This window comes from Oncorhynchus gorbuscha, linkage group LG08, assembly GCF_021184085.1.
Source record: "Oncorhynchus gorbuscha isolate QuinsamMale2020 ecotype Even-year linkage group LG08, OgorEven_v1.0, whole genome shotgun sequence".
NCBI classification, from domain to species: domain Eukaryota; kingdom Metazoa; phylum Chordata; class Actinopteri; order Salmoniformes; family Salmonidae; genus Oncorhynchus; species Oncorhynchus gorbuscha.
In genome coordinates this window covers 65,374,100-65,518,278 of record NC_060180.1, presented here as the reverse complement: position 1 = coordinate 65,518,278, position 144,179 = coordinate 65,374,100, and the positions used below count along the sequence as shown (strand labels likewise).

The 144,179-nt window shown below is 42.4% G+C and overlaps 7 protein-coding genes and 1 non-coding gene across 11 annotated transcripts; 2 read left to right on the top strand and 6 right to left on the bottom strand.

Annotated features, from left to right (window-relative positions):
• Window positions 1-20,257: 20,257 nt before the first annotated feature.
• si:rp71-39b20.4 (potassium voltage-gated channel subfamily V member 2) lies at window positions 20,258-27,507 on the bottom strand. The gene is made up of 2 exons (XM_046360287.1): window positions 25,921-27,507; window positions 20,258-22,637 (listed from the first exon to the last, which is right to left on the bottom strand). The coding sequence occupies exons 1-2, from the start codon at window positions 27,250-27,252 to the stop codon at window positions 22,308-22,310; spliced, it is 1,662 nt and encodes a 553-aa protein (XP_046216243.1). The 5' UTR covers window positions 27,253-27,507; the 3' UTR covers window positions 20,258-22,307.
• Window positions 27,508-32,275: 4,768 nt separating this feature from the next.
• rps28 (ribosomal protein S28) lies at window positions 32,276-37,026 on the top strand. Its single transcript, XM_046360289.1, has 4 exons — window positions 32,276-32,381; window positions 32,660-32,707; window positions 35,871-35,993; window positions 36,902-37,026. The coding sequence occupies exons 1-3, from the start codon at window positions 32,343-32,345 to the stop codon at window positions 35,991-35,993; spliced, it is 210 nt and encodes a 69-aa protein (XP_046216245.1). The 5' UTR covers window positions 32,276-32,342; the 3' UTR covers window positions 36,902-37,026.
• Window positions 37,027-61,310: 24,284 nt separating this feature from the next.
• Window positions 61,311-68,808, top strand: LOC124042021 (angiopoietin-related protein 4-like). Its single transcript, XM_046360288.1, has 7 exons — window positions 61,311-61,949; window positions 62,948-63,058; window positions 63,162-63,252; window positions 66,112-66,225; window positions 66,373-66,468; window positions 66,953-67,231; window positions 67,403-68,808. The coding sequence occupies exons 1-7, from the start codon at window positions 61,428-61,430 to the stop codon at window positions 67,585-67,587; spliced, it is 1,398 nt and encodes a 465-aa protein (XP_046216244.1). The 5' UTR covers window positions 61,311-61,427; the 3' UTR covers window positions 67,588-68,808.
• Window positions 68,809-85,422: 16,614 nt separating this feature from the next.
• LOC124042018 (dipeptidyl peptidase 9-like) lies at window positions 85,423-108,163 on the bottom strand. 4 transcript variants are annotated; one of them, XM_046360282.1, is made up of 21 exons: window positions 107,464-108,163; window positions 105,312-105,402; window positions 104,946-105,184; window positions 104,687-104,799; window positions 102,510-102,683; window positions 101,952-102,123; window positions 101,712-101,822; window positions 101,332-101,460; window positions 100,778-100,839; window positions 100,559-100,659; window positions 100,040-100,217; window positions 99,450-99,609; window positions 97,429-97,508; window positions 97,130-97,282; window positions 96,201-96,336; window positions 93,558-93,703; window positions 90,055-90,201; window positions 88,849-89,001; window positions 87,488-87,630; window positions 86,974-87,085; window positions 85,423-86,646 (listed from the first exon to the last, which is right to left on the bottom strand). In XM_046360282.1, the coding sequence occupies exons 2-21, from the start codon at window positions 105,365-105,367 to the stop codon at window positions 86,554-86,556; spliced, it is 2,658 nt and encodes an 885-aa protein (XP_046216238.1). In that variant the 5' UTR covers window positions 105,368-105,402; window positions 107,464-108,163; the 3' UTR covers window positions 85,423-86,553. The 4 variants fall into 4 exon arrangements, with proteins under 4 accessions (XP_046216238.1, XP_046216240.1, XP_046216239.1 ...); XM_046360284.1 differs by having other exon boundaries at window positions 101,952-102,120; XM_046360283.1 differs by lacking the exon at window positions 107,464-108,163 and adding an exon at window positions 107,322-107,451.
• Window positions 108,164-108,311: 148 nt separating this feature from the next.
• Window positions 108,312-113,832, bottom strand: LOC124042019 (40S ribosomal protein S15). Its single transcript, XM_046360286.1, has 4 exons — window positions 113,764-113,832; window positions 111,112-111,197; window positions 110,455-110,689; window positions 108,312-108,467 (listed from the first exon to the last, which is right to left on the bottom strand). Exons 1-4 carry the CDS (start codon window positions 113,764-113,766, stop codon window positions 108,354-108,356), a joined length of 438 nt encoding a protein of 145 aa, XP_046216242.1. The 5' UTR covers window positions 113,767-113,832; the 3' UTR covers window positions 108,312-108,353.
• On the bottom strand, window positions 110,932-111,064 carry LOC124042388. The gene has a single exon (XR_006840142.1). It is a non-coding gene; the product is annotated as a small nucleolar RNA SNORA35 (small nucleolar RNA).
• A 1,205-nt stretch (window positions 113,833-115,037) lies between the features above and the next one.
• Window positions 115,038-121,669, bottom strand: LOC124042017 (calponin-2-like). The gene is made up of 7 exons (XM_046360281.1): window positions 121,455-121,669; window positions 118,479-118,600; window positions 118,116-118,182; window positions 117,622-117,759; window positions 117,202-117,318; window positions 116,604-116,750; window positions 115,038-116,421 (listed from the first exon to the last, which is right to left on the bottom strand). Exons 1-7 carry the CDS (start codon window positions 121,515-121,517, stop codon window positions 116,128-116,130), a joined length of 948 nt encoding a protein of 315 aa, XP_046216237.1. The 5' UTR covers window positions 121,518-121,669; the 3' UTR covers window positions 115,038-116,127.
• A 5,146-nt stretch (window positions 121,670-126,815) lies between these two features.
• LOC124042016 (mediator of RNA polymerase II transcription subunit 26-like) lies at window positions 126,816-133,186 on the bottom strand. Its single transcript, XM_046360279.1, has 4 exons — window positions 132,773-133,186; window positions 130,404-130,478; window positions 129,402-130,301; window positions 126,816-129,342 (listed from the first exon to the last, which is right to left on the bottom strand). The coding sequence occupies exons 1-4, from the start codon at window positions 132,842-132,844 to the stop codon at window positions 128,629-128,631; spliced, it is 1,761 nt and encodes a 586-aa protein (XP_046216235.1). The 5' UTR covers window positions 132,845-133,186; the 3' UTR covers window positions 126,816-128,628.
• Window positions 133,187-144,179: the final 10,993 nt, after the last annotated feature.

The window sequence follows — 144,179 nt, the reverse complement described above, 5'->3', positions numbered from 1 at the left end:
GGATGTTTAAACCAGGTGATGTCATCACATATGTAGGAGGTGGAACAACATGGTTGGTTAAGGCATATTGAGCAGGGCTAGAGGCTCTACAGTGAAATAAGACAGTAATCACTAACCAGGACAGTAATGGACAAGACATATTGATATTAGAGAGAGGCATGCGTAGCCAAGTGAACATATGGGTCCAGTGAGTGGTTGGGCTGGCTGGGGACACAGCGATTCAGACAGTTAGCAGGCCGATGTTAACAAGCTAACAGTTAGTAGGCTGGGGCTAAACAAGCTAGCAGCTAGTAGACCGGGGCAAGCTAGCAGTTAGCAGACCGGGTTAGCAAGCAAGCAGTTAGCATGGGCTAGCAGTTACAGACCGGGCAGGTAAGCTAGCAGTTAGCAGGCCGGGGCCGGAAACTAGCAGTTAGTAGACCGGGGCAAGCTGGCAGTTAGCAGGCCGGGTTAGCAAGCAGTTAGCAGGGGCTAGCAGTTAGCAGACCGGGTTAGCAAGCAAGCAGTTAGCAAGGGCTAGCAGTTAGCAGACCGGGCAGGTAAGCTAGCAGTTAGCCGACCGGGTTAGCAAGCAAGCAGATAGCAGGGGCTAGAAAGTTAACCTTTGGGGGACGTCGCGATGGGGGTAAGTCTGTTTTTGCCTCTTCGTGCGGTGACGTCGATAGACCAGTCGTGGAATTAGTAGGGTTCCATGTAGCTCTAGGTAGCTAGCAGGCCTAGCTGGTTAGCATAATGGGCCTTCAGCGGGCGTCGCGCCTGAGGGGCCTGTTGGGAGTCCTCAGGCAGATTATGTAGGTATTCCAGTCCTAGGGGATCTGTGGGGTTCCGTGCCCCGTACCGGCTGTTGAAGGGGTCCGGATATTGTAACCCAGGAGTATACTTCGGTGGTAGCCCAGGAGTATACTTCGGTGGTAGCACAGGAGCCCTGGCCGGGCTAGCTTCAAGCTAATTGGTGCTTGCTCTGGGATGGAAACGCTAGCAAGGAGTAGTCATCCGGGAGTGTGGTTAGCTAGTTGTGAAGATCCAGATAAAAATGTTCAGTTTGCGGTAGGAATCCGGGGATAAAAATAACAGGTCCGTTATGCTCTGGTTAGAGTCACGTTGTTCGAACTGACGAGAGCTTTCCGAGCTGAAGGTTAGCTGATGACCGCTGGCAATGGTTTGCTGACTGATAGCTGGTAGTTAGCTGGCTAGCTTCAGTTGAGGGATTCCAGATCCGAAGTAAATATAAATACTTTAGGGAAAAAAAGCAGATCCACGCCATATTGGGTGAGGCGGATTGCAGGAGAGTATTTAGATGATGAGGTTCAGCAAAGTATTTTAAAGGATATGTGACGAAAAAGATGTAAAACGATATATACAAGGGACACGACAGGACAAAGACGTCTGACTGCTACGCCATCTTGGATTGAAGAAGAAGCTGTGGATAGATGGCGGCATTCGCACAAATCTGAAAGCATGAACAACAGCATTTAACCATGGAAAGGTGACTGGGAATATGCCCAAAAAACAGTGTAGTTATTCCCTCAGCAAGGCAATCAAACAAGGGAAATTTCAATATAGAGACAAAGTGGAGTCGCAATTCAACGACTCAGACATGAGATGTATGTGGCAGGGTCTACAGACAATTGTGAACTACAAAAGGAAAACCAGCCACGTCACAGACACCAACGTCTTGCTTCCAGATAAACTGAACACCTTCTTTGCCCGCTTTGAGGAAAATACAGTGCCACCGATGCTGCCCGCTACCAAGGACTGTGGACTCCTTCTCCGTGGCCGACGTGAGTAAGACATTTAAAAGTGTTAACTCTTGCTAGGATGCCGGCCCAGACGGCATCCCTAGCCGCACCCTCAGAGCATGCGTAGACCAGCTGGCTGGTGTGTTTACGGACATATTCAATCTCTCCCTATCCCAGTCTGCTGTTCCCACATGCTTCAAGATGGCCAACATTGTTCCAAAAAGGCAAAGGTAACTGAACTAAATGACTATCGCCCCATAGCACTCACTTCTGTCATCATGAAGTGCTTTGAGAGACTAGTCAAGGATCATATCACCCCACTTTACCTGTCACCCTAGACCCACTTCAATTTCCTTACCACCCCAATCGGTCCACAGACGATGCCATCACCATCACACTGCACACTGCCCTATCCCATCTGGACAAGAGAAATACCTATGTAAGAATGCAGCTCAGCATTCACCACCATAGTACCCTCCAAGCTCATCATTAAGCTTGAGGTCCTGGGTCTCAACCCGGCCTGTGCAATTGGGTCCTGGACTTCCTGATGGGCCGCCCCCAGGTGGTGAAGGTAGGAAACAACATCTCCACTTTGCTGATTCTCAACACTGGGGACGCATAAGGGTGCGTGCTCAACCCCCTCCTGTACTCCCTGTTCACCCATGACTGTGTGGCCATGCATGCCTCCAACTCAATCATCAAGTTTGCAGACGACACAACAGTAGTGGGCTTGATTATCAACAACGACGAGCCTACAGAGAGGAGGTGAGGGCACTCGGAGTGTGGTGTCAGGAAAATAACCTCACACTCAACGTCAACAAAACAAAGGAGATGATTGTGGACTTCAGGATACAGCAGAAGGAGCACACCCCTATCCACATCGATGGGACAGTAGTGGAGAGGGTAGTAAGTTTTAAGTTCCTCGGCGTACACATCACGGACAAACTGAATTGGTCCACCCACACAGACAGCATCGTGAAGAAGGCGCAGCAGCGCCTCTTCAACCTCAGGAGGCTGAAGAAATTTGGCTTGTCACCAAAAGCACTCACAAACTTCTACAGATGCACAATCGAGAGCATCTTGTCGGGCTGTATCACCGCCTGGTATGGCAACTGCTCCGCCCACAAACGTAAGGCTCTCCAGAGGGTAGTGAGGTCTGCACAACGCATCACCGGGGGAAAACTACCTGCCCTCCAGGACACCTACACCACCCGATGTCACAGGAAGGCCATAAAGATCATCAAGGATAACAACCACCCGAGCCACTGCCTGTTCACCCCGCTATCATCCAGAAGGCGAGGTCAGTACAGATGCAATAAAGCAGGGACCGAGAGACTGAAAAACAGCTTCTATCTGAAGGCTTTCAGACTGTTAAACAGCCACCACTAACATTGAGTGGCTGCTGCCAACACACTGACTCAACTCCAGCCACTTTAATAATGGGAATTGATGGAAATTGATGGAAAATATATCACTGCCCACTTTAAACAATGCTACTTAATATAATGTTTACATACCCTACATTGTATATACTGTACTCGATACCATCTACTGCATCTTGCCTATGCCGTTCTGTACCATCACTCATTCATATATCTTTATGTACATATTCTTTATCCCTTTACTCTTGTGTGTATAAGGTAGTAGTTTTGGAATTGTTAGGCTAGATTTCTCGTTGGTTATTACTGCATTGTCGGAACTAGAAGCACAAGCATTTCGCTACACTCGCATTAACATCTGCTAACCATGTGTATGTGACAAATAAATTTGATTTGACATCATGGGAAAATCTAAATAAATCAGCCAAGACCTCAGAAACAATTGTAGACCTTCACAAGTCTGGTTCATCCTTGGGAGCAATTTCCAAATGCCTGAAGGCACCTTGTTCATCTGTACAAACAATAGTACGCAAGTATAAACCCCATGGGACCACGCAGCTGTCATACAGCTCAGGAAGGAGACACGTTCTGTCTCCTAGAGATGAACGTACTTTGGTGCGAAAAGTGCACATCAATCCCAGAACAACAGCAAAGGATCTTGTGAAGATGCTGGAGGAAACAGGTACAAAAGTATCTATATCCACAGTAAAACGAGTCCTACATAACCTGAAAGGCCGCTCAGCAAGGAAGAAGCCACTTCTCCAAAACCGCCATAAAAAAAGCCATACTACGGTTTGCAAGTGCACATGGGGACAAAGATCGTACTTTTTGGAGAAATGTCCTCTGGTCTGATGAAACAAAAATAGAACTCTTTGGCCATAATGACCACCATGGTTATGTTTGGAGGAAAAAGGGGGAGGCTTGCAAGCCGAAGAACACCATCCTAACCGTGAAGCACGGGAGTGGCAGAATCATGTTGTGGGGGTGCATTGCTGCAGGAGGGACTGGTGCACTTCACAAAATAGAGGGCATCATGAGGGTGGAAAATTATGGGATATATTGAAGCAACATCTCAAGACATCAGTCAGGAAGTTAAAGCTTGGTCGCAAATGGGTCTTCCAAATGGACAATGACCCCAAGCATACTTCGAAAGTTGTGGCAAAATGGCTTAAGGACAACAAAGTCAAGGTATTGGAGTGGCCTTCACAATGCCTTGACCTCAATCCTATAGAAAATGTGTGGGCAGAACTGAAAAAGCGTGTGCGGGCAAGGAGACCTACAAACCTGACTCAGTTACACCAGCTCTGTCCGGGGGAATGGGCCAAAATTCCCCCAACTTATTGTGGGAAGCTTGTGGAAGGTTACCCGAAATGTTTGACCCAAGTTAAACAATTTAAAGGCAATGCTACCAAATACTAATTGAGTGTATGTAAAAGTCTGACCCACTAGGAATGTGATGAAAGAAATAAAAGCTGAAATAAATTATTCTCTACTATTATTTTGACACTTCACATTCTTAAAATAAAGTGGTGATCCTAACTGACCTAAGACAGGACTTTTTACTAGGATTAAATGTCAGGAATTGTGAAAAAACGTTTAAGTTTAAATGTATGTGGCCAAGGTGTATGTAAACTTCCGAATTCAACTGTACATACAGATTTGAATACATTGGCCACTTTAATAAATGATCACTAGTCACTTTAATAATGCCACTTTAAAAATGTTTACATATCTAGCATCACTCATCTCATACAGTTGAATTCGGAAGTTTACATACACCTAAGCCAATGCCATACCATGTGCATGTGACCAATCAAATTTGATTTGAGTAGTAGTAGTAGTAACTGTGGTAGCGGTAGAAGTAATAATAGTAATAGTGGCAGTAGTAATAGTAGTAGCAGTAGTAGTAGTAATAGTATTAATAGTAGCAGTAATAGTAGTAACGGTAGAAGTAATAATAGTAGTAGTAGCGGTAGTAGTAGTAATAGTAGTAGTATTAGTAGTAGTTGTTGTAGTTGTAGCGGTAATAATAATAGTAGTAGTAGTAGTAGTAGTAGTAGTAGTAATAGCAGTAGTAGTAATAGCAGTGGTAGTAGTAATAGCAGTAATAATAGTAGTAGTTGTAGTAGTAATAGCGGTAGAGGTGGTAGTAGTAATTGTAATGGTAGTAGTAGTGGAAGTGGTAGTAGTAGTGGTAGTGATAATCACTCTCCTCAATAACAACAATAATACAGTAGAACAAGAGATGTGCATAGACTTCAGGAAGTGTACAACACCTACCTCTGGAACATCTATCAGAGGTCAGAATATAGAGATGTGCATAGACTTCAGGAAGTGTACAACACCTACCTCTGTAACATCTATCAGAGGTCAGAATATAGAGATGTGCATAGACTTCAGGAAGTGTACAACACCTACCTCTGTAACATCTATCAGAGGTCAGAATATAGAGATGTGCATAGACTTCAGGAAGTGTACAACACCTACCTCTGTAACATCTATCAGAGGTCAGAATATAGAGATGTGCATAGACTTCAGGAAGTGTACAACACCTACCTCTGTAACATCTATCAGAGGTCAGAATATAGAGATGTACATAGACTTCAGGAAGTGTACAACACCTACCTCTGTAACATCTATCAGAGGTCAGAATATAGAGATTGTCGAGGAATACAAATACCAGGGTGTCCTCTTGGACAATAAACTTCAGTGGAGTAAATATACAGAACTGATCTACAAAAAGAGTCAACAGAGACTGTACTTTCTCAAAAAGCTGTGATATTTTAATGTAGACTGTACTATACTGACTCTGTTTTACAAATCTTTCAGTGAAAGTATTTTAACTTTTTGTATTGTTTGTTGGTTTGGCAATGCCACTGTCAGCCAGAGAAATATGCTGAGAAGGATTATCACCACAGCAAGCAAGGTACTTGGAGTCAAACAGACAGGCCTGGATGAGATCTTTAATGTCAGGGCCCTCCACCGAAGCCACCCCCTGTGCCCGGACTTTGAACTACTCCCCTCTGGTCGCAGGTATAGGGCAACCCTCTGCAGGAAAAATAGAACTAGACAATCATTTGTGCCAGGTGTGATATCCCTCCTAAATAGCTCGGGCTAATGTTCCTATCGACTCAGTATAGCCAGAAAGCTAGTCTTAAAAAAAAAAAGTTTCATTGGTATGTAACTGAAAGTTGTATTGTCAATTTGTTTTGTATTTAAACTCCACTTTAAACGTGAACATGACCCTTCAACAAAATTTCCCCATGGGGACAATAAAGTTAGTAAGTAATGGTAGTCGTAGTAGTAGAGGTAGTAGTAGTGGTAATGGTAGTAGTAGAGGTAGTAGTAGAGGTAGTAGTAGTAGTAGTAGTAATAGTAATAGTGGTAATGGTAGTAGTAGTAATAGAGGTAGTAATAGTAGTAGTAGTAGTAGTGGTAATGGTAGTAGTAGTAGAGGTAGTAGTAGTAGTGGTAATGGTAGTAGTAGTAGTAGTAGAGGTAGTAGTAGTAGTAGTGCTAGTAGTAGAGGTAGTAGTAGTAGTAGTAGTAGTAGTAGTAGTAGTAGTAGTAGTAGTAGTGGTAATGGTAGTAGTAGAGGTAATGGTAGTAGTAGTAGTAGTAGAGGTAGTAGTAGTAGTAGAGGTAGTAGTAGTAGTAGAGGTAGTAGTAGTAGTAGTCGTGGTAATGGTAGTAGTAGTAGTAGTAGTGGTAGTGGTAGTAGTAGAGGTAATGGTAGTAGTAGTAGTAGTAGAGGTAGTAGTAGTAGTAGTAGTAGTAGTGGTAGAGGTAGTAGTAGTGGTAGTAGTGGTAGTAGTAGAGGTAGTAGTAGAGGTAATGGTAGTAGTAGTGGTAGTAGTAGTGGTAGTGGTAGTGGTAGTAGTAGTAGTAGTCGTGGTAATGGTAGTAGTAGTAGTAGTAGTGGTAGTGGTAGTAGTAGAGGTAATGGTAGTAGTAGTAGTAGAGGTAGTAGTAGAGGTAATGGTAGTAGTAGTAGTAGTGGTAGTAGTAGAGGTAGTAGTATAGGTAGTGGTAGTAGTAGAGGTAATGGTAGTAGTAGTAGTAGTAGTGGTAGTAGTAGAGGTAGTAGTATTGGTATTGGTAGTAGTAGAGGTAATGGTAGCAGTAGTAGTATTGGTAGTAGTAGAGGTAATGGTAGCAGTAGTAGTAGTGGTAGTAGAAGAGGTAGTAGTAGAGGTAGTAGTAGTGGTAGTGGGGGACTATAGGCTACACAGTGTAAAGTACTAGAGTCCAGGCTACTTAGGTTTATGGTACGGTCCCCATGCACCACGTCTCTTAATCTTCCCCATTACAGTACCTCACCACTGGGATCTATACAAGTACATCAACAAAAGGAACCAATATAAACTACTTTGATTGACTTCGCCCATTTCCACATTTCTGCTTGATCTGTGTGTGTCTGTCTGTGTTTCATCATTTTGAGAGAAAAAAAATGCATTGAAATGTCTTATGTCTCATAGTGTATCTGGACAATACGGCCTGTATTAAACAAAACAAAGTGCATTCATAAATCCCTGGCCATTTGGATGGTTGAGCAGGCAGATACGTGGGAAGCTCGTCTGAGGGACCCAACAAGGCCACTGTTGTCATCCTGTGATCACGACGTGTCACTAGCAGCCACAGCACACCATCAATCACCAGGGACCATACTGTAAAATACAGATGTAAGATCTTAATTTAAGCCAGTTTGCTACAGCAGGAAAATAATCCTGCAGCAGCAAGAAATGTGAATTATTATGTGAATAATTAATGTAGGGGTTGATACATTTTTCGTAAGGGAAAATCAAGTCAGACATTTCTAAGTGGAAATAAAAAAACTTTTAAACCTCAAATACACTACAAGTTTTTAATTTCCTGCATTGCAGGAAAGTTCTCCTGCAACAGGGAGCTCAAATTAAGATCCTACATCTGTATTGGGAACTGTCATCCACTTGATAATTTTATGGTCAGTTCCTTCCTATTCTAACACACTGGTCTTGCATGACACCAAGTCCTTTTGAGACCAAGACTGTCCTAACATGGACACCGTAGCAATGGTTTCATCTTCTATTGCCCTCAAACTCAACTCTGGACCTCAAAGCCAGTTCCACTGCATGTTTTATTATTCCCCTCTAATCAGGGCAATTCATTATCAGGTAGAACAGAAAACCAACAGGCTGCGGACATCGTAGGGTAAGAGTTGACTACCCCTGTTCTATTGTATGTCATGTGTTTATCTTTTATGTCTCTTACAAGACAAACCCAATGTTAGGCTTAAAAAAAGATCCTGATATAAGCCAACAAAAAGCCATTAGTATGATACGTGTGAGCCAAGGCGTGACGTGGTGAGGTTGGACCCAGGTGCAGAGAAGAGACCAGGCAAGGAATCAGTGGTTAAGGATAAAGATAATACTTTTTTGAAAAACAGCAGGATCACAGTACACTTGAAAAACAACTAACACTAAGTCTTGCAACCTCACTCAGGAAACAAACACGCACGGTAAACAATTAAAGCTTCTGCAAAGTACAACAGAAAACATTTAACAGGGAAATCATAATGAGTGAATAGGACACACCTGAGTGTCGTTAATGTCTAGGACGGTCTCTGCCGCCCTCTGGTGACAGGTGGAACCATGACACAAGGACGTTTTCAACTTGCAGTATAATTCAGGTGTGCATATGATATGGTAGTATCACCTCCAATCAAAACAGGACTGCATGTAAAACGGTCCCACTCTACTGCTCTGTACCTCTTGATTACATGACGTTTCTGCTGCAGCTGTCACTGGTCTTGCCTTCTAGCAGTTACCACAGTGCACAGAGCCCAGCTCCAGCCACGAGTGATGGATTTAGTACACTTTTGTGTACCCGTACATGAATACATGCACACCTCCATGCGTGCACATACCCTACATGTATACACACATCCATCCATACATGCACATTTAAACATGCACACACACACACACCCGCTATCTAACAGTTCTAACCTTGACACTTTTACTGTTGGAAACAGGAGCCCTGTGAGCCATTTAATTTACATGTAAATTGGCACTCACAAGACCAACGTACTCTACTGGCTGTGTGTGTGTGTGTGTGTGTGTGTGTGTGTGTGTGTGTGTGTGTGTGTGTGTGTGTGTGTGTGTGTGTGTGTGTGTGTGTGTGTGTGTGTGTGTGTGTGTGTGTGTGTGTGTGTGTGTGTGTGTGTGTGTGTGTGCCACAGGCTGTGGGCACTAGAAGGTGCAATTCTCTGATGCAGCCTTCGTCCTCTCTAAATCTAGAATTGTGTGATTGACTTTTGATTCGTTAATGTTATCAAGTTTAGCAGCTTTGGTCTCTCTCTCAAAGCAGAAAGAGGTAGTGTTTTAAAGCAGTCTAACAGCTATCGAAAGCAATGTCATCTTGTTTTCATTATAAATAATGAATTACTGGTTATACTGCTTATGATCTTTTTTATAAATTAAAATGGCCAATTTGGGTGCAATCAATCAGCCTAACCTCTCCAAGATAAGACCACACTTAAACAAAACAATGCTTCAGGAATACCAATCCTACTCTCCTCCAACCACAGTTTTATCAGGAAAAGATCAATCATCTACACTGCAGGTAAATTGCAGTTATATGGGTTGTAGAAAAAAATACAGACAAGGACATACTGTAGGTCGAAATTAGAGCTGACAGAATGAGCTCAATTGACAAATTATCAGTAGTTCTCAGTCACTTACTATTTGGTAAATTGGGAAACTGTTATGGTGAAATGCAGACACAGTAGATATGATGCCCTCTGGTGGTGGATAAAACACACTGCAAAAGTCCATGCCTAGCCAAGTTGCCTGTCAAAAAAACAGGACTGGCTGTCGTCAATTCCATTTAAATTCAATAATTTCAGGACATAAAAAGAAATTCTAAATTAATTGGAAAATGTGCTTTTTCTTTCTCCAATAATAACTGTATCCTTCTTGCAGGAAATGCAGTTGGCATATGGATAGGGTTCAAATGTCAGAAGTGCTGGTTACTCCCCAGAGTCACCCCCATAAGTGTTAAACATGTGCACCCCTATAAAATGTTGGTTCAGCCCACAATTAATTTTATAGGGCACCTTCAAAAGTCAATGTGCAATTTGAACCGCAACTGTGTGCAATCACTGTGAACAGTGATCATTTGATGTTAGGCTGATTGGATGAATAAATTCAGAGAATAAATAACCTACTATGGGGAGGTGAAAATCTAATTTGACATTTTAACAACTATCACCTGGTTTTAAACCAGGAAACAACCAACTGTATTTTGCCATATAGCCGTTTCTATTAGGCTGTGTTTAGACATGCAGCCCAATTCTGATAACTTTTTCACTAATTGGTCTTTCGACCAATCAGATCAGCTCTGAACAATATCTGGCATAATTGGTCAAAAGAACAATTAGTAGAAAAATATCAGAATTGGTCTGCCAGTGTGAGCGTAACCTAGGACACCAAAATACATGTTGTTTCCTATTAATCCAATAATACAACTTGAGAGATGTCTTGATTATGACATGTTTTACTCAGTCTTGTTCTTTGTCACACAGTTCAACCTGACCTCAGGGCAATTCGTAGGACTTGGGAGATAAATATGTATCCGTACATTTAGTACTATAAGGCTTGCAGTTACGTCAGAAATCGCCTAGCAACCGCACCAAGCTCAGTGTTGGAAGACCAAACAAAGTCTGACAGTTTTCCCAATTGTCCACATGAATGGTTGCGTTTTACAACCACTGGAAACTTTGGGAAGATTGCCCATTGTTTCATTTTTCTAAGGACCCAGAAAACAGAGGCAGTGGGAGAACCTATTCAAGGAAGTAAATCATGTTGGAATTGATCAAAAACAAATGTACTATTTGAAAGCTTGCTACAGTAACTTCGTGTGCAGGCTAACCCAAATGAGCTAACGTTACTGTACTAACTTTACATATTGTACAGCTAACTAGCTATGTGAATGAAATATCACCAGTTTGCTAACTTCATATTAGCTAGTTAACTATCTTGATGGAGTTAACAACGATAAATACAAATGCATTTGTACCGACCTAACAGCCATGGAAGAGGGTGAAAGGATTAGCTAGTACGTCCAGCTGTCAGAGCCGGAGAGTAGGCTACTCTGGATAGGGCAGGTAACTTTGTGGGAAGACATTAAGAAACTATTCTCCAGTTCCAGTCCCTAGTGAGATACTGAGGACAGAGAGTAGGCTACTCTGGATAGGGCAGGTAACTTTGTGGGAAGACATTAAGAAACTATTCTCCAGTTCCAGTCCCTAGTGAGATACTGAGGACAGAGAGTAGGCTACTCTGGATAGGGCAGGTAACTTTGTGGGAAGATATTAAGAAACTATTCTCCAGTTCCAGTCCCTAGTGAGATACTGAGGACAGAGAGTAGGCTACTCTGGATAGGGCAGGTAACTTTGTGGGAAGACATTAAGAAACTATTCTCCAGTTCCAGTCCCTAGTGAGATACTGAGGACAGAGAGTAGGCTACTCTGGATAGGGCAGGTAACTTTGTGGGAAGACATTAAGAAACTATTCTCCAGTTCCAGTCCCTAGCGAGAGAAACTGAGGACAGAAGGATATAACAACATATTCAGGGCTGTCTAGCTTGAATATAATGCAGTCTGTTTCTTTGATATTTTCTGTCCTAAGATACAGAGAGCCGTCAAACCCTGTCTGCAGATGAAGAGTTCCCAAGATAAGGGTATATCCTTGTATACCATGGATTATATGTTAGCAAATTTTGTGAAATATATATATTTTTTAATTAAGTCACAATGTATAAACCTATTACAACTGGAGCAGGCCAACCCTGCTAGGTGTGTAGGCTTCAATTTCAGCCCAGCACTAACTGATCCAATGTAGTACACCTAATTAGTTAATCAAGTGTGCAATTGCTGGTCTGGTACAGAAGTCTGCTCACCCAGTGGATCAGTGGAGGGTGGTCGGAAACCTCTGGTATTCACTTTTTTTTGTTCACCTGAAATTGTTTTAGTAATAATGGCCTTTGTTACAAAAATGTCTAACCTTTTAGATATGAGTTAGCTTACTTGTAAACAGTTTGAAATTATATGAAAGTGTTGATTCTTTGAAGTTAAGCATTTAAACTTGTTTGAATTGTTAAGTTAACTATTATTCAAGATTAATTTATGTTGATGTTGATTAATCGCAGATCACAATTGTGCAATAAAGAGGGGAAGGTAATCTCTCTAATTGGTCTGTATTTCTGTGTTGTATTCTTAAATGAACATTACATTTTTGTTCAGTCATAAGCTCTCCAATTAGTCTTATTTGATTGTCCAAAATGTTTCAGGATATCAGCCATGTGAACCCATTTTGCAGCTGATAATGGCATACAATGCCAATGTAGCCTTATGCCTACAGCAGTGGTTCCATCTCCAGTCCTCCAGTTCCCCTGACAGCACACATTTTGTAGCCCTGGACAAACCTACTTGATTCAACTCAGAGGGCCTGATGATTAGTTAACAAGTTGAATCAGGTGTGTGTTTCTGCGGCTACAATAAACTGTACTGTTAGGGGGTACTTGAGGACCGGAGTTGGGAACCACTGGCATACAGTATTAGCCTTATGAGCATTTGCAATGCACCCCTTGACATTGTGCATTTTTTATTTCACCTTTATTTAACCAGGTAGGCTAGTTGAGAACACCTTTATTTAACCAGGTAGGCTAGTTGAGAACACCTTTATTTAACCAGGTAGGCTAGTTGAGAACAGGTTCTCATTTGCAACTGCGACCTGGCCAAGATAAAGCATAGCAGTGTGACACTCAGTTGGTAGAGCATGGCGCTTGTAACGCCAGGGTAGTGGGTTCGATCCCCGGGACCACCCATACGTAGAATGTATGCACACATGACTGTAAGTCGCTTTGGATAAAAGCGTCTGCTAAATGGCATATATTATTATTATATTATTACACATGGAGTAAACAATAACACAAACAAGTCAATGACACAGTAGAAAAAATAAAGTCTATATGCAGTGTGTGCAAAAGGCATCAGGTAGGAAATAAAGAGGCCATAGGAGCGAATAATTACAATTTAGCAGATTAACACTGGAGAGATAGATGAGCAGATGATGATGTGCAAGTAGAGATACTGGGGTGCAAAAGAGCAGAGAATATCTTAACTCACACACTGTTTACATATTGTTCAGCTATAACATTCTCAAAAAAAAAAAAATTATGATACCAGTAGACAATGTATATGAGGCAAACCATTATACTACATTTTGTACATGCCTTGTGCAGACTTTGTTTTTTTGGTGCAAATCCAACCGTTGTATTCTAGGTTATGAAATGTGTGAAAGCACAACTACTATCAAGTTCAAGGCCATGTACTTTTCTCCAAGGTCTGAGTGGCACTTGGAGGTGCCACTGTGATAATGAAGATGGTTTGCCTAAGACTACCACAACAATTGTCATTGTGTTTTAAATGGTAAAGAAAGAAAACAGTGGGTCTAAAATGTTTTATTCAATGGGGCAAAGCAGAGATGACAATACTTTTAATTTCACCCATACAACAATCTAATATTAAAGCACAATATGTTTACAATATCATAAGCAATAGTCTTTTAGACATTCCAAATGAAATGTTATATATTCATATGGTTTAAGGGGGCACTTTTGTCATAATGACAAGGAGAATGTGCGCTACTCAAATGGCACAACAGAATCGGTCAGATTGACCAAAGCACCATCTCATAACTGAGGAATGTCTCCTTTCATAACTGGAAAAGGACAAAGTAGATACTGATGCTGCTGCAGTATTGCTCATCTTCACAGTGGGAATCCAGTTGACATGGGTGTCTTGATAGAGGTCAGCTGGTGAACCTACAGCAGTACATAAACAAACTAAAAGCCCACCTGATGTTAAATATCACTTCCTCAGGTCACCTATACCATCAGCGCTCTTAATTATTTGGTTGTGTTTAAATCCTTCAGGTGTTTGTGTCATAAAGATTAAATATATTGTTGGGTTTGAACAACCAATAGTCAACACGGCAGGTTGTCCTATCCCCCCGAGGCCTTTGTCCTATGCTGTAATGCCCATAAATATCCCCTCTTGTAAAGTTCTCAACAGATTATCATTGGGTTATCATATTAATGATAACCACAAGTTGTTTTGGACTGTTATGTCCTCCAGGCTATATGGATGTCATATTGTATCATTTGCTTCTCCCCTTTTCATGGTCATTGCTAAAAGGGATCCATCTTTTGTCAAATTAAATATTTATTTGACATTTTGTTGCAGATTAGGAGATTTAGGTTAAGGTTAGGAAAAAGTTTAGCTAAAATGCACAAAAATACTTTTGACAATTTGACAAAAGCTGGATCACCTTTAGCTAGGACCCCTTTTAAATAGGCCCAGATTGTGACTATCCAATATACTCATCACATTAGGAATAGTAGGTTTACATTAGTCTGCAAATGCGATGATAGAGGCATGCAATCCTTTGTTAACAAAGGTGAATTTTTGTGGTGAAAAATAGCTTCCCGAAAAACTTTAAACTTACACTACACATGCCAGACAACAAGATACTTACTCTAGCTAGCTAATTTGGTCTAATTTATTGTTGTTGTTAATATTTGGTTGTGCATAACAGCTAAACTCGAAATCGATCAGATTTGATTTATCAGTGATTAAATTATCGTAGCAGACCGGTTACTGACAGCTGTCTGGGTTCAGGTCTTGACGGGCAAAAATACTTATTCGCTTTTCTGACAGTTCTTGAGTCTTATCTTGGTGTCACCAATGGTGTTTAATGATTGCGGGGAATCTGTAAATATATTGTAGCGACCCGCACAGACAGCTGTGTGTTATGTGTTAGGCTAGGAGGTGGTTGTGTTGTACTGACCAGTACCCGGTGTTCGCGGGGTCCGACATGTCAATCAACCTGCTATCTGCCAATCACGGGAATGCATGGGATGTTCTGATGCCGGGCATCCTGGTGGTTGGCGGAGTGGCGTGGAGGAGGGTTGGGCAGGGGGGTGGAGCATTGGAAGTTAAGACCAGGTTCAGCCTTTGTTCTCTCTCTCTTACGTCTGGGTTTCACAAGAGAAGGTCACGATTGGATTGTGGGTTATCTGTCATCTATTTGGCGTGTGCTACGGCCCAAACAGTAGCCTGTGTAAAGTTGGTTTAATAAACCGTCAATTCGCAAACTCAAGCCTCTGTCTGGACAATTGTTCATTTATGATCTAGTCAGGTCATTACAATATATATATATTCCTTGTTGTCTTTCCTGCCTTAGAACAGCCAAATACTTTACAGAAGGTGACCGTGGTCATGAATCGACGAGTTTAAGGCAATGTTATCATGCAGTTTGCGGTAGCCACTCGCTGTTTTCAGAATAATTCATGCAGTGGTCTTCCAACCTGGCCGCCAGGAGGCGTCGTACGTCAATTGCAAACCCTCTATATGTTACGTTACGAATGGAATAGCGGCCATACAATATCATATGAATTGGAGGTTTTATAGCATATATGGATTATATGAAGTAATGTGTCGTACAGTACATATTGGAGGACGTATATCAATACACGTCTTGCTCTGAGAACGGGCTGCTTGTTGCTTCGTTTAAGGTTAGGGAAATGTTAGTTCAAATGCTACAGTTGTCCCGGCGCGACTTGTACCTTTTGGATTGCTTGAATGTCGCGGTATACGTCCACCCCGACCAATCGCCTACTTTAGTGTCTGAATTAAGCGATACTTCTTTATGCGTTGGAACAAATGAACGTGATAGGCCGTTTTAAAAAGAAGTTGCTTATGTGTCATCGATATGATTCAGAAACATTTATTCTAGTGTCAAAATGTACCGCAATGTGTAAATACGATCATTTTGGTCAAAAAATCAGTCTCGTCCAAAACAGCGATTTGCGAGATAATTAGGAAAACATGTCATGTCACATAATGAAGGGTATCATAACAGTTTTCCCTGGGTTGGGTTTATTTCAATCCTGCCCACAGCTGGCAGAACCCAAGTAATCATACATTTGGAGCGCAGATGGATGCGACCTGCTCAGATCGTAATGCCCATGGTCAATTTGGTTTGACATTCGATATCACTTATAGGCTAGTTAGGGACCATCAGTAAATTACATAATGTACATGGGACAATATTTAAAATGTCAAGAGCTCCAAATTTCAATTACTTAACCACAAACCAACTATACATTGTAGAAATTCATATACAAATATTGAAAGCATTTAATGAGACAACTAAAAGGTGTGCAACATGAAATTGTCACATTTTAATTGTGTAATTTATTGACGGTCCCTAAGTAGCCCCAAAGTTGAACCAACTTTGCCACCTTTGCACACCTGCTGGTAAAATACAGGTAATCACAATAAAACAAAAAATTGTTTCTATAAACATTTTTTTTTTTTCCCTAAATAATGTTTTCTATACATGTTATACACTATTCTTATATAACACCATCCTATCTGACATAACACTACAGGAACCATACAGTAGCCCCTATTCCACATATAGCATCTTACTGTAGCTAAATGTTCCGCTATTCAGGGGCATCTGTAGTGTGTATCATATTTCACAGGATATTAGCTGGACCCCTCCGTTATGTTATAGTTGGAGCACTTGGCCCATGCCCTAAATCCACTTTATCCCTATCAGAGAGATTCAACTGAATTCAGGAGCTGTAATCTTGCTACTGCCATACAGACTTTTGAAAGGATTTTCTCTGCACACAATGAAGATTGTAATGAGAATGGACATTGTTAAGAGTGGAGTGAGATGACAGGCTGATAATTTGATCTTTAATAGAAAGGGATGCTATCGGGGATGTAGTTCTGTCTGTGATACATGGATCAATTGCCTTTATACTGTATAGCAAATGCTAACTTTTCAGCATGTGTGGTACAAATCCAATGTCAACAGTACCTTTTATAACCAATAGTACCTTTTTAACCAATATATTATTTTGTCATTTGGGTGAAGTACCCCTATAACATAACATGGAGGTATTTTGTTCCAGAAACCTCTCAACACTTTCGGAGAAGTGAGGGGTAACTGTCCCTATTTGAAGCTTGATGTCAAAAAAGCATGTTATACATAAGATCTATTAAGTAACCACCACTCAATGATCTTCAAAAGCAGGAAGATTTCTTGACAAACTCACATTTGTCATTCTTTGTTGTCCTTCATTGTGCAGGTGAGAAGCAAGTATAATATGAATATACTTTATAAATAAAACATCTTTCAACAACTTGTTTTCGTCTTGATTTTGTCCTTACACAAGTCATTCAACTACAATATTCTGGTGATTAAATTAACACACAATTCAAGACAAAAAAATGACCCTAACATTTCAGTAAAAACATTTTTTTACAACTGCATAATGGTGCTCCAACAAATGTAAATAAAACCGATTTGACCCTATTCCATCATTCCAATGGCTAACCAACAATTCTTTGTGAAATGTATCTCTAGCCTAGTATTAACTTTAGGTCAGCAATACTGGAGCAGCTCGCTCATGTTGCAGCCAAACCGGCAGCACACCCCAGCAGGCCCCACGTCTCAGCGGGTACGGGTGGACACGTTGTACCTCAGAGGGACAGTGGAAAGCTACATTTCCCCCTGGACCTGTGGAGGTGTGCTGGGAAACCCTAGATAGTTCTGCTGGTCTTCTGTTACTCTCTCTGTGGATTCCTGGTCGTCTCTCTGCCTCACCACATCTCTGCCAGTCTCTGTCTCTGAAGTCTTTAGGTCGGCAAACTGGTCCATTTTCAGCCAATTCAGAATTGCCCTTGTAGAAGGAGAACTGAATAAGGCATAATTTACAGTTTAGGCAAATGTCAGTTAGCTTGGTTGAGAAAAGGATTCCATTCACCATAACCTCCATTCTCGTGCTTTTCAGTATAAAAATACATGTGTGCCTTTCGGATTCAACTAAATTGAACTCACAAATGTACATTGTGAAAGCACAAACAACAGCATCATAAAACATGTGAAACAAGCTATTAGAGCAGGGCTCCCCAACCCTGTTGCTAGAGAGCTACCATCCGGAGGTTTTCACTCCAACCCTGTTCCTTGAGAGCTACCATTCGGGAGGTTTTCACTCCAACCCTGTTCCTTGAGAGCTACCATTCGGGAGGTTTTCACTCCAACCCCAATCTAGCGCACCTGACTCTAATGATTGATAAGCTGAATCAGGTTACTTACAACAGGGGTTGGAGTGAAAACCTACAGGAGGGTTGCTCTCCAGGAACAGGGTTGGAGTGAAAACCTACAGGAGGGTAGCTCTCCAGGAACAAGGTTGGAGTGAAAACCTACAGGAGGGTAGTGCTCCAGGAACAGGGTTGGAGAGCCCTGTATTAGACCTTTGAGAGTTGTACTCACTGTGGTGTTGTCCAAGGTCTGGAGCTCTCAAACGATGTGACCACCATACGGCTTCACCCTGGCGTCCTGCCCCTGGGTCACATACATCGCAACCATGGGGAACCACCATGAGAGACACTTAGCATCCATGATGTTGATGTTTGCTCCCAAGTCAATGACACAAACAGCCAATAGACGGAGCAGGTACTGTATGATGAGGTGAGGATGTGTGGCTACTTGTGAGAGCTTCCTAGGGTTTTATATAATGCTCTACTGTCTATGCCAGGCGGGGATTCTCAAAAGGATGTCCTGATCTTGAGATCACCACTGTGGTGTCAAAAAGAGTTCCCATCAAGGCTAGAACTCTCGTATGAGATAAATACATGTCAACTAGTGATTTAAATGTTGTTTTTTACATTTTAGTACTTTAGTAGACTTATCCAGAGCGACTTACAGGAGCAATTAGGGTTAAGTGCCTTGCTCAAGAGCACATCAACAGATTTTTCACAGGCTCAGGGATTTAAACCAGCAACCTTTCGATTACTGGCCCAACGCTCTTAAACGCTAGGCTACTTGCCGCCCAGGCATGGGTTTTACGAACTAAGTTAGTGGTGCAAGTATAGGCAAAATGATACTTCTACTATGAAATTATGACACAAAGCTTCAGAAATCTACATTTATGGACTTTCCATTTAAAATTATTTGTATTATGTATTCTCTGTAATTAGTTGGCATATTTTCTTGGAGGTGTTATTTACCAATTGTGGCAATGTGTCAGGACTAGGGCCATGCTTTTTGGGGCATTTTGCTTCCAGCATGATCCACCATATTGTTGCAGGTTGAAAATCCTAGGAAATGTTATTTAATTGATTCAAGCGGTCTCCAATCAATCAATTGTCTGGTTGTGTGTGTTTGGTCGGGGGGATCGCCTAAGCCAGGGTTTCCCAAACTCTTTGGTGGGGCACCCCCTGGGTGCACATTTAGGTTTTTGCCCTAGCACTACACAGCTGATTCAAATAATCAAAGCTTGATGATGAGTTGGCTATTTGAATCAGCTGTGTTGTGCTCATGCAAAAGCCAAAACGTGCACCAGGGGGCCCCCAGGAACGAGTTTGGGAAACCCTGTCCTAAGCCAGGAAAAGCGTAGCTCTGTGAATCTTAATCGCACAAAGCCTATTATTTGTCAGGGAATACTATTTGTATATCAGTGATTCTACATCTCACTTTGCTCTAGCTGATCCTTTTCAACAGACTCAGAAGTTGTTGCTAAAAATGGGTAAATTAGGGGCAGTTAAAGGGGATAGTCAATGAAACCAACCATGGAAGTTTATTGTCAAGCCAACATCTTAAAAGGAAAGCTCCACCCAAAAAGCATATTTTGGTATTTCTTCAATTGTTGATATAGTCCCAAAATGTTTTGCATGTCAGCAATCAAGTTAAAGATATGTAACTTCCAGGCCTCCTGGGTGGCGCAGTGGTTAAGGGCGCAGCGCCAGTTGTGCCATCAGAGACTCCGGGTTCGCGCCAGGCTCTGTGTAACCGGCCGCGACTGGAAGGTCCGTGGGGCGACCCACAATTGGGCCAAGCGTCGTCCGGGTTAGGGATGTCCTTGTCTCATTGCGCACCAGCGACTCCTGTGGCGGGCCGGGCGCAGTGCGCGCTAAACAAGGTTGCCAGGTGCACGGTGTTCCGGGTTGGATGCGCACTGTGTTAAGAAGCAGTGCAGCTTGGTTGGGTATTGGAGGATGCATGACTTTCAACCTTCTTCTCTCCCGAGCCCATACGGGAGTTGTAGCGATGAGACAAGATAGTAGCTACTAAAACAATGGATACCACAAAATTGGGGAGAAAAAGGGGTAATATTCAACAACAAATGAACACAAAAAGATATGTAACTTTCAAAATACAGAAATCTGGCATGCCAACACCTGCAACTTCTGAGTCTGTTGGAGAGGATCAGCTTGCACAAAGTACTACAGATAGTATTCCCTTTGTGTGATTTTAAGATTTGCAGAGCTATGCTTCCACTGGTTTAGGCAAGCCCTACCAAACAGACACGCACAGCCAGACAATGCTTGATTGGAGAGAGCTTTCCTACTGTATGGTTTTCTATCTGCAGCAAACCTAGTGGATCATGCTGGAAATACCAAAACCAAAGTGCCAACAACCAAATAGCATGGCACTAGACTCAGAAAAGTTAACAAAATCAGGATGCAAATTCAAAACGGAGTCAAGGATAATGACTTCACCATGAGCATTCATACCACAGATTCATGCCACAGACATTACGCAGTACTTAGCATTGGGCTTCAGTAACATGTGCGTCATAGCGAGAATAGCATTACCAAGAAGTCCCATTGTGGCGTCAGGGAATACTATTTGTACTGATATACTATCTGTATATCAGTGCGTCACACAATCTCTTTTCAAAGCATGAATGTGTGTGTGGATAGCCTTGGGTCCGTTTCCTCTCTGTCCCCTCTCACTCCTTACTGTTACTGTCGTAATACAGTCCCATGGCCCCAGGTTAACACTAGAGGTCACTGCCAGGCGACTGTCAAAAGCCACTGCTGCTATCCTTTCAGTCCTCTTATCCCTAAATACTATTAGACAGTCAGCCTATCTGTGCCGTATCAAACTACTGCAATGTCTGGCTGCTTGTGGTCTTGATTTCTGTTTCAATACTCGATCTGTAGTTATTTGAGCGCAAGCCACACATTTCAACCTTGAAAATAGATTTTATTACAATCAAATATTTTTTATCAATGGAGAGCGGAACTGTTTTTGTTTGTTGTTATTTATATCAAACACTTATTATTATTTCCCAGAAAGCTTTGCAGTTGACTTTAGTTCAATGTATTTGGCTTCATCCTTCCATTTCACTGACTTAATGGTTGTGGTAACATCTTGTTGTTAATAGGACATGAGACATTCAACAAAACAAGAAATAAAACAGTTCAGATTAAATAACTTTTATTCTTTAACACCCATCGCATGGTCTATTTCAAATGAGTCCTGTATACAGTACTATATAGTACTGTCTAACTGTATACATTTTAAGGATATAGTGTAACTTGAACTGACTATTGCCCATAACAGGGACATTTGGGTAGAAACCGAGTACCATTTCAGAGTTGGGTTCAGTTCTACTAATGAATTAAAGATACTGTTTTAAAACTGTTGTTTTATAATATAATTTTTTCAATTAATTAGTTGAATGTTCATTTTCTGACCAAAACTGAGAAGTAACTGCCTACTGGAAGTATCATCCAATTGCAATAGTGTCTTTTATCATGGTATAATAAACTAATTAGGCCTAATTGCATGTGTTGATTTGAACATTTACATCCTGCACATGTTATAGATCTGAGGCCCTCTCCAAAAGAAATGTATATTAGCACTTCATCCCACGGAGCAGTCATAGGCCTATTGGCTACCATCCCTCAGCTTCTGAAGTGGTTTGTGCAATATAGTCTAATAAACGTTGGTCGTTACTCTGTTATAGGCATGAATGCCTGGTAGAAAGTTAGTTCCACTCAGCTTAACTGCATCAGGTGCTATTCTTAGAAACCGATCCCGATGGGGGGTAATTCCTGTCCATTTGACTGAGGAGTCACCCTTAGCGTGCCACGTCTAAAGCTGTAGCTTACGGTTTATCTCCCCTTGGCTCAGCCTCAATCCCCCACCCCCACCACCCCCTTTGCCCAATGTTTACTTTCCTACACCCCGGCTTAGACTATAGTCAGAGGCAGATGGGGTGTTAGTCTCCAGCATGAAGGCGAGAAAGGCATTTAAGGGGCGTTGGCATTAGGGTCTCACTCGGCGCCCGCATGGCTCTGACTCCTGTTTGGATGGTATGTGGTGTCATAATCGTCATCAGAGTCGTCCGAAGGCTGTGGTTCGAAGCAGCCATCGAACTTGCGCCGCAGACGTTTCTTGAGCTGGAAGGTGCGTACACCCGGGCCTATAGTCTGGGTGTATTCCTGGGCCTTGAGCTTGGCGTAGTAGTCTGAGAACTTGTTGAAGAGGATTGAGATGGGCATGCCGTTGAGGATAATGCCAAAGGAGATGCAGCCAAATGCCACGCAGCGACCCAGATAGGAGATGGGCACCACGTCACCATAGCCCACAGTGGAGATGCTCACCTGTAGGACGAAGAAGGAAATGGTCTTGTTGTGTTCATCTCAAAGAACATTTTAGTCAAAACCACATACTATACAGAACACCAGGGGTACTCAACTACTATTAGAGAAGGTCTGGTCACACAGATGTCTGAGATGGCAAAGGTCCGGATGGATATTGTCATTTATCATCATCGTAACAAACCCCCACATCGTGACCCGAGCTGTTTAAACTGTTTACACCCCTCTTGTTGGCAGAGAGAACATTTGCCGGCAATTCAACACATATTTTCATGTCTTATGTGTGTTCATGTGATAAATAAATTACTCAACTAAATCAATGTGGCCCCCTGGGGGTCGAGGCCCCTGGTCACGTAATCTGGCCATGATAACTAAGATTTTGATAGCTGGATAGCCTAACTATACCCACTTAGCTAACATGGCCGCTAGTTAATCAAAAGGACATTTCTGACAGGTTAAAAATAGCACTCTAAGGCCTGTCAATGAATAACATTACAAGAGGAAAAATTCCCATGCACTAACAAATTAATTCCACCTTGTGCAGCCATTCTACTATTACAACTCTCAACAGCAGTAAGTTGAAAGCCTGATTGAGTTCCTAAAAAAAATATTTATACATATAAGTCAGCACCCTCTGTCCTTATTGACACCGTTCTAGTCAGGTCTGCCAGGTGAGTATGGCTGCGCTACAGCCTGGTTTCTTTTGCTGACACAAAAAGACAGAACATACTGTATATTTTCACTTGAATCAGAATCCAACCAAGTGAAGGAGACAGCTCTTGAGAATAAGCGTGATACTAATCTAGGTAATTATGGTAGTTGATCATGATGTTAGTTACAGCACTAGTCATGTACAGTATGTCAGGTCCAGAAATACTTCTGGGAATAACAAGGACCAATTCAACCTCCAGGGATCCAGGAACCAATCCAACTTTTCTAATCAGTCTGTAAACCATGGCTTGAAACGAAAGGCATTACATGGCATTAGATGAGATTAGACACGTAAAAGTTAACAGCTGCCGGGAGATAAAGTCTATAATGTCCTCCACCAAAGAGGAAGACACACAGACTATGATGCATCAACACAATGTCATGCCCCATGTTTGGAGTAGCAAATAAATCCAATGAAATGTGGCAGATTACATTATTATACTCTGAAATTCTAAAGTCAGCAAAGTATATTTGTCATCACTCGCAGTTGAAAAGCCTTGTTGACCCTGTTTCCTCGTGATGAAAGTGAACCACAAATGTATCCTTTATATATATCGCCACTAGCTACATCAATTGAGAGAGTTAATATGAGGTAAAAGGCTGAAAAAGCCATACGCAAATACAGTGCCTCATACCCTTTAACCTATTCCACATTTTGTTTTGTTACAGCCTAGATTTCTTCTCCTTCATCTACACACAATACCCCGTAATGACAGTGAAAACATGTTTTTAGACATTTTTGCAAATTTTATGAAAATGAAATACAAAAATATCTAATTTACTTTGTAGAATTACCTTTGGCAGCGTTTACAGCTGTGTGTCTTTCTGGGTAAATCTCTAAGATCTTTCCACACCTGGATGGTGCAACATTTGGCCATTTTACTATTTTCAAAAATCTTGGTCAAGTTGGGTGTTGATCAATGCTAGACAACCATTTTCAGGTCTTGCAGATTTAAAGCCAAACTGTAACTCGGCCACTCAGGAACATTCACTCTTCTTGGTAAACAACTCTAGTGTAGTTTGGCCTTATGTTTTACGTTATTGTCCTGCTGAAAGGAGAATTCATCTCTGTGTCTTTTGGGAAGCAGACTGAACCAGGTTTTCTTCTATGAGTTTGACTGTGCTTAGCACCATTCCATAGATAAAAAAATAAATAAAAATCAAGTTTTTTTATCTTAAACTCCCCAGTCCATAAATATTACAAGCATACCCATAACATGATGCAGCTACCACTATTCTTGAAAATATGGAGAGTGGTACTCAGTAATGTGTTGTATTAGATTTTCCCCAAACATAACACTTTGTATTCAGGACAGAAAGTAAACGACAACCGTTGTCACATTTTTTTCAGTATAACTTTAGTCCCTTGTTGCAAAGAGGATGCAAGTTTTTGAATATTTGTATTCTGTACAGGCTTCCTTTTCATTCTGTCAATTCAGTTATTGTGGAGTAACTACAATGTTGTTGATCCATCCTCAGTTTTCTACTATCACAGCCATTAAACTATAACAGTTTTAAAGTCACCATTTGCCTGCAACTGAGTTAGTAAGGGTGCCTGTATCTTTGTAGTGACTGGGTGTATTGATACACAATCAACAGTGTAATTAATACCATGCTCAAAGAGATTCAATGTCTGCTATTTTATTTTTACCCATCTACCAATAGGTGCTCTGCTTTGCGAGGCAACATCCTTGGTCTTTGTGGTTGAATCTGTGTTTTGAAATTCACTGCTTGACTGAGGGACCTTACAGATAATTGTATGTGTGGGGTACAGAGATGAGGTAGTCATTCAGAAATCATGTTATACACTAATATTGCACACAGTGTGAGTCGATGCAACTTACTATGTGATTTGTTAAGCACATTTTTACTACTGCACATATTTAGGCTTGCCATAACAAAGGGTTTGAATACTTATTGACTCAGGTTTTTAAAATAATTGTGAACATTTTGAAAACAGAATTCCACTTTGACATTATGGGGTATTGTGTAGACCGGTGACAAATGCATTTCAATTTAATCCATTTTAAATTCAAAGTTTAAAGTAAATGGGTGTGAATACTTTCTGAAGGCACTCTACATTATCCAACTCAGAAATTAAAAACAAAAGTCAGGGAAGTATTTTTGTTATCCTTCCCCGTTGGTCATGAAAAGCCTTGTTGGGCCTGTTTCCTCATGATTAAAGTGAAACACAAACAGGAAATATATCCTTTATGTATACTGCCATTGGCAACATCAATTGAGAGAGTTCAAATAAGAGTTAAAAGGATGAAAAATCTACACTAGATGTGTCAATGAACAGGAATGACATATTATACCATAGTAAAATAACTGAAATTTAGGGCATATTATACAGAACACAAAACATATAGAGCCCTCAAACTCAACTCTGCACTTTGAAGACAATTCCACTGCTTTTTTTCCCTTGTTCCCCTCTAATCAAGCATTGATTTAATCCTGGGATACCCGGTGGGTGTAATTAATTATCAGGTCGAACAGAAAACCAACAGGATCCGGACCTCGTAGGTTAAGAGTTGAATAACCCTGATATGGAGTTGATAAGTTGTTTACTCACTGCGGCCCACCACCAGGCATCAGGGATGCTGCTGAAAGGGGTGCCTGGCTGGTCCAGCTCCACAGAGTGCATGAGGGCCGAGAAGGTGAAGATGCCCATGATAATGAACAGGAATAAGCAGCACACCTGCTCTCTGCACTGCCGGATGGTGAAGCCAAACGCCCGCATTCCAGTGGAATGCTTTGCCAGCTTGAGGATGCGAAAGATGCGCATGAGTTTGACCACCTTGAGCACCTTGCTGACTTTGCTGACCCTGGCCATGGTCTTCAGGTCCTCCTGGGCACCAGCATCATCAACATCTGTGAAAATCTCAAAGATGATCTGGATGAAGTAGGGCATGACGGCCAACAGGTCCACAAAGTTGAGGCCGCTTTTCACAAAGTGTTTGATGTCGCAGGTGGTGAGTAGCCGCAGGAAGTACTCAAAGGTGAAGAAGACGATGGAGACGATCTCCACACACTCCATGTAGGTCTTGCCGTAGATAGTGTACTTCCTCAGCTCCTTCACCGTGTTGAGGGTCATGGCCACGATGGAGATGAGGACGAAGAGGCTGGAGAACACGGCGAAGCCCTTGGCCGCTAAAGAGGAATATGGGTTCTCCATCAGGTCCCAGAGGGCCTTGCGGAACCCTCCCAGGAACATGGTCTTGAACATGGCCTTCTCATCCCTGTGGGCCGGCTTGATTTCGTCGATCAGCTCCTGGTTGACCTTCAGGCCATCTTTGATCTCATCCACCTTCTCCTCAAACAGCATGCGGCAACACCTCGGAGTGTCCCTCATGCGGAGACCCCAGAAGTTCATCTCCTCCTCGAAATTGAGCGGACACAGACTCTCCATCACCCACATGACGTTGCTGCAGTAAAAGTGGAAGATGTAATGGAAGAAAGTGGGGTCCCGGTCAAAGAAGAACTCATTTTTGCGGACGGAGTAGTCGTCGCAGAGTGTCATCCTCTTCACAGGATCGGTACAGAGGGCCAGAGAGCCAATCCTGGTTTTGGGGTAGCGGAGAACCAGATGGATAGGTATGTGAAAGACTCTCCCACCAACATTGATGGTGACTATGTTGGATTGTCTGGCGACACGTTTTTCTTTCTCCTCCCTTTTCTTCTCGGGCCCGTTCTCCTTCAGGACCACTGTCTGAGTAGCAGGGTTGTCCAGGTTGTCCATGGACGTCCATGCTTTCACAGAGCTCTCCTGTGCAAAGGGGAAGGTAGCGTCTGGTTCTTCAATGCTCTTGGATAAGCTGGTGTTCAGCTTCACGCTGGCAAACAAACTAGAGCGCCGTTTTTTCAGCTTTTTTAGGTGATGAAGGTTTTTTGAAGGTTGTGCCATTGTACGACCCCTCAGGAAATTTTGAGAATGATCAATCCTGCTCACCTAGTGAAAGTTAAATCAGTAAAGACCTTACCAACAAATCCAATATGTCACACGTTTCACATTCCTTGACACAAAGAGCAATAACGGCAAGACTTTTTCTTCCTTTTCCTTTCCTTACAAATTCAGCAGGGAGAGAAAAAGCTACACCGTGTTTGATTCAACGTGCAAGAAGATCAAGAGCATGAGTTGGGGATTCATCCTCCTCACTGATTCTCTAATCCCATTGCTGTTCTTTCTGTCCTAACGGAAGTTAAAAATACTGTCCGGGAGGATTAGTGTTGTGATTTAAGGATTTGGTGCTGGGAGGAGGGAAAGGTAGAGCAGAGACAGCAGTCACCCATTTGTGACAAGGCTATTAAAGGCTTACAGGTACATGCAGTTCAAACTGAAAAGAAATCCCAGTAAACGACAACCTTTGTATAACTTCACATCTATGCCTTCTCCAACCTCCACTTTTTTCATGTGAATCACAGGAGAAACCAAATTTGGTTGCAGTTTTATCATGCAGATCACTTATTCCCCCCTTATAACACTGGCCTAGACAGTATTTATACCTTAAAGCAGCAAGCTGCAGTTGCTATATACATTTTGGGACTTAAAGCCCCATGCAGTCTTTGTAATTGTATTTTTAAATCATCACTGTATGTCTAATAAATCACTGTATTTTATGAAAATAACTCCACATACTGTATGTATTTTTTAAATAATTTATTTCCCTAAGCCTTGTTTGGTCCTTGAAATGCTCAGTCTGATGGCGTTAAAATGTACATACACAGGCCTGATTGGCTGATAGGATGGTCTAGAGCCCACCCCCTTACCCAAATGAACAGTCATTGGTCTATAATAATCAGATCACGTTGTGAAGTCATGATGTGGGCCAAAAGTTCCATCCCGGCTAAACAGGCTGAAATTCCTTCATTATTTTTTTTTAAACAGCTCTTACACAAAAATAACATTATCACAATTTTCACAATTTCAGAGTGTTTTTTTGACCTAATAGTCTGGAAATATATACAAAAAAAATGTAAACTGGAATTTCACAATAAACTGCAGATTGCCCATATAAAAACATAGTGGGGAATATAATTTCTCAGAACTATGGTCATGACTGAATTGCAAGAAGCACACAGTTTAAAAATAGAGTTATAGTCGTGTAGGCCTACATTGTATGTTCATTATAGCCCGGCACAATCTGCAAGCTCCACTCTGACATCTAGCTGACATTTTAAATGTACTCCAGGGCAGAATATTACAATGGTTTAATAATTCTAAATGTCCAAACATTCAAAACTTGATTGGCTACTGTAAGAAAATGACAAGAAAGTTGGTAATGGGAATGAATATTTTATCCACCACAGCAGAGAGAGACAAACAGTCAGGTAGAGGCAGACCCAGAAAGACCAATAGTTTAGGACAAGGAAAATTAACTATATTCCGCTGAGGGACTATTTCATTCATGAGTGGAGGGTCAGGGGGTTGGGCTTGTTGTGGTCAATTTACAAACAGATATAATATTTGACTAAAATATAATCATTTCAAACCTTCTAACATTTGTTTATGATCACATACAGTTGAAGTCGGAAGTTTACATACACCATAGCCAAATAAATTTAAACTCTATTTTTCACAATTCCTGACATCTAATCCTAGTAAAAATTCCCTGACTTAGGTCAGTTAGGATCAACCACTTTATTTAAATAACGTGAAATGTCAGAATAATACTAGAATGATTTATTTAAGCTTTTATTTATTTCATCACATTCCCAGTGGGTCAGAAGTTTACATACACCCAATTAGTATTTGGTAGCATTGCCTATACATTGTTTAACTTGGGTCAAACCTTTTGGGTAGCCTTCCACAAGCTTCCCACAACAAGTTGGGTGAATTTTGGCCCATTCCTCCTGACAGAGCTGGTGTAACTGAGTCAGGTTTGTAAGCCTCCTTGCTCGCCCAAACTTTTTCCAGGTCTGCCCACAGATTTTCTATAGGATTGAGGTCAGGGACTTTGTGATGGCCACTCCAATACTTCGACATTGTTATCCTTAAGCCATTTGCCACAACTTTGGAAGTATGCTTGGGGTCATTGTCCATTTGGAAGACTCATTTGCAACCAAGCTTTAACTTGATGTCTGATGTCTTGAGATGTTGCTTCAATATATCCACATAATTGTACACCCTCATGATGCTAGCTATTTTGTGAAGTACACCAGTACCTCTTGCAGCAAAGCACCCCCACAATATGATGCTGCCACCCCCATGCATCATGTTGGGATGGTGTTCTTCGGCTTGCAAGCCTCCCCCTTTTTCCTCCAAACATAATGATGGGCATTATGGCCAAACAGTTATATTTTTGTTTCGTCAGACCAGAAGACATTTCTCCAAAAAGTACAATCTTTGTCCCCATGTACACTTGCAAACCATAGTCTGGCTTTTTTATAGCGGTTTTGGAACAGTGGCTTCTTCCTTGCTGAGCGGCCTTTCAGATTATGTCGATATTGGATTCATTTTACTGTAGATATAGATACTTTTGTACCTGTTTCCTCCAGCATCTTCACAAGGTCCTTTGCTGTTGTTCTGGGATTAATTTGCACTTTTCGCACTAAAGTACGTTCATCTCTAGGAGACAGAACGCATCTCCTTCCTGAGCGGTATACCGGCTGCGTGGTCCCATGGTAGTTATACTTGCGTACTATTGTTTGTACAGATGAACATGGTACCTTCAGGTATTTGGAAATTGCTCCCAAGGATGAACCAGACTTGTGGATGTCTACAATTGTTTCTGAAGTCTTGGCTGATTTCTTTTGATTTTCCCATGATGTCAAGCAAAGAGGCACTGAATTTGAAGGTAGGCCTTGAAATACATCCACAGGTACACCTCCAATTGACTCAAATGATCAGAAGCTTCTAAAGCCATGACATCCTTTTCTGGAATTTTCCAAGCTGTTTAAAGGCACAGTCAACTTAGTGTATGTAAACTTCTGACCCGCTGGAATTGTGATACAGTGAATTCTAAGTGAAATAATCTGTCTGAAAACAATTGTTGGAAAAATGACTCGTGTCATCCACAAAGTAGATGTCCTAACCGACTTGCCAAAACTATAGTTTGTGAACAAGAAATTTGTGGAGTGGTTGAAAAACAAGTTTTAATGACTCCAACCTAAGTGTATGTAAACGTCCGACATTAACTGTATATCGCTCTATTATGCGTGTGACTACTTTGCCACAGATTTCCAAAATTAAAATCACTTGAAGCTGATTTGCTGGTGTTTTTACAGTATTTTATGTCCAACATTTTTTTTAAACAAACTTTGTTTTATATATATATATATATACATATACATACACACACACACATACACAGAGTTGAAGTCGGAAGTTTACATACACATACAGTTGGGCAAAAAAAAGTATTTAGTCAGCCACCAATTGTGCAAGTTCTCCCAATTTCTTTCATTCTTTAAAAAAGATATATTTTATTTTTACCCCTTTTTCTCCCCAATTTCGTGGTATCCAATTGTTGTAGTAGCTACTATCTTGTCTCATCGCTACAACTCCCATACGGGCTCAGGAGAGACAAAGGTTGTAAGTCATGCGTCCTCCGATACACAACCCAACCAAGCCGCACTGCTTCTCAACACAGCGCCATCCAACCTGGAAGCCAGCCGCACCAATGTGTCGGAGGAAACACTGTGCACCTGGCAACCTTGGTTAGCGCGCACTACGTCCAGCCCGCCACAGGAGTCACTGGTGCGCGATGAGACAAGGATTTCCCTACCGGCCAAACCCTCCCTAACCCGGAAGACACTAGGCCAATTGTGCGTTGCCCCACGGACCTCCCGGTCACGGCCGGTTAAGACAGAGCCTGGGCACAAACCCAGAGTCTCTGGTGGCACAGCTGGCAATGCAGTACAGCGCCCTTACCATTGCGCCACCCGGGAGGCCCACAATTGTATTTTATCGATACCGTGAAGAGAGGAAAACGTTCCACAAGCCTCAATTAACAGCCTGAACAGAGGCAAAGGGTGGTCACACCAGATAGTGACTGGTTTTCTGATCCATGCCCCTAAGGAATCTGTGACGAACACGACTGTATGCCCAGTCATGTAAAATCCATAGATGTATGGCTTAATTTATTTAAATTGACTGATTTCCTTACATTAACTGTAATTCAACAAAATCTTTGAAATTCTTGCATGTTGCATGTATATTTTTGTTCAGTGTATTTTTGCTCAGAACTTGGGCCACATAAAATCACTTGTGGGACAAATTTGGCCTGCGGGCCATCAATTGGAACCCTGGTTTAGGGTAATAATGGGCTTATGCACTGATAGACATTAGCATAACAAAAGCCAATATAGGCTACTACTGTTCTCTAGTAGAAGCCTAAACATTTTTATTGATGTACTGTATATTTGTGTCATTACAAATGCATTTGTTATGTCTAGTCCTTTGAAATTCTACTTTCTATCAATGTCAAATACTCCACACAATGCTTTCATTACTTTCAGGCTTTGTCTTTGCTATTTTAAAATATACCTATAATATAACATTTTATTATACAACTATCATTAGAAATCAAAGGCAGCACATTGATTATTCATATAATCAGAGATGGTGCTTCTCAGTTCCCCCACTCCCTATTTTACGGAGTAGAATGAAACAGGTAATAAAATATTTATGTTGCCGCTTTCAAGTGCTAGTCAAAACTCGGAAATGTCCGACATGCTAACTGGCTGAACGCAGCACATGTATTACTATAAACATTTAACATGTAGGAAATGTCAGCGTTTCCTAGTTCAGTTTCATAGTAGAGCATTTGAATGAGGCATGGATGAACCAGTTTACCGGAACTGGAAATGTACACTTATTTTACATAGGCGATGTTTTTAATTCAGGGAGATTTGTTTTAAAACGCAGGTTAGGTACAATATAAATAAAATATAAAGTGTGTCGATTTATTAAGAGGTTAAAATATTTTGTATCACAGCTTGAATATATACTGTACTGCGCACCACGTGACTTCCTTTCCGGTCTAACCTGACAATATGGATGCCAGCCGCGTGCAGCCGATCAAGCTTGCTAGAGTAAGAAAACCCAATCCTTTGTGAAATATCTTAAATAAATGAATATTTAAATTCGTAAATACTAATTGTTTCATTTGAGCTCATTTTTGGTAAGTTACTACCACGTTTATACTTGAACGTAGCGGTCCTCATTGCTCGGTGGCCTGCGCGTGCTGGGAGTGCTACAGCAGCCATTTGCTAGTTACTGTAGCTAACAACTCGATAGTTAGAACAGGCTCTTTAGTTTCCCCCTCTCGTTACCTCGGTTGTGTAATTATTGGTTTCAATTTCTTCTCCAGGTCACCAAGGTGCTCGGGAGAACGGGTTCCCAGGGACAGTGTACCCAGGTATGTTACTACATTATGAAAAAGCGAACTTTAAGGTTTTGGCTTTCTAGCCAACTCAACCAGTTGAGAAGAATGTCAAGTTAGCTAATGGTGACGTATTGTGCAGAAAACTAGTCCTTGAGCGCTCACATTCTGTAGTTCTTCTGGCTATGCTACATGCTAATGTATAAGATGGTCATTTATAGGTAAACTGTTGATGGCATTTGAGGTCACTAGTCGGCCAGCTAGCTATGTAGCATTTCATGGAAAATACAAAGTAATGACAGATGTTGTGCGTCTCATCTCTGAGAGAATACACGGAACAAAAATAAATATAAACCCAACATGTAATGTGTTCATTCCATGTTTCATGAGCTGAAATACAATATCCCAGAAATGTTCCATAAGTGCAAAAAGCTTACTTCTCTCAAATGTTGCGCACGTATTTGTTTACATCCCTGTTAGGGAGCATTTCTCCTTTGTCAAGATAATCCATCCACCTCACAGGTGTGGCATATCTAGAGGCTGATTAAACAGCATGATAATTACACGGTGCACAGAGATACCGTGATGAGATCCTGAGGCCCGTTGTGCCATTCATCCGTCGCCATGTTTCATAATGTCGCAAGGATCTGTACACAATTTATGGAAGCTGAGAAGGTACCAGTTCTTCCATGTCACCTGTTGAGCATGTTTGGAATTTTCTGGATTAGAGGTCGGCGGATTATGATTTTTCAATGCCGATACCGATTTATTGGAGGGTCGAAAAAAGACTATACCGATTAATCGGACTTATATATAGTAGAGTATGTGAATGCGGCATGAATGAATAAATGTGTGTGTGTATATATATATATACTATATAAGTCCAATTAATCGGTATCGTCTTTTTTATATATATTTGTAATAATGACAATTACAAACATACTGAATGAACACTTTAAACTTAATATAATACATAAATAAACAAAAAAATCTTAATGAAACCTGTTCAATTTGTTTTAAATTATGCAAAAACTGTTGTAGAAGAAAAAGTGCAATATGTGCCATGTAAAAAAAAGCCTACCGTTTAAGTTCCTTTCTCAGAACCAATGAAAGCATTTGGTTCCTTTTAACATGAGTTCAATATTCCCAGTTAATAAGTTTTAGGTTGTAGTTGTTATAGGACTATTTTCTCTCTACCATTTGTATTTCATATACCTTTGACTATTGGATGTTCTTATAGGCACTATAGTATTGCCAGCCTAATCTCGGGAGTTGATGGGCTTGAAGTCATAAACATCGCTGTGATTCAAGCATTGGGAAGAGCTGCTGGCAAACGCAGGAAAGTGCTGTTTGAATGAATGCTTAAGAACCTCCTGATGCCTACCACCGCTCAGACTGCTCTACCAAATATTAAATCAGACTTAATTATAATAAACACACAGAAATACAAGCCTTAGTTTCCAGATTTGACCATATTAAAAACTTCCCATTTCGAAAACAAAACGTTTATTTGTTCAGTGAAATATGCAACTGTTGTGTATTTTATCGAGCGGGTGTCATCCATAAGTCTAAATATTGCTGTTATATTGCACAACCTTCAATGTTGTCATAATTATGTAAAATTCTGGCAAATTAATTGCGGCCTTTGTTAGGAAGAAATACTCTTCACTCAGTTCGCAACAAGCCTGGTGGCCCAAACTGCTGCATATACCCTGACTCTACTTGCACAGAATTCAAGGGAAGTGACACTAATTCCCTGGTTAATATTTTCTGCTAACATGGATTTCTCTTAACTAAACAGGCAGGTTTAAAAATATATACTTGTTTATTGATTTTAAGAAAAGCATTGATGTTTATGGTTAGGTACAACGACAGTGCTTTTTTTTTGCGAATGTGCTTGTTAAATCTTAAATCTTCACCCATTTGGCGAAGTAGGCTGTGATTCGAGGATAAGGCACCGCTTTGATAATTTGCAACGCGGGACAAGCTAGTTAAACTAGTAATATCATCAACCATGTGTAGTTAACTAGTGATTATGTCAAGTTTTTTTATAAGATAAGTTTAATGCTAGCTAGCAACTTACCTAGGCTCCTTGCTGCACGCGCGTAACAGGTGGTCAGCCTGCCATGCAGTGCAATGTATTCAGCGTCCTAAAATTAAGATTACCGATTTGTTATGAAAGTATCAAATCGGCCCTAATTAATCGGCCATGCTGATTAATTGGTCGACTTGTACGAAAGAGCGTTCCAGTGCCTGCCAATATCCAGAAACTTCAAACAGCCATTGAAGAGGAGTGGGCAACTGTCAATGGATTGATACAAATGCACCAGTTCACTAAACACTTTTCAGATGGAATCTGATTTAAATAATATTTAGGTCCCTGTCAAAGGTTGCAGACAGGTCTTTATGAAATATAAATTAAATTAAGATATTATGCAAATTATGCAGTACAAATACATTACAGTAATTTAAGCCCAGTAAGCTACGGTCCTGTTCATGCTTTGCAGTTTAACAATTTATGTATTACAATGCAAATTAGATGCTTCACACTCTCACAGCCTCGGCAAACGGCGTCGGGCACTCGTTGTGGAAATGGGGGTGGCGAAACGTGAATTTGAAAACATGTAAACGATTTATCACAGGTGATGCGACAAACGATGGATGCTAACACCCTAGTTATGGTTTTAACTGTAAATCATGACCCCAATGTTAATTTGATTTAAAAGTAATCACAGTCCATGTTTACTTTTTTGTGAGCTATGAGTCTATTACAAATCAGTCTGACATTATTTCATTCTGGCAACAGTATGGTGTAAAGTGACTGAAATGCATCGACGGTATTGGTGTCAGGCAATGTTGTATGATCTTCTGTGTATAAAATAACATCTTTGTTTTCCACCAGTCTGCTTTAGTGCCTGGTCTTGTCCACTCAGTTCTAAGGTCTTGTCCATAGTAGAGGGAAACGTTACGCACTCGTTCCAAAGTCTTTCCGTGATGGGTCATATTTTGTAGCTTAAACCGTTCAAAAGATGGAGCCATGTTTTGTAGGAATAAAACTAAAACCAGTTTATTACGGCTGCATCTAGCAGCTACCGGAGGTTATTGACTTAACCTTGGTTCTATGAACCAAGCGCAGATTCTCATGCAAGCCCTAGTTTGGTGAAACCCTGTTCTAATGTATCCTGCCTTTCTCTTTCAGGTCCGTGTGGAGTTCATGGATGACAGCAACCGGTCCATCATCAGGAATGTGAAGGGGCCAGTCAGAGAAGGAGATGTGTTGACACTTCTGGAGTCTGAAAGGGAAGCCAGGAGGCTACGATAGGTGTGTACTATTGTTCATACAAAGCTGGAGCAGGCAACTAGATTAAGCCACGGGCCGATTTGTCAGGGCAGATAGTCGGACGGCCTAAACATAATTATAATTTTTACACTGCAAATTGACCTCAAGTAAAGCCCAAAACAAAATTGTATTTGAAATAATTTCATAACTTTTTGTTATGTAGAAACAACCGTATTAAGTTTTTTATTTATTGGGGTAATACTTGAAAAAAGATTGCAATAAAATGTTAAACTGAATTTTATTTTATCCTGAACTTAGATTTCAAGTATAGTAAGGGCCTTCAAATGTGCTCCTAGAAAGCAGTTGTGTGCACATGGTTTTGCTTTAACCTTATAACACCTGGTTCAGTTAATCATGGTACTGAGACGCAGTTGTGTTTATTTATTTAACTGCAAGTCAGTTAAGAAAAAATTATTATTTACAATGAAGGCCTAAACCAGCCAAACCCGGATGACACTGGGACAATTGTGCGCCGACCCTATGGGACTCCCAATCACGGCTGTTTTTGATACAGCCTAGAATCGAACCAGGGTGTCTGTAGTGACGCCTCTAACACGGATGCAGTGCCTTGGACCACTGCGTCACTCAGGAGCCCAAGTAGGGCTTTTAGACTGCCACCAGTGCAAGTACACTCACTGATGTAATGTTCTTGGCATCATGGCCCTTGAAGGAACTCAGAGCGACTCACTACAACCACTAAAATTACTGCTTCATAGTATGTAAATAATGGTGTGGGTGGACTGGGAAATCATTCAGTTCTACTTCCATGTGTATCATCCCAGGGACAAGTTGGGGTCATGTTAGTATTGTGTCCTTGGGTCTGTTATTTAGCTTTTTCAAGGTGGTAGCTATGTGCATAAATTAATGAATTCCCACCTCTTTCCTTGCAGTGGCCGGGGAAGATGTGAGATGCCAAACGAAAGCCTGTGGAGATGACACCCCATCAGTACACCTGAAAATGGCCCCACATCTCACTTGTGCAAAGTTAATGAAATAAAATGTTGTTCAAGTCGAAGATGTGTCATTTTTCTGTTCAATGGCCAACATGTGTAGACGTGTTCTAAGATCTGTACTTGGTAGTTTACTTTAATGTACTCTTTTCTAGAATAGTATTAATGCCAACTTGTCATTTGGATTATCCTATTACGACATACAATTCACACCTAGTATTGCAAAAAAATACAGGTGCTGAATTTGAGGTGCAGGGAATGAAGTAGAAGCTGTCATCACTGGAACCATGTGATGTACTTTAAATTGTCTCTGGAATGTTCTGCTTTTGAATTTCAAACTGAAACATGCCCACTGGGTAGATTTCAAAGAATTGGATTGGATTAAATCTTCATGTTGCTTACACCTATTAATAGTTTCAGATCTACAGGGGTGGGTAGGTGGGGCATGGATGAACTTCAGCCTGTACTTGGACTATAGGAGTACGCAGTGGACCAGTGCCACTGTAGAAATATTGTATGGTCATTCGATTGAAATATTTATTAAGTGGAATGTGATATCATTTTGTACATCATGGAACCCTTTGCTGTTTCAGTTAGGCTGGGTTTTGTTGCCTGACCGAATCTTAACGATCTTACTGCTCCAATATCTAGAATGATTGTAGCCTCGCAAACCACCGTGATCTCACAAGCTTACACAATTGTTTCACTGGTGTAAGCTCGTGGGATCAGGGTGGCTTGCAAGGGTTCCATGATAGACTTCACCTATCCTTTTACATCAGGGTTGACTTCAGGTAAGGAAGGCTGTATGATGCTGTGGTAACATAGGGTATTGGCCTATGAAAGGGGATATTCCTGACACCATACTACAGTATCGTGCTGACATTGATGTATCCAGTTTTGTTAAACAGACAATGAGAGGATAGTCTATCAATCGTATCGTAGTGTTAATGGCAAGTGCAAACATTTCCTAAATTCCCTTCAGTGTTTTCCAAACTGTCCTGGGTGCATGTTTTGGTTTTTGCCCTAGCACTACACAGCTGTTTCAAATAACACACACTTTGTTTTAAGCAGTAGTGTAAGGTAAAAACTAAAACGCACCCAGGGGTGGCACCAGGACAGTGGTAAACCCTGCCCTAATGTGTTGCTGTATGGACTAGCTTTCTTCAGGGTAGACGTGTTCTATATTTCTTAGCTTGTCCTTATAGCCCTTAGCCATACTCAAATGTAGAGTTTCAGTGCTCCAGAATCTTAAAATACTTTATGCTCAAATCTTATTTACTATCATTTCTGCAAACATTTAGCATACCCTTTTAATTTTGAATGTTTATTGACAAACTATCATTGCAGAAGTTTAAACCATTTTCTGTGCATGTTTTAGCAACACGAGTTGCCAAATAGTTCTAACATGTCACGAAACTACCCTGTTGGTGCTGTTGGAGTTATTTGTAATGATGAAATGTCCAGTAGAGGGAAGCAACGTTCCTAGTTTAATTCCAGGAGGACTATTTTCGGTGTGGTCTCCAGATGGAATTTTGTTTACTGCCACAGAGTTATTTTTACACTAATTTGTTACATGAAAAATCACTACCATACAGAACTCAAACTCTCTGTTTGCAATATTTAGGGCCAGATTACAAACAAACATTCAAAAGACTGCAAAAAAAATACTTTTCATCAAAATGCAAGTGTGTTTTGGATTGTTTCACACACTAAACAGTGACTTAAGTTGTGAAGTGCACTAACAGTATTTTTCTGCAGTGCTGGTTTGAATTCCAGTCTCAGTGGGCAGTTTGAGTGATTTCAAAGTATTCCTTTTGCTGTGTACCTTTTCAACACCTCTGGTTGGTTGTTGGTGAAAACACTGTCTATTTTGTAGCCTATTTCCAACAACTACTGTAGATGTACGTACTGTTTGTGCTATCGTCTTGAGACCAAAATGGTCATTTATGAATGTCATCTAAATTGATCTTGAGTGACATTATTATGCTTCCGGATACTGTGACAAATGTCACATATTCCTTTAAATCATTTATGTCTGAACTCCGTTGTCTGTCATTGCCTTTCATGCTTTTGAATGTCTCTTTCTTCTTATCCGATCAAATGTGATTTTTGTTGACTTCTGGTAAATAATGATTATCTGATTCATTATTTTCATAATGTGAGCTCTTATGTAACTATTACAATGTTGTGTCTTGTTCAAGAGAGGGCATTTGGTGAATGTGGAAACCATTTTGAAAAGTAGGTTAAAAGGATGACAGAAAGGACTTGTCTAGACTAGTACAGCAATGCACCTGTTCTGTGGATCAACAGCTCGACACAAATAACAATGACCTACACTACCGGTCAAAAGTTTTAGAACACCTCATTCAAGGGTTTTTCTTTACTTTTACTATTTTCTACATTGTAGAATAATAGTGAAGACGACAAAACTATGAAATAACACATATGTAATCATGTAGTAACCAAAAAAAGTGTTAAACAAATCTAAATATATTTTACATTTGACATTCTTCAAATAGCCATACTTTGCCTTGATGACAGCTTTGTATACTCTTGGCATTCTCTCAACCAGCTTCATGAGGTTGTCACCCGGAATTTCAATTAACAGCTGTGCCTTCTTAAAAGTTCATTTGCGGAATTTCTTTCCTTATTGCGTTTGAGCCAGTCAGTTGTGTTGTGACAAGGTAGGGGGATACAGAGAAGATAACCCTATATGGTAAAAGACCAAGTCCATATTATGGCAAGAACAACTCAAATAAGCAAAGAGAAACAACAATACATCATTACTTTAAGACATGAAGGTCAGTGTAACTGACAATTTACCTGTAAGTCTATGTCGTTGTTTTTTGTTTGAATTGTTTACGTGTTCGCTATGTGGTGGAAATGATAAGACAAGCGGAACTATGTGGCTAAGAACCTTTGTAACGGGGATTATTATTGTAGCAACACACCTTTGGAGTGAAGGCAATCCCGTGCTGTGTTAGCTAAGTTTTCATGTCTTCGGATGTAGTTCGTAAAGGTTGAAGTGTGTATGTTAGGATGGTAACGTTATAATAATTAAGGATGAAGTGTGAATTCATGCCAGGAATAATACGTGTGAAGTTTGATTTCCCCCCTTCTGTAATAAGCAACCAATGAGGTATTTTTCCATTATTCATGTGTTTAATCTGATACTGTTATAGCTCCGGCTAAACTGTTTTATGTATGTAAGCACTTCAGTTATTTATTTATTTCACCTTTATTTAACCAGGTAGGCAAGATGAGAACAAGTTCTCATTTACAATTGCGACCTGGCCAAGATAAAGCAAAGCAGTTCGACACATACAACAGCAACAACACATGGAGTAAAACAAAGATACAGTCAATAATACAGTAGAAAAAAAGTCTATATACAATGTGAGCAAGTGAGGTGAGATAAGGGAGGTACTGGCATAAAAAGGCCATGGTGGCAAAGGCCATGGTGGCAAAGGAAATACAATATAGCAAGTAAAACATGGGAATGGTTGGTTCGCAGTGGAAGAATGTGCAAAGTAGAGAGAAATAATGGGGTGCAAAGGAGCAAAATAAATAAATACAGTAGGGAAAGAGGTAGTTGTTGGACTGAATTATAGATGGGCTATGTACAGGTGCAGTAATCTGAGCTGCTCTGACAGCTAGTGCTTAAAGCTAGTGAGCGAGATAAGTGTTTCCAGTTTCAGAGATTTTTGTAGTCTTTGGCAGCAGAAAACTGGAAGGAGAGGCGGCCAAAGGAAGAATTTGTTTTGGGGGTGACCAGAGAGATATACCTGCTGGAGCGAGTGCTACAGGTGGGTGCTGCTATGGTGACCAGCGAGCTGAGATAAGGGGGGACTTTACCTAGCAGGGTCTTGTAGATGACCTGGAGCCAGTGGGTTTGGCGACGAGTATGAAGCGAGGGCCAGCCAACGAGAGCGTACAGGTCACAGTGGTGGGTAGTATATGGGGCTTTGGTGACAAAACGGATGGCACTGTGATAGACTGCATCCAATTTATTGAGTAGGGTATTGGAGGCTATTTTGTAGATGACATTGCCGAAGTCCAGGATCGGTAGGAAGGTCAGTTTTATGAGGGTATGTTTGGCAGCATGAGTGAAGGATGCTTTGTTGTGAAATAGGAAGCCGATTCTAGATTTAACTTTGGATTGGAGATGTTTGATGTGAGTCTGGAAGGAGAGTTTACAGTCTAACCAAACACCTAGGTATTTGTAGTTGTCCACATATTCTAAGTCAGAGCCGTCCAGAGTAGTGATGTTGGACAGGCGGGCAGGTGCAAGCAGCGATCGGTTGAAGAGCATGCATTTAGTTTTCCTTGTATTTAAGAGCAATTGGAGGCTACGGAAGGAGAGTTGTATGGCATTGAAGCTCGCCTGGTTTGTTGTTAACAGTGTCCAAAGAAGGGCCAGAAGTATACAGAATGGTGTCGTCTGTGTAGAGGTGGATCAGAGACTCACCAGCAGCAAGAGGGACATCATTGATGTATACAGAGAAGAGAATCGGTCCAAGAATTGAACCCTGTGGCACCCCCATAGAGACTGCCAGAGGCCCGGACAACAGACCCTCCGATTTGACACACTGAACTCTATCAGAGAAGTAGTTGGTGAACCAGGTGAGGCAATCATTTGAGAAACCAAGGCTGTCGAGTCTGCCGATGAGGATGTGGTGATTGACAGAGTCGAAAGCCTTGGCCAGGGCAATGAATACGGCTGCACAGTATTGTTTCTTATCGATGGCGGTTAAGATATAGTTTAGGACCTTGAGCGTGGCTGAGGTGCACCCATGACCAGCTCTGAAACCAGATTGCATAGCGGAGAAGGTATGGTGGGATTTGCAATGGTAGGTAGGTAATCTGTTTGTTGACTTGTCTTTCGAAGACGTTAGAAAGGCAGGGTAGGATAGATATAGGTCTGTAGCAGTTTGGGTCAAGAGTGTCCCCCCCTTTGAAGAGGGGGATGACCGCAGCTGCTTTCCAATCTTTGGGAATCTCAGACGACACGAAAGAGTGGTTGAACAGGCTAGTAATAGGTGTGGCAACAATTTCTGCAGAGAATTCTTTAGAAAGAAAGGGTCCAGATTGTCTAGCCCAGCTGATTTGTAGGGGTCCAGATTTTGCAGCTCTTTCAGAACATCAGCTGACTGGATTTGGGAGAAGGAGTAATGGGGAAGGCTTGGTCGAGTTGCTGTGGGAGGTGCAGTGCGGTTGACTGGGATAGGGGTAGCCAGATGGAAAGCATGGCCAGCCGTAGAAAAATGCTTATTGAAATTCTCAATTATAGTGGATTTATCGGTGGTGACAGTGGTTCCTATCTTCAGTGCAGTGGGCAGCTGGGAGGTGGTGTTCTTATTCTCCATGGACTTTACAGTGTCCCAGAACCTTTTTGATTTTGTGTTGCAGGAAGCAAATTTCTGCTTGAAAAAGCTAGTCTTGGCTTTTCTAACTGCCTGTATATATTGGTTTCTAGCTTCCCTGAAAAGTTGCATATCACGGGGGCTGTTCGATGCTAATGCAGATTGCCATAGGATGTTTTTGTGTTGGTTAAGTGCAGTCAGGTCTGGAGACAACCAAGGGCTATATCTGTTCCTGGTTTTAAATTTCTTGAATGGGGCATGCTTATTTAAGATGGTGAGGAAGGCATTTAAAAACAATAACCAGGCATCCTCTACTGACGGGATGAGATCAATATCCTTCCAGGATACCCAGGTCGATTAGAAAGGCCTGCTCACTGAAGTGTTTCAGGGTGCGTTTGACAGTGATGAGTGGAGGTTGTTTGACCGCTGACCCATTACAGAAGCAGGCAATGAGGCAGTGATCGCTGAGATCTTGTTTGAAAACAGCAGAGGTGTATTTAGAGGGCAAGTTGGTTAGGATGATATCTCTGAGGGTGCCTGTGTTTACGGCTTTGGGGTGGTACCTGGTGGGTTCATTGATCATTTGTGTGAGATTGAGGGCATCAAGTTTAGATTGTAGGATGGCTGGGGTGTTAAGCATGTTCCAGTTTAGGTCGCCTAGCAGCACGAGCTCTGAAGATAGATGGGGGAAAATCAGTTCACATATGGTGTCCAGAGCACAGCTGTGGGCAGAGGGTGGTCTATAGCATGCGGCAAAATCAAGGAACGGTTGTGCTCGTGGTTACTGGAGGGAGCAATTCAAGGCACACTTAACCAGAATGGCTACCACAGCATTCTGCAGCGATATGCCATCCCATCTGGTTTGGGCTTAGTGAGACTATCATTTCAACAGGAGAATGACCCAACACACCTCCAGGCTGTGTAAGGGCTATTGTACCAAGAAGGAGAGTGATGGAGTGCTGCATCAGATGACCTGGCCTCCACAATCCCCCGACCTCAACCAAATTGAGATGGTTTGGGATGAGTCCTACCGCAGAGTGAAGGAAAAGCAGCCAACAAGTGCTCAGCGTATGTGGGAACTCCTTCAAGACTGTTGGAAAAGCATTCCAGGAGAAGCTGGTTGAGAGAATGCCAAGAATGTGCAAAGCAGTCATCAAGGCAAAGGGTGGCTATTATTCTACAATGTATTCTACAAAGTTGAAACCCAAAGTGATTTACTATTACGGCCCTTCTCACTGGCATACATTTACAAATGGTCTGGATCAACTTTTGCCAAGCTATGCATGGACTTCAAAAACCGGGTCCAATAACACATGGTATCATCTGGCATCCTGTGCATGGTCATTTCTCAGAAGGCAGGCGGGTGGAAGACATAGTATCATCTGGCATCCTGTGCATGGTCATTTCTCAGAAGGCAGGCGGGTGGAAGGCATAGGGCTAAATATTTGGTGTTCATTCTGAAATAATATTTAAACTTACAAAACAACTAGGTTGCGTGAGTTTACCCCACTTTTTAGGTTCATGGGTCTTGACCAGGAAAAAGAGCCCAAAGTTTTCCTGATCAGGTTATGATCAATAAAAAGCAGAGATGCTCCCCATCCAACCTGACCGAGCTTGAGAGGATCTGCAGAGAAGAATGGGAGAAAATCGCTGCCAAAGGTGCTTCAACAAAGTACTGAGAAAAGGGTCTGAATATTTACATAAATGTGATATCGAAGTTTTTTATTTTTAATACATTTGCAAACATTTCTAAAAACCTGTTTTTGCTTTGTCATTATGTGAAGATTGATGAGAAAAAATATTTAATCAATTTTAGAATGAGGCTGTTGTAACGAGTGCGCTGAGAGTCAGGAAGCAAATACAGGGAGTGTTTTAATAAATAAAATAAACAATGAACACAAAACACAAACAACGCACCGACATGAAACAGAGTCAATAACACCTGAGGAAAGAACCAAGGGGAGTGACAGATATCAGGAAGATAATCAAAGAGGTGATGGAGTCCATGTGAGTGTTTTGAGGCACACGAGACGATGGTGACAGGTGTGCGTCAGCAGCCCGGTGACCTAGAGGCCGGAGAGGGAGTATACCTGACAACTGTAACGTAACAAATTGTAGTCAATGGGTCTGAATACTTTCAGAATGCACTATATATAGCTTAGGCAGGCTATGGCTGGAAAATTTGAGGAATTCAGAATTTGAGAGAAAATACAACTGTTTATCATGGATTTTCAAGACAATTATGCTGGCATATGTTAAACAGTGTATGTGAATTAACGCTTGCTACTCTCACAGGCAAATTTCATGCTTTTGACCGATGACTTCAGGTGGGATTCAGTCAACAACATCATTTTTTTTGGGGGGGGGGCTTTATTTAACTAGGCAAGTCAGTTAAGAACAAATTCTTATTTTCAATAATGGCCTAGGAACAGTGGGTTAACTGCCTGTTCAGGGGCAGAACGACAGATTTGTACCTTGTCAGTTCAGGGGTTTGAACTTGCAACCTTCCGGTTACTAGTCCAACGCTCTAACCACTAGGCTACCCTGCCGCCTCTACACTCTAACCACTAGGCTACCCTGCCACCCCAAAAGGGGTGAAAACAAAAAGGTGTCAGCTAACTTCTCATCACACCACACCACTCCTAAGTGAACCATCTCGATCAGTGGGTGGCAGGTGTTTTTTCCTCTCTCCTATCTCCACACCCCCCAAACAGCTCCATACTAAGGCCACTCCCTCTTTGTCTACAGGCCTTCAAGGCATCTACTTGTACAGAGCAGGGGGAAAAACAGCTGGGTGACTTGTCTGCAGGGTATGTCATAGTCAACAATACAATGACAATCTCTGGAGCTGATGTTCTTGTTGAGACAAGTTATCTCGTGAAGTAATGTTTACTGTGCTCTCTGCATATGAGGTTTGTACATTCAGAGGTACAACTCCTGTTCTTTTGTCCTTGGCAATTCATTAGATTTAATAGCAGTCCACAAAACTGGTTGCCCAAGCTCCAATGTAATTATAAGGCAATAGCAAACAAAAACAGCATAGGCCCACACTCTGGTCCTTGATTAACCAATGTTGAACACCCTATACTATATCTAACTATTGTATCACAGACCTTGGAGACTTAATTAAAAGTCATGATGTACAATCACGATTGTCTAATGAAGATTGTCAAATGGAGATTCATTTATGTAAGACTAGCTTCATCCGACCAATAGATGGCCACTACGCTAGGGGTGATTATAAGTTTCCATCAGACACTTGGCACGACAAACAGGTTGGCTTAAGGATAGCCCCCCCCACCCATGCTGTGGTTGGGTCAGGGGACCTCGTGGGGAAGAGAGGCCTCTGAGTTACTGCCCTGACAGTGACCACGGTCAAGGTGCTCACATTTACTAATGGGGCCCTTGGGACCACAGAGAAAGGACTTCAGACAATCACCTCCGAGGAAACTAGCGGACATTCACTGCTTTTCTAAACTGCAGTGCACCCTTAAGCACAGAGCATCCATTTCCTGCCACTAATTGCAGCACAACCTGTTTAAATTAAGCTCCAAGATGGGGTGCAAGTTCACACAGATGGGGGCATAAGCAAAGCACATTAATTAAGTCGAAAGACAAAAAGAAACAAAAACAGAGGCGGGAACACTAATTTCCATTGACGCCATTTCATGCACAGGAAATTCCAAATTAGGATGTGGTGAACTTTTACTAGCCCAATAACCTGAAAATAACTTCAGCCTAAAGCAGCCAACTTCGATCCTGTGTGCATGGGAAGGACATTAACAATGGGGAAGAGAACGTGTGTATGTCCTCAACATGTGTGACCATAATCTCTAGTGGACAGACTACGTAAACATAAATGTTACCGTAGATCTGTCATGACACAACGTGATGCATGAGACAACCTGCACCATTAGTTCCTTTGCTTTGGACAAATCACAATTTCACAGGTGTTAGTATCTTTCGAATTTTGGAAGGGGAGGGGACATTTTGCCCATAGACTTGTCCCTAACTTGCAAAGAGAGGCTGAAGCTCTTCGTTCTGGTTCCAATCCGTGTTCACTCTCTTCTCTTAACAAGTATGGACCCAGAAACTAATTGAGTGTCTGACCAATTACGCAAGACTTTAGATCTGGGTTAACCGAGATTACTGTGACCATAACAGACAGTGGGAATGAGAATGAGCGCTTTAGGACTACAACACCAGTCACAGAAACAAATAATTTCCTCATAGCACTCAGACTTTTCACTTTTCACTAGCTCATACAAATAGCACGAGGATAGGTCAATGAAATCTAGAACCATTTATTTTCAAAAGGTGCAGTCCCCCACATCCCATATGTTGGATCAGTTTCCCACAATTCCCACTACTCAACAAAGTGGCAGTGCAAATAGCAGGTGCAAAGAGCGACTGCCTGTTGGAGCCACAAGGCAGGGTCAGACATGTTGCTGTTATTGTTAGACCTGTTTTTGTGCTATGGGGAGTGTAAAAAAGAGACTCTTCTTTAGTAAACACTGCTGTGATGAAGCCAATGAACTGTGTGCCCTGCGCTGCCTGAAGCCTAAAACCCCAAACAGCAAGCAATGCAGATGTAGAAGCACAGTGGCTAGAAAAACCTCCCTAGATCATATTCCTATCTATAATAATGTTCGGAACAGTGCAAATGGAATGGCATCAACCACATGGAAACCATGCCATTACCACGAGCCCGTTCTCCCCAATTAAGGTGCCACCAACCTACTGTGCTGTCTATGTATATGTATGCAACCAGCAGAATCTTCATCTCTGATCTCTTTCTAAGAAGCTGGAACATGAAAAGACACCAACATTTACATTTTATAGTACATTTTTGTAATTTAGCACAGGTTTTTTTTTTTTGCCCTAGCACTAATAAAGGCTAATAATCAAAGGCTTGATGATGAGTTGCTTATTTGAATCAGCTGTGTAGTGTTAGAGGGAAAAAATAAATATGCACCCAGGGGGGGGCCCCAGGACCAAGTTTGGGAAACCCTGATTTGGCCAACACTCTTATCCCAGAGCAACTAGGGTTAAATGCCTTGCTTAATGGTACATCAACAGATTTTTCATTTAGTCAACTCAGGGATTCGAACCAGCAGCCTTTCAGTCACTGGCCCAAAGCGGTTGACCGTTAGGCTACCTGCTTGTGTTAAACTTGAGTTATAACACCCACACACTATCTACCCTCACTTTGTCTTGTAAGCATGTTTCCAGTAAGCATGCCAGTAAACCCTGGGCATCCTGGCACTTAATACAACCGAGCTGAAGAACAGCTGTTGCCCATGCTTACTGGGGGTACCTCTGAGCATGCAGGGTGCATGCTGAATTGGCCCATGCCATGTTCAGGCATACCAAAGCTGTGTCATCCCTTAATGAATCAGCCAGTGACATTGGAGGTGACCCTGGGACACAGCATCGCTGCTGTGCACACACAGCCATTGCATCCATTTGGCAGTCAAACATGACCTGTGCAAATACCACCAAGAGGGTCCCAGGGCCTCCCAAGTGGCGCAGTGGTCTAAGGCACTGTCTCGCAGTGCTAGCTGTGCAACTAGAGATCCTGGTTCGAGTCCAGACTCTGTTGCAGCCAGCTGCGACTGGGAGACTGGTGCACAATTGACCCAGGGTCTGTACGGGAGTTGCAGCGATGGGACAAGACTGTAAATACCAATTGGGGAGAGGAAAAAAATGACTTTGTGCTATCTTACCAGAAAACGCATTGTCTTTTTTCAAAACCCTCCATAGATGCATTTCTTTAACCGTGAAGTATCAAAAAGACAGAGGTCACTCAAAATGCACATGCACTTTTTGGAATGATTTCAGACTTTGTATGGCTTTTATACAAAGAATTGTAATCACTATTATGAATCCCAATTATTCTTAGCTAAGGTGTGTGACGTGATGGCATGTAAGGACAGAGAAGGGCAGGCTGACAGGCACATTCTGCTGAGGCGCAAGCTATGTGAAAGAATGTGTGGTACTATATTATTCATATTAAGATGTTGCACCGTTTTGGTATTTTGCAAAGTTATAAGTATCGTTGTGATTCTTTTTACATAATTGGATGCAACGTCATGTCAGTACTCCCAGAGTGTAGACAAGTATTGTGAATATGAATTCACTCATATCCTCACATTAAAAACTGAAAAGATAACCTATACGGTTAAATTTGGATTATTCCCGGGGCCTCCCGGGTGGCTCAGTGGTTAAGGCGCTGTCACGCCCTGGTCGAAGTAATGTATGTTTGTCTTCATTTATTTGGTCAGGCTAGGGTGTGACATGGGTTATTGTGGTGCGTTTTTGTCATGGGGTTTTTGTGATGTGTCTACCATAGTCTATGGCTGCCTGAGGCGGTTCTCAATCAGAGTCAGGTGATTATCGTTGTCTCTGATTGGGAACCATATTTAGGCAGCCATATTCTTTGAGTATGTCGTGGGTGATTGTTCCTGTCTCTGTGTTAGGCTGTATAGGTGTTCACATTCCGTTTGTTGTTTTTTGTATTGATCGTGTTTTTTTTCGTCATTAAAGATGTATCGAACTAACCACGCTGCATTTTGGTCTGACTCTCCTTCAATGGAAGAAAGCCGTAACAGAATCACCCACCACACCAGGACCAAGCAGCGTGGTGACAGGCAGCGACAGCAGAAGCAGCGAAAAGAGGAATGGACATGGGAGGATGAATTGTTCGGAGAAGGACCCTGGGATCAGCCTGGAGAATATCGCCGCCCCAAAGAAGAACTGGAGGCGGAAAAGAGCTGAGAGGCGCTGGTATGAGGAGAAGCAACAGCGGCAGCAGGAGCAACAATATCGGGACTACACTACTTGGGGGCAAATAGACAGGTGGGCGGTCTACCCAGAGAGAGTGCCGGAGCCCGCCTGGGATTCGCTGGAGCAGTGCGAAGCAGGTTTTTCGGAGAATGGAGTTGGCGAAGCAAGCATGGCGGCGCGGACGGAAGACCGAGAGTCAGCCCCCAAAATTTCTTGGCGGGGGGCTCAGGGAGAGTGTGGCAGAGTCAGGGTTCAGACTTGAGCCAACTCCCCCTGTTTATCGTGAGGAGCCAAGGAGGAGACCAGAACCAGAGCCGGTGTTGGAGGTGAGTGAAGCAGAGACTGTGAAGGAGTTAATGGGGAAAGTGGAGGAGAGAGTTATGAGGGAGTTGCTAGTTTGGTGCTTTAAATACGATATTTGCCCAACGGAGTGTGTCAGGGATTTAATGGCACTTGGGTCAGCTCTCCATACTCGTCCTGAGGTGCGTGTTAGTCGTCTTGTGAAAATTGTGCCAGCCTCACGCACTAGGCCTCCGGTGTACCTACCTAGCCTTGCACGTCCTGTGCCAGTCATGCTCTCAGGCTCTCCAGTACGCCTTCACGGTCCGGTCCATCCTGTGCCACCTTCACACACCAGTCCTCCGGTGGCAGCTCCCCGCACCAGGCTTCCTATGCGTGTCCTCGGTCCAGTACCACCAGTGCCAGCACCACGCACCAGGCCTTCAGTGCGCCTCGCCTGTTTAGCGCAACCAGAGCCTTCCTCCTCTCCAGCGCTGCTGGAGTATCCCGCCTGTTTAGCGCAGCCAGAGCCTCCCTCCTCTACAGCGCTGCCGGAGCCACCCGCCTGTTCAGCGCTGCCAGAGCCTTCCTCCTCTACAGCGCTGCTGGAGTCTCCTGCCTGTTCAGCGCAGCCAGAGCTGCCAGCCTGCATGGAGCAGCCAGAGCTGCCAGCCTGCATGGAGCAGTCTGAGCTGCCAGCCTGCATGGAACTGCCTGAGCTGTCAGTCTGCATGGAGCAGCCAGAGCTGTCGGTCTGCATGGAGCAGCCAGAGATGTCAGTCTGCATGGAGCAGCCAGAGCTGTCAGTCTGCATGGAGCAGCCAGAGCTGTCAGTCTGCATGGAGCAGCCAGAGCTGTCAGTTTGCATGGAGCAGCCAGAGCTGCCAGTCTGGATGGAGCTGCCAGAGCAGCTAGATCCGCCAGTCAGCCAGGATCCGCCAGTCAGCCAGGATCCGCCAGTCAGCCATGATCTTCCAGATCTGCCAGTCAACCAGACTCTTCCAGATCTGCCAGTCAACCAGACTCTTCCAGATCTGCCAGTCAACCAGACTCTTCCAGTCAACCAGACTCTTCCAGTCAACCAGACTCTCCCAGTCAACCAGACTCTTCCAGTCAACCAGACTCTTCCAGTCAACCAGACTCTTCCAGTCAACCAGACTCTTCCAGTCAACCAGACTCTTCCAGATCCGCCAGTCAACCAGACACTTCCAGATCCGCCAGTCAACCAGACACTTCCAGATCCGCCAGTCAACCAGACTCTTCCAGATCCGCCAGCCAGCCAGGATCTGCCGGAGCCAACTACCTGCCTGAGCTTCCTCTCAGTGCGGAGCTTCCTCTCAGTGCGGAGCTTCCTCTCAGTGCGGAGCTTCCTCCCAGTGCCGAGCTTCCTCTCAGTGCCGAGCTTCCTCCCAGTGCCGAGCTTCCTCTCAGTGCCGAGCTTCCCCTCAGTGCCGAGCTTCCCCTCAGTGCCGAGCTTCCCCTCAGTGCCGAGCTTCCCCTCAGTGCCGAGCTTCCCCCTCAGTGCCGAGCTTCCCCCTCAGTGCCGAGCTTCCCCTCAGTGCCGAGCTTCCCCTCAGTCCCGAGCTGCCCCCCAGTCCCGAGCTGCCCCTCAGTCCCGAGCTGCCCCTCAGTCCCGAGCTGCCCCTCAGTCCAGTGGGGTTCTGGGTGAGGACTACTAGGCCATGGTCGGCGGCGAGGGTGGACTATCCTAGGACGCGAGGGGGAGGAACTAAGACATTAATGGAGTGGGGTCCACATCCCGAGCCGGAGCCGCCACCATGGACAGATGCCCACCCGGACCCTCCCTATTGTTTTGATGTGCGTCCGGGAGTCCGCACCTTAGGGTGGGGGGTTCTGTCATATTATTATGTATGTTTGTCTTCATTTATGTGGTCAGGCCAGGGTGTGACATGGGTTATTGTGGTGCGTTTTTGTCATGGAGTTTTTGTGGGGTGTCTAGCATAGTCTATGGCTGCCTGAGGCGGTTCTCAATCAGAGTCAGGTGATTATAGTTGTCACTGATTGGGAACCATATTTAGGCAGCCATATTCTTTGAGTATGTCGTGGGTGATTGTTCCTGTCTCTGTGTTAGTTGTCACCAGATAGGCTGTATAGGTTTTCACATTCCGTTTGTTGTTTTTTGTATTGTTCGTGTTTTTTTCGTCATTAAAGATGTATCGAACTAACCACGCTGCATTTTGGTCTGACTCTCCTTCAACGGAAGAAAGCCGTAACAGGCGCCCAGGCTCTGTAGTAACCGGCCGTGACCGGGAGGTCCGTGGGGCGACGCACAATTGGCCTAGCGTCGTCTGGGTTAGGGAGGGTTTGGCCGGTAGGGATAACCCTGTCTCATCGCGCACCAGCAACTCCTGTGGCGGGCCGGGCGCAGTGCACGTTAACCAAGGTTGCCAGGTGCACGGTGTTTCCTCCGACACATTGGTGCGGCTGGCTTCCAGGTTGGATGGCGCTGTGTTAAGAAGCAGTGCGGCTTGGTTGGGTTGTGTATCGGAGGATGCATGACTTTCAACCTTCGTCTCTCCCGAGCCCGTACGGGAGTTGTAGCGATGATACAAGATAGTAGAAACAATTGGATACCACTAAATTGGGGAGAAAAAGGGGTAAAAAAAAAAAAAAAGGATTATTCTGTTCACCTCTACAAGGTGTCGAAAGTGTTCGACAGGGATGCTGGACCATGTTGACTCCAATGCTTCCCACAGTTGTGTCAATTTGTATGGACGTCTTTTGGGTGGTGGACCATTCTTGATACACACAGGAAACTGTTGAGTAAAACACTCAACAGCGTTGCAATTCTTAACACAAACCTACTACCTACTACCATGCCCCATTCAAAGGCACTTAGACATTTTGTCTTACCCATTCACCCTCTGAATGGCACGCATACACAAAACATGTCTCAGTTGTCTCAAGGCTTAAAAATCCTTCTTTAACGTGTCTCCTCCCCTTCATCTACAATGATTGAAGTAGATTTAACAAGTGACATCAATAAGGAATCATAGCTTTCACCTGAATCCACCTGGTCAGTCTATGTCATTGAAAGAGCAGGTGTTCTTAATGTTTTGTACACTCAGTGTATGTACTGTACATATTCTGTCACCTAGGTTAAATTTTTAAAGAGCAGAGCATGTTAAATTTTTAAAGAGCAGAGCATGTTAAATGCCTCACATATGGACTTTAGTAGGAGGAGCATGAGAGGTTACAAAAGCAAATCTGAGAGGAAGTTTGGCGCAATGAACTCATAAAGAAGCAGCGGTCAAACGTTGAAGAGCCTCTGAGGTGGGTTCCTATACACCGGGGACCGTTCCCGTCCAAGATAGACAGCATCTGCTGAGCCCTCACAGGAAATCCTTTCTCTATCCACTGCTGCTTGGGAGGTGCCGAGTACCCAGCAGTCATATTAAATATTTCTCGTCTCTCGGGATGAGGGGAAAACCAGTCCTGGCTTGAATGTGATGTGGTATTTAGACTGAGGATAGAGCAGTGGGACAACCACGGATGCGGCTCCTCGGCCTCTTCCGAATTGTTGTATACATTGGCATGGATTACTGCTACAAGAGGGCGGGAGTGTGCTTTTCCATGCATGACCCTCCAACTTACACTATGCAAATAATCAATGTACCGGTACTAAAATATCTCCAATTAGCTCTGCACATTTGTATCAGTAATAATAATTGATTGCATTTATATAGCATTTATATAGCTCCTTTCCACCTACAGTAGGTTCTGAATTGCAAGGTAGGAAACACTTCTTCCACCACCAATGTCTAGCACCCATTTGAGTGATGCTCGGCAACCATTTTGTGCCAGACCGCTCACCACACATCAGCTATAATGGTGGAATAACTGTGTTTACACAGGCAGCCCACTCTGATTTTTTCTTTCACTAATTGGTATTTTGACCAATCAGATCAGCTCTGAAAAAGGACTTTTTTCTAATGTGCTTGGTCAAAAGACCAATTAGGGGGGAAATGATCAGAATTGGGCTGCCTGTGTAAATGTTTTTGTATTCCCAGCACCACAAAATGAGCACTGACTCACCAGAACGTCATGTGCCATTTGAACCTGAACAACAATTTTGTAATCTTAGAATGTTTTTCATTTACAAAATGAGCCAATTAGATCATCCATCGATCCTATACTTGACAACAAAATAATAAAATGATTGGGTAGTTATCCTATCAACAATTATGTGTAGCATCATACATGAAATACACAAACAAAAATATAAACGCAACATGTAAAGTGTTGGTTCCATGAAATAAAAAATCCCAGACATTTTCCGTACGCACAAAAAGCTTATTTCGCTCAAATTTGGTGCACAAATTTGTTTATATCCCTGTTAGTGAGCATTTCTCACTAAGATCTTCTCACAAATGGCCAAGATAATCCATCCACCTGACAGGAGTGACATATCAAGAAGCTGGTGAAACAGCATGCTCATTACACAGGTGCATAAGGCCAATAAAAGGCCACTTTAAATTGTGCAGTTCTGTCACACAACACAATGCCACAGATGTCTCAGGTTTTGAGGGAGCTGACTGCAGGAATGTCCACCAGAGCAGTTGCCAGATAATTGTATGTTAATGTATCTACCATAAACTGCCTCCAACATCATTGAATGCAAAGCCACTGCAAGTACTGAGGAAGGAGATGTTACGACTTGTCGTCACGAGACAAACATACGGGTAACTGCCAAATCAACTTCTCGGGGATATGTGGGACGGTAGCGTCCCACCTCACCAACAGCCAGTGAAATTGCATGGCGCCAAATTCAACAGAAATCCCATAATTAAAGTTCCTCAAACATACAAATATTTTACACCATTTTAAAGATAAACTTGTTGTAAATCCAGCCACAGTGTCCGATTTCAAAAAGGCTTTACTGCGAAAGCACACCAAACGATTATGTTAGGTCAGTTCCTAGTCACAGAAAAACACAGCCATTTTTCCAGCCAAAGAGAGGAGTCACAAAAAGCAGAAATAGAGATAAAATGAATCACTAACCTTTGATTCTTTCATCAGATGACACTCAAAGGACTTCATGTTACACAGTACATGTATGTTTTGTTTGATAAAGTTAATATTTATATCCAAAAATCTCAGTTTACATTGGCGCGTTATTTTCAGTAGTTCCAAAACATCCAGTGATTTTTATTTCTGAGTAGCAGGCAGTTTACTATGTGCACCTTTTTATCCAAGCTACTCAATACTGCCCCCCAGTCCCAAAGACGTTAAAGTAAACATTTGAGTAAATGAGGGATGCAAAGTATATTGAAAGCAGATACTTCCACATAGGTGTGGTTCCTGAGTTAATTAAGCAATTAACATCCCATCATGCTTTGGATAATGTATGTAAACGCCCAGTGGTCCATTATTTTGACTACCATGGCTGGAAGAGACTGACTCTGAAACAGAGGTCTCAAAGGAGCATAGAAGGTTTAAAGGGTATTTGTGTCTCAGTCACCAGATCTCAAACCAATTGAACACTTATTTGAGATTCTGGAGCGGTACCTGAGACAGTGTTTTCCACCACCGTCAACAAAACAACAAATTATGGAATTTCTTATGCAAGAATGTTGTCGCATCTCTCCGATAGAGACACTACTAGAATCTATGACAAGGCGCATTGAAGTGGTGCAGCGATCTAAGGCACTGCATCTCAGTGCTTGAGGTGTCACTACAGACCCTGGTTCGATTCCAGGCTGTATCACAACCGGGCCGTTATTGGGAGTCCCATAGGGTTTGGCCGGGGTAGGCCGTCATTGTAAATAAGAATTTGTTAACTGACTTCCCTAGTTAAATACTGGTTAAATAAAAAAATGGAAGCTCGTGGTGGCCCAATGCCCTATTAAGACACTATGTTTGTCACGCCCTGGCCTTAGTATTCTGTGTTTTCGTTATTATTTTGGTTAGGCCAGGGTGTTACATGGGGATTTATGTGGTTTGTTTTGTCTGGGGTTGTTTGTAGTTATGGGATTGTGGTTAGAAGTAGTACTCTAGGTAAGTCTATGGTTGCCTAGAGTGGTTCTCAATCAGAGGCAGGTGTTTATCGTTGTCTCTGATTGGGAACCATATTTAGGCAGCCATATTCTTTAGGTCTTTTGTGGGTGATTGTTCCTGTCTTTGTGGCACCAGATAGGACTGTTTCGGTTTTTTCACGTTTCTTGTTTTGTAGATTGTTGTATTTTCATCTTTATTGAAGATGTACAAAACTAACCACGCTGCATTTTTGTCCGCCTCTCTTTCACCAGAAGAAAACCGTAACAATGTTGGTGATTCCTTTATTTTAGCAGCTTTCTGTATATTTAGCTACATACCTAGCTAGGTAGGTCACTTCCTGACAATACAGCATTAGTCATTCACTCAATTCTAATATAAGATGTTATTTTTGAACAGTTTGTCTAGTGTACATTGTAAGGAAAAAAATACATGTGTAAAAATGTTGAAACAAATAGACAATCTCATATTCATGGAAACCGGGGTCCACCATTTCAACATTCATTCTGAGCATGTGGTATCCATCCTTCCCCATATGTGAATGACTGTTGGACTTCAGTGGGCCATACAGATGTTCTGCATTTAGAATCTAGGTAAAAGGTCGTCATGCTGAGAGAGCGGCCATTTTGGAATTGAATAAGCAGCTGTAGGTGTGGTTCGGGTGATGATCAGTCACAGACGGCTGGAAGGCGCCAGATTCCCATAGCCTCCAGCACCATTGACTTTTCTTAGTTAAAACCCCTATTTAGCCAGTCTCCTAGGAATGTCCTGCATATAACTATTGACAGAGAATAGAGCCCTTCCTTCCTTGGTTTATATTGTGTATGCTGGTTCTCTTCCATAATGTAAATAATACTGAAATCAATTGAATCTTGTTTGGTTAGGTACAACACTATTAAAGAGTAAGGTGATTCTAAATGGAAACAACTTAATCATTACACTCTGACAGTCACTTATGATAAAAACAGGGCTTGAGGTATTAATTCAAAGTACATGTTTCATTGTGGAATGGTAATTACACTGCAGTAACAAACTGACATTTCCAAGACAGGAAAGGTTGGCTTATTGCAGCTGTCTTTTTTGTCATTTCCTGTCTCAATCACTGCCAAAAATATAGTGTACCCATGGGGATTAAACATCCCCAAATATGAAACTATCTAAAAATAGGCAATATAGTAACATCTGTAAAACATATTTAAAGCCAACATTTAACATTGACTGAATGATTATGTGATTAGAACATGCTGTGGTTTGTGACACAGTCCGTCAGTCACACTATCAGTGAAACACTAGCATAACTACATGTTCAAACAGTAAGTCGTGGGCAACTTCCTCTCCCATCTGGCTTCCAGAAAACCTGCCGTTTCTCAGACGTCAGCAGGCCCAGTCATGGCTTGGTTTGCATGCTCCAGCAGGAAGGGAGTGGAAGGCTTGGGGACCCTTCCAGCCCCCTGAAGCAACGCTGTCTTTTACACCCTCTAATTCCAAGGAACCCTCCTTACTCCATCGGTAATGTCCCAGAAGCACATGCACATTCCTTCCATTTGTAATCAGTAACCAGTGAGTATGTTAGTTCAATGTGTTAACATTATTATACTACTAGTCCTGAGATACAGTATGACTGCACGTTTGTGGACAGGCTACAGTGTTCTTTCTTGCATGTTCCTGCCACAGACAAATAATTGTCAGCTTTTCCGGCTCTTCAAAAGCCTTCAGCAACACATCTATTTCCATTCAACTAGTCTCTGTCAGTTACTCTGACCTTATTAATGTTATTTGATAACTCATTTGGCTTAGGCTAAGTCGTACAAAAAAATGTTTTACAAAGGTTCTTATTTAGAGTAAATCTATATCCTTCCTAAGATTGGGCAACAAAATATTATTTTTTGTATAAAAATGATTGTTCTTTGACTGTCTTCATAAACTCCCTGATCCTTAATCAAACTAACGGATGTTTGTCACATTTCAGCAGCGTTAGTAATGATTTATAGTTCAACTGCAGTGATTTTCCCTGCCAAGCACAGTAAGAAGTCTGCTGGTTACCTTTCACCTACTTAGCCTCCGGTGCAGACAAGAGGGGGTTAACTCATTTTCTTTGTGGTCTAGCCCCAGGTCATGAATCGCCTACGTGCTCCCCGTGCTCTCCGTGCTGGGGTGTTACATCTGAATGTTGGGAATTGCCTTATCTTGGGCATTTTCTATGCGTGAACTTTCCCCTAATTCTCACACTGCTCCTACCTCACAGCAAGTCTAACAGAGGACTACCTCAGGCCAAATCATACAGCGCATTCTTCCTGACGTCCACCACAGTGCCAGTGACCTCACACAGCCGCAACCGGCTTCAATTTATCCCAGCCATACAATTAGGCTGCCTCAAATAGCTGTTTCTCCGATTGTGTTCTCTCTGTACTGGCTTCAAAACAAATCTAGACTTGAAATGATATTCAGTTTATTAAGAAGTACAGTCAGGTACATAATTTTTGGCAAAACCTTAACAAGGGCCCCAGGACCAGTGGAAGCAAAATAGCCCCATAACATCAATAATCCAACACCATATGAGGTATGTTTTTCAACGCCAAACCCACCACTGGTGTGCGTGGCCAAAGATATCTATTTTCATGTCATTTGACCACAGCACTGCCTGGAGTTTGATAAGCGGCATTGGCACTTGGATTGGAACCGGTACTATGGTCAGATTACATGAATATATATATATATATATATTTTAGCATACAATATAGCTCAGTATTTGTATTATAAATGTTTTGTTCATCTTTATCAAGGGTGCCAATAATTATAGACCTGGCTGGACTTCCTTTAACTAAGTATAATCAGTCATGTTTCTTTATGGAGGATGCAAGACAGAATGTTTATTCACACACTGGATATATTTTGTCAAATTATTATCTATGCACATTTATATGCAATGTAACATTTTGAGCTATTAAAGCCTTGTTTATCAAAAACCCGTTATCATGCTGAGACCAAGGTCTCTTTTACAGAAGAGTGCTGTAATTAAAGAAGTATTCACCAAAATATACACATCAATGCGAAAAACAAAACAAAGATGCAAAACACAATCATAGAAAACAAAACATTCTTCAGTAAAAAGATCCTCAATCGGCCATAATAAATATTTGGGCATCTGGATTGACAAAAAGCTGTGTTTCATATTATGAATTGCCCTCGAGGTAACAAATCATCCATTTTTCGATTATACCACAAGGTGCTAAAAAACTAAAAGCAAAATTAACTAACTCTTTGGAGATACAAGGAATCTCCAGAGTCAGCCATCCCTGACTCAGTGGAGGTCGAAGGAATCTCTAGAGTTATCCTTCCCTGATTCAGTGGAGATCGAAGGGATCTCCAGAGTTATCCTTCCCTGATTCAGTGGAGATCGAAGGGATCTCTAGAGTTATCCTTCTCTGAGATCGGGTCTTGATAGCTCACACTTCTGTAAGTTAACAATGAAGTGAGGTACGGTGGAAGTTTATGTAAGAGGGCTTTATAAACAAAAATAGCGCAATTCTTCGATCTAGGAGACTTCAAAGACGGACAGCTTACTTTCTGATACAGAAAGCATGGATGTGTACTGTGTGCTATTATTAACTGCGTCCACTGGCTTCAATTGCAGTGGCAGCAGCATTCAGTCGACGATATCGACATAATCTATAACGAGCATAAATGTCGACTGAATTGTTTGTTTTCTGCTATTTAATGAAAGCCATGCCCTATTCCTTTAAAACTTATTCGGGATTGGTGGGTCCCCTGTGGGACAGTTGAGCTAACGTAGGCTAATGCGATTAGCATGAGGTTGTAAGTAACAAGAACATTTCCCAGGACAAAGACATTTCTGATATTGGCAGAAAGCTTAAATTCTTGTTAATCTAACTGCACTGTCCAATTTACAGTAGCTATTACAGTGAAATAATATCATTCTATTGTTTGAGGAAAGTGCACAAGTTTTGAACATGTCAAGTTATTAATAAACAAGTTAGGCACATTTGGGCGGTCTTGATACAACATTTTGAACAGAAATGCAAATTTTTCATTGGATAGGTCTGAAACTATGCACACTCTGATGCCATCTAGTGGCCAAAATAGAAATTGCACATGGGCTGGAATAATACATTATGGCCTTTCTCTTGCATTTCAAAGGTGATGGTACCAAAAAAATACAAAAAAGCTTTTGCTTCTTTCTTTGTATTATCTTTTACCAGATCTAATGTGCTATATTCTCCTACATTCTTTTCACATTTCCACAAACTTCAAAGTGTTTCCCTTCAAATGGTATCAAGAATATGCATATCCTTGCTTCAAGGCCTGAGCTACAGACAGTTAGATTTGGGTAAGTCATTTTAGGCAAAAATTGAATAAAAGCCCATCCTTATTCTTTCATTCTTAACTTCGTAACTGACTCATCAATATGTTTTTTGAAACATAGCTTTTCGTCAATCCAGATGCCAAAATATTTATAAGCGGGGACACGATCAATGCGGGCACCATCCAATGTACATACATGTAACCGATGTGAAATGTCTAGCTAGTTAGCGGTGGTGCGCGCTAATAGCGTTTCAATCGGTGACGTCACTCACTTTGAGACCTTGAAGTAGTGGTTCCCCTTGCCCTGCAAGGGCCGCGGCTTTTGTGGAGCGATGGGTAACGATGCTTCGTGGGTGACTGGTGTTGATGTGTGCAGAGGGTCCCTGGTTCGGGCCCGGGTAGGGGCGAGGGGACGGACTAAAGTTATACTGTTTCATTGATGCTGTTGACCCGGATCACTGGTTGCTGCGGAAAAGGAGGAGGTCAAAAGAGGGGTGAGTGTAACCGATGTGAAATAGCTAGCTAGTTAGCGGTGGTGCGCGCTAATAGCGTTTCAATCGGTGACGTCACTCGCTTTGAGACCTCGAAGCAGTGGTTCCCCTTGCTCTGCAAGGGCCGCGGCTTTTGTGGAGTGATGGGTAACGATGCTTCGTGGATGACTGTTATTGATGTGTGCAGAGGGTCCCTGGTTCGGGCGAGGGGACAGACTAAAGTTATACTGTTACATACACATAAATAATCCAATTTAAGCGTTTGGGAAAATAACATAAACTTAGCTTTACCTGTAATAACTACCTAACCTCTTTATAGAAAGTAATGGTAACTTGTCATTTTTATATTATGTTCAAGTCACACCATAACATTATCACACCATAACATTATCACAGCATTATATTGTTATTATCGTAACATTATCCCACTGTACCATTATCCTGCCATTATCGCAACGTTATCCCACCATAGCGTTGTCGTTATCGCAACATAATTGCAGCGTAACGTTATCATAGCATTGTCACGCCATAGCATTATCACACCATAACAATAACATTATCAACAGCAAAGTAACCGGTGTAAAGTATCAATCAGCATAGGCTTTCCTCTCATTTGAAGTGATATCAATCATTTCTTTGTTACGTCATCAAGTTTATTACACAAAGTGAGTTCATCTATCCTTTACCATACAGCGGTGTGATTGTCAATGTAAGTGCACTGACATGTCTGAACCCCTTTTCTGGGTACTGAATGATAGAGACAGTATAGTGATAGTAGAAACATTATGAGTAGTTAGATGTGTTTGCACATCAAGCTGTCTTTTATTGTACAGCTGTGCATGTCAATGTGCAATAATTTGACTGAAATCTCTTTGTTTACTGTATTTTACAGGTAGTGATGAAATTGGCTTCATTGTTACTTACATCCCTTGCTCCCCTCTCACGCCGTCGCTTGACATAAAGAGTTAACTGAGCGGGGGAGAAACCTGAGAGCAGCTCTCCCCCCTCTGCTCGGCCAGCCAATCAGATCAGCCAGCCAGCTGGAGTTGAAGGGCTCTGAAAGTATAAAACCAAACTGCTCTGCACAGAGAGGTAGGATCTTGAGCTCAAGCAACAAACTGGAAAGAGAAGGGTGGTTCTGCAAACCACCTGACAAAAAAAACTACCAAGAACCTGAGCCAACGAACAAACAAAGGAAAGCAGGCAACAATGAAGACAACACTAGCAACCCTGACTCATTGCCTGGTTATTCTGATGGCCACCGGCAACCCCTTCGAAAGGAGAGGAGGCTCGGCCACCAGCGGGAAGGAGAAGAAGATGCAGTATGCAGCGTGGGACGACGTGAATGTGATTGCCCATGGCCTGCTCCAGCTAGGCCAAGGCCTCAAGGAGCATGTGGACAAAACCAAGGGCCAGATGAGGGACATCACTGCCACGCTGAAGGTCTTCAACGGCACTGCAGCGGACCTGGGCAAGGAGAGCCAGAGGCTGCAAGCGGAGGGTGAGGTGTTGAAGGCCAAGGCCCGGGGGCTGGAGGACAGGGAGGTCCAGGTTCTCAACGAGACGGCCGAGCTGAGGGAGAAGACAGCGGAGATGCAGCAGGAGAGGAAGCGGGTGGATGAGAGGATGAACAAGCTGGAAGAGAAGATGGATGACATGCTGCAAGGAGAGGGGCTGCCCGACATGAACATGGGCAACACAGGCAACTACAGCGATGCACGCATCATTCAGGTAAGGAGGGAATCCATGACTATTTGGTCATTCATTGTGTTCGGAAAATAAGCTATGATACAATTGTGCATTTGGTGAAAAGGAAGAGAATCAAATGACTTGAGATAAAAATAGATTACTAACAAGACAGACTGTAAGCTAACTGCTGCATGTCTCCCCCTTTGAGTTTACTTCTCTGCAGTTGCCACTGTATCCATTCATTTCTGATCACTTCAATTCTGATTGCTTCAGTTGAAAGAAGGCATTACCATACAATGCTTTTTGCAGTGAGCAGCCTGGCATATTAATTTACATAACAAAACACCACAGCAAATAGATTAATTGATTAACATTAAGTAATGCGTATTACAGTAGGCTACTAGTATTATACTTTCTCCTACATTAGTCATGCATAATAGTTTGGCAAATGGCCTATTTGCTGATGTTCAGAGGAACAACTGGAGGGGGACAATAGATGCACTTTGATGGACAATAAATTGGTCTGGGATTATTTACTTTGACTCAAAGGGATTTATAGATATTCAGCCTGAAGCAATATCTGAAGGCATGCCAGTGGGTGTGTTTATTGTGCTGGAGTGCGTGGACTACGTGCTAAACGTTTGCCAGACAAAGGAACTGCACGCATTCGTTTCGGAATGTGTGAATTATATTTAAACCATGATATTTGGAACATAGCCCAGTAGAGGAAAATGTCACTCTTGATTTAAAGATCACGTGGAGCTGCTATAAGACCTGCCATTGACTTTTTTGTGGGATGGAAACCCCCGCGTTATGTGACCAGACTACCTGGTTGGAAATTACAAAAGCTGTTGAATGTGCTCGGATAGGCTATGTGAAATGCGCCCCCATTCAAAGTACAAGCACATAGTTATAGTCTAAAAACACAGATCACAATATCGGCTTTGTGGTGGGCTATTCCTATGTTATATGAAACCTAGGCTACTTAAAATTATGTCATAGGAGAAAGACTAACAGGGTACCTGTCTGTTTTCTTTCAGTGGATGCTGGAAGCTCAGAATAAACGTATTGATGACCTGGTCAACAGAATCCAACTCCAGCAAGATAAACTTGAAAAGCAGAACGTGCGCATCAGGACCCTGCAACACCAGGTATGAAACATTCGGTGAATATCACTGACCCATGTATAATTATTTAAACATTTCATGAGGCTATTATGAATTATTTAAAACGTCGTTTTCCTTGCTCACTCAGATTCAGCTGAAAAAAGAGAGACCAGCATTCAGGCGTAAACCAGAAGAGGCCGTTCAAAATGGCAGCATTGAGCAGCGCGACTCACCCATCGGTAAGTAAAGCCAAGCTTCATGTTAAATCCGTTGTTTAAATTGACGCCCAGACAAATATTGACCTCCCATGCCATCTGCTTTGGGGCAATACGAGGCTTAAAACATTAAGTTTAACTGGAGTTCCCTCTAAATGACGTGAAGGTTAGACAGTAATTAGCAGATAATTGCCTGCGCGTATCTATCTGCCCCAAGCCCGCGAAAAATGACGCACAGGTGATTGGCCATGCCAATTAATGCACCTACCAATGACTGAAAAAGTACATTACTTGTCTGAATGAACGTTTTCATTGGGTTCACAGTAAATATAATATATTCACAGTATAAAGAAAAAGATCACAGTAGGAAGTGTCAATGGAGTTAGCTTACACACTTAATACAGTAGTACAATAATTGTAAAAGTGATCATGATGTCCTCAACCTACACCCAAACCAGACAGCTGTTAACATCTGAACTGTACTACTGTGGCCAGCTCATAATGTGGGCTTTCATCAGTGCTATATGGAGCTTGATCATGGCCAAGTAGGGAAAAGTTCAGACACTAGTTCCAGGATTTCTGGCAATGGAACAATGATTAACTCATGGCAAGTTCCTGTTTAGTGTTCTAGCTGGGGTCTGGTCTCACTAAAAAGTCAGCATTGAGGGATATGAATGAATCAATAGGCCTATACAGGATATGTGTGTCATGATTTAACTCTGAATGTGACCTATGCGAACCATGTCACTTTATGGATGTTGGTCAGATATGTGATTGACCTACTCAGAGTTGATTGAAAAAGAAAGTAACATTATCATACATACCATATCAGTATATTGCCTTTTAAAACAAGTAAATTATCGCTCTCTCAGTCAAAAGCAATGTGACTTGTGGTTCTATCTAAATAGTGGGTTTTACACTATTTCCCACTGTCTGATAGCCACTGAGGAAAGTAGGTGAAAGGTGAACCCACAGGCCCAGAATTGTGAGATGCAGTCACCCAGCAGAACACAATGAGTCGTCTCACAGCAAATTCTGACGTCAGCAGGATTTCAGGAATTCTATGAAAGAAACAAGTCATCTGGCTGGACTCCAATTGGGGGATAGTTCAGCTGTCTCGGACAGTGTTAACTCAGGGTCACATCCCCATCACAGATGGATACCTCACACATCTGATGGAGCTTGGGGCGGAGGAGGGGGAGTTTTTGCAAATTTAGAACCTGAATGGGTTCTTCGGCTATCCCCATAGGAGAACCCTCTGAAGAACACTTTTTGGTTCTAGGGAGAACCCTTTTGGTTCCAGGTAGAACCCTTTTGAATTCCATGTAGAACCCTTCACACAGAGGGTTCTACATAGAACCCAAAAGAGTTCTACCTGGAACATTAAAGGTTTCTTTATAGGGACAGCCGAAGAACCGTTTTGGAACCCTTTTTGTTAAGAGTGTATGTTCCTCAGATTAGGTCATTTGGCCCAGAGCCAGAAAAGTCATGAAAGAAGGCAAGGAAAAGGAGGCGGTTTAGTTTAGTCTGGTGAACTTTGTACATACATCCTTTGTTGTTTTGAAGGCACTGACTGCATACCTCCTTGCTCCCTCCTTCCAGCCCTCCCATTTTTCCCTCTCACCATAAAACAGTGATACATCCCTCAAGAATGTGCAACCTTTCCCCCAGATCTATCAGAGTAGTCAAAAGTCCCTCTTCTCCCCTCCTCCATCCCTCCTTCCCCTCTCCCCATCCCCGTAGACCCCTGCTTCTCCGGCCGTAGATGAATGAGAAGTGTGCCAAAGTTGAGAGGAAACCCTGACCCCCAAGGCAAACCGCGACCACAACCACACGTTAACCAATAGTTAACCAATAGAGTTCATGCTTCGGCCTGAAAGGGTTATTCCAGAAGAGTGATGCATTGGGGTCCTGTGGTCTGCTCTTATGTTTGTTCAATAGCAACCAAGTCAAATCAATATCAATCAAACCAAAACCAATATCGATTGATTGGCTCCAATTCAATGAAAATATTTATTTAGACAATTGGTGCTGATAAAGAGCATCATAGCCGATGAACGTATGCAGTATCTATCAAATCGGCATAAAATAAACTTGAACTCTTTCCTGGAAAACATTAAGGGTGTGCACCATCTCATGCCTCATCAGGCACATGACAGCCACTGGGCCCCCCATACCTTTTGTTGATGCTGCCTGGCTGTCTCTATCTCATTCTACCTCAAGTGCACAGCAACCAATCGCTACTAAGCTCTCTTTTGTTCCGGGCAGGTCAGACTAGGAGGGCACAGCACATTAACTCTTGAGCTTTGTTAGGTTTACAATTACTAATAAACCCACTTCACGATAAGGCCTCTTTATGGGCTAACATTCAGCATTCACAGACCTGGAGAGCTACAATGAAGAAGCCAATGATAGGGATCCCAGATAGGGAAACCAGATGTATCCTGATTCCTGAACATCTAACCTAGTTATTAAGTGAAAGGTAAACATCCCTACAAAATAATATTTTAAAAACAGTAATATTTGACTTAAGTGACTACTTCTGCTTGGACCCACCAAACCCCCACTGCAATACACACAGGTGTGAATTCCCTCAGTAGAAAACAAGTGGAGTTGTCAGAGGCAGAGAGGACTTTTGCCCCATAGCTCACAAACAAGTTCTATGTTGGCTGCTGTTCAAGGCGCTCAAGATAAGAAACCAGAGTTTTTGTTTTCTAGTTGAATGAGTCATTTATAAATAGAATATTTGTGCCAGCGGAGGGGAAAGGCTAAGGCACTGTTAGAACACAGACCTTGACAATGTGTACTGATACTGTCTTGAGATACAAAGTGTGGGAGAACAATTGTTGAACCGTGTTGTGTTTTTGTCTTTGTTATTTTCAGAGATGGCCTCAGACTGCCATGAGCTGTTCCTGAGAGGCGAGCCGGCCAGCGGAGTGTACACCATTCAGCCATTAAACTCCCAATCCTTTCAAGTCTTCTGCGAAATGACAACTGGTAAGTGGAGTTAGCCAGGATTTTGGCTCACCGTATAAGGTTACCCTATAGCTTAGTTTATGAACATATTGTATCCGTACATGTATGACAGTTGGCAGTAGTAAAAAAAAGACTAATCCCACTGCTCTTTTTCTTTCCTCTCTACAGAAGGTGGCTGGACCGTGATCCAGAGGCGCCAGGATGGCTCAGTTGACTTTGACCAGCTATGGCAGGCCTACCAGAGCGGCTTTGGCAGTCTGAATGGTAAATATATCCTCTGTTGTCTTTTATCATCTCCCTCAATACTTTCCTCTGGAGCTAGCGAGGTCACACCGAGGGTCGGACAGTACCACCCACATCCACAGCATAGAACAGTACAGCACAGAGCTCTTGACCCGAAACCTCCCGGTTCAGTTTGATTAACAAGCAGTGATACTAACACTGATACAGGATTGTAGATATCAAGATCGAGGGATCAAATGGATTTTGATGTGGTAGGTTTAGCATAAACAACCCTCTAATCTCCAGCTTTAATGTCCCTGGTGGCTTTAGGTGCCAGAAGTGACCAAATCGCATGGTCTATTCCTGTTAAATTAGATTAAGTGATTACCAGCCCTGTTACAATCAGATCCTTTAAGTTAACGAAGACACTGAGATATCTGGACACATGTATGGAGACTTTGCACATGCTACCACAGCCACGGATCAGGTTTTAACTGCTTTGATCTCTCTCCCTCTCTCTCTCTAGGTGAGTTCTGGCTTGGTCTTGAGAAGATGAGCGCCGTGGTCAAAGACACAGACTACATCCTCAAGGTTAAGTTCTCCGACTGGAGGGACGATTCTGAGAGCATCCAGTACCCCATCCGTCTCGGCGGGGAGGAGAGCCACTACGCCCTCCACATCCAAGAGACCTCCAACGGCAACCTGGAGAGCGCCCTGGCTACCGAGGCCTCCGGCCTGCCCTTCTCCACCCGTGACCAAGACAATGACCAGAAGAGCGACACCAACTGTGCCAAACACCTCTCTGGTACGTCTCCTATTTTTCAAAGTTCAAAGTTACTATTTTGCAGAATTCTATCTAAGATTTATTTAGTCTACAATTTAAGATTTATTTAGTCTAAGGTTTATCTCTCTACGACTCAAATTGGGAATGTAGCAGCAATGCCAATCTAACCAGATGTTTGTTCTCTTTCTCCAGGTGGCTGGTGGTTCAGCAACTGTGGACGTTCCAACCTGAACGGCCGCTACTTCATGAGCCCTCCTCCCAAGCAGAGGCATCAGAGGAAGCAGGGGGTCTTCTGGAAGACCTGGCGTGGCCACTACTATCCCCTGAAGACCACCGTCATGATGATCGCCCCCGCTGTGATGGAGAACAAGTCATAGAGGAAAGACGCTCAGCATTCTGACACATTTTCTCCTCCTGAACTGAAACACTGTTAGAGGTGGTTAGCCGATGACTTGGGTTGCTAGCCAGTCAGTCCTGGCTTCACCCAGTGAGACTTCCAACAAAGACAAGGCCATTATAAAAAATGAAATAACTCATACTTGAATGGGCTCCATGTTTCCAATTCTCTGTTTTTCAAAAGTCTTAAAGTCTCTCAGCTAGATTCACAACCGAACAATGCATAAATGTATCTTTAAGATGTTAAAAAGTACATGAACATGTGAATCTAGCAGTGGAAAGTTAGCAAGAGTGTTTCACCACAGCTGTGGTATGAGCTCACTGTTAATCACTGTTTAAAGCAACCTTGGGCCTCTCAGACTGCATCAATGAATGGAGCAGAATGAGGCGAGTTCCAACATGTGTTTTGTGTTGCATGAAACCAAGCATTTTCCACGTTAAGACCTATCTGACAGTGGTTTCTGAATGCAAGAGCTCTCCCAGAGTTTTAACAGTGATTTCTAGCTAGAGCAAAGTTTTTGTCAGCATGAACACTGTAGTTGTACAAGTGGGGCAGCTCTAGAGAGTTTCTTAATCTGATTGTATGGACCAAATGTTGACTGAAACAATTAGTTGTTTTTCCACATGAAAGTAATGCCATTAGCTTTCCAAAGGCATTATATAAAGAAATAATTACTGTAATCTAGAATTACAGAATTACAGGATGTAATGAGACAGAACGTGTGTAAAGTATTTTTCAACAATGGTGGTTTCATTGTCTAAATTTAAAGTTATTCTATGGAGCAAACACCATTTCAGCTTCTGTACATGTAAACCTACTTCTCCTGCAGTTTTATTTTGAATCAAAGTAAGCTCACGATCCACTGTTGTATTCTCGTGGAGATTTTTTATCTTTCAGTCATATTGACTGTTCTTAAAATGACCAGAGTCATCTATTTCTGTCTAGTGTCTGATGAATGAATGTCGACTGTCTCTTCAGAACCTTGACTGTAACTTGTAAAATTCTCTAGTGTTCTTGTGGATGACTTGAGGTTTTTTGTGCCTTCTTTATTTATAAGTTGTAAAGAATCTTTATATATTTCTGCTATCACCTGTTTGTAATTTATATGGTCTAGTTCAAGTTTTCCAGTTGTGTAAAATTGCTGTTGTTTTTTTAAGAGAAAATAAACTGATCTTTGGCATGAACCAGCCAATGAAATTGATCTTTGGCATGAAACAGCCAATTCTCTGTCTGATCTCTGATCAAACACACTGATGCAGCTGGAAACACAATCCAGAAGTGAGCCAATGACCAGAATTGAGTGTCAAAAAAAGACCACATGAAGAAATCACGTGGTTGTCGGACACATTAAATATGTAAATATATATATATTTTTTTTTTTATGTGTGAAGTTTCACATGTAGTGTTACTCCCTCGTGAAAAAATACATTCCCATGTGACATTTTTTCCACATGTTTATCTATCACCACTTCCAGCTACAATTTAGTCTCCCATCCCGGGACCGACTTTGCAATATGTTACTTTTGAGTTTGTGTTTTGCTTTTAATATAATTATTTTTGTTTGCTATAAGAATTTAGTTCTTGACTGCAGAAGTTTTGCTTGATATTAATGCAACAAAAGCAGCTCACACACTAAAGGATTGCACCATATAATAACACTGTTACTCTATTCAAGGGGCAATAAGCAGTTGCTACGTCAATTTTTGGACTCATAAATTAATGATTTGTCCCCATTGATTCTTGAAGAATATAACTTATAAAACAAATGCCTCATGAGCTCGTATCCCATCAGAACCCAGAATATATAAGCTTGTTTTATTCCAACGTTAGTAAACAAAGTAAATGTAAACAAACACTATTATGCCTCAAAACATGGTTACAATTATAGTTGTGATATAATGGATGGTCAGTCGTTACATTCATAGCTCTGTCTATTAATCTGAGGTTACATTTCTCATTGATAGACAGGACTATGGATGCTAAGACTGACCATCCATTATATAGAAATTATACTTTTAATCATGTTTTTAGGCTATACAGTGGTTGTTTAAATGTACTTTGTTTACAAACATTGGAGTTAAACAAGCTTATATTTTGGCTTCTGATGGAATACGACAGTTGAACTAAGCACATGAGGCATTTATACGTTTTATTCTTCAAGAATTCATGGGTACATATCATTCATTTATGTCCAAAAATGGATGTCGCAACTAAAGATTGCCTCCTCATCCTCTGTCATACTTCGGATAACTTTTTACACATATTTAACACCTTAAATATGTGAGATCATTTAAAGGAAAACTCCCTAAAACTATCTTTTGGTATTTGCTTCATTCGTCCATTGTTGATATAGTCCCAAAATGTTTTGCAGGTCAGCAAATCAAGTTTAAGATATATAACTTTCAGAAAACAGAAGCACAGCCGGTATGATGCATTTTGCATCATATGACATAAAATGCATCATACTGGCTGTATTTCTGTATTTTGAAAGTGGGGGGGGGGGGGATTTTCCATTGGGGTGTCAGGACAGAGAAGAGATTTGACTGGGCAGAGCTGGAGCTCGGTTTGGGGTGTAGGGTTTGAGCATAGCCTGAAGGTAGGGAGAGGCAGTTCTCCTTGCTGATCCATAGGCAAGTACCATGGTCTTGTAGTGGATGTGAGCTTCAACTGGAAGCCAGTGGAGTGTGCGGCGGAGCGGGGTGATATGGGAAACTTCAGAAAGTTGAACACCAGGCAGGCTGCGGCGTTCTGGATAAGTTGCAGGGGTATGTATGATGGCACAAGAAGGGAGCCCAGCCAAGTCCAGACGGGAGATGACAAGTGGATTAGGACCTGCTCCGCTTCCTGTGTGGGGTAGTGTCACACTGGATGGATGTTGTAGAGGATGACCCTGCAGGAGCAAGTCACTGCTTTGATGTTTGCAGAGAACGTTTGCAGAGAAGGGTGTTGTCCAGGGTCACGCCAAGGTTATTTTCACTCTGTGAGGGGGACACCGTGGAGTTGTCAACCGTGATGGAGAGGTCTTGGTGCGGGAGGAAGAGCAGCTCCGTCTTGACGAGGTTGAGCTTGAGGTGGTGGGCCAACATCCAAGCTGAGATATCTGCCAGGTACGCAGAGATGTGTGTCACCAACTGGGTGTCAGAAGGGAGGAAGGAGAAAAGGAGCTGAGTGTCATCTGTAGAGCAGTGATAGGAGAGATCATGTAAGGATATGACGACGCAGAGTGACTTTGTGCATAGAGAGAAGGGGAGAGGGCCTAGAAGCGAGCCCAAGGGCCACAAGTAGGGAGAGCACGTGGTGCAGACACAGATCCTCTCCTCGTCACCTGGTAGGAGCGGTCTGCCAGGCAGGATCCAATCCAAGAGTGTGCAGAGCCTGAGACACCCAGCCCCTGAGAGGGTGCAGAGAAGGAGGATAGTTATTTAATTTACACTACATGGCCAAAAGTCAAACATCTCATTCCAAAATCATGGGCATTAATATGGATTTGGTCCTCCCTTTGCTGCAATAACAGCCTCCACTCTTCTGGGAAGGCTTTCCACTAGAAGTTGGAACATTGCTGTGGGGACTTACTTCCATTCAGCCACAATAGCACTAGTGAGGTCAGGCATTGATGTTGGGCGATTAGGATTGGCTCACAGTCGGCGTTCTAACTCATCCCAAAGGTGTTCGATGGGGTTGAGGTCAGGGCTCTGTGCAGGCCAGTCAAGTTCTTCCACACCAATCTCTACAAAACATTTATGTATGGACCTCGCTTTGTGCACAGGGGCATTGTCATGCTGAATCAGGTAAGGACCTTCCACAAACTGTTGCCACAAAGTTGGAAGCACAGAATCATCTAGAATGTAATTGTATGCTGTAGTGTTAAGATTTACCTTTACTGGAACTAAGGGGCCTAGCCCGAACCATGAAAAACAGCCCCAGACCATTATTCCTCCTCCACCAAACTTTACAGTTGGCACTATGCATTAGGGGCAGATAGTGTTATCTTGGCATCTGCCTAACCCAGATTTATCCGTCGGACTGCCAGATGATGAAGTGTGATTCATCATACCAGAGAACTCGTTTCCACTTCTCCAGAGTACAATGGTGGGGAGCTTTACACCACTCCAGCTGACGCTTGGCATTGTACATGTTGATTTTACACTTGTGTGCGGCTGCTCGGCCATTGAAACCCATTTCATGAAGCTCACAACGAACACTTCTTGTCAAAGACGGACAGAATTTGTATGCGCTTCAGCAATCGGCGGTCCCGTTCTGTGACCTTGTGTGGCCTACCACTTTGCAGCTAAGCCGTTGCTGCTCTTAGACACTTCACAGCAGCACTTATAGTTGACCGGGGCAGCTCTAGCAGGGCAGACATTTGATGAACTGGCTTATTGAGAAGGTGGGATCCTATGATGGTGCCACATTGAAAGTCACTGAGCTCTTCAGTTCGGGCCATTCTGCTGCCAATGCTTGTCTATTGAGATTGCATGGCTGTGTGCTTGATTTTATACACCTGTCAGTAACAGGTGTGGCAGAAATAGCCAAATCCACGAACTTGAAACAACACACTCAAGTGTTGTGGTCACCCTAATTCCACATTTGGAAACATTTCTACTGCAACATGTTTTAAAAGATTAACGTGAGGACAATAACATTATTTCAACCCAACATTTTAATCTACAATTCTACATGTGAAAGTGATATTTTCACACATGGTGTTTTGTTATAATGGAAATTACAAATTAGATTGTCACATGTGGAATTACATGTGAAATGCTAAATCTTAAATGTAAATGTAAATGTAAATGAAAAAAAGATGTAAAAACATCTAATTTGCAGTTTCACGTGAAAATCTCACTTTCACATGGGGAATTGCATATCCGATGTTCACATGTGAACATTTTTAACATGTGAAACCTCAAATGTTACATTTGAAACTGTAATTCACGTGAGGTGAACACGTATTATTCTTTAATAAATGTGAAAATATGGTTTCATGTGTGAAATTGAAGCTCCACATGTGTAAACAGCTATTTTACATGTGTTTTTTTAATGAGCCTGCTGTTCCTATAGTACTCTCTGAGCATTCCTTGTGCATGCAGTGGCCATGCATTGTCACTGACTGGCTGCTTTGCACGTGTGGGAGGTATGTCAAACAGGAGGGGAGGAGGAGGGGAGAGAAAACGTGAAGGCAGGAGTGGAGGGGGTAGTGGAATTTGAGGAGAGGCACATGTAATCAGTAGACCAGGCAGCTGAGGGGGAAGTCTGCTTGGGAACTGGGAGAAAGGTCATGTTTACTACTAAGCAAGGAGCTCTCTTTTGTTCCGGGCAGGTCAGACTAGGGCACAAGATTAACTCTTTATCTTTCTTAGGTTTACAACTACTGATAAACCCATTTCACAATAAGGCCCCTATATTTGCAAACATTCAGCATTCACAGACCTGGAGAGCTGGGTGATTCTGCAACTTTGGGCACTTTGGCCCGGGAAGCTTTCAGAAATGAAAATGTATTGAAACACCATTTTACCAGTATTATGATCGCCTTTGATTTGTCTAGAAATAATATCTGATAATGGATGCGATCGAATTTATATATTTTTCTCATTTTTCTCAGACAGCCATAGACAAATGTCATTAAACATCAATTGTTGTTGAAAATGAAATTATCATACAATTATTTTATAACACATTTCTTATACATTTGTACATTAACTTGCATTGACTATTATTTTATGTGCTTTTTAAGATTTTCCTCAAATGAATAATTCAACACAACGCCTGAATGTATAAACTTGCCTTTGTGACAGCTGAATTTTTTATTTATCATAAAAAAATAAGATATTTCCACCCAACCTTTTTGTGAGATTATGATAACAACCATATGATTTCCCTATGTAAAACAAATCAATCAATGTAAATTATACATAATATACTAATTTACCTAAAAATATGGGTGTGGTGGAAATGACAAGGTGTGGTGGAAATGACATCTATGTAAAATTAAAACAATATTTTATTGCAAACATTTTGAACAACAACCATTGAAGAACATGTAATTAATGTAAGAAAAAGTAAGATTCCAAATTTGGCCAGAGCTCAAGGAAGTAGGCCAGTGTTTTTGAGAGATGAGCCCAGATTGCAGAGGGGTCATCCGTATAGAAGAACTCAGTGAGCAAAGTGAAACGGTATCATTTGTGGTATGTCCAACACAGGTGTGGAGGGTCACCTGCATGTGAGAATCACTAAAGTGAACTGCCTGGATTTCACTGGTGTATTTACACAGGTAGTTTTCTCAGTGGCACAACTTTAGTTTTAGAAGTGGGGGGGAAATAAATATTATAATTTGTTTTATCCAGTCGGATAAACACTCTAAACAGCCTACCCGACCGCTCAGAGGTGTCTGCATTGTGCTAAAGCACACCGTTGCCTAATTTTGTATCACATTCAAATTATAAAACTGGAGGGGACTAAAATGCAATTTCAGAATGTGAGGGGGACATGTCCCCCCGTCCCCAGTGAAAGTTGCGTCCCTGAGTTCTATGCAAAGTCAATATGCACGATGATGTCCTCTTTCTGCAGATTGCCTTTTAATTCTCTCAGTTTGGAGTATTGGTGTGGAATGTTGTACATGTGTTTCCCCAAGTTCTCTTTCAATCCTTTGGAGAAGTCCTCCAGTAGAATCTGCAGTGTGACACACACCTTTTCTTATACTGTCAAATGTACAGTGAACTTCTCCATGTTTCCCTCTTTGTTTTTCCTTCTCTCTCTCTCTTCAGCTTAGTTTTTCCACTCAAACCACAATGTCTGCACACCAGTATCAAAGTCAGATGTTTATGCTCTTTGCCTTGGCAAAGGGAGAACTCTGTCTACATGCACTCTTTCTTCAGGTTCTCACAGCACAAAGACTCAATAAGGTTGTCATTGTTGCTGCAGCTGATCACTTTGTGATACTGTAGTTTGTCCACCAGGTACTGGAGGTTGGTGTGGGTTCACCAACCGCCTATTGCGGAGTTGCCATTTTGTTATTTCATGTCCAGTAAGAGGCCAGAGCCCATCAGTAAGCGGAGGGCTACTTGAGCTACTACTCAGGTCCCTTCATCTAGATCTTTGCAGAGGCATGTGTCCCTATCCTGGTGTCCCTATCCTGGACTGTTGTCTTGGCAAACCTAAAATATGTCCTAGTAGGACATTTTAATCTTGGAATATTCCCTCTTAAAATCCTGATAAAGGTTCTGAATATTCCCTCTTAAAATCCTGATAAAGGTTCTGAATATTCCCTCTTAAAATCCTGATAAAGGTTCTGAATATTCCCTCTTAAAATCCTGATAAAGGTTCTGAATATTCCCTCTTAAAATCCTGATAAAGGTTCTGAATATTCCCTCTTAAAATCCTGATAAAGGTTCTGAATATTCCCTCTTAACATCCTGATAAAGGTTCTGAATATTCCCTTTTAAAATCCTGATAAAGGTTCTGAATATTCCCTTTTAAAATCCTGATAAAGGTTCTGAATATTCCCTTTTAACATCCTGATAAAGGTTCTGAATATTCCCTTTTAACATCCTGATAAAGGTTCTGAATATTCCCTTTTAAAATCCTGATAAAGGTTCTGAATATTCCCTTTTAAAATCCTGATAAAGGTTCTGAATATTCCCTTTTAACATCCTGATAAAGGTTCTGAATATTCCCTTTTAACATCCTGATAAAGGTTCTGAATATTCCCTTTTAAAATCCTGATAAAGGTTCTGAATATTCCCTTTTAAAATCCTGATAAAGGTTCTGAATATTCCCTTTTAAAATCCTGATAAAGGTTCTGAATATTCCCTCTTAAAATCCTGATAAAGGTTCTGAATATTCCCTCTTAACATCCTGATAAAGGTTCTGAATATTCCCTCTTAACATCCTGATAAAGGTTCAGAATATTCCCTTTTAAAATCCTGATAAAGGTTCTGAATATTCCCTTTTAACATCCTGATAAAGGTTCTGAATATTCCCTTTTAACATCCTGATAAAGGTTCTGAATATTCCCTTTTAAAATCCTGATAAAGGTTCTGAATATTCCCTTTTAAAATCCTGATAAAGGTTCTGAATATTCCCTTTTAACATCCTGATAAAGGTTCTGAATATTCCCTTTTAACATCCTGATAAAGGTTCTGAATATTCCCTTTTAAAATCCTGATAAAGGTTCTGAATATTCCCTTTTAAAATCCTGATAAAGGTTCTGAATATTCCCTTTTAAAATCCTGATAAAGGTTCTGAATATTCCCTCTTAAAATCCTGATAAAGGTTCTGAATATTCCCTCTTAACATCCTGATAAAGGTTCTGAATATTCCCTCTTAACATCCTGATAAAGGTTCAGAATATTCCCTTTTAAAATCCTGATAAAGGTTCTGAATATTCCCTCTTAACATCCCGATAAAGGTTCTGAATATTCCATCTTAACATCCTGATAAAGGTTCTGAATATTCCCTTTTAAAATCCTGATAAAGGTTCTGAATATTCCCTCTTAACATCCTGATAAAGGTTCTGAATATTCCCTCTTAACATCCTGATAAAGGTTCTGAATGGTTCCATTCAACAAGCGCTTCTGCTTTTTTCTTCTTGTTCCTCATTAGTGTGTCCTTTTCCCCTGTTATTGCTCTACTGTTGACATCACGTTCATAGAATCTAGTGATTTTCTCTTCTGTGTCTGTGCTAATTATATTACACTGCTTTTTTCCTGGAGTATTGAAGACTAGATGGCCTGTTTTCATTTTCCCTCATTGCTTTTGCTGAAAATCCAAATGATCTGTTTGCAGCTTTGACCAGGCCATACTTTCTCAGGATGTTGCCTCTGAGCATTTTTGAAGCCACTTGTTTGTCCTTGGCACTGTGCATTTTTTTATACTTTTGTTTTAACTCTGCAATGATGGCATTTTGAAACAACAAACCCTTCTCAAGTTCTTTGGAGTTCCCTTCATTTTCTGTTTTGTCTTTGGGAAATCTTGTCTCTCCATTTTCTTCATCAGTTGATCATACCTTTTTTTGTATTTCTCAGTTTTCTGTTAAGCTTTATTTGACATTTGTCATGCAAAGATATGTATGTTTTTGAGCGACCTCTTCCAACCTTTTTCATTCCAGCAAGTATTAGACTTTTCATTCCTGTTGCAGACCATGAGGAAGGGGTATCAGGGCATGCATCAGGGGCAGGTAAGTTAGGGGCAGGTATGATGGCCTCATGTTCTGGCTGCAAGTCATCTGGTGACTGAGGTGGTGTCACTTATGACTGAGGTGGTGTCACTGAGATATCACTTCTCTCTTCTCTTTTTTCTTCCAGTATCTCTCCTTGTCTTTTTGCAGATGTTCCTGGTATCGTATAGGATCATTATTTATTTTGTTTCTATGTCTGTGATGTTTTATGTGGCATCTTCTAAAAACAAAGAAAAATACTACTTATGTTTTCCAATTGTGCACGCCTTGGAGCATTTTCTAGATTCAAGACATTTACATGATTAAATAAGCCTAAATTAAATTTTAAAAACGAAGTAAAAAGTTATAACATAGTGGATTTTTGTCATTTCCACCACGTTCTGTCATTTCCATCACAGTTAAGTTTGTGATGGAAATGACTGTGATGGAAATGACTGTGATGGAAATGACTGTGGTGGAAATGATGATTTTGCTGTTTTTGGTGAAAAATGACAGACTGCTTAGAATGCTTTGGCCAGTATTACAGCTAGCATACAGCTAGCATACAGCTAGCATACAGCTAGCATACAGCTAGCATACAGCTAGCATATGGTTTACACTAAATACATCAAATATATTTTAAAAATCAAAATTCTATCACAAATTAAAGAAATTGTAGCCTGTTTGGAAATTACTAACAATAAAATGTGCCCTCAGTGGTGGAAATGACACCACTACCAAAGGACAGGTATATTTTGTGTAAATAGCAATATAAAGGGCATACTCACAATAAATATTGATATGGATTGTATTTAATTGACTCTTTCTCTAGGAGATAACATTACATAATGTGTAATTATGTTTTCTCATGGAAAAACATAGTAGAAACTCATAAGTCTGAGTCAGGGACAAGGGCAAAACAGTGAAATCGAGGTATAAAATCTGAAAGGTAGTTAAAATACTTGATAGAGAGGTGTTGAACAAAAATATGGGGTGAATGTAGTGTGAACTTAACATATAAAAAATAAAATAATAATAAAATCCCCAAAATTGACCCTGAGGACATCGAAGTTCCCGTAGTTGCAGAATTAACCAGCTACAATGAAGAAGCCAATGATAGGGAACCCAGATAGGGAAACCAGATATATCCTGATTCCCGAACATCTGACCTAGTTATTAAGTGGAAGGTAAACATGTTATGCAATTATGTCCCTACAGAACAATATTATAAAAACAGTCATATTTACTACTTCTGCTTGGACCCACCAAACCCCCACTTCAATACACACAAGTGTGAATTCCCTCAGTAGAAAACAAGTGGAGTTGTCAGAGGCAGAGAGGACTTTTGCCCCATAGCTCACAAACAAGTTCTATGTTGGCTGCTGGCCGACATAACAGTTTGAAGTTCAAGGCTTTGGAGATATGAAACTGGAGGCTCTTGTTCTAGTTGAATGAGTCATTTATAAATAGGATATTTGTGCCAGCGAAGGGGAAAGGCCAAAGCCCTGTTAGAACACAGACCTTGATGACGTGTACTGATACTGACTATCTGAGGTACGGAGTCTGGACAAAAGAGTTTGTGAACCGTGTTGTGTTTTTGTCTTTATTTTGATCTCTCTCTCTCTAGGTGAGTTCTGGCTTGGTCTTGAGAAGATACGCGCTGTGGCCAAAGATGCAGACTACATCCTCAACGTCATGTTCTCCGACTGGAGGGGTGATTCTGAGACCATCCAGTACCCCATCCGTCTGAGCGGGGAGGAGAGCCACTACGCCCCCCACATCCAAGAGACCTCGAACAGCAGCCTGTAGGGCACCCTGGCTACCGAGGCCTCCGGCCTGCACTTCTCCATCCACAGCCAAGACAATGACCAGAACAATGACATCAGCTGTGCCAAACACCTCTCTGGTACGTCTCCTATTTTTCAAAGTTCAAAGTTACTATTTTGCTGAATTCTATCTAAGATGTATTTAGTCTAAGATTTAAGATTTATTTAGTCTAAGGTTTATCTCTCTATGACTCAAATTGGGAATGTAGCAGCAATGCCAATCTAACCAGATGCTTGTTCTCTTTCTCCAGGTGGCTGGTGGTTCAGCAACTGTGGACGTTCCAACCTGAACGGACGCTACTTCATGAGCCCTCCTCCCAAGCAGAGGCATCAGAGGAAGCAGGGGGCCTTCTGGAAGACCTGGCGTGGCCACTACTATCCCCTGAAGACCACCGTCATGATGGTCGCCCCCGCTGTGATGGAGAACAAGTCATAGAGGAAAGCATGCTCCATTCATAAAATGCAGAACTAAGAACAGATACAGCCCTTGGTTCACTCCAGACCTGACTGCCCTCGACCAGCACAAAAACATCCTGTGGCGGACTGCAATAGCATCGAATAGTCCCCATGATATGCAACTGTTCAGGGAAGTCAGGAACCAATACACGCAGTCAGTCAGGAAAGCTAAGGCCAGCTTCTTCAGGCAGAAGTTTGCATCCTGCAGCTCCAACTCCAAAATGTTCTGGGACACTGTGAAGACCATGGAGAACAAGAGCACCTCCTCCCAGCTGCCCACTGCACTGAGGCTAGGTAACACTGTCACCACCGATAAATCCATGATTATCGAAAACTTCAATAAGCATTTCTCAACGGCTGGCCATGCCTTCCGCCTGGCTACTCCAACCTCGGCCAACAGCTCCGCCCCCCCCGCAGCTCCTCGCCCAAGCCTCTCCAGGTTCTCCTTTACCCAAATCCAGATAGCAGATGTTCTGAAAGAGCTGCAAAACCTGGACCCGTATAAATCAGCTGGGCTTGACAATCTGGACCCTCTATTTCTGAAACTATCCGCCGCCATTGTCGCAACCCCTATTACCAGCCTGTTCAACCTCTCTTTCATATCGTCTGAGATCCCCAAGGATTGGAAAGCTGCCGCAGTCATCCCCCTCTTCAAAGGGGGAGACCCCAAACTGTTACAGACCTATATTCATCCTGCCCTGCCTATCTAAGGTCTTCGAAAGCCAAGTCAACAAACAGGTCACTGACCATCTCCAATCCCACCGTACCTTTTCCGCTGTGCAATCTGGTTTCCGAGCCGGTCACGGGTGCACCTCAGCCACACTCAAGGTACTAAACGATATCATAACCGCCATCGATAAAAGACAGCACTGTGCAGCCGTCTTCATCGACCTTGCCAAGGCTTTCGACTCTGTCAATCACCATATTCTTAACGGCAGACTCAGTAGCCTCGGTTTTTCGGATGACTGCCTTGCCTGGTGCATGCTTTTCAACCGATCGCTGCCTGCACCCGCATGCCCGACTAGCATCACCACCCTGGATGGTTCCGACCTTGAATATGTGGACATCTATAAGTACCTAGGTGTCTGGCTAGACTGCAAACTCTCCTTCCAGACTCACATCAAACATCTCCAATCGAAAATCAAATCAAGAGTCGGCTTTCTATTCCGCAACAAAGCCTCCTTCACTCACGCCGCCAAGCTTACCTTAGTAAAACTGACTATCCTACCGATCCTCGACTTCGGCGATGTCATCTACAAAATGGCTTCCAACACTCTACTCAGCAAACTGGATGCAGTCGATCACAGTGCCATCCGTTTTGTCACTAAAGCACCTTATACCACCCACCACTGCGACTTGTATGCTTTAGTCGGCTGGCCCTCGCTACATATTAATCGCCAGACCCACTGGCTCCAGGTCATCTACAAGTCCATGCTAGGTAAAGCTCCGCCTTATCTCAGTTCACTGGTCACGATGGCAACACCCATCCGTAGCACGCGCTCCAGCAGGTGTATCTCACTGATCATCCCTAAAGCCAACACCTCATTTGGCCGCCTTTCGTTCCAGTACTCTGCTGCCTGTGACTGGAACGAACTGCAAAAATCGCTGAAGCTGGAGACTTTTATCTCCCTCACCAACTTTAAACATCAGCTATCTGAGCAGCTAACCGATCGATGCAGCTGTACATAGTCTATTGGTAAATAGCCCACCCATTTTCACCTACCTCATCCCCATACTGTTTTTATTTATTTACTTTTCTGCTCTTTTGCACACCAATATCTCTACCTGTACATGACCATCTGATCATTTATCACTCCAGTGTTAATCTGCAAAATTGTAATTATTCGCCTACCTCCTCATGCCTTTTGCACACATTGTATATAGACTCCCCTTTTTTTCTACTGTGTTATTGACTTGTTAATTGTTTACTCCATGTGTAACTCTGTGTTGTCTGCTCACACTGCTATGCTTTATCTTTGCCAGGTCGCAGTTGCAAATGAGAACTTGTTCTCAACTAGCCTACCTGGTTAAATAAAGGTGTTCTCAACTAGCCTACCTGGTTAAATAAAGGTGTTCTCAACTAGCCTACCTGGTTAAATAAAGGTGAAATAAAAATAAATAAAATAAAAAGACGCTCAGCATTCTGACACATTTTCTCCTCTTGAACTAAAACACTGTTAGAGGTGGTTAGCCGATGACTTGGGTTGCTACCCAGTCAGTCCTGGCTTCACCCAGTGAGACTTCCAACAAAGACAAGGCCATTATAAAAAACTAAATAACTCATACTTTTCAAAAGTCTTAGAGTCTCTCAGCTAGAGACAAAACCAAACAATGTTTAAAAAGTTAAGAAGTACATGAACATGTGAATCTAGCAGTGGAAAGTTAGCAAGAGTGTTTCACCAAAGCTGTGGTATGAGTTCACTGTTAATCACTGTTTAAAGCAACGCTCAGCCTTGGGACTAATGAATGGAACAGAATGAGGTGAGTTCAAACATGTTTTGTGTCGCAAGAAACCAAGCATTTTCCACATGCTAAGACCCATCTGATGGAGGTTTCTGAATGGTAAGAGCTCTCCCAGAGGTTGAATACTGCCCTCGTTGGCTCGAACCAGCCAATAAAAATTGTTTAAAGAAAAATACTTTCACTGTCTGATCTCTTATGAAACACACTGATGCAGCGAGAGAAACAATTCAGAAGTAGGCCAAAGGCCAAAATGGAGTAACATTCAAATGAACATAGCAGCCAACTCTAAGAAAAAAAACGGTAAAATTAACATAGTATTCAACTGAAAAACAGTCAAATTAACATCCCAGTGGACACAAACTGGTTTAATGAACTTTTGTTTCAACTTAGTTCTCAACGTATTGTGACATGGAATCTACGTGGAAAATACATTGGATTTGAAAAAGTCATCAACTGTTGTTTTGAGGGTGAAATTACAACGACAGTATTATCTTTTCACGGTAACCAAATTTAAACCAAGCCAAACCTTGTATAAAATATGTTGAATTTGTACCTTTAAAACAGATCCTCAGAACTTTAATGTTGTATCCACTAATCCAAAATAAAAACTATAGGCTGGACAGCACCTCCTACTGGGTGATTGATCTATAGCTACCCTTTAGTCTCCCACCCAGGGTTTTAACCAAGCCCTGCCTAGCTATGATATTTCTCACTGACTATTACCAATGTGCTATTGTGAGAATGACTGTTAAAATCTCCACTTAAAAATGAAATAGATTCACTGTTGCCATCGAAGTCATTCCAAAGGGTAGGTTTAACCGAGTAAATGAAACGTGACTATACTATATCACTCATATATTTAGGATTTGCAAATTCATCAATGCTAAGTTGAGTTTGTTTGTGAAAGCAACCAAATATCAACATTTGAAGTATATGTATCTTCTGCTTGGATAGTTCCATTTTTGCCACTGACTAAGTCTGGCTTTAATTCCAGTTTGTCTATAAATTAATAATTGATATTTTGGATTCACATCTCCATCTCAACCAAAGATCTAAATGAAAGATTAGGACTAAATCAAATCAAACTTTATTTGAAGTGCTTTTAAAGTTTGATTTGATTTAGTCCTATTCTTTAACTTAGATTTCTGGTTGAGATGGAGATGTGAATCCCACATATCAATTATTCATTTATCAAATTTAGCAAATTTATCAAATTAATCATATCAAATTTTTATTTAATTTAATTTTCACTTTGTCATTATGGGATATTGTGTGTAGATTGATGAGGAAAAAATGTAATTGAATCCTTTTTAGAATAGGGCTGTAACGTAACAAAATGTAGAAAAAGTTCAGGGGTCTGAATACTTCCCAAATGCACCGTGTGTCTGTTTGAAGTGTATGCAAATAGATTATACAAGTGGTTAGGCCTTTTCAACACACAAATGTTTCATTAAAAGACTAGAAGAGAAGTGGTCAGAACCCACTGCCTGCTATCCGGAACATCTACAGCACCTGGTGTCGCAGGAAGTCCAAGAAGATCATCAAGGACCTCAGCTACCTGAGCCACGACTTGTTCACCCTGCTACCATGCAGAAGGCGAGGTCAGTGCAGGTACATCAAAGCTGGGACCAAGAGACTGAAAAACAGTTTCTATCTCAAGGCCAACAGACAGTTAAATAGTCACCACTAGCCGGCCTCCACCCACTACTTTAGTCACTGTCACTAGACGGTTACCACCCGTGTACTCTTCCATGAACCTTAGTGGCTGCTGCCCTATGTACGTAGTCATGGAACACTGGTCACTTTAAATTACGTTCACATACTGTTTTACCCACTTCACATGTATATACTGTATTCTAGTCAAGGCCTATCCAATTTAACTATTGCTGTACATATACTATTCTTCATATATACTACATATTCTATTCATATACTGTCCATATTGTCTATACATCCCATCACTCACACACATATATACACACACTGGGGCCAAGCTTCCTGCCATCCAGGACCTATATACTAGGCGGTGTCAGAGGAAGGCCCAACAAATTGTCAGAGTCCAGTCACCCAAGTCCTGGACTGTTCCCTTTGCTACCACACAGCAAGCGGTACCGGAGCGTCAAGTCTAGGTCCGAAAGGCTCCATAACAGCTTCTACCCCCAAGCCATAAGACTGCTGAACAATTCATCAAATTTCTATATTTCTTAATTCCCTTCTTTTACTTTTTAGATGTGTGTGTATTGTTGTGTATTGTTAGATATTACTGCACTGTTGGAGCTGGGAACACAAGCATTTCACTACACCCACAATAACATCTACTAAATGCGACCAATACAATTTGATTTGATCTAGACTATCATTCATGTTGTTGATGTTAGTTCTGTGTGTGCAGTTCAGGGCAAGGCCTTCTGCTTTGTTTCGAACCAGCTGCAGCTTTGCTAGGTCTTTCTAGAACACAGAACATATTTTTAATGTGTAGATGTGTGAGAATTATACTTAAAAAAAAAAAAAAAAAAATTGAATTCAGGCTGTAACATAATTTTGTTGATATAAGTCAAGGGGTATGAATACTTTCTGAATCCACTGTTTCTGTTTGATGTCGTATAGTATGGCTGAGTAAGGGTTCTTCCATGTAATTGCATTGACCGGAAATGTGCTGATTACAACTGAGTTCGAACATGATTATCAAATCAACGTGTGCTATTTGTCCCCATTTCAAAGATAGGCATATTACCAAGTTATATCTTTTTTCATGTTATCAGTACTGAAGCCAATCCATCATGGTGAAAAGTAATGACACGCCCTGGCTCTTGATTTGCATTCCCCATTTTTCCACCACAGCGACGAAACATAATATTTCACCAATTCACTTTACAGGAATACCTGAGGGATGCAAACTCTCCCTAGGCAGGCCAGGGTTGAGACTGAGCCATGTTTTAAAGCAGCAGTTACTTGGAGGCACCATGCACGTGGACCTCTCATATTCCCCAGAATCAGAAGTTAAGTCATCTTACAGCGAGCTGGGGTCCAGCTTCAATTACTCAATGAAATCTGGTCAGGCTTACTGCTAATGTGTTTCAGAACACCTTCAGAGACAGTGAGGTGCATTTTTCATAAAGGATGTCAAATGAAATGAGTTGTGGTTTTTATCAATAAAAAGGTAGTCAAAGGGTAAACGGTTACTTTGATTTGATATTTTTTTAAATGATACAATTCAACTTCACTAATAAAGGTTGAGTTCCCATTTCCAGCTGCATCACTAACATGTGCTCAAAATGGCAGACCCTACAGAGGCTCCTCGGTAACATCAATCACTTCCAAGCACCCTTGCTTCCAGCGAGCTCCTCTATGAAATGGCAGCATCACATCGTTGGTATCCATGGCAACCGTTCCCCCAAAGGGAAGGTGGATAGCATAGAGCAGAGTAATATATTAACATATGGCTCTGGCATAGAGACCCTATTCAATTCTATGGTGGATAGCATATCAACCCTCTGCACCTGCTGGAGGACTCAATGAGTAGAGGAACAGAGGCCTCGTTTAAACAGGTAGCCCAATTCTGATCTTTTTTTCTTCACAAATTGGTCAGATCAGCTTTGAAAAAGATCTGATTGGTCAAAAGGGACATGAGATGTCTCCCCATCTCCAAAGAACCAGGATGGTCATAGAGAAATATCAATTCACATGGAAAGATTACTAGACCTGAGATTGCACACATAGGATATTCCCTGTGTTTACATATGAATCACATTGTAGTTGACCATGACACTGATCTTGTACATCATGTACAATTTGAGACATTGAAACAGTCTCAACATCTTGGTTCATCATTATGGTCTATCCATCCATGTATGCATAGATCCATCCATACATAATTGTTCGTGTTAATCTGTGATAAATTATCAAATTAAAGAGATTTCATCATACATATATTTATTCTTCATCATCACGTATACATGTTATTCAGGTGGTACAAAGCTGTTTAAGACTTGGCTGCTCGTACTCGTATCGTAATTGCCGTAAAAAAGGAAATACCAGCACGATCAAGTCAAGAAGTACTTTGGCATACATGGTATGTCTTCAGAAGCCTAGCCGACACCGTGAGCACTGCAATGTGAGGAGAGAAAATGACTGTATTATGTCAATGAGGGACTTCATTTGACACTCATTATAAAAGAATAAGAATCCATAAAAATATTTTATTTTTTTAACAATACACACTTAAAATAGTTAATGAATGCAAGTAAAGGCAGGGTTTCTTCCTCGAGCCATTACACCAACTCCAATATGCTGTGTGTGTGTGTGTGTATATAGATTCCATTTCGTTTTCGAGGAACCCCAATCCTACCACTGACTTGAGTGAATAAAATGGAGGAAAAAGAAAAACATTTGGCAAAACAATCCAGAGAAAGGGAAGACAATTAGAGAGATTGAGACAGCCTCCAGATAATGTCCCCTTTCACTCCACGGTCTGAGGTGGAGAGGGAGAGATTGAGACAGCCTCCAGATAATGTCCCCTTTCACTCCACGGTCTGAGGTGGAGAGGGAGAGAGATTGAGACAGCCTCCAGATAATGTCCCCTTTCACTCCACGGTCTGAGGTGGAGAGGGAGAGATTGAGACAGCCTCCAGATAATGTCCCCTTTCACTCCACGGTCTGAGGTGGAGAGGGAGAGAGATTGAGACAGCCTCCAGATAATGTCCCCTTTCACTCCACGGTCCGAGGTGGAGAGAGAGAGAGAGCCTCCAGATAATGTACATCCCCTTTCACTCCACAGTCCGAGGTGAAACTTCACAACCCTGCCTTGGATCTCCTTAGGTGCAGGGACGAGAGAACAGACAGAGAGAGAGAGAGAGACAGAGAGACAGAGAGAGAGAGAGAGACAGAGAGAACGAGACAGGTGGAGGTATAATTGAGTGAGATCACCAGTTCATGGTAAAGTTGAGAGTAGTTGGGTGTGGCTACAGAGAGGTCTTTATGCCTGGGTTGAGGAAGTTTCGGGGGAGGTATACAGTTGGTTTCAGAATGGGGTAGAGGGGGGTGACTTTCAGAGGTATTGTTGTAGAAAGTGCAGCAGCATGATCTCATAGTGTTCTCCTGACTCAGGGCAGCGAATACTGTGTCGCTCATTGGGGTAGACCTGCAAAACAGCAGAGGAAAATCAACCACTAATTCCTACTTCAGTATACACTATATGGTACATGTGACTACAATTTGCAATTTTCTGAAAACAATATTCCCTGAAACCCATTCAAATGAAAGAGTTGTCCATTAAAGTCTTGGCTAAGATAGCAGCCCCCTTCTGGGTCCCACGGACACCACATGGAACAGACTGTAGCAGTGCTTCTCTTTAATTGTACAACAATGTCCATGTTGGGGAAACGTATATCAATAGATGGGACATTGTTACCCATAACATGCCTTTAACACAGACTTAGAAATGTCAACAACACATAAATATACTAGCCTGTAGCTGATATGGCTTTCCAGCGCGGATTATTTGTGACACCAGGAAGTTGGTGTGGAAAAAGTGAACATTCTCATCAAGGAATCCGTGTAAAATCAGCAGGCGGTTTGGCCTGGGTGGGGAGGGTTTCAAAGGGACGGAAACAGACATAGAAACCACATGAAAATAAAACAGGTTACATTTTCATATTCGGCCCTTTTTTAAAATACTACACTACAGTAAGCATATCCTGTTTATTTATTATACATATAGAAATGTTTATGGTGAAACTCAATAACTTTCCATCTGTCCTTGAAATTTGAGCTGAGAAACATCCAAAATACAAATATATAGTATTTTTGTTGCTCCAAACCAATGCCTGCTTTTATTCAACAATTATGAATAAAATGGAATAGAACTGACCACAACATTGTTACCTTCACCTACAGTACAATATAGAAATATAGAAGTTGGCCGTTCTTATTTCTTAGATTGGTTCAAGTGTATAGAGTGCAGTAAACAGTGTGGGACTGACTCGCTGGGCAGCTTGTCCACATGCAGCGCCACGGAGCCCTCCTCGTAGCCCTGTTGGTTGTTATCAGGTGTATCCATGTAACGCTCTGTGTAACCCGTGTCGTACGCCATCCACACCGTCACGGGAGCGCCCGCTATGGCCAACTGAAAAGGAACAACATTGCTATTTATTTTTTTTGGGGGGGGGGCAATTTATTTATTTTTTTCAGTAAGGATAGCATTAAAATAAGCCTGTCCTGCAATTTCTCCCTCCACCAGGACAGACCATTAAGACATTTCAGATGCATTGTACAATCACACTTCAGCAAGTGTTCATTTCCCACATTTTAGCGCAACATGAGAGGTCAAACTGCTTTTCAGAAGATGGATGCCTGTGGGAATTTGTTCAGTATAGCAGGGTGGTGGCATACATTGATTGTGTGGCATGTCTAAACTTCTGCTATTTAATGGTTCAATGAAGCCCTATTTCTGTCAAGCAGTACTATACATACTGAATACGCCCCCTGGTACCTCTGCTGCTGGTGAGAGATATGCTGGTATATATGATGCTGGTGAGAGATATGCTGGTATATATGATGCTGGTGAGAGATATGCTGGTATATATGATGCTGGTGAGAGATATGCTGGTATATATGATGCTGGTGAGAGATATGCTGGTATATATGATGCTGGTGAGAGATATGCTGGTATATATGATGCTGGTGAGAGATATGCTGGTATATATGATGCTGGTGAGAGATATGCTGGTATATATGATGCTGGTGAGAGGGGGCAGGTAGTCTAGCGGTTAGAACATTGAGCCAGTAACCAAAAGGTTGAGGTTTGAATACCCAAGCTGACAAGGGGGAGAAAAAAACAAGTCTGTTGACGTGCCCTTGAGCACATAACCCTAAAATGCTCCATTGATGGTTTAAAAAAACAATACATTTGTTGATCTTTGCCAGTGTGCTTTGTAGAGCAGTACAACTAAGGACAGGCACTATGAGAACTGCAGTGTGGAATGACGTGTGACCCAACATCAACACCATGAGGCCTAATGGGAAAACTACATCCATACAGAATGTCATATCTAATGAGCTTCAAATAAATCAAAGCTATCCTCACCAATAGGCCAATCTATAATCAACTACATTCAGTCTAATCTCCATTGTAAATGAGATGTGATTACACTTTCTAGAATAAAACGCAATCCAAGATGGTTCTAGTCCAATGAAGTCTCTTCAGATCTGAAATATTTAAATAGGTCTAAGCCATATGGGAAAATCTCCCCTAGCCAATCAGAGGGCAATGTGGTATCGAATCTACTCAAATCGTCAAGTGATTTGGGTTTGGAATTGTGTATTTTAGTGTAGTTCCTCTCACCTTGAAGACGTTGGGTCTCTGGATGATGCCCATGAGGGAGAGGAAGCCTCCGTAGGACCAGCCGTGGATGGCCACGCGACTCAGGTCCACAAAGTTGAACCTCTCTGACACGTACTGCAGCCCCTCCACCTGGTCTTCAATTTCCACCTGGCCCTGGTAACACAGAGACAGAGAGACAGAGAGACAGAGCATCAGTCTCCACCTGGCCCTGATAACACAGAGAGAGGAGGGCATCAGTCTCCACCTGGCCCTGGTAACACACAGAGAGAGAGACACAGAGACAGAGAGACAGAGAGACAGAGACACAGAGCATTAGTCTCCACCTGGCCCTGATAACGCAGAGAGAGAGAGAGAGAGAGAGAGAGAGGAGGGCATCAGTCTCCACCTGGCCCTGATAACACAGAGAGAGGAGGGCATCAGTCTCCACCTGGCCCTGGTAACACACAGAGAGAGACAGAGAGAGAGACAGAGACAGAGAGAGGACAGTCTCCACCTGGCCCTGGTAACACACAGAGAGAGGAGGGCATTAGTCTCCACCTGGCCCTGGTAACACACAGAGAGAGAGGAGGGCATTAGTCTCCACCTGGCCCTGGTAACACACAGAGAGAGGACAGTCACAGTGACACACCCAGATGGGTCAAATTCACATTTTTATGAGAATACATCTTTAAGCACACATTTTCTTCTTAATTTGGGTCACGGGAGGACAGGTGCTGTTCCATTAATAAATACCAGAAGGTATTATTAACAGGAGACGGTACACGGTATATGGTGATCCAATGTGATTTAATGAACCTGCACAGCAAGAACAGCCTTTGTTGGCACAGTACAATTTGCCATGTCTGTGTCTACTGTAGAACACAGGTACCTTAAAGATTGAATCCGCAGCATGGGGACACGGCGCCCCTGGCCGCCCGACCACCGTTATTGTCTTTGTTGCCGAGCTGAAGAGCGTGGTGCAGCAGGGTAAAAAAATACAAATAAAATGCCAGTACATATTGTGCTCTTTATCATGCGTGCGATGACATCCGATGGTTGTTTACACTAACTTTCTTGTTGCTGTAATATCATAAACGTACGTTGCAGTTTCACCATTAAGGATTACAGCTTTAATGTTTGTACACAACAATATGGAACAATTTGGATTGGAACCATTTATATCAATTTAAAAAAGCAACATATGGGTTGGCTTTCGACCAATCCTACCATTTTGTTTTTCAGAGCCCCTTCAAACTTCAGGCCTCTCTGACAGGAGCCTCTCCCGTCGATGACCACCACAGCGTATCCCAGAGAGGCCAGGGTGTTGAGACGCAGGTACTTCATCCCCTTGAAGGTGTTATTCACCAACTGGACCTGTGGGCACACACATACACTTTTCACACCACTGAGCCGAGCCTTGGCCGAGCCTAGCAGGGCAGAGCCTAGCCTTGGCCGAGCCTAGCAGGGCAGAGCCTAGCCTTGGCCGAGCCTAGCGGGGCAGAGCCTAGCCTTGGCCGAGCCTAGCAGGGCAGAGCCTAGCCTTGGCCGAGCCTAGCTGGGCAGAGCCTAGCCTTGGCCGAGCCTAGCTGGGCAGAGCCTAGCAGGGCAGAGCCTAGCCTTGGCCGAGCCTAGCTGGGCAGAGCCTAGCTGGGCAGAGCCTAGCCTTGGCCGAGCCTAGCTGGGCAGAGCCTAGCCTTGGCCGAGCCTAGCAGGGCAGAGCCTAGCCTTGGCCGAGCCTAGCTGGGCAGAGCCTAGCAGGGCAGAGCCGAGCCTAGCTGGGCAGAGCCTAGCAGGGCAGAGCCTAGCCTTGGCCGAGCCTAGCTGGGCAGAGCCTAGCCTTGGCCGAGCCTAGCTGGGCAGAGCCTAGCCTTGGCCGAGCCTAGCTGCGCAGAGCCTAGCCTTGGCCGAGCCTAGCTGCGCAGAGCCTAGCTGCGCAGAGCCTAGCAGGGCAGAGCCGAGCCTAGCTGGGCAGAGCCTAGCAGGGCAGAGCCTAGCCTTGGCCGAGCCTAGCTGGGCAGAGCCTAGCCTTGGCCGAGCCTAGCTGGGCAGAGCCTAGCCTTGGCCGAGCCTAGCAGGGCAGAGCCTAGCCTTGGCCGAGCCTAGCTGGGCAGAGCCTAGCCTTGGCCGAGCCTAGCAGGGCAGAGCCTAGCCTTGGCCGAGCCTAGCTGGGCAGAGCCTAGCAGGGCAGAGCCGAGCCTAGCAGGGCAGAGCCTAGCAGGGCAGAGCCTAGCAGGGCAGAGCCTAGCCTTGGCCGAGCCTAGCTGGGCAGAGCCTAGCTGGGCAGAGCCTAGCCTTGGCCGAGCCTAGCCTGGGCAGAGCCTAGCCTTGGCCGAGCCTAGCTGGGCAGAGCCTAGCCTTGGCCGAGCCTAGCTGGGCAGAGCCTAGCCTTGGCCGAGCCTAGCTGGGCAGAGCCTAGCCTTGGCCGAGCCTAGCTGGGCAGAGCCTAGCCTTGGCCGAGCCTAGCTGGGCAGAGCCTAGCTGGGCAGAGCCTAGCCTGGGCAGAGCCTAGCCTTGGCCGAGCCTAGCAGGGCAGAGCCTAGCCTTGGCCGAGCCTAGCAGGGCAGAGCCTAGCCTTGGCCGAGCCTAGCAGGGCAGAGCCTAGCCTTGGCCGAGCCTAGCAGGGCAGAGCCTATCCTTGGCAGAGCCTAGCAGGGCAGAGCCTAGCCTTGGCCGAGCCTAGCAGGGCAGAGCCTAGCCTTGGCCGAGCCTAGCAGGGCAGAGCCTAGCCTTGGCCGAGCCTAGCAGGGCAGAGCCTAGCCTTGGCCGAGCCTAGCAGGGCAGAGCCTAGCCTTGGCCGAGCCTAGCTGGGCAGAGCCTAGCCTTGGCCGAGCCTAGCAGGGCAGAGCCTAGCCTTGGCCGAGCCTAGCTGGGCAGAGCCTAGCAGGGCAGAGCCGAGCCTAGCTGGGCAGAGCCTAGCAGGGCAGAGCCTAGCCTTGGCCGAGCCTAGCTGGGCAGAGCCTAGCCTTGGCCGAGCCTAGCAGGGCAGAGCCTAGCCTTGGCCGAGCCTAGCTGGGCAGAGCCTAGCCTTGGCCGAGCCTAGCTGGGCAGAGCCTAGCCTTGGCCGAGCCTAGCAGGGCAGAGCCTAGCCTTGGCCGAGCCTAGCTGGGCAGAGCCTAGCAGGGCAGAGCCGAGCCTAGCTGGGCAGAGCCTAGCAGGGCAGAGCCTAGCAGGGCAGAGCCTAGCAGGGCAGAGCCTAGCCTTGGCCGAGCCTAGCTGGGCAGAGCCTAGCCTTGGCCGAGCCTAGCTGGGCAGAGCCTAGCCTTGGCCGAGCCTAGCTGGGCAGAGCCTAGCCTTGGCCGAGCCTAGCTGGGCAGAGCCTAGCCTTGGCCGAGCCTAGCTGGGCAGAGCCTAGCCTTGGCCGAGCCTAGCTGGGCAGAGCCTAGCCTTGGCCGAGCCTAGCTGGGCAGAGCCTAGCCTTGGCCGAGCCTAGCTGGGCAGAGCCTAGCCTTGGCCGAGCCTAGCTGGGCAGAGCCTAGCCTTGGCCGAGCCTAGCTGGGCAGAGCCTAGCCTTGGCCGAGCCTAGCTGGGCAGAGCCTAGCCTTGGCCGAGCCTAGCTGGGCAGAGCCTAGCCTTGGCCGAGCCTAGCTGGGCAGAGCCTAGCCTTGGCCGAGCCTAGCAGGGCAGAGCCTAGCCTTGGCCGAGCCTAGCGGGGCAGAGCCTAGCCTTGGCCGAGCCTAGCAGGGCAGAGCCTAGCCTTGGCCGAGCCTAGCAGGGCAGAGCCTATCCTTGGCAGAGCCTAGCAGGGCAGAGCCTAGCCTTGGCAGAGCCTAGCAGGGCAGAGCCTAGCCTTGGCAGAGCCTAGCCTTGGCAGAGCCTAGCCTTGGCAGAGCCTAGCCTTGGCAGAGCCTAGCAGGGCAGAGCTTAGCAGGGCAGAGCCTAGCCTTGGCAGAGCCTAGCCTTGGCAGAGCCTAGCCTTGGCAGAGCCTAGCCTTGGCAGAGCCTAGCCTTGGCAGAGCCTAGCCTTGGCAGAGCCTAGCCTTGGCAGAGCCTAGCAGGGCAGAGCCTAGCAGGGCAGAGCCTAGCAGGGCAGAGCCTAGCCTTGGCCGAGCTTAGCCTTGGCCGAGCTTAGCTGGGCAGAGCCTAGCAGGGCAGAGCCTAGCAGGGCAGAGCCTAGCCTTGGCAGAGCCTAGCAGGGCAGAGCCTAGCAGGGCAGAGCCTAGCAGGGCAGAGCCTAGCAGGGCAGAGCCTAGCAGGGCAGAGCCTGATTATGCATACACCACAGTTGTTGGAACAATCCTGGAAAGGATCATTTAAAAAAATAGATATATATTTTAGACATCACTGTACGGTTTGGGTCAGCCCTATAGAGACTACAGGACTTCAGCATTGTACACATCTTGCTACTGTACGTGAAAAAAAACAAGGTGACAGAACTTGGTATGGTTATTTCTAGGGAAAGTATTGGCTATGATTGCTAGTTACAAACAGGTCATACAGGACCAATTCCATTTCAGCCCCTGGCAATGTCTACATTTTAGCTAACCCTAACCCTTTTCCTGACCTTAACCTAATGCTCTTAACTTACTACTTTAATTATCATAACCTGCAGCATAAGTTCTCCTAACCTGCGATGAAAAGTCCATTTTTACAAATGATGTATCCCTTCAAGACAAAACCCAGACTCCTTCCCCTTAGTTCCTACCCCTTCGGCGCTCACAGATCTGATTGGATTTCTATAAGGAATTCCTGATCAAATAACAAAATTGTAATGTCTGAGAGAAGCCACAAACCTGCGGGCCACCGTAGACAAAGAGGACTGTGGGATGCTTCCTGCCAGGCTGGAGGTTGTGAGGCTTGTACACCATTCCATAGAGCTGGAAGCCTGACTTTCCCGGGAAGTCAAAGATCTGCGGAGATTTGTAGTCTCCTGGGCAACCTGGAGTACACACAAAGATACACACAGAAAAACAAGATTAGGACACTCTAACCGTGTTCCTGTAGGATATAGGCTACATAGACCTATATATATCTGAAGGATATAGGCTACATAGACCTATATATCTATATCTGAAGGATATAGGCTACATAGACCTATATATCTATCTGAAGGATATAGGCTACATAGACCTATATATCTATCTGAAGGATATAGGCTACATAGACCTATATATCTATCTGAAGGATATAGGCTACATAGACCTATATATCTATCTGAAGGATATAGGCTACATAGACCTATATATCTATCTGAAGGATATAGGCTACATAGACCTATATATCTATCTGAAGGATATAGGCTACATAGACCTATATATCTATCTGAAGGATATAGGCTACATAGACCTATATATCTATCTGAAGGATATAGGCTACATAGACCTATATATCTATCTGAAGGATATAGGCTACATAGACCTATATATCTATATATCTGAAGGATATAGGCTACATAGACCTATATATATATATCTGAAGGATATAGGCTACATAGACCTATATATATATATCTGAAGGATATAGGCTACATAGACCTATATATATATATCTGAAGGATATAGGCTACATAGACCTATATATATCTGAAGGATATAGGCTACATAGACCTATATATATCTGAAGGATATAGGCTACATAGACCTATATATCTGAATGATATTGAAATACATTTCATGTTACTTAATTCAATTGGGTTTTAATGAGCTATTTGTACACTACTGTCTGTAATTTTTGCCTCAATATATTTCCTGATGTGTAACGTCCGCAATGAATATTTTATTTATGGTGCGCCGTAAAAGTTCAAATAATTTCCAATTGCTTATTAAGCAAACCACAAGGAACAACTTTCTTGTTGCAAATTGTTTACTGATAGCCAGAGGTACGGGTGCAATTTCAAAATGTTGCAAGTCCCCCATCCCCAGTGAAAGTTGTGCCCATCCAACACTCAGACATAATTTACAAACAAAGCATGTGTTTAGTGAGTCCACCAGATCAGAGGCAGTACAGATGACCAGGGATGTTCTCTGTTTAGTGAGTCCACCAGATCAGAGGCAGTACAGATGACCAGGGATGTTCTCTGTTTAGTGAGTCCACCAGATCAGAGGCAGTAGAGATGACCAGGGATGTTCTCTTTAAAAGTGTGTGAATTAGACCATTTCCCTGTTCTGCTAAGCATTCAAAACGTAACAAGTACTTTTGGGTGTCAGGGAAAATGTAAGGAGTAAAAAGTACAATATTTCCTTTCCGGTATGCAGTGAAGTAAAAGTTGTCAAAAATATTAATAGTAAAGTGGAACCCCAGTACAGATACCAAGCTGCCAAACTAACCCTGATTCAGATGACCATCCTACCCATGCTAGACTATAGAGACGTCATTTATAGATTGACAGGTAAGGGTGCTCTCGAGCAGCTAGATGTTCTTTACCATTCGGCCATCAGATTTACCACCAATGCTCCTTATAGGACACATCACTGCACTCTATACTCCTCTGTAAACTGGTCATCTCAGTATACCCATCGCAAGTCCTACTGGTTGATGCCTATTTATAAAACCCTCTTAGGACTCACTCCCCCCTATCTGAGATATCTACTGCAGCCCTCATCCTCCACATACAACACTGGTTCTGCCAGTCACATTCTGTTAAAGGTTCCCGAAGCACACAGATCCCTGGGTCGCTCTTCTTTTCAGTTCGCTGCAGCTAGCAACTGGAACGAGCTGCAACAAACACTCAAACAGGACAGTTTTATCTCAATCTCTTCATTCAAAAACTCAGTCATGGACACTCTTACTGACAGTTATGGCTGCGTCGCGTGATGTATTGTTGTCTCTACCTTCTTGCCCTTTGTACTGTTGTCTGTGCCCAATAATGTTTGTACCATGTTGTGCTGCTGCCATCTTGTGCTGCTGCCATGTTGTGTTGCTACCATGCTTGTTTTCATGTGTTGCTGTCACGCTATGTTGTTGTCTTATGTCTCTATGTGGTGTTGTGGTGTCTCTCTTGCCGTGATGCGTGTTTTGTCCATATTTGTATTTTATTTTTAATCCCAGCCTCCGTCCCCGCAGGAGGCCTTTTGCCTTTTGGTAGGCCGTCATTGCAAATAAGAATTTGTTCTTAACTGAATTGCCTGGTTAAATAAATAATAAACAAAAAATACTTAAGTAGTACTTTAAAGTATTTTACACCACTGAAAACGCATGTTACATCTTCAGCCGTTGTAGCAAAGATGCATGGTTAAAACTCTCAGAAGCCTAAATTCTATTGCTATCAGGAAACCTGGCCCTGGAATGAGTAATTGAGAGTCACATGGTACAGTTTACACCTATACAGTGATTGCCTCAAGGAATAAAGGATACATCTTTAAAGGGGTAATCTGTGATTGCCACATACATTTTTGGGACTTTTAAAGTAATGATATAAACCCTCCTCTCTTCCTTACCTGGGGCTTCCATCATGCTGGCCCAGAACTCAGGCACCATGTGGAGAGGGTCTCCCTCGGGGCCAGTCAGCTTGTAGACGTGGAGACAGGGGGAAGTGCTCACGTTACTGTAGTGGCTGACAAACATATCAAAGTTCTGTGGAGAAAAAGAGAGGGAGAGTAAAGAATATATAGAGAGAAAGAGTGATAGAAAGGGGAGATACAATGATAAGGGGTGAGAGAAGGAGACAGAGATGAACAGCTGTGAATTAATCTTCACATCGGAGACAGAATGTCACTGAGCCTTGATTTCAAGCCAGCTTTGTCTCTCACCGTACAATGTTAAAGGTATACCTGAAAAATCATAACAGATCTGAGACCATCAGGTTTAGAACCACCTCCCTGGATAACTCCACATCACAGAGGGCCCAGATGCCCACACAACAGACCATGTCTACTCTGCCCAATCTGTTAACAGCTAAGGCAAGTCCTTGTAACATTGTAGTAACATCCATCAATATCCTCTCACACAGGCACACAGTGACGCTGAATGACCAGATGGTTAAACAGCATGACATGGGCAGAGTTCCACAACACTGCCTGATGTAACCAGGCTTCTCATAGGGAAGAGATCAGCTGTACCTCCCTAAGGTACTTATGTGGTGTGGTCTCATGAAGCGTGGGGAGGGGATGATTGAGTGCAGTGTGTCTAACTGAGAGCAGAATGCCAGGATGTTACAGTGTTCGTTGGTACTACCTACTGCAGTCATGTTGTTTGGCAAAATGGCCACCGGAGAGCTTGTGAATGCAATGACAGGTGACAGAGGGCCGTATATATTCAATCAATCCCTGTAGCCCGATTACAATAATATATTTTGGGGTAAGATTTACAGGGGTGCCAGAGGGGGGCTTGGCAGCCAGGCAATCCTATTTGTTGAGTGAGTCCATACCTTGCTTACAGAGCAGCTGTGGGAGAAGCCAGGCTTGCTGAGTCTGACCACGTCCCCTGGGGACTGATAGCTGACCACATAGAGGTGGTGCTCCAGGGGAGTGTCTCTAGTGCCCTGGAAGTACACCAGCTTAGAGGCCTCATTCACCCAGATCTAGAGAGAATCACAGATGATATTTATATTGATGGCAGAACATGCATTATAAACTTACAATAGCGTAAGCACACACAAAAGTATATTATAAAGATATTTTGCACTGTGACAATAAGGGTTTTAATCTGACTGACTGAATATCCTACCTTGGAGCCATGCCTGGCCAAAACCTCCCACTCCCCACTGGTCAGAGTCACCTCCTCCTTGATTGCACATTTAAAGTCTCCTGCAGAGGAAAATACCATAGAGATTAGAGATTATATTTTGACAACTTTTATTACATTAGCCAGACTTACAGTGCAGTAACGTGACACCCGGATGGCGACTACAGATTGTTCAAAGTTCAATCAATATCTCACCTTCATTAAATCACAACACATACAGATCAGTGATTAGCTCAAGGAAGGAAGGACAAAGCCTGAATCCCAGATCTGTTTGTGCTGTCACACAAAACATGACGATAGCCAGGTTTCCATCCAATTTGCGACAGAATTTCATGTGAATATTCTAAAATCTCCAGAGGTGTTTCCATCAAACTGACTGGCTGTGGATAAAAAGCTGTGTGGGATGATGTAATGCACATAAAAAGCACTTAAAATGTCCATGTACCCCGGGCCTCTCGAGTGGCGCAGCGGTCTAAGACACTGCATCGCAGTGTTGAGGCGTCACTACAGCCTGGGGTTGTAGTGTCATAACCGGCCGTGACCAGGAGTCCCATGGGGCGGCGCACAATTGGCCCAGCATCATCCGGGTTGGGGCTCTGTCCCGACCGGGTTGGGGCTCTGTCCCGACCGGTTTGGCTCCGGGTTGGGGGTCCTTGTCCCATCGCGCACTAGTGACCCCTGTGGCGGGCCGGGCGCAGTGCACACTGACACGGTCGCACAGTGTTTCCTCCGACACATTGGTGCGGCTGGCTTCTGGGTTAAGTTGGCATTGTGTCAAGAATCAGTGCGGCTTGGTTGGGTTGTGTTTCGGGGGACGCACAGCTCTTGACCTTCGCCTCTCCTGAGTCCGTACGGGAGTTGCAGCGATGAGACAAGATCGTAATCAAGAAATTGGTGAGAAAACGGGGCAAAAAAAAATATGTTGAAAATGCGATGGAAACCAATTTAAGTCTAACGATGGTTTTGTCAGTTAAACGTTCTCCATCTGGTTTTGGAGCATGTGCTCTAGACAACAGTTCACTGGTAAAGTGGACAGTGTAGGTTGTATGATGAGATTATAGATAACAGCAAGATCATTATTATTTGATAATGGCATGTCACCAGAATTCAAATAATACCCTCTATATCCCTCAAATTAAACTCTGGACCTGGAAGCTAGTTCCACTGCTTTGTTTCATTGTTCCCCTCTAATCAGGGACTGATTTAGACCTGGGACATCAGATATGTGCAATTAATTATTGCCAGCAGCATACCACTGCTGGCTTGCTAATGAAGCTAAGCAGGGTTGGTCCTGGTCAGTCCCTGGATGGGAGACCAGATGCTGCAGGAAGTGGTGTTGGAGGGCCAGTAGGAAGCACTCTTTCCTCCGGTCTAAAAAATATCCTAATCCTGTGTAGGGTGCCGTCTTTCGGCTGGGAAATTAAACGGGTGTCCTGACTCTCTGAGGTCATTAAAGATCCCATGACACTTATCGTAAGAGTAGGGGTGTTAACCCTGATATCCTGGCTAAATTCTCAATCTGGCCATCAAACCATCATGGTCACCTAATAATCCCCAGTTTTACAATTGGCTCATTCCTCCCCCTCCAGTCCCCTGTCAATAATCCCCAGGTCGATTGCTGTAAATGAGAACGTGTTCTCAGTCAACTTACCTGGTGAAAAGAATAATCAGGTTGACCAGAAAACCATCAGGCTCCTGACCTCATAGGTTAAGAGTTGAGTACCACTGCTCTATATTTATTGTACATTTGCATAAATTCATCATAACTGATTTTGTCTGTGGTAGTAGGCATATCATCACGTGACTCTTACTGGCTATTATATCAAAAGTTGCTCATAACTGTGTCTCAACCGCAATTGTCACAATCTATTTAACCAATAAACTTATCCCACCTTGTGAAGCGTATTTTTGGGGGGACCGAGATTTAGCAAATTTGCTTTTTCCATCAGGCCCGACGTGGGTCTTATTATGCAAAACCTGGTTAATGACAGCAACGGAATTACCCTCTATGTATTTGTAGCTTCCTGACCATTGGTAGAGGTCTGGTTGCAATGCTGATGTGATTTTGTACAGATGGCTGAAGCCCGTTTTGGATTCATTCACCCATATGAAAGAGAACTCATCCTCTGACGTTTGAACGAATGGATAGAAAATATCATGAACCTGTGGACAACAGAAAAACATGGTTGTTGTTAGTTTGTTGTGGCCTGATTCTTCCATGCAAATACATATGTCAACATACATACACACTGTCAATATATTGCCCTTCAAATCACTATTACACTAGAGTGACTGTGAGATGAGTGGGAATTCAACAACCAAATTGTACATGCAGCTAAATATAATAGTAATTCCCAAGAAGCATTAAATCTTCTATTTTTGAGAGGGCACTGATAGCCAAATCTACAGTCTGACGATTAATTCTACATAATACTAAGCACATATCTGGTAACTACAATTCTCTCAAAAGGTACAGATGGATGAAAGACCGAGGCTCCAGAGTTTAAAATGAGGAATGACAAGTCAGTGCCCCTCCTTTCCCTAACGCGTAGTCATTTTCCATATTATCCCCATCCTGCCCTGCCTATCTCACATTGATCCAGATGTCGGTGGTCTCCTCGTAGACGATGTAGGGCTGGACATCATGGGGCACGGCCTCCAGGTTCTTCTGCCTCTGGGCCAGGTCATCTGTGACGGGGATGAAGAGGGCCGGGGGCAGCAGCACCAGCTGGAGCCTCCTCTGACTGCGGTCCAGCAGCACTGCCCAACCACTCGGGGGAGACCGAAACACACATTCCCTCACTGACTGGATCATACACACAGTACAATAATGACAGGTCGAACATCACTAATGCCTTGTCCTTTCCGCAAGCTCAGAGGACACCAACCCAGGTCCTAGAGCGATACAGAGTATGCAGGCCTGTGTTGGAGCTCAACACTAGCACAACTGATTCAATTAATCAACTAGCAACTAATCAACCAAGATTTCTGCGGAATTGGAAGATGACTTTTCCCGTCCCCCGGCCCTAACCATCACCAATGTGAGCCAAATAGCATCAGAGACAGGTCAAAAGCAGCATTTCCTGGGGAAACATTATGTCGTAACACTCACTATTTGCCATCAGTCGTCCATCCTGCGCGGGAGATGTACTCCGTCCCAGGGAACAGGGTGGTGAAGGGGAGAACTAGCTCCTTGTCTTGAATGGTCACGATCTGGACACACACACACACACACACACACACACACACACACACACACACACACTACAGTGAGCAGCAAGAGCAAAATAAGAGAATAAATGGAGAGCAGTCAAAAGCAGCTGCCACTTACTTTTCCTTGTATGTCAGTCTTTATCTCAGCCAGTTTCAGGGTGGTTTGAGGATTTTTACTGCCTACGAAAAAAATAATTATTTTTGTTAATTCTAGTGGTCTATTCTTGAAATGATGATTTCATTAGGTCATTGCTAATACTGTATATTTGCCTAGCTTCCCAAACTCCTTGCTCCGGCCAAACTCTACACCACGACCACGGATGTTAGTTTCTTCTCTGCAATGAGTCTGGATCTGAGTACCTCCCCAACGATTTCTAGAACACAAACACATTCCTGACGTTCTGATTGGTCCCAGAAACGGATGGGTTGGGCCAGAACCAGAACACGCGTGGGTAAAGCGGCGCCTTGTTTTCTACAACACCCCTCATTTTGACGCAACCATAAACAACTTCAATGATGGCAGTCATCGAGCAGCGGAAGAATTCAGTTTGAGTCGTCAGGCAAAACACGTGTCACTACAACCACATACAACCCCACCCGAGTAGGACCAAACCAGCGCCAGGGGGACCCAACCAGCGCCAGGGGGACCCAACCAGCGCCAGGGGGACTCACCTGTGCGGGGGTATCTGTAGGCGTCAGCCTTCCGCTCCTCCAAGGCTGGAGAGGGAACATGAATGATCTCTACCTCTGTCTCATCCACCTCTTCATACAGGAGGTACAGAGTTTTGCCCCCATCTGAGTCTAACAGAGGAGAAGAGCAGGTTAGACAGACAGAACTGATAACATGCTCTTGAAAATGCATACAGAAACAGCTAGCATTAATAACAGACACAGCTTCATAATGACAGTGTGTCTGGGTTAAGTTAAAGCCTGTACGACGTTCATCAAAGCATGACTGACTGACGGTTTGATTAAGGAAGAGACCAATTTCTCACATGAAAATGGTTCCTTCTCTAGTCATAAGGAAGGCGTGACAGCAGGTGCCTACTCACCCTCTACGGCAGAGGGACTCCACCAGTAGCCAGTGAAGCGGTCAAATTCCTCCTGTATCACAAACGTGGCCACGCCCGCAGACTTGGGGTCCTCCTTCACATTATCCAGACCTGACCCATGGAGAGGGGATTCATTTATTTCATTAAATCCATGCAGTGTCCGCAACATGGCATAGAGAGTGTAAACAATTCCATACAACTACAGTACACAAACTTCCAAAAGTCCCTGACCCTTCTGACCTTTGTGACAGAAGGTGAGTCTCCTCTCTTCCCCAGACTTGAGGTTAGCCAGCCACAGGTCATTGTTGTTGATGAAAGCAATGAAGTTGGGCTCTCCTGGGGAGATCTTGGGGTCCATGCGGGTCCCTGAGCACTGCGTCTTAATCTCCACCGGCTTAATGGGCGCAGACTGCTTTTAAACCAGGAAACACTCTTAGTGTACAGGTTCGTATTCATTAGGCACTAAACTGAACAAAACAGACAAACAGGGACGACCTCAACTTGTCCAATAGAACTGCTTGTTTTCGTTTTCCATTGATAAAAAAATGTTTTGCTACAGTGTGCCTTAATGAATGCAACCCTGAAGACACAACCATACACACAGCAACAGCCATTCATCGCTGTGTCGTTGGGTGCTGTGCAGTTCATGCACCAATGCTCATATCAACTATAGGATGTTAAAATGACATTCAATAACACAGCTACTAATCAAAGTTACTGTAACTCACTTAGTGGCAATTGCAGATGTAGGAAAGGCTTTCTAAGTTAATTTAATGAATAAAGGGGGGTAAGACTCACGATGAAGCCATTGTTTCCCCCGTCCTGACAATAGAAGAGGCTGTTGCTGGCCTGGAAGAGGAACAGGCCGGTCTGGGCGTGGTAGTCATAGGAAGTGATCCCAAACGCTCCCAGGCGCTTCCGCTCCCGAAGGAGCTCCTCTTCCCGGGAATAGGCCCCCTGGTGTGGCGTGGCCTGGTAGTGAGGGGAAAGTCATTTTGCTGTCATCATAATGATTTAAAGGTAGACTCGACGATATGACGTTGGTGCACAAAGTAAACAGCACAGTGGGTCAATTTCAGTAACAACTAAGAACGTTGAAGCGCGAGGCTAAAAACTTCACAGCTGTTTTGGTCCCGTACCTGAAATCAAATTAAATGAAATTGTATTTGTCACATGCTTCGTAGGCAACACGTAGACTAACAGTGAAATGCTTACTTACTGGTCCATTTACATTGCTACCAGACTGACTCACTTGTTGAACGTGTTCAACAGTGACGATGTGACAGTTAGGCAGTTAGCCAGAGCCTCCCTCCTTCTGGACCTATGGAGGAGGAAGGTCCACTGGCCAGGGACACTGAGGACAACTTCCTGGGCTTCAGGTGGAAGGTTCCACTGGCCAGGGACACTGAGGACAACTTCTTGGGCTTCAGGAGGAAGGTTCCAATGGCCAAGGACACTGAGGACAACTTCTTGGGCTTCAGGAGGAAGGTCCACTGGCCAGGGACACTGAGGACAACTTCTTGGGCTTCGGGAGGAAGGTCCACTGGCCAGGGACACTGAGGACAACTTCTTGGGCTTCAGGAGGAAGGCCAATGGAAAATTGGACACTCGTGCTGCTGCAGGCTTTGGAGTCGGGTGAGACTGGCAGGACCTCAACGACCTGAGCAACCGGACGGCCTAATATGTAAACTGAGCCAGTGACGGCCTCTGATGCAGCTTTGGCAGATCGCAGTGTTGTTGTGGAGGCTTCTGTTACCCATGATGGAACATCTCATCCTACATCCAGGACGACACTCCTTGGTATCAGACAGATGTCGCTATTGCAACGCTGGACTGGCCTGAGGCTGCAGGAGAAACTCGCTGCTCTGGACTATGCTGACCACTCTGTCTCCCATTCCATCCTGCCATTGGACTATGCATGACCCATTTTGTATTCTACATGAGTCAAATGTAATGGAGTCCATTGTCCATGTGAATGGCTGCTGTTCATACAAGGATTTGTACATTGCTAGTCATGATGGTGTTGTTGATCTGATAGCCAGAGAGGTGAGACAAGTGGTCTCACCAACAGCACACATGCAGAAACATAGTTGTGTAACAGGAAGCTGGTTTGATGTTGATGATGATGTGATTTCCTGTGGGCCAAATACACCAGATATTGTTGTTGTGGGGGAGGCGTTCATTTTGGAAGTGGGCTGCTCAGTGGACGGCTACATGGAGCAAACCTTTGCTGAGAAGCTTTTTAAATAACAGCCTCTCATGGCATGCTGGGACAGCCTCGGGTGGAGGTGCAAGCTGGTGGTGCTGATATTTGGCACATACACAGACTTGGTGTGGCCTCCAGATTGCGGGCCTGACAAAAACTAGGGCGAAGCAATTGACGAGATACTGCTCTGTTTCAGCTGTCGTGGGCAGCCTAGCTGTTTGGAGAAGGAGGTGCTTTCTGTACCCTGGAGGGCCATGCATACAGGGACCTTTGAAATGTTTGGATCCTTTTTTTGTACATTTGATTGGTGGATTCAGATAAATGATTTAAAATGTGTGGCGTCAGTATGCATGTGTGTGTGCCTGTTATCTGAGAGAGTGAAGCAAACCCATGCACATGCGAAGGTACTGTGTGTGACTGTGTGCGAGCGAAGTCTGCGGTGATGATCGTGGCAGCGTCATTTCGCTGAGTCTACCTTTAATGATTATTCAACTGTTAATTTAATTGTCGCTGTCTGGAGACTGTGGGTATCTCTGAATGAATGTCTGTGAATATGTGAGAAATGATCGTTCCACTTTCCTATTCCGCATCTCCTGGCTTCAGGTCTTGTTATGAACATTTGACAAACCACGGTAAAAAAAATGTTAGAGAGCTTGAGATCTTCATCTTATGAGGATAATAACTAACATATTTTATTAGGATTTCCTTGGCACCAGGTTTGGAGGTCATTAGGTTTCAGTGACGCACAGAGAATTCAAGGGGTATTCACCTGGAAGTGATCCAGCATCTGTTTCCACGACAACACCAAGAGGGCCTCTTTCCGGATCTTCTTGGGGATTTCCGAGTAGAGCAGTGAGTTCTCTCTACTTCCGTAAGGCATTCCTGATCGATAGAGAGAGACGGTCGGAAGTGAAAATGAGTTAAGAGGCCAAGGTACAACTTGCAAAACAGTGTTGCAACTTGAGAAACGGGAGTAACTCAATGAAGCACTGTGTGACGATCATCAGTGGCAGATGGCCTTGGCTCACCGAGGTAGTACAGTCGATGGGAGTGGGGGCCTGACTCATCGTTTTTCTGCACAAACTGGAAGTCATGGGGTGCTTTGTTGGCGATCATTCCTGAGTACTTCCTGCTGCTGTGGATGATGTCACGCAGGCCGCCCCACGAGTGCTTCTCCACATAGAACTGAGATGGACCGTCCTCCATCTCCACCACCTCTGTGCTGTCTGTTAGCCCGTCCACCGCCGTCATATTCCCTCCCAAACAACTGAGAGGGAGAACAGAAAAAAAACAGAGACAACCCGCTGGTCATCTACATGCTCACGAACAATGGCACTTGCATCTAGTATGGAGAAGGTACACACAGGTCATTGGAACGCACATGGACACCATACCTTTTCCAGTAACCTTGTGTTTTGTCTCCAAGTTTGACCTTCTTCACTCTATGCATTCACTGGCCAACAAGCCTCAACCAGAGTCTGCAATCTAAGGTTAAACGTTCAAATAAAAGGGTTAATCAATCTTATATATACATTGAATAAAACGCCTACATATAAAATATCTCTCATTCAATCCTGCATGCGGTAAAGGTTTGGTATTTGATTCAGCAGGTAGCTTAGTGGTTAAGGGCGTTGGTCCAGTAACCGAAAGTTTGCTGGCTTGAATTCCTGAGCCGACTAGGAGAAGAATCTGTTGATGTGCCCTTGAGCAAGGCATGGAACCCTAGTCACTCTGGATAAGAGCATCTACTAAAGGACTAAAATGTATCTAAGCTGTGATAGAAGACAGCAAAGGCATAAGGAATGGTCCACATTCCATTGCTTGTATAGTTTGATGCTACAGGAATGCATGAAACCTTAGCCAACATAGTGACAGTAAAAACAAAGTTTGCCCTCTGTATGGAGTGGGCAGGCGTAAAGGCGGTTGCCAAGGACCCCATTGACGTTCTTTGTGTTGGTGGAATTTCAGAGAACTCATTTGCTTTCAGATGATGTGAAGAAAACATTCAAGCACTGGATTTAAAGGGAATCTGATCACCAATAGCCTGCTCGTTGCCCATTGTCCAAACAAACCTATGGGCTGTGACCCTTCAACCTGGCCTTTACAATGTCACACTGAAGCTCCAGAAGGAGTGGATGGGTGTGTAAACATTATGACAATAGCTCCAAAACAGCCCTCAGGGAGACTAGGGTGAAGATGCAAATTGGTCATAGCTCTATACTGAACAGAGATATAAAAGCAACAATTTCAAAGATTTTACTGAGTTAAAATGTATATGAGAAAATCTGTCAATTTAAACAAAAAATGAATTTGGCCCTCATCTATATGCATCTGTTGGTCACAGATACTATAAAAGAAATGGGCCTCTCGTCACGGTATCTCTGTGCATTGATATCGCCAACGATAAAATGCATTTGTTTGTTGTCTGTAGCTTATGCCTGCCTATACCATAACTCTACCTCCACCATGGACACTCTGTTCCCAATGTTGACATTAGCAAACTGCTCTACCAAACCATGCCATACACGTGGTCTGCGGTTGTAAGGCCGGTTGGATGTACTGCCAAATTCTCTAAAACGACGTTGGTAGAGAAATTGACATGAAATTCTCTGACAACAGCTCTAGTCGAAATTCCTGCAGTCAGCATGCCAATTGCACCCTCCCTCAAAACTTGGAGATATCTGTGACGTTGTGTTATAAAACTGCACATTTTAGAATGGCCTTTAATTGTCCCCAGCACAAGATCCATCCGTGTAATGATCGCACTGTTTAATCAGCTGCTTCATATGCCACACCTGTCAGGGGGATGGATTATCTTGACAACTGAGAAATGTTCACTAAACAGGGGCTGTAAACTAATTTGAGAGAAATAAGCTTTTTGTATGGAACACTTCGCATTTTATTTCAGCTCATGAAACCAACACGTTACATTTCTATTTTTGAACAGTGTAGTGGGGGGGTTGGAAGGCCTAAACTGCACCATACAGAAAAGGTATGAAGAAGTATCACTTCTGCGTCTGGAAAGCAGGAAGTGATAGCTGACAAACTCGTTTTTTTGTCATCCACACGTTGCCTGCATTGACTTCAGACTAATCTAAGTCACTGACATTTTCTATTCCATTCATAACCTTTGATGAAAAAATTGAACTGATATTCCACCATTATAAAATATCAGATAGGTTGGTAGCTAAAAAGAATTGGTAAAGGAAACCAGGGATAGGGGAAATAATTTAATGACCGGTACGTACGACATAGCTATCTTTGTTCTCATCAAGGGGTCACAACTGTAGCTGGATATAGTTTAGCTAGCTAACAGTACAAGTTGGCAATAGTGCCGTGATTAGCTTAATTGTATATCTAATATAGCGTAAGTGTTACAATGCGGCAATCTAACTACATATTACCTCAACGTTTGCCAGCTAGGATACACTGTAACATGACAGCTCTCTCGTGGCAGTTCTCGGGTATACCAGCTTGGCCACTATGAGCTAGCTGGGTCCTTAGCAAGCCTGTCACTGGAGTCGACTATCAGAATCGAATACTTACCAATCCAGCCACTTCTTATTTTCCAAACGATTCTTTGCTTTACTAGGTCGGTATTAAAAAACTAATATTATTACTGCTAAAGGTTGTGTCCATGGCCAAGAACGTAGGCAGACATAAACGTAGATCACGAAGAACACCCAGGAACCTTTCTATCCCGGGGATAATGCTTCGGCGCTTTTACAGGGCCGCACCGCTCCTCTTCGGCTGTGTTCGCAAGAATGCTGCTGCGCTAGCGGCTGCGCATTGATTAATCCTAACCAGAAATGAGTGTTTGATACGAGGCAATTTATGAATATAAAGAATTGTACACATTATACTGTAAACATGTACTGACAGGAAAGGTTGCCAAAATTGTAAATGATTCAAGATTATTGCATTGGAAAATATGCAGTCCGTCCATAAACCCCCCTCAACCAAAACAGTAGATGCAATGTTCAATTAACACAATATCCATGACTGTCAAGTCTTAATTGCTTTAATGAAATGTCCCAGTTTACTAGACATTCACGATTCAGGTGGCGAAGCAATCTAGGGTGTTTGTTCATTTATTACACGTGACTGTTTGGCAGTCATTTTCTCTGAATAAACGTGATAGATGACCTCACATATGGTACCCTTGTGGTAGTCATGTATATGCAAATTTAGGCAACGTGTTGAGACACGTGCAACATACCATACTGCCAGTAAACAGATTGTTTTAAATACCCCCCCCAAAATGTTAACACATTGGCACATGTGTACCCAGACCTTGAAAACGAAATGAATTCAGTGTCATTAGACCCCTTTCAATGGATACAAATTCAGGCAAACAGAACAAAACATTTTTAAATTAAAAGCCAACAGAAAAGTGTGGGGACCTAATTTTTATTTATACAAAGACAGCAGCCCTTCTATTTCAGTGGGATGAAACGGGAAGAATGTGTAGCTCCGATACCGGGGCGACCGTGCTTGACTGGCTTGTAGGTGATAGAGAACTCCCCCAGGTAGTGGCCGCACATCTCAGGCTGGAGAGAGAAATGTAAAATTGTTAGTATGGAGCAGGACAATCCTGTTACTAGACAACTAGAATACACCTGTACCACAACTACCACAGTACATTGTGCACTGACAGCTTCAGACATGAAACTTTTAAGGCCAAGACTGATGCAGGACCAAAACATTTATGGACAACAACAAAAAAATCTGTGATTGTTACCAACGGCTTCAAAAATACAGTGAGGCAAATCAAGTAATAGGCAATTGACATGCAGGTCAATGGATGCAAAATCCCTTGCAAAAAGTAAAAATACAAAAAGTAATTTACAATCGTAATCTCGGAAGGTGCCATTGTGGTGTCTAGTAGGCTTGGACGGTATAACGGGGAATTATGTGTGTCAAAAAATCTCATTCCAAAAAGACATGTTATCTCAATGAGAAAAACCTGTATATGTAAAGGTACATTTTTGTTTTATGGAGATGGTACCCCCTTTGCTGATATAACAGCCTAGTCTCTTCTGGAAAGGGACTGCTGCAGGGACTTCCATTAAGCCACAAGAGCATTAGTGAGGCCGGGCACCGATGTTGGGCGATTAGGCCTGGCTTGCAGTCTGTGTTATAATTCACCCCAAAATTGGGCTCTGTGCAGGCCAGTCAAGTTCTTCCACACCGATCTCAACAAACCATTTCTCTATGGACCTCGCTTTCTGCACAGGGGTATTGTCATGCTGAAACAGGAAAGGGTCTTCCCCCAAAAAGGCCTTCCTTGTGTGAGGCTGCTCAGCCATGGAATCCCATGAAGCTCCTAACAAATGGTTATTGTGCTGAAGTTGCTTCCAGGGGCAGTTTAGAACTTGGTAGTGAGTGTTGCAACCGAGGACAAACAATTTTTATGCGCTACACGTTTCAGCACTTGGCGGTCTTGTTCTGTGAGCTTGTGGGTGCAGGTAGCCTAGTGGTTAGAGTGTTGGACTATTAACCGGAAGGTTGCAAGATCGAATCCCCAAATTGACGAGGTAAAAATCTGTTCTTCTGCCCCTGAACAAGGCAGTTAACCCACAGTTCCTAGGCCTTCATTGAAAATAGTAATTTGTTCTTAATAACCGACTTACCTAGTTAAATAAACTTGTGTGGCCTACCACTTTGCGGCTGAGCCGTTGTTGCTCCTAGACGTTTCCACTTCATAATAACAGCACTTACAGTTGACCGGGGCAGCTCTAGCAGGGCATAAAATAGACGAACTGACTTGTTGGATGACGGTGCCACGTTGAGTCACTGAGCTCTTCAGTTCAGGCTATTCTACTGCCAATGTTTGTCTATGGAGATTGCATGGCAGTGTGCTTGATTTTAAACACCTGTCTGAAACGGGTGTGGCTGAAATAGTTGAATCCAATAACTTGAAGGGGTGTCCACATACTTTTGGCCATAGTGTATCTCATTACTATTACATTAACTGTCTGAAATGTGCTAACTGCTATGCAGTTGTGCATTTGGTTTCGTTCTACCTGATTAGCTCTCGCAAAACCAAACTTCTCTTGGTAACAGCAGAGAATCTCCTTTTGGATTAAAAGCCTTGCTGCCTAAAAATGTTTTGTGAGTGCAGCAAACAGAGTAGTATTTTTTAGTTCCTTGTATAACTGAGCTGGGATGTCTGTACTGTAAATAGTTAATGTCAGAGACTATAAAATGTTCACAATGCACTCTTTAGCATTTAGCTAGCATTCAATATGGAATTTTACATTAAGCTATTAGCATTGCTAACCTTTGGATTAGAGGCTCAGTGAGGTTAGACAGTATTTATTTAACTAGAAAAGTCAGTTAAGAACAAATTCTTACAATGCAAACCTGGAAGACGCTGGGCCAAATTGTGCACCGCCAGGCCGCTGCCCCACCTGGAGCCCCCAAAATAATACCCCTTGTGTTCAGTGTCGGTATTACCACATTTCCCAGGACTGCACAAGGTTGGCATGAAGGTATGACAATTTGGAAACCGCCCAAGCCTACCCATAACCTCACCTTGATTTCAACCTGGTTGAAGGTCTTTCCATTGTACACTCCGACCATGGAGCCAACCATCTCAGGCAGGATGACCATATCCCTAAGGTGAGTCTTCACCACCTCGGGCTTCTCCATGGGGGGAGCCTCCTTCTTGGCCTTACGCAGGCGCTTCAGGAGGGACTGCTGCTTGCGGCGAAGACCACGGTTAAGTCTCCTCCTCTGGCGGGCGCAGTACAGCTGCATCAGCTGTTCACTGGAGGAGAGGAGGCATGATGCAGTCAGGCATACTTTCAGATTAACATTAAGCATCGGGTCCAAATAGCAGACATCTACAGGGAAGTTAATTAAACATTTAAATCCAGACTGTACTAAAATAGCCTCTAGAATTTCACATATTTAGTCATAGTCCAAGTAATTATGTAACGATATGTATTTTATTACATGCTAAATTGAGAAAACGAATGAAAATGGAACACAGCATACCAGTTGCCATAATAATGTACCCAACTTTCGAAAGAGAGAACGCCACTGTCAGACCTCACCCTTCTGCAAGATGGGGTTCATCTAGCATTGTTATGATGGTTACACTCAGAAAGGGCTGAGCATTCACCGAAATACCACAATGCAAACAGCCAAATGTAGTGGCACATTTACTGGATGAATTGATTTACTCACTAGGACATGTCCAGAAGCTGGTCCAGGTCCACACCTCTGTAGGTGAACTTCCTGAAGGTACGCTTCTTCTTGATCTCGACATCCGCCTAGAGAAATCACGCAAACTACTTTAACACAGTGGATATTGACGGCCAACGAAAATGAGTGTTAAAACGAGACGTTCATTAGGAATATAATTAATAATAGTTATAGCTACTATGTGTTAGTAGAGTGCTGTCGTGCTTACTTCGGAATCCCCTGTGATATGCAACTTTTCTGGGAAGTTAGGAACCAATATACACAGGCAGTTAGGAAAGTTAAGGCTAGCTTTTTGAAACAGAAATGTGCATCCTGTAGCACTACCTCAAAAAAGTTCTGGGACACTAAAGTCCATAGAGAATAAGAGCACCTCCCCCCAGCTGACCACTGCACTGAGGCTGGGACTGTCACCACCGATAAATCCACTACAATTGAGAATTTTTATAAGCATTTTTCTACAGCTACCCCTACCTCAGTCAACTGCCCTGCACCACCCACAGCAACTTGCCCAAGCCTCCCCATTTCTCCTTTACCCAAATCCAGATAGCTGATGTTCTGAAAGAGCTGCAAAATTAGGACCACTACAAATCAGCCAGGCTAGACAATCTGGACCCTCTCTAAAATTATCTGCCGAAATTGTTGAAACCCCTATTACTAGCCTGTTCAACCTCTCTTCGTATCGTCTGAGGTTCCCAAAGATTGGAAAGCTGCCGCGATCATCCCCCTCTTCAAAGGGGGAGACACTCTAGACCCAAACTGCTACAGACTTATATCTATTCTACACTGCCTCTCTAAGGTCTTCGAAAGCCAAGTTAAAACAGATGACCGACCATTTCGAATCCTGTACCTTCTCCGTTATACAATCTGGTTTCAGAGCTGGTCATGGGTGCACCTCAGCCAAGCTCAAGGTCCCAAACGTCATCATAACCGCCATCTATAAAATACATTACTGTGCAGCCGTCTTCATCGACCTGGCCAAGGCTTTCGACTGTCAATCACCGCATTCTTATAGGCAGACTCAACAGCCTTGGTTTCTGAAATGACTGCCTCGCCTGGTACACCAACTACTTCTCTGATTGAGCTCAGTGTTAAATCAGAGGGCCTGTTGCCCGGGCCTCTGGCAGCCTCTATGGGGGTACCACAGGGTTTAATTCTCAGGCCGACTCTCTTCTCGGTATACATCAATGATGTTGCTCTTGCTGCTGGTGATTCTCTGATCCACCTCTACGTAGACGACACCATTCCGTATACCTCTGGCCCTTCTTTGGACACTGTTAACTAACCTCCAGACGAGCTTCAATGCCACACAACTCTCCTGCCGTGGCCCACAACTGCTCTTAAATGCAAGTCAAAATAAATGCACGCTCTTCAACCGATCGCTGCTTGCACCTGCCCGCCCGACCAGCATCACTACTCTGGACGGCTCTGACTTAGAATATGTGGACAACTACAAATACCTAGGTGTCTAAGTTAGACTGTAAACTCTCCTTCCAGACTCACGTTAAGCATCTACAATCCAAAATTGAATCTAGAATCGGCTTCCTATTTCACAACAAAGCATTCTTCACTCATGCTGCCAAACATACCCTCGTAAAACTGACCTTCCTACCGATCCTGGACTTCGGCGATGTCATTTACAAAATAGCCTCCAACACGCTACTCAACAAATTGGATGCAGTCTATCACAGTGCCATCCGTTTTGTCACCAAAGCCCCATATACTACCCACCACTGCGACCTGTACTCTCGTTGGCTGGCCCTCGCTTCATACTCGCCTAACCCTTCGCTCCCAGGTCATCTACAAGTCTTTGCTAGGTAAAGCTCCGCCTTATCTCAGCTCACTGGTCACCATAGCAGCACCCACTCGTAGCACGCGCTCCAGCAGGTATATCTCACAGGTCATCCCCCAAAAGCCAATCCCTCCTTTGGCCACCTTTCCTTACAGCTCTCTGCTGCCAATGACTGGAACAAACTACAAAAAAAAAATCATTGAAGCTGATCTCATATCTCCCGTACTAACTTTAAGCACCAGCTGTCAGAGGTTCTCACAGATCACTGCACATAGCCCATTATCTATGTATCTTGCTCCTTTGCACCCAGGTATCTCTACTTGCACATCTGTCACTCCAGTGTTTAATTGGTATTTTATAATTAGCCACCACGGCCTATTTATTGTCTTACCTCCCTTATCTTACCTCATTTGCACACACTGTATATAAACTTTTTCTTTATTATTGACTGTATGTTTGTTTAATCGGAGGGTAACTCTATGTTGTATGTGTCGAACTGCTGTGCTTTATCTTGGCCAGGTCGCGGTTGTAAATGAGAACTTGTTCTCAACTAACCTACCTGGTTAAATAAAGGTTAAATAATAAAAAATGTCTCTAAATGACTAAACCTGACTCGGTAAATAAACAGAAAGCTAGCATTAGCACTGCAGGCAACCGTATGAGCTTAACATGCATCCCAAGCTTTGTGGTAGCGTCAATAATGTTTCATCCTAAAATTCACCAATGTATCAATTGATACCTAGTGATGCATTGCACTGTATGGTTTAATAAATCAAATGTATTATAACTTAGCTGAGATTGACATAGATGGTCAAATTCAGGTTCTTGTAAAATTGGGGCCCTACCATTTTGCCTGATGTTCCGGTGAAAAGAATGTTCCGAAGTCTCGTTTGTGCTAATATCGCGCGACTCGTAGGGACATCCGGCTATCTATTTCCGGCCAGGCAAAATATTTGTATATTTCACTGGACCAGTAGGTGGAGGTATTGTACAATAACTTTTATCTTCATCAAACAGTGCAACTTCCATTCAAGTTGAAGTCACTCACCATAGTCGGGATACTTCTATAGGAGATATCCAAATGAAAACAAACAGCTAAACAATTTGTGTCATCTTTTTTTACAGCTGTCACACAAAAATATATCTAACATGGAATAACACAAAGGCAGGTGGTAAGAGAAAACACATTTTATTAAAGACACCCAGCACACCACACCTGATAATGTTTATACACAGTACAATGTTATCCTGATTATGTGCCGTATAAAGTCAATCACCATCTATAAATAAACCATGTAGAAAGAGGTCCTGATTTCAGTACCATATCTTAATTTTCTTCTCCTGCGTGATCTCCTTCTGAAACTGCAAAGTGCCATACAGAGCTTCTGCTGTGTGTGGACAACCTAGAAACAAACCTGTGCAAGAACAAGACATGTAATACCCGTATGTCTGTATGAAAATTGCTAAGAAATGCTATGTGATATTAACCCACCTTACCTGGTACCAGAGGAGGCTGGTGGGAGGAGCTATAGGAGGATGGGTTCATTGTAATGGCTGGAATCTAGACGTTTATGTGCTTCCAACTGTGTGGCAACAGTTTGGGGAAGGCCCTTACCCGTTTCAGCATGACAATGCCCCTAGGGCACAAAGCGAGGTCCATACAGAAATGGTTTGTCAAGATCGGTGTGGAAGAACTTGACTGACCTGCACAGAGCCCTTACCTCAACCCCATGAAACAAATTGGAAGCATGCTCGTGGCTGAATGGAAGCAAGTCCCTGCTGCAATGTTCCAACATCTAGTGGAAAGCCTTCCCAGAAGAGTAGAGGCTGTTGCAGCAAAGGTGGGACAAACTCCATATTAATGCCCATGATTTTGGAATGAGATGGTCATTGAACAGGTGTCCACATACACTAAATTACCAAAAGTACTTCTCTATTCCATCAGTGACCCAATTGACTCAAAATCCCATGCCGACAACACTGCATTGTTAGGCTATGGAATGCAGACATTGTTTATGTCCTAATTAAAGCCACATGATCTAATGATCGTAGCCGAAGTTATGATAACCATGTAACTAATGAGACACTATAATTGTAACTAATTGGCACATCAGGCTGGTTTGTATACAATGTATGTCTTTATTCACACATATTTCCCAACTTCCATAAATGTTTCTATTCATAATGAAAATATGGATTGAAAGGAAAGCCCAAAGAATATATATAAAACCAAAAAGGTAGTAAGAGCAAATTTCCCTTCAGAGTCAGTACAAAACAAAAACGCTTAACAAAACTATATATAAATAATCACATTGAATGACAGAGTTCAAAATCAAAAATATGTTTGAGCCTCTTATCAGTGAATCCATTATACAATGAAGAAAAATGACTAAATTAATCCAGTATCCAGCTTGGAATGTTGAAAGCCTGAATGTTTTTTTCCCCAAGATACTCTAAGCCAAAGAAAACAATCTTGGCTCCAGTTGCTCTGGTTATGCAAACAAAGGAAATATTTCCTCCAAAGAAAGTATACAGTTAGCATACATAAAAACATGGACGGTGGTTTGTTTTGATCCAAACAGATACATCTTGTTGTCTTTTAGATTACCAAGTAAAAATACTGAATGGATACAAATAATTACCACAAATTCACATCAATTATGGTAATATAAATGTATATAGGTTACATTAACAATATGACCTTTGGTACAAGGATAGGTAAATTACAATTATGGAAGAGTCCATTTTTGAACTGGGGATTTTTAATAATTGAATTCTATTGGGTCCTTTCAAAGATGGATTCCAGGCAATATTTGCCTGAAGATTTAAAAAAAATAAACATTTAAATGTACCAATGGCAAACAGTTGTTGAGGGGGAAACTGGCAAGAGGGCTTTGGTACTTTACTAAAAGCTAATCATTGGGATATAAAAGCTAATCACAGCCCAGACACCAGTACTGGCTTTAGTGGTTACACTTTAAAAACACATAAGCATAGCCATTTCAACAGGAATATAAAAACCTACTAATGCATAGTATTTGAGATATGTCTAACATTGGTCCTAACCGGTGCTTAAATGAGGGCAAGAGGGCACTATTGTCCAATACCAAAAGGAGATCAACCAAAAGGCGGAAAATCCTATGTAACGAATAACTTTGAAAAAGCCTTTCTTGATGTTTCTTCTGTTTTCAACCAGCACAACCCGCCTTTTAATAATCCGTCCCCTCTTGCTGGTACACCGGTACCGCTTCATCTTTGAATTCTTGGTAACCCTCGTCTTGGTAGTCAGGGACATATTCGGCTCCGGCCCCATTCTGCTCCTCCTCGTTCTTGGGGCAGTACTTGGCGTTGTAGATCTGACGACCCAGGCCAAAGTTCTGCCCGCTCTGATTGGCACCTGCATTGGAGCCCATCTGCAGTGACATGGTGCTGTTGTCACATTTGTCTGTGCCCAACTTCTGGTCATAGATGGCACGGCGGGTTCCTGGAGCTGTCATGCCAGCCTGCGGAGAGGAAGATAACTAATTCACATGTAGCAGTCAATTCAAATAAGAATCCATTAGTAAAAGCCTAAGTTTACTAGTGCAGTTATGTCCCCCATTGACAATATCGATACCTTGATGGAGTTAAGACATGGTGAAATTAATGAGAACTTGCATTTGCTTTTCTACACATGGACTTCTACCTGACTGGCCCCCTTGTTGGTACCCATTTGCAGACTGATGGTGGAGTTGTCCATGGGGGGCAGGATGTGAGCCTTGGGATCGTAGAGGTGCCTCCTGGTGCCGTATGCATTCATGCCCGCCTGGCTGGCACACTTATTCGTCCCCATCTGCAGAGAGAGAGACAGATATCAGTTATAAAAGGAAAACAGCAAAGGATGAATGGAAAATTACACCCCCCCCCCTTCCAGGACAGACTGAGAATGCCTGAGTAGATATCATCAAATCAACAATATTGTTCTTGGCTAAAATAGAGGTCATGCCAAAGGGCATATAAAAGTTAGGAATCATTGATGTAACCCTACATGCAACCATTCAATAAGAAATATTCAAAACAAATAGAAGTTACGAAAAGATTAAATAAAATATGGGTTTTATAAGAACAATAGCATGGATGCCAGTCTGTCTCTGCCTTAGCCTGTTATAAAGGCTGTTAGCAATATGTATTGGTTAGCTTTGCTACTGATGTTTTTTTGTTTGGCAAGACGGCAACAGAGCTGGCAACAGCAGAAAGAACAACATGTTCTTCAGTGGTATCACTGTCAACACATTCCCTCTTGCCTGCAGTCCAATGACACACTGTCCGGCCTTCATCTTCTCCTCGTCGAATAGCCTCTCCTGTTTGTCTGCGTACTTCACCCCAATGTCCACTCGGGACTGGCAGCCCTTGGTCTTGGCCTGCAGGGGAAAGTGTACAGAAATCCAGTCACTGTTGAATGCCCCAACATTTTACTGGACACAATTCTATGAGCTTATTCAGGAGGGGGCTGTATGTACATCCCGCTTCTGACACCATATGTTGATGAAGACGAGACACCATTATTTTAGCTTCTGGAACATCTTTACGAAGACAAAACCTGACATGCAGTAATGCTCTGTTCAACAAGGTCAAGCGATTTATGCAAGTGGCAATTACACAGTTAAATTACAGAAGATTCTCATAAGGGATGCAACCATAAAAATGAGTTTAAAAAGTTTTACCGTGCCAGCGAGAGACAGCAGTGTGCTCTGGACCTGGGTCATGTTCCCACTCTCAAACAGGTCGTTGGCCTCAAAGATATCATGGGGCTTCAGGCCGTACATTTGGATAGATTTGATGAAGTTGGTGATGTTCTCCAGCTAGAACCAGACGAGTGCATAAGAAAAGATGAGTAAAAAGCTTCTCAATAATTACATGAAGGTAGATTTTAGGAAGTCACACCTATAACGAGGCCATCACAAGCCATTGAGCTAAAAGGATCTCTGGCACACCGAGGTCTCACTATATTTCATATTCTAACCCAAATTCTATTTCAGTAAACTCACTGGTCCAGAGAGTTGCACCTCTAATAATAACAATCTACCTCTGCTTTTAAGCTGGGAAAAAAACAGGCTTGGTCAGCACAACAGCTCAGATATATTCTCGAACTGTAAAACCAGCTGGTAAAGTACAGTTCAAGTCTGTTCACGTAGAGAGAACAATCCAAGCAGCTCACCTGATGCCAGTTCATGGTGGACGAGTTGATCTTTTTCACAGAGCCAGGTTGAAGTTTGTTGATCAGTCTAGGGGAGGAAGAGAGTTTGCTTACTTAGACTGCAGCACCTCATAGGTAACAGAAGGAATCAGAGGAGAAAAGGGTCTATATTACAGTAAAACCCACAGCAAGGAGGACAGACAGGACATATGCAATGGATTGTATGATTTGATGTATAATGTTGTAGCTAGCAGAACATTTATGAGTGATGTCTTTGGTTGAATGCATTGGCCGGTGCCATAAAATGTGTAGCTTTATGGGTCAATAAAGCCACATTGTACATAGGGACGTGATGACGGATCCTGGCCCTATTCAGAAACGTACTTGCACAAGATGACACCATTTTTCAGGCCTTTCTGGAAGTCTTCCCCGATGTCACATCCGGTTGTATCCTCGATCCAGACCTTTAGCTCCTCCTCTCTCTGAGGGTCGTACTTTCCGGCAATCTGGGGAAGGTCAAAAGTTCATTACATCTTGGAAAAAGTTGCACAACATGTAGGTTAAACTTTATTTTACAGTAATGTTTCCACTGGTATTTAGGAGAAAACTTTCCAATGGGTACTTCAAATAGTTACCAATTGTGTAGAATTATCTGGTACCTAATGGTGGCCATTGCTGCTTGTTTGAATGAATCCCAAAGAAACAAACAAGTAATTCATAGATTATTACAGTGTAATTACTAATTTACCAGGTACTTCCCGTATTAAAGAAAGTGCTACTAACATATGTGTGGAAGTACTCATCATCAATTGATGACTTGGTAGTGGGCGTTTTTCATTTCCAGAACCACAGCAAAAATAAAGAATATTATGGTTTGTGCGTGTTAAAATTCTCTCTCAAGAGTTTATTATGGGCGGCCCCAAAACCATGATTCACGGTGTCAACCAATTGGGATAACTTTGTGTGTTATTCTTGCTGTTTAACAGCCCTTACAGAGCCAACACTGACATTAGCTCAAACACAAAACACACACGCATCCTGTTCGGTTAACCACTTAAATCTCCTTGAAGCACAGGAAGGCAGCTGCATGGTATAGGGGAGAGTTAAACTATGCAATTTGACGCTGCATTCCTTGTTGAGAGGGTGGTTAAAGTGTTATCCTGATTTGTAAATACTTTGGTTGAGTAAATAATCAAAAGAAAGTGTGAAGATGGAAACTGCCACTAAAAGCAACGTTTAAAAAAAACATCATATCTGCAAAAACACTGTAATGTTTGTACATAAAGTTATATTTTTAAAAGGCCTCTATATCTCTCAACAATGCATTTTGAGGTTGAAGTTACAAAAACATACCAAAGAATAGTAAGACTGAGGAATAGGGTCAAAATAGTCTCCACAAATTGCCCTCCACGGCTAAAATGTGAAGCAGAACTTTTAAGTACAACCGAATAAAGGACTTTCTGGGCAAACCGGTCCTGTCATTATATATTTGCTTCATTTGATTATCCCCAAATTAAAACAACATTGACTGCTTTAATTGCCCACAGGACATTTGAAAGATGTAATTTCGAGAGGCATGGTGAACTCAAGGAATTCATTCCCGCTGTGCAATTTAGATCATGGGGAATGAGACTGTTAGGACGCTGAGTTGAAGGAGTTTAAATCAAATGGATTGAACATGGACCACTATTACGTTCTCAAAAAACATATTTGATAGTCTTGTCTAGTGGATCAGTTCCAACGTCTGGGTTAACCATAATTTCACTTACCATCTATAATTGTTAAGGGGCCTAGTCAAGGAGGAAAAACTCCTTGAATAACAACAATTCAATACTTCACATTGCATTGCTACATCATTAACGGCAGGAAATACCAGAGACAATGGACATCATTCATTGGTATGAGAGGAAACCACCAGCTTTACATCCACTTGGCTACCCGTACACTGTTCTGAGGACCAATGGGAAACCCTCGCCAATATAAGGACTCAGCAAAGGAATGCAAACAATAAATCAGCCGGTGGTCTAAAAGACACATTGCTAGGTCTCAGACACAGAAGAACATAATGCACACGCATCTGCTTTGTGTAATCTGCAGTTAAATGGATCAGGGTAGTAACATGGGGACCTGAGTATTCCTTTATTTAACATAACTTAGAACATGATGGGTAAAGTTTGTTGTTTATGAAAGATAAACAAAAATAATATTATATTAGTCATTATTCTCTATTTACATAAGTGAAGAGCCAGGTTGGTGAACTTTGCAAAGCATTTCAATTTCATTTCTCCCATTACACTGTACAAGTGTAACACACGATTACAAAAAATAAGTACAGGAACACAAACGCTCTAAATATTCACTGTAAATTTGTGATAAAACTGTTATATTTGGCCCGAGGGATACAGTAGTAGGTTAACTCCTGGTTGTGCCATCCACACTGTCATTGATGTTTTGGATGACGGGCATTTGCAGATAAACTTAATCTAAGATCACTTAATTGGTCAAGTACACACAAGGTCCAACCGATTTGGTAGAAGCAAACCTCCGGTTGCCTGCTCACTTCCCGACAAATTTTTCCAGTCGGACCGGGATTCGAACTGGCAACCCTCTCTAACAGCTATACTACCTGCCACCAGAAAACACTGGCACTGGCTCCTGTCAACGTTTACTTTTGAAAGTACACATGTTCTAAAAGAGAACATATTTCTATTTGGATTGTTTTGCGATGCCAATTGTCAAATGACGCACGTAGGCGCACTGCGCACTACAATAGCCATTCACCAAGGCCCCAATCCACCACAGCGCAGGATGCAGCAGTTGTTCTCGTGATAGGACTGTGTGACCTCTGGATGGGTGACAAACTCAGGGACATGGATGGATGGATGCATGAAAGACCTACAGTGTTGTACTGACCAGTTTCTCTATGTAATGGGACAGTATAGGGATTTTTAACTTGCCACAAGAAAATATACATTGCCAACACGGGCAACGCCCATGCCTTTTTAAGCGCTTCCCAAAAGTAAACCAACTACTTAAACCAAACTAAAGTTTTTTTTAATTAGCATTTTGTCATATTAATGAACAGTGTTATCAAACGTATGTGCGTAGCCGGTAAAACTTGTAATTTGAGAAGTTTCCCGCTTTATTTAGGTCATTCCAAAAGTATAGTAGCTTTGCCCGTTCCACGTAATTATATTTACACTCAGTCTACATCATAGCCCATGTAACCTAAAATACCTAGGCATACACATTTTTCAATAAATAAATCAAGTTTTCCGTAATAAACCTCACTAACGCTATAGGCTACTACCATAAGGCAAATTATTCATTCGCACTTTACTCGCTTCCGTGAACACTTACCTTGCTTTTGACTTCTGCAGAAAACCCATAAGCAGGACCTCTGTTAAATGATGAGCCAGACATTATTATAAACGAGTTACTTTGTTTTTCGTATAGATACTTTGTATCAGTTTCTTTGTGCAAATACTTTTATTTTCGTTTCTCTTCCAGTTAAACTCCGGAGTGAACTAAACACTTCCTTTCTTTTTTTCTTGCAACCAATAAAAATGCTTAAACGAACTTGTACGCTTCGTTAATCGATTTTAGGCTCCACCTTCCCCTTTCTGAGTCTAGGTAGTGACTCGTGATTGATATCAAAAAGTCCTTATATGGAAGGAAAGTCCCACATTCCTGAATGGTGGGAGTATCCTATGGTCCAACCAGCAGTCATGGAGTCTTGAATCACCGTCGGGAAAAGTTTGAGTAGAGGAACTACCAAAACGAGCTACTGAATGACGTAATGATACTACTCTTGAGACACATTTTTTTGTGTAAAGGACCCCCTTTGCTCGTTCAAGGGGTTTGGAATTCTGAGAATGTTAATATAACTAGTAGGCTACATCCAAACGAGAACACGACATAAAACATTTATCCGAATATTTTAGTTTAGCCTACATTAGACAAATTATCATGATTTATGTGTTATTACATTGTTATAAACCACAGTTAGTTTAGTCTAAAATAACATCATAAAACACTGATAAAAAAGTAAAGTCAATTCAGTGTCCATTTATATCACTTCAGTGACAGAAAGGCAGATCAATTCTGTTTTTTCCCCCCACTAATTAGTCTTTTGACCAATCACATCAGATCTTTTCACATCAGCTCTTTTTCAGAGCTGATTTGATTAGTGGGAGAAAAAAAGTCATAATTGTTCTGGCTGTCTAAACGCAGCCTTAGTGTCGTTGTCGTTTCAATTCGAGTCTTTGGAATATTATCTTGATAATCCATGACATTACACTTCTTAGTCTCAAATGAAAATGGCATACTGAACTCATTTGGATACCTACCAACAACGTTATCCAACATCTTTAGCCCAATTCAGTATCATAAGCTATTTCCTATTATTCTGTGAGTTCCACCGATGAGACAAGACTGTTACTACCAATTGGATACCACGAAATTGGGGAGAAAAGGGGGTAAAAAAAAATAGAAACATTTATAGGTTACACTTCTTTTTTTTTATTAGTCTCGGGCTGTTGTCGGTAGGTGCACCGATTCAGCTGCACTGTGGCCTGGTCGGCCAACTGTTGGCATTTTTAACCATTTTATGTGTCTGAAGGTACAAACTCTACCTTCACGGCAGGCCCATATGGCAAATGAAGTGCAGTATAGGCCTATAGTTGATACTGTGAGATTTCAAAACGTTGAAAACCATGACTAGAGAGAAACTGTCAATGAATACAGCAAAGAGATGCTGTTTTTATTAGTGAGTTGATGTGTAAGTTCTTACTCACAACCCGTCGACACTTTGTATTCAACACTTTCATAAGCCATAAAATGCATGTTTTTCCTATTTCACTAAGCACTACAACAGCGCATTTTGACTCAAAGTGATTTTGACTCAGAAAAGGTTGGTGACCACTGTTTGTCCTTTTAACACTATCAACATTTCCCTTTACTGTGCCAATTGTGATCGAATTAATGCAAAATTAGCCACTTTCAATGCAACATACTGAAACCAAACAAATTATGCAAACTTTGTTCTAGTCAGAATGCATCAGAGTAGGATTCAACTGCATTGACAAGCGCTACTCATCCCGTAATCTACACAGACCGATGCGGCATAACCAATCAGAGCTGCAGTAGGCCTATATGCAAATAGACCATTGCCATATATGGATTTTTTAAAATTTAACCATTATTTTACTAGGCAAGTCAGTTAAGAACAAATTCTTATTTACAATGACGGCCTACCCCGGCCTAACCCTAATGATGCTGGACCAATTGTGTGCCGCCCTATGGGATCTGTGACATTTACTTTGAACTGGACTGTGTTTACAGCATGAGTGCTAGTGAGTAGATGCACTTGTTTTGAGATCAAAGCGAGGGCTGCATGTAGCCATGTGTGCACATTGTGTTAATATTCTTTGTTAGTTAGTGAGTTATTAGTCCAGTTATAGATAATTCGTAGTCAGCAATAGGGGTGATTGCTTCCTACAATAGCACAAAACGTGTACATTTCTAGACATCTTTGAAAGGCGAGTCAGGTAAAGAGCTTTTTTGTCTTTAAAGGGCAGTGTTGTATTTTCTGACAGGCTTGAATAAGCTAAGTAGCCAATAGGCTGAGGGAAGCATATTTTGTCTCATTCTCTGTAATAATGGTATGGGAATAATAATGCTTTTTATTTTATGAAGTTGTTTCTTGCATTAAACAACACAACAGCATCCTTGTCTGAAGGACAAGTGGATAAACAGGTTAATGTCAAGCCCTGCATGTTTGTTTTTTTAAGTCTCATGGAATGTAGGCCTACATTGAACACCACACACTGGCTTCTACTGTAGGCAGAATGATAGAACAGCTATTTCAATATAAAAATGTTATGGGATGCATTTTCTCCATCATTTTAGATGGTAGACCACTCTGGTAAGCCTACATTATGATTAAATTGCAACAGTATCCTACATGGCCACAATTAAAACTGTAACTTAAAGCGGGCACAGCCTCAGTGTTCACAGTCAAGGTGCGCTGGAAGTTGCACAGAATTTCACAAAGTTCAAGTTTGCACTCAGCAGACGAAATTTGCTCAGTGCCGAAAAAAATTAGAGGGAACTTTGGTTGCAAAGTAGCTAATAAGTAGTAAGTAGTTGAAATGTCGCTAATTAGCTCAAATGTTAAATTTGTCCCTGATGAGATTCAAACTAGCAACCTTTCAGCTGCTAGACATTAGCATTATATGCACGACAAACCACCATACTTTGTTTTTGAGTAACCATCTGTCTTATGTAACCATGCCAAACCTAACATACAGTATCATACTAATTTGACTGTGTCGGATTTACATTCACTATGTTACGTCTAGTCTATGAGACCAGGCTGGGAGTTTGGCTGCTGCTGTACCCTTGCAGGTGGTGTGGGTGTCTGGCAGAAGTACAGTTGAAGTCAGAACTTTACATACACCTTAGCTAAATATATTTAAACTCAATTTTTCACAATTCCTGACATTTAATCCTAGTAAAAATTCCCTGCCTTAGGTCAGTTAGGATCACCACTTTATTTTAAGAATGTCAGGATAATAGTAGAGAGAATTATTTTTCAGCTTTTATTTATTTCATCACATTCCCAGTGGGTCAGAAGTTTACATACACTCAATTAGTATTTGGTAGGATTGCCTTTAAATTGGGCCTCTAACTTGGGTCAAACCTTTTGGGTAGCCTTCCACAAGCTTCCCACAACAAGTTGGGTGAATTTTGGCCCATTCCTCCTGACAGAGCTGGTGTAACTGAGTCAGGTTAGTAGGCCTCCTTGCTCGCACACATGTTTTTTCAGTTCTTCCCACACATTTTCTATAGGATTGAGGTCAGGGCTTTGTGATGTCCACTCCAATACCTTGACTTTGTTGTCCTTAAGCCATTTTCCCAGAACTTTGGAAGTATGCTTGTCCATTTGGAAGACCCATTTGCAACCAAGCTTTAACTTTAACTGACTGATGTCTTGAGATGTTGCTTCAATATATCCACATAATTTTCTTACCTCATGATGCCATCTATTTTGTGAAGTGCACCAGCCCTCCTGCAGCAAAGCAACCCCACAACATGATACTGCCACCCCCGTGCTTTACGGTTGGGATGGTGTTCTTCGGCTTGCAAGCCTCCCTTTTTCCTCCAAACATTACGATGGTCATTATGGCCAAACAGTTCTATTTTTGTTTCATCAGACCAGAGGACATTTCTCCGAAAAGTACGATCTTTGTCCCCATGTGCAGTTGCAAACCGTAGTCTGGTCTTTTATGGCGGTTTTGGAGCGGTAGCTTCTTCCCTGCTGAGCGGCCTTTCAGGGTGTCGATATAGGACTAGTTTTACTGTGGACATAGATACTTTTGTACCTGTTTCCCCCAACATTTTCACAGGGTCCTTTGCTGTTGTTCTGGGATTGATTTTCACTTTTGTGAAAAAAGTGTCTCCTTCCTGAGCAGTATGACAGCTGCGTGATCCCATGGTGTTTATACTTGCGTACTATTGTTTGTACAGATGAATGTGGTACCTTCAGGCGTTTGGAAATTGCTCCCAAGGATGAACCAGATTTGTGGAGGTCTACATTTTTTTATGAGGTCTTGGCGGATTTCTTTTGATTTTCCCATGATGTCAAGCAAAGAGGCACTGAGTTTGAAGATACACCTCCAATTGACACAAATGATGTCAATTAGCCTATCAGAAGCTTTTAAAGCCTTGACATCATTTTCTGGAATTTTCCAAGCTGTTTAAAAAAGGCAGTCAACTTAGTGTATGTACACCTCTGACCCACTGGAATTGTGATATAGTGCATTATAAGTGAAATAATCTGTCTGTAAACAATTGATGGAAAATTACTTGTGTCATGCACAAAGTAATGTCCTAACTGACTTGACAAAACTATAGTTTGTTAACAAGAGATTTGTGGAGTGATTGAAAAAACAAGTTTTAATGACTGCAACCTAAGTGTATGTAAACTTTTGACTTCAACTGTATATCGTTTGATAATTGCCTGAAGGCAAGGGATAGGGAAGCAACAGGTTCATGAATCCGATATGAACAGTCACCAACCACCAGAGAATGACGAGGAGAAGTGGGGTCACAAGTGAGAACTTAGAGGGCCCAAAGACCCAACAGAGCCCTGACCTGGTCCTCAGTGACATGTTTCCAGACAGTCACAGGAGTGCAGCTGGTTGTCAGAGAGGTGACGCCATAGATGTGTAATGATAATTCACAAGTCTAAAAAGGAGGAGTCTTCTAGAAGGAGCAGCAGTTCATTGACTACAACTCGGGTGAGGTAAAAGTGCACTGTGCAGTTTAGTCATGGGTTGATTGGAGTGATTCAGCACGGAGGTGTTCTGAAATGCATGTAGAGACTCGGTTATGCTATCAGGAGGAAGGGAGTTGAGTTATTGCGGTTTATCATAACAATGACGACAGCTACAGAACCTAATTAAAAAAATATATAAAGCTATGATATACATTTCTGTTTAACCATAGAACTTGTCATTGCCCATTCTACTCCATGCTTAAAACCAACTGAAGTGCTCCATGAGGACAAAGAATACACACACACACAAAAGAAAAGTAGTTATATACCCATAAACATACACATTTACTTCATTGAACGTACCATATTAATACCAACATTAAACAGTTAAACCTGACTACAGGTTGGGTTTATATTGTGTCAGAATTAAGAAAACAGAGCAGGGTTTAGAATGTCACTTTATTTTTCAAACTATTGAGAGATGTTAAACACTGAACAAATAAAGATGTCCCAGTCAAAACTGACCAGATCCACATCTATCATTAACATTTCTTTATTGCGAGCTGTGTTTGAGTGATATCGCAGTCTGCAATTTACCCATACTGGACCAGTGTTCACTAAGGACCATTGCTTCGGGAAAAAAATGGTGCATATTCCAGCATTATCGGACATAGAATTTGGAATTGTCCCTGACATAAACCTAGCTCCAAGGACAGGAGTATTTTGCGGAACAAATACAGATTCAAAGGCACATTGGTAGGGATGGATTTAGCGGCACACAGTCTGATCTTCGCCGATCTAAAGTCATGTCATATGTGGAGAACAGGGGCAATGCAAGATGAGAAAAGGGAAAAGAAACTACTTTGAACTACCATGTTTGTTTCATGGAAATCGTTTTTAGAATGTGTGATGGTACCACAGTACTCTAGGTTTATGTAGTTAACTAAAAAAGCTAAAGAAACTATGCTTGTTCATTCACCATCATGCATGCTTCTCAATGAGTAGAACATTCCTGCAAAACAAACGCTTAAAAGATCTGAGGGAATTTTGACATGGATGTCAAAACTATGTACAAAATTTGAACTTGCAGGTGTGTTGTATTTTTATCTACATGTAACTTTGTGTCAATTATGGAATTACAAAAGTTATCTACCACTGTATAACTAAATACAAAAGGTCTCATTTCTGTACATTCACTAAGGCTGTTCAACTTTAAAAATCTTGTGATGAAATTCCATAAGGCAAAATGATAGCTAAAGGAATGGTGACAAGTATAGTTTGCGCATACAAACACCTCCGTATTTTCTTGTCCTCACAATTGTTTACAGTTTTAATGCTAGCGCTCTCTGTTTTGACATTTTTGCTCACAGTTCTGCCTGGGTGAGGATTGCTAGGGGATATGGGAGGAAATACAAAAGGTACATTTAACAAATAATTGAAAAAGTAAACAGATTTTTTTTATTTATTTAAAAAACTTTTTGAACTGAACACATTCAAAAAAAAGCAAAATTTGTTTTAGTATTTCCTCCCGGTAATAATTGTATGATGGCATGGGTACATTAGAACAGAGTGAGGAGAGAGATGTGAAGAGTATGGAATGTTGGATAGCTAACGCGCATTGGCCAATAAAAAGAAAAGACTGTGCAAAACAATGGTATGCCTCGTTTCCATTGCAGAACAGGTCAACATTATGTGATGCAAACAGAAAAGCTCTACAGGTTTTGTACATCTGTTTTGATAAACCTCCCAAAAAAACAGAAAAGGGTCAAATAAATAGATGCATACATGATAAGACATTTTATAATTTATTTTTTTATATATATGTCACATAAAGCTTCTTGTAACTGCCAAATTGGTGCCAGTATTCCACTTGCTGGACACATTCGGCTTTACCTGTGCTAGATGAACTCTTTCAACCCCTTCTGAGCAGAACTGTGCCTCAACTGGACACCTAAACCCCAGCCAACCCTCAACTAGAACCTTAGTTTGCAATTCCTTGTTAGTAGCAGCACTGCAAACAGGGGCACATCTTTTCTGCAACTTTAAAACAAATCTTTGAAAGAAAAGAGAACTGAAATAGCAGCCCTTTGACAAACCAACTTTTTTTCTTTTTTTTATATACCAAAACCTCATTCGATTATCTCTGAGGGAGGCACGGAGGGAGTTTTGCAGTTCTGGCTTTCCACAACTCAAGTGGCTAAAAAAATAGTTTTCCTTCCTCTGTCAAGTGACAGAGAGAGACACTCCATCTACTCAGTCTAGGCAGACATATGGCAGGATGTTTAGTTTGCTCTCATCCCCATGCGGATCCAAAGATATGCACTCCGTCCAGTCGTACCAAGTGCCCTTGGTGTCGCAACAACCGTTTACCCCTTGCCAGTGCTCCATATGTACTCTGTGGAGGTCCTCGTCAGTCACCTCCCGGCTCACCCCCGGTGTGTCCGTTACCGAGCTGTCCAGCTGCAAGACGTGGACTCCTCGCCTCGCCTCCCTAACATCGCTCTCCTCCCGTTTCAGGTATTCTGACATGAAAAAGTGTGCGCCGGGGGCCTGGACCCCCGAGGATGTGAGCACGTTGCTCTGAAGGTTTAGGTAGGACTGGATGATGTCGTTTCGGGACAGCTCTTTCCAGTTAGTCTGTTGGAAGGGGCTGGGGGTGGGAGCGGGATTCTGCTGCAGGGGCAGGTGAGTCCTCTGCTGGGGCTCAGGGGGAGGTGGCCTTGGAGGTTCTTCCACCTGAGAGGGTTCTTTATGTACCATGGACTTGATCTGCCCCGTCACAGGGTCAAACGTTAGCCTGCGCTCTTTTAACCGCACAGGCCTCGTTTGGTCCTCTGTGTCCTGCCCCTGCAGGTTGACAGAGTAGTCCCTGGACCTGTACTTCTTCCTCTTTTTGCGGTCCGAGCTGGAGGCAGCGACTTCTGCCTCAGCCTTGACCACCACTACAGAGGAGGAGGAGGGGTGGGTCTATGTAGTTCTGAGCACTCAGAGTTGGTTGGGGCGGGCTGGGAGGTGGGAGGAAACACCGGCGGGGGTTCCAGTGTTGCAGCGTTGCGTGGGGGATGAGTGGTGACCTCTGAGGAGCCGGGCCAGTGCAGTGAGGCCCTATGGGCAGGGGGTGGCAGCCCATCCACATGAGACACTTCGGCTGGGGGCTTTAAAGACTGGGACGACAGCAAGCGAGGGCTCCGGGCTGGGCTTGGGATAGTCCCTTTTGGTGCATATGTTGATGAGCGCTTGGACATAGTCTCTTGCTTCATAGTTCGCGGACTCCGCAAACTTGATGAGAGACAGTGGGGGCTTTTGGCCTGATACTGTCCACCACCTCCTTCGTCCAGCCTTGCCTGCTGCTGCAACACAGCAGTCTTGAGTAAAGAAGAAGTGCTAGGTAGTTTGGTGAGGCCCGGGGAGCTTGGGTGAGGCTTGACAGCATTGACAGGGATTCTACTATGTTTGTCATTCTCTAGGGGCTCTGTACGGGCCCTGTCCGGCGATGGGGGAGCCTCAGGGCTACCTGCAATCCCATTTGTGGGTGGTGGTGGGGTGTTGTACATCTGCTCGTAGGGGGACAAGTTGGAGATTTTGGCGACTAAGTGCACACTGTCCCTTTGCTCCCCTCTACGCTTTCTGCTGCTCGACTTCTCCGCTTTTGGCGAGTGGGTGTTGTGGACGTCATTTCTGGGTTTCACCTCTGGGACACCCTTGCTTGCCATTGAGACATCAGGGGGTGGAATGTCAGTCCGAAGGGGGTGGGCACTGCCATTTGCAGAGCCCGGGACACACATGGCCCCCCGCGATGGAGTCTCATTTTGCCCTGGCTCGATCAATTTCTGCCAGCTCCGCAAAAGCTTCTTGGCACGCTTGGCAAGGTCTTCATCCTTGGTCTGCTTCCTCACATCATTGATCAGTTTCCCTAAGCGAGTTTCCTAAGTTGGTAATAAAAAATAATCAAAAGTGGTTAAGAACACCAGAATCATTGTCACTGGGAACAATACATTTTTTTAAACTTAGAAAGCTTTGGGTCTTACCTCAAGAGCTTCTTTGGTGATAGGGAACTTCTCCAAATATGTGATAACTTCTAATACTGCCACCATATTGCAAATCTGCTGGAAGGAGCAAAAGTGGTGATCAGAACACAGAATTTCTGACAATATTGCTCAACAGTCAAGTCATTTAAAAAGATGGTGTCACGCAACTGATACTTCTAAGTAAACAACAGTTGGCTTGCGAGCTGGCCTATTACCTAGCTAGAGCTAAACGCTATGCTGGTTATCAACTGGCTAACAAGCAATCTGGCCAATTACTAGTGATGTTGAATGTTCAGGCTGCTGCACAGACACTATGGAAGTTCTAGTCTAGAGAGCCAGGTTAAATTGTGTTTGAGTGCATAATAATGAGTGAGAAATAGGTGCAATAGCTTGGTGAGTGGGCAGAATATACTATCATCCTAAATGTACATGTTGAATTATTTTGTCATAAAATTATTTTATATGTGCTAACTTCCCTAATGTGGACAGTTTGTGTTACACAAGCTTGTATTTTCACCACAAATGGAGTGTAATTACACTTATTTATTTATTTTTTACCTCAGATTGGTGATTGACTAACTTTTATATTACCATCAAGATTAAAAGAATGCTGTCTGGTAAATGTAAAGACAGCTAAGTGAGACAACCACGTATCACTGTCGTAAGGACATTTTTTCACTCTCAATGATACTAAATCGATTGCTTTAAACAGTCATATTTTTGGTTTGTAGAATGATGTGATGATTCAATAAAATGATGCAGTCCAAAAAAAAGTGTTGGGTTTCCTTTGGCTATCTACTGCAAAAACATTGTGGCACAAGGAGATGAGCTAATAAATGGCTACTACAGGTTCACATTATCGACAGGTAGGCTATATGTAGTATACCCAAGATCATTATGGGTTGTCCGTTAGAAGAGCGCAAATAGTACATGTTGCCGTGGTTATTTTCCAAGATCCGTGGATTAATATACAATATCAATGTGAACGATTTGTGCGCACTACTGATTACAGTACAAGACACTTGGTAAATGTTGGTGTGAGTAGTTTATACGGCAGTAATTTAGCAAAATATATGTTCTCAACACATGTATGACATGTACGTGTACAGAGTAATTTTTTGTTTTATCTTCAAAATAGCACAACCTATTTCTGCATGTTATGAATTTGGACATTTAACATTGATATTTTGACAGTGGACTAATGAATCAAAAATCGATGACAACCGGAAGCAGCAACAGTACCATTTTCAATTGATGTTTTAGGAATATCAACAGGATTCTACTTAATCACGTAAAAACTACTGAATGAGCCCAAAACGTGCTTTGATGTATTGATTTTGATGATACAACTGAAGTCGTGAAAATACGTTTATTTTTCCTACAATTATGTAAAGCATGATATAGTAACTTGCTGCACATAACTTGCTAAATTATACCTAAATGATCTTAGCCATAGCAGGAAACACTGAATAAGATAGCCTGACAACTAGGTAACGTTACATGACATGAGGCTAGCCATGTTATCCTGATGCTACTTATAATCTTAGCTAGGTAACTAGTTTGCAGGTTGCAATGAGCAGTCAACTGTATAGCCATTGCAGCTAAGGTAGCTAATATTGTAGCCAGTTAGCTTTCTACGAGTTAAGTTAACTAAGTTATCTAAACCTTGGCCAACAAAATCACTACAGGTGTTTAGATGGGTATTGGATAACACATGTCATGTGATTAGCTAGCCAACTACTTTTAACTAGCTAGTATTTAACAGATAAACACTTGTTTGAAACAGAGGTTTCATTCGCTGGCTCATTGGCTAACTAGCCAAAGTTCGTTAACTAGTTCGGTGAAGGAATTAGAAACGAAGCTTGCCAATAAATACCAAAACAAGTTCGACCTCACTCATTTTGACAAGTTAGCTAGCCAACCCAACGTTAGTTAGGTACTTGGTAGCTATTAGCTTGCTATGTGCTGTTAGCGACGCAACAACGTGTATTTCGACACGGACGAGGAATGGGAGAAAAATCAAGTGGGCTAGATAGTTAGCTAACTAACGTTAGGCTGACGCGATTTTGTCTGATATCCATTTAGTGTATCAAGAGTTAAGCTAACTTGTTTTCAACATAGTTGGCTAAACATTACCCTGTTGGCCAGGCTAGCAACGATGTTAGCTACGTTAGCGTAGCAAGCTGGCTAGTTTTAACTACCTACAGTAGATAAGTCAGTAGCTAACTTAAGCTAGCAAGCAAGGTGTCAACTCACAAGCTTGTATTATTAGCTATAATTTATCAGTGGATATTGGGCATATTATTTTTTAAATAAATATAACGGCAAGTATTCGTCCTGAAAGCCACATCGTGTTGCTTGCTACTCACATTGCTGTGACTATCGATGGCCTGCAGCAGCCGGTCTCTCATCTGCTGCGGAGTTGCTGAGGCCGTTGTCATTGCCTGTTTGGTGCGATCCGGCGGACGGGGGAGGAATCCTCCAAAACGAATACTGTGGTACTTGTCGACTCTCACGGGCCTTTATGGAGATATGCTAGATACTTGAGCCGCATATTTATCTAATGCATGTACGCTTAAACGTTCGTATAATGTCACATTGATTCGGAGACGTTTATCGCCTGCTGCTGCCTCTTCGGCGCTCTGGAAACTCACCACCAGCTGCTGACTGCTGGATCATTCACAACGGCCTATTGCATTATGGGATGCAATGGACGCACACTTGACCCGCGCACGTAGCTAAACCTAAACACACCTAGGGTAAGTGCAGGCCTAGTGGGAAGGCCCAACTACTGTGTTTTCAATAACATTTGCTTACAATACCTACTGTGAAATTGTAGCTTATATTAAACACTACAAATGTAAGTGTTCAGTTCTAGCTGTTATTTTTTTCAATAGGAAGTTATTCCTACTGATGGTGCCTTTTGTGTATGACCCTGCATTGTATTGTTCGTATGCAATAAAAAGCTAAATTAGGTGAACATATGGTCCTATGGAAACCTCACTGGACTTGATTAGGTCAATGATTCTTTGTAGTCTTAATAGTGTGGACTATTTACTGGCCCAAGCAGTTAAAATAGTTATTGTTAGCATTGCTTTCCTCCAAACTGTTGCTGAAATGTTCATTTGCTGGGTCTATACAGGATGTGACTAGAGGGGTCAGGGGAACCAGGTGAATAAGGTTCTTTCCAGCGACTCACCTGGGAAACTCCCAAAGATGTGGGAAAAAAATGCCAATTGATGGGAACTAAATGCATTATCTTTCTGAAAAGTTGATAAGTAGTTATTATATTTTAGCTGACAAGATTTGAATGTGACCGCTTCAGGTACAATGGCTCTACAAAATTATTATTATTATTATTATTATCATCATCATCTTAGTGTGTGAACATAATATTTGTGCTCTCTACGGCCATTCTACCTCTCATGATCACCAGATGGAGACATTGTACAACAATAAAACCATGGGCCAACAACATTCAGTGGGGTCAGTCCCATTAATATGCTTATTTAGATTTTATTTAATCTAATTTCATTTACAAATAGTAATGCAAAGATACAAAGACTGAAGCCTTCACACAAGAAAAATACATTAGGTATGATTCGAATAGAAGCTTAACATCCGTTTTCAGTTATTTAGCACACATTTAATACAGCCCACATGGATTTTTTGGTCTGTTTTTTCCCATTTTATATAAAAGCACAATTTAAAAAGAACAAGATTTGATCCATTCATTTTAAAGGGTCAGCTCAACAAAAGTACAGGATTGCCAAGCTGTTCTGCTGAATGCTAGGATTTGCATATTCGATGAGCATAACTGTCCTGTTGCTGTAAGTACAGTAGGTGTAGTATCCAGACATTGCAGTTAAATACATTTGCAACATTTGAGTAATAGAACTGAAAAGAAAATACATTATAGTACAATTTAGCTGCCGTTGTATGAGAAAGGGACCACTAGAGTGGGCCATCCCCCAGTAAATGCACATATCAGAGGATTTCTAGTTTTTTTGTTGTTGTGGTAACTATCCCGAATATTCAAACAATGATGATTTAATCTGTCTGGTTGATTTTCCCTTTTTACATGTATTGCCACTATAATAAATAAAAACATTTACAGAATTATATTGAGATCTGCATTTTATCCTACTGGAGATGCTTTTGGTGAGCAGGTTTTAGTCACACAGAGTGTTTGCACATGGTTAACCTAACCTAGTCAGAGCTAAATATTTGCTAAAAGCAAAAAATATCACATCAATACTTTTTTTTTTTTTTACATCATAAGGAGATATTTACAAATTTGGTACATGTACAAAGAGTTACCTCAAGGTATAAAGATGTCAGTCTTAATAATACCAGTAGGTTATGCAGTGAGAAATAAACTTAAGATAAAGCCGATTGATATTTTCCTAAAATATTTTCCTTTTCTAAATGTAAACAATTCATAGACAAGTGTATAGTTTTAAGTTTATGTAATTCTCAGTCTAACAAAATGAAAACGTAACTTTTGAGATGCAGTGGGAAATTAGAGTATTTGAAGACTATTTCAACATTTACAGAAACACATTTTAGTGAAGGACAGATAACAATGTGCCCCAAAATAAGTGCATTACTGGAACTATAAATAAGAGTTAAAGGGACAATTTATGAATGTAGTACTTGGAAATACAGTTATTTATTTAGCAGCTATACAGCCTGGATCTGTCGGTTTCAGCATTGGACAGCTCCATTGTCACAGTCATGACATTAAGGGAAGCTGTCAACTGCTGATTCAGTCAGGCAGCCAGGCTAGTATGTTAAAACGTTGAGATGGCCATGTTTGGCTATGTAATACTTAAATATTGCCCAGATTACCTGTCTGGTGTCATGGGGAAGTTGATGGGTTTACAGCAGGGTTATTCAACCGGGGGTCCGTGAAGGTATTGCAGGGGGTCATCGAAAATATTTATTTATATCACTAAGCAACAGAATAAACTGATTTTAAATGACATACCTACAGTATAAAATATGATTAGCTTTCTTGACTTGGACATACATTTTTGCCAAAACACAACTAAACTCTGTTTAACCAGCTGCCCTTAGCAAAAATGGGTTTCGAGCTAATAGGCTATATTAGAGTTTATACTTCCTCTTCTAATTAGAATGTGGGGTGGTGGAAAGCATCTACCAAATCTATTTATTTTAAATTGTTGATTACTTCTTGCTCTTATCAGTCACCTAATGATAAGACAATATGTGAAAACATTTATTTTTGCTAACATATGATGGGGTTCCCTGGGTCGCCGATTTGTCTGGGAGCTAGTCTCTGGGCATGAAAAGGTTGAAGACCCCCTGTTTGTAATCTATGTATGCTTGTGTTCCCTCATGTGCTTTATGTATTGATTTGTTGTTAATAATAAAAATAAATAAAAATAAAATAAAATAAAAAAAAGGTTGAAGACCCCTGGTTTCCAGTATCCTGTGTGGATGGCAAGGGTCCATTTCATATTAAAACATCATCTTTCCCCTTATTGTGGCAGTAATAATAGATATTTAAAATCAGTCAGATTTACTACATAAATACAGATAAAAAAAAAAAAAAGACAACTGATTGTAAAAACACAGTTAAGCAACACAGAGTTTGGATCATTCTGAAAACATTTGGTAAACCGATACTAAGTCAGAAAAACAGAACAGAAGAACAATGACAAACTACAGCACATTAATTCTCAGTGCATGTAACACACATTTTCACTATTGACATATCACATAAAGCACAAAAACATTTATACCGAAAAGCAATAAACACAGTTAATCTATACACTCGGCAAACAGAATACACTTCAGTGGGCATCTAGCGCATAAACACATAGAAGATCAAATGTATAAGTACAAACACCAGATAATTGCATCTCCATGTGAATAAAAGGCTGATAAAACATGTATTTTTGTTGCTTTTGGACACAGCAGTTCAGTTTGTGTGAGGCCTTGCCACTGTTCGAATCGAAGATGGACAATTGACCATACAAGGAAAACGTAACAGAACATTAAAACCACATTTAAGTCTATTCCACCTTTCTTCCAATATAATCTTTTGCATGACATTGTGCTTGATAGAAAAAAAGAACATACAAAATAAAACAAAGCTAAAAATAAGAAAAAAGCTCATCTTGAAACTCATGCAAAGTCATCAGAAAAAAGGAAAAGAAAACATTTCCACACACAAAAAGTAAAAATCAAGCGCTAAAGATTAGAAATCCGGACGGCTTCTGATTCAGAACCACTCTGGCAGCCAAAACGGTTCTGACATTCAGATCTGTAACCAATAATATACATGTATATAAAATATTGGTTTTCAGGAGAAACTCTCAAAAAATCAATATTCTAAGATATTATATTTCATTAATCTCTTAAAGTTAGGTAAATATAGGGAAAATACTACATTTCCCAGAATGCATTAGTGTTGGCCCTAAAGCCTTCAAAATAAGCCAAACAAATGAAATAGTTGGTGGAAATATAATTGGCTATTCTATGCACTAAAATAGAATATGAACATTGATTCCAGAGAAAAGTCGTATATTCTTTGGTATCTGGAAGTGTGACCCGTCAGATTCAGTGAAAAACTGTTCTATGTCTGAGTGGAATTTCTTTGAATTGCACAGAATTTAATTCTACTTTCTGTCAATCAAACTCAAATTCTACATCCTGTGGGGTGTGGACAATTCAATTCAAATTTGAACTCATGAATTGAATGGGAGTCAATTCTAAAATTCTGATTTGAGCACATACCTGACTGATATAAACCACATAACTAGTGGTATTTCTTCAAGGTGAATTTACTCACACAGTACTGAAGTATAGATAGCGAATGACATAGTTAAATGCATATTATATGATAATAGTGGGTTTTGTTTATAGATTATGCACAACAAGATGACTGTTCTCATTCTGTCTATGAAATTTTAGTACATATTTTAATATTAACCATTAAAGTGGTTTCTCACAGCACTCTTTGATGCATCAATTGTTACATCTAATTGCTTCCCAATTACATGATTACTTCACCCTGCTTGTATTGTATTTGTAGCTACGCTTGAAGCACAACAGGAACATGACCAGTCATATCTGTTCTGCAGTGAGAAATCTATCCAAAAATACAAAGTTTATAATATCGGCTTCCAAAATTGGAGCATTTCAAAGTCACAATATCAGATGCCTCACAAAAAATACTATAAATACTAAAACAAAGTTTTTTTTATACAGACTATAAACATATGCTTTTAAAAAATACACTTTCTTTTTTTAACAAGAAGTCAAGTTTGACCAAACACATGGGGAAACAGGTCCAGTGCACATAACAGTCGCTCAGAGGGGGGTGAAAAAGTCCCAGGGCTCAATGCTTCAATGTTGTGAGGAAAGTGCAAAGTAAAATGCAGGGTAATGTCATGGGTACATCCAATGAAATTACTCACAAAAAGCAAGCTCACTTGACATGAACTATTAACGGGTAAACTGTAAAGCCTACAGCCGCAACAATACTGACATTCTGACATAATACTGTATGAAGGAAGATGTGATTAAATACATTCTGGTTGCAGCAATGCTGTTCTAATATAGAGGCAGTTGAATCTTCTTGTCAGAAAATAATCACATTTTAGCAGTAACATCTACCTCTGACACATCCATGAGAATCACACGAAGGGGTCAATTTTCTAATATATGCAGCATTTGTCTTTTGTCATGCTTTTTTACATTTTCTTCCAAAGCCAACGTGCAGAATATATCATTTGAATTCTCCTCCGTGAAGTGTAAAAACAAAGTCAAATGTAAATTAAAATGTAGCAAATGAAACATGCCAACATGCTCATTTCTTTGCTGAGAAAAAGCAATCAAAATGGTACTGTACAATTCAACAAGGTCATTTAGTTTAGGTACTTTGTTATGTCTATTAGATCGCTAATAACGCTCAGTCCTCAATCAATCAATTTAATTTGTTTTGCATAGATATCATAAGCAAGATCCAATTTAGAAATGACAACTAATGGAAGCAAAGCATCTAATTCACAAGTAACAACTTTAAGGGCACCAGAAATGTGATACCTCGGCTCAATTAGGCTGACATGGGTCAATTAGACCAATTAGGCTGACATGGGTCAATTAGACCAATTAGGCTGACATGGGTCAATTAGACCAATTAGGCTGACATGGGTCAATTAGACCAATTAGGCTGACATGGGTCAATTAGACCAATTAGGCTGACATGGGCCAATTAAGGAAATTAGGCTGACATGGGACAAATCTGGACAATTAGGCTGACATGGGACACATCTGGACATTTAGGCTGACATGGGACAAATCTGGACATTTAGGCTGACATGGGACAAATCTGGACATTTAGGCTGACATGGGACAAATCTGGACATTTAGGCTGACATGGGACAAATCTGGACATTTAGGCTGACATGGGACAAATCTGGACATTTAGGCTGACATGGGACAAATCTGGACATTTAGGCTGACATGGGACAAATCTGGACATTTAGGCTGACATGGGACAAATCTGGACAATTAGGCTGACATGGGCCAATTAAGTAAATTAGGCTGACATGGGACAAATCTGGACAATTAGGCTGACATGGGACAAATCTGGACAATTAGGCTGACATGGGACAAATCTGGACATTTAGGCTGACATGGGACAAATTGGACATTTAGGCTGACATGGGACAAATCTGGACAATTAGGCTGACATGGGACAAATCTGGACATTTAGGCTGACATGGGACAAATCTGGACAATTAGGCTGACATGGGACAAATCTGGACATTTAGGCTGACATGGGACAAATCTGGACATTTAGGCTGACATGGGACAAATCTGGACATTTAGGCTGACATGGGACAAATCTGGACATTTAGGCTGACATGGGACAAATCTGGACATTTAGGCTGACATGGGACAAATCTGGACATTTAGGCTGACATGGGACAAATCTGGACATTTAGGCTGACATGGGACAAATCTGGACATTTAGGCTGACATGGGACAAATCTGGACATTTAGGCTGACATGGGACAAATCTGGACATTTAGGCTGACATGGGACAAATCTGGACATTTAGGCTGACATGGGACAAATCTGGACATTTAGGCTGACATGGGACAAATCTGGACATTTAGGCTGACATGGGACAAATCTGGACATTTAGGCTGACATGGGACAAATCTGGACATTTAGGCTGACATGGGACAAATCTGGACAATTAGGCTGACATGGGACAAATCTGGACATTTAGGCTGACATGGGACAAATCTGGACAATTAGGCTGACATGGGACAAATCTGGACATTTAGGCTGACATGGGACAAATCTGGACATTTAGGCTGACATGGGACAAATCTGGACATTTAGGCTGACATGGGACAAATCTGGACAATTAGGCTGACATGGGACAAATCTGGACATTTAGGCTGACATGGGACAAATCTGGACAATTAGGCTGACATGGGACAAATCTGGACAATTAGGCTGACATGGGAAATACAGTACCACTTCACAAAATGTGTGAATATAAATATGAAAAGCAAAATGGTAACTAGTGAAAAGCAGTGGATAACAATTTAAGCAGAGATACACCTCCCTGTTCAACTTGGTCATATTCTCCCTAGAGCACATTTCAGTCCGGTGTTGGTCATATTTTCACAATAGCGGCATTTTGAATGAGGCCTACCTCATATTCTCATACTAGTGCCAATCTAAGTCAGGCCTAGGCATTGGAAGGTTGCTTGATAAAGGTTTGCACTTCACTGCTTGTCTCAACAAGTTGCACAATTACAAAACAAATTTAATGGAGAGATTGGCGATCTTAGCTTTCCATATCATGTAATCTTATAAGGCAGAATCTGGTTATCACAGTGATTCATTCAGATTTCATGTCTATCTTGTTTGCATCTCCAAACCAGCTACCATAGTAAATATTCAATGTAATTTCAGGAATAAAGTGCCAAAATGACCCTATGACAGCCCTTTTTTTGAAAACTCTACAGAGTTGTAAGTGATTTTTCAAGGATTGTTTAACTTGAATGTAGACCTTACTTTGGTTGCCGTGGCCAATCACAAGCTAAAGATGAAGGTTAGCACTCCTAGTTGTTCAACAAAGGAAACCGCTGAACTGTTTACCTGACGGGTATACTACGAAGCAGCATAAATGAGTTCGCCAGGTAACTTTGATAAACAACCAGAAATAACTATTTATGTTCTGGGTCATGAAGAAAGTTATACTTAGATATACATTTTTGGTCGTTGAGTCAATTAGACCTTGCCCATTTCAAGTTTATCTTCACAAAAAATTACAAGTTACTTCTGAATATTTAGGCAAGTTAGCTGGCTAACTCATTGAACCTGTTTTCTAGTACACCCTTCAGCACTAAAACATGTTGAGCAACCCTGAAACGCTGACAGAATTTATGGACTGAAAGTGCAACGTCAAGTTTGGAAAGAAACCAAAAGTAAAATACTGGTAAAAAAAACTGCACCAATAAATACAACTACCGTGCCTTCAGAAAGTATTCACACCCCTTGACTTTTTCCACATTTTGTTGTGTTACAGCCTCAATTTAAAATGGATTAAATTTAGATTTTGTGTCATTAACCTACACACAATACCCTACACACAATACCCTATGTCAAAGTGGAATTATGTTTTTAGAAATGCTTACAAATGAATTAAAAAGGTAAAGCTGAAATGTCTTGAGTCAATAAGTATTTAACTCTTTTGTTATGGCCTAAATAAGTTCAGGAGTAAACAGTAACAGAAAAAGTCACAAAATAAGCTGCATGGACTCACTCTCTGAGCAATAGTAGTGTTTAACATGATTTTTAAATGACTACCTCATCTCTGTACCCCAAACATACATTTGCACTATATATACAAAAGGATGTGGACACACCATTAAATGAGTGGATTCGAGAATTTCAGCCACACCCGTCACTGACAGGTGTATAAAATCGCGCCACAGCCATGCAATATCCATAGACAACCACTGACAGTAGAATGCCCTGTACCGAAGTGCTCAGTAACTTTCAATGTGGTACCGTCATAGGATGGCACCTTTCCAACAAGTACATTTGTCAAATTTCTGCCCTGCTAGCGCTGCCCTGGTCAACTGTAAATGCTGTTATTGTGAAGTGGAAACGTCTAGGAGCAGCAACGGCTCCCCCGCGAAGTGGTAGGCCACACAAGCTCGCAGACAGGACCACCGACTGTTGAAGCGCACAGCGCTTAGAAATCGTCTGTCCTAGGTTGCAACACTCACTACAGAGTTTCAAACTGCCCCTGGAAGCAACGACAGCACATGAACTGTTTGTTGGGAGCTTCATTAAATGGGTTTCCATGGCTGAGCAGCCTCACACAAGCCTAAGATCACCATGCGCAATGCCAAGTGTCGGCTGGAGTGGTGTAAAGCTCACCGCCATTGGACTCTGGAGCCGTGGAAACACGTTCTCTGGAGTGATGAATTACGCTTCACTATCTGGCAGGCCGAATGATGAATCTGGGTTTGGCAGATGCCAGTAGACGCTACCTGCCCCAATGCATAGGACCAACGGTAAAATTTGGTAGAAGAGGAATAATGGTATGGGTCTGTTTTTCATGGTTCGGGCTAGGCCCCTTAGTTTCAGTTAAGGGAGATCTTAATGCTACAGCATACAATGACATGCAAGACGGTTCTGTGCTTCCAACTTTGTGGCAACAGTTTGGGGAAGGCCCTTTCCTGTTTCCGCATGAAAATTCCCCCGTGCATGAATTGAAACGTCGACTGCGAGCCAGGCTTAATCGCCCAACATCAATGCCCGACATCACTAATGCTCTTGTGGCTGAATGGAAGCAAGTCCCGGCAGCAATGTTCCAACATCTAGTGGAAAGCCTTCCCAGAAGAGTGGAGGCTATTATAGCAGCAAATGGGGGACCAACTCCATATTAATGCCCATGATTTTGGAATGAGATGTTCGACGAGCAGGTGTCTACATACTTTTGGTCATGTACAGTGCCTTGCAAAAGTATTCATCCCCCTTGGCGTTTTTCCTATTTTGCTTCATTACAACCTGTAATTTAAATGGATTATTATTTGAATTTCATGTAATGGAAATAGACAAAATAGTCCAAATTGGTGAAGTGAAATGAGGAAAAAAACAACAACATATGTATTCACCCCCTTTGCTATGAAGCCCCTAAATAACCAATTACCTTCAGAAGTCATTTTATTAGTTCGATCACACACGGGTGGACTTTATTTAAGTGTCACATGATCTGTCACTTGATCTCAGTATATATACACACCTGTTCTGAAAGGCCTCAGAGTCTGCAACACCGCCCAAGCAAGGGGCACCACCAATCAAGGGGCACCATAAAGACCAAGGAGCTCTCCAAACAGGTCAAGAACAAAGTTGTGGAGAAGTTCAGATCAGGGTTGGGTTATAAAAAAAATATCTGAAACTTTGAACACCCCACGGAACACCATTAAATTCATTATAAATAAATAGGAAAGAATATGGCACCACAACAAATCTGCCAAGAGAGGGCCGCCCACCAAAACTCACAGACCAGGCAAGGAGGGCATTAATCAGAGAGGTAACCAGGAGACCAAAGATAACCCTGAAGGAGCTGCAGAAATCTGGTCAGATGAGACTAAAATGTAGATTTTTGGCCATCAAGGAAAGAGTTATGTCTGGCACAAACCCAACACCTCATCACCCCAAGAACACCATCCCCACACTGAAGCATGGTGGTGGCAGCATCATGCTGTGGGGATGTTTTTAATCGGCAGGAACTGGGAAACTGGTCAGAATTGAACGAATGATGGATGGTGCTAAATATAGGGAAATTCTTGAGGGAAACCTGTTTCAGTCTTCTAGAGATTTGAGACTGGGACAGAGATTCACCTTCCAGCAGGACAATGACCATATGCATACTGCTAAAGCAACATTTCAGTGGTTTAAGTGGAAACATTTAAATGTCTTGGAATGGCCCAGACCTCAATCCAATTGAGAATCTGTGGTATGACTTAAAGATTGCTGTACACCAGTGGAACCTATCCAACTTGGAACTGGAACAGTTTTGCCTTGAAGAATGGTCAAAATCCCAGTGGCTAGATGTGCGAAGCTTATAGAGACATACCCCAAGAGTCTTGCAGCTGTAATTGCTGCAAAAGGTGGCTCTACAAAGTTATTTCTTGTTTGTTTCACAAGAAAAAATATTTTGCATCTTGAAAGTGGTAGGTAGGTATGTTGTGTGAATCATAATATAAAAGCACCCCCAAAATCTATTTTAATTCCAGGTTTTAAGGCAACAAAATAGGAAAAATGCAGAGTGGGGGTGAATACTTTCGCAAGCCACTGTAGTTTATCTGTAAGGTCCCTCTGTCAAGCAGTGAATTTCATGCACAGATTCAACCACAAAGACCAGGGAGTTTTTCCAATTGTTCCCAAATAAGGGCACCTATTGGTAGATGGTTAATAAAAAGAAAAGGAGCCATTGAATATCCCTTTGAGTATGGTGTAGTTATTATTTACACTTTGGATGGTGTGTCAATAGTCCCAGTCACTAAAAATATACAGGCGTCCTTCCTCAGTTGCCAGAGAGGAAGGAAACCGCTCAGATTTCACCATGAGGCCAATGGTGACTTTAAAACAATTACAGAGTTTAATGGCTGTGATAGGAGAAAACTGAAGATGGATCAACAACATTGTAGTTGCTCCACAATACTAACCTAAATGACATAGTGAAAAGAAGGAAGCCTGTAC

Coding starts and splice junctions, on each gene's coding strand:
- si:rp71-39b20.4 (XM_046360287.1), bottom strand. CDS start 27,252: ATGGCACAACCTTCAAAAAACCTTCATCACCTAAAAAAGCTGAAAAAA. Junction 22,638..25,920: donor ATGCCTGGTGGTGGGCCGCA/GTGAGTAAACAA, acceptor TTCGTCCTACAG/GTGAGCATCTCCACTGTGGG.
- rps28 (XM_046360289.1), top strand. CDS start 32,343: ATGGATGCCAGCCGCGTGCAGCCGATCAAGCTTGCTAGA. Junction 32,382..32,659: donor AGCCGATCAAGCTTGCTAGA/GTAAGAAAACCC, acceptor TTTCTTCTCCAG/GTCACCAAGGTGCTCGGGAG. Junction 32,708..35,870: donor CCCAGGGACAGTGTACCCAG/GTATGTTACTAC, acceptor TTTCTCTTTCAG/GTCCGTGTGGAGTTCATGGA.
- LOC124042021 (XM_046360288.1), top strand. CDS start 61,428: ATGAAGACAACACTAGCAACCCTGACTCATTGCCTGGTTATTCTGATG. Junction 63,059..63,161: donor TCAGGACCCTGCAACACCAG/GTATGAAACATT, acceptor TTGCTCACTCAG/ATTCAGCTGAAAAAAGAGAG. Junction 66,226..66,372: donor CTTCTGCGAAATGACAACTG/GTAAGTGGAGTT, acceptor TCCTCTCTACAG/AAGGTGGCTGGACCGTGATC.
- LOC124042018 (XM_046360282.1), bottom strand. CDS start 105,367: ATGCATAGAGTGAAGAAGGTCAAACTTGGAGACAAAACACAAGGTTAC. Junction 102,124..102,509: donor GGGGAAACAATGGCTTCATC/GTGAGTCTTACC, acceptor CTGGTTTAAAAG/CAGTCTGCGCCCATTAAGCC. Junction 90,202..93,557: donor TTGTCTACGGTGGCCCGCAG/GTTTGTGGCTTC, acceptor GTGTGCCCACAG/GTCCAGTTGGTGAATAACAC.
- LOC124042019 (XM_046360286.1), bottom strand. Junction 110,690..111,111: donor CAGCTTCTGGACATGTCCTA/GTGAGTAAATCA, acceptor CCTCTCCTCCAG/TGAACAGCTGATGCAGCTGT. Junction 108,468..110,454: donor TCAACCAGGTTGAAATCAAG/GTGAGGTTATGG, acceptor TTCTCTCTCCAG/CCTGAGATGTGCGGCCACTA.
- LOC124042017 (XM_046360281.1), bottom strand. CDS start 121,517: ATGTCTGGCTCATCATTTAACAGAGGTCCTGCTTATGGGTTTTCTGCA. Junction 117,760..118,115: donor CCACCATGAACTGGCATCAG/GTGAGCTGCTTG, acceptor GTCTGGTTCTAG/CTGGAGAACATCACCAACTT. Junction 117,319..117,621: donor TGCTGTCTCTCGCTGGCACG/GTAAAACTTTTT, acceptor TTTCCCCTGCAG/GCCAAGACCAAGGGCTGCCA.
- LOC124042016 (XM_046360279.1), bottom strand. CDS start 132,844: ATGACAACGGCCTCAGCAACTCCGCAGCAGATGAGAGACCGGCTGCTG. Junction 130,479..132,772: donor CCATCGATAGTCACAGCAAT/GTGAGTAGCAAG, acceptor TCCTTCCAGCAG/ATTTGCAATATGGTGGCAGT. Junction 129,343..129,401: donor CAACACTGGAACCCCCGCCG/GTGTTTCCTCCC, acceptor AGAACTACATAG/ACCCACCCCTCCTCCTCCTC.